The sequence below is a fragment of the Strix aluco genome, chromosome 3 (genome assembly GCF_031877795.1).
Source record: "Strix aluco isolate bStrAlu1 chromosome 3, bStrAlu1.hap1, whole genome shotgun sequence".
In the NCBI taxonomy this organism is placed as follows: domain Eukaryota; kingdom Metazoa; phylum Chordata; class Aves; order Strigiformes; family Strigidae; genus Strix; species Strix aluco.
In genome coordinates, this window is record NC_133933.1 from 73,315,229 (window position 1) to 73,459,407 (window position 144,179).

Consider the following 144,179-nt stretch of genomic DNA (forward strand, 5'->3'; position numbering starts at 1 on the left):
TGACCAGTATAAAACCCACAGGTGCAAAATCTCAGACTGCTGTATAAATGGGTTCTGCCATCATCAAACTGCTCATATTCAGGTACTTAAATGCAGATTTGTGAAAATTACGTCTTGTCTCTCAAGGCTAAAAAATGTATTTTTTGTTCCTTACTGATCACCAAGTATTTCAGCTCTGTCCAAATGCACGGCTGTGTTTTCCCATGCATCAGGAGGAAATGGAGCGTCTCATTGCCCTACAGCTGTGACTCCCCCCACAGTGAATAGGTGATGACAGACAGGACATTGGTTTTGGAATTCACATGATTTCTGAAAACCCATGTGCTTGCTGGTGGGCATGGCAGTGTTTATTCTCATCATTTTACACCCAAATTTTCCCTCTGCTGGTTTATCTTAGAACAGATAGAGACAATTACTATGTGTGTATGTATACATTACTATTATTTGAAAAAAACCTCAAGATATTTCCTGCTCTTTTTCCACTCCTGCCTCCCACTATAGCCCAGCCCACCCCGGGGAAACACTCTTCACGCTGAGGGCTTGCATTGTGTGGGTACTGGCAAGCGCTCAGGGGTTACACTGGGAGGGAGGCAGCAGCTGAGTCAGAAGCACTGTGGTAGCACTGGGCTGGGGGCAGTCGGCAAAGAAACAGCAGAGAGACAGTTCTTCTGCTTCTGGCTGCTAATGAGCTTTCTTCTGGTGGCAGCGCCATTCTCATCAGGACTATTTGTTTTTACAGGCTGCCCTTTGTTGACTTTAGGCTTGTTTTCCTTGCCATGCAATACAAATATTCTCAGGCGTTAAGCTTTCCTTGCCCCTACTGCCTCCTTTTCATCTGGGACCATGTAGGAGCTAAATTTAAACTTGATTGATAGCGTTTAATCCAGAGAGGGTCAGGGCGCTATTTTCTTCTTAAACGTTCTCTGGTTTGCTTCTTCTGTTTACAATCATGTCTCTAAAGTACTGCAGTCAGTCCTGCTTCCCAATGAAATCTCTTCTGCTTTCCTTGCCGCTGTGGTATAGTTGCTCTTAATTATGTGGAGCCTCATGCCGCTTTGTCTGATCCTAGATGGAAAAGAACACCAGCTATGGGCCTTTAAACCAGATGATTCCATGACTTACATGCTCCTTCCACTATAATAGATAGCAGGCCCCAGATTCCACTGTTGTAAACCACTAAACATGGAAATACGAAAGCAGTCCTGGTTGTGTTTTCCCTTTCCTGACAGTCTTTGAGAAACATCTTCCTTGAGCAACCACATGTTCAGCATAACCATATGATTTCTTTTTTATAGCTCTGAAGACAGCAATCTTACCGTCTGTCTCAGTACTGGATGCAAGTAAAAATTTTCTCTCTACCAGATGTCTGTGCAATCTTATACACATTATTTGCACATACTTTGAGCATGACACCTCTTACTGATGTCAACTAACTGTATGCATAGGCTTTTACTGACTTTACCTCATTACTTTGCACTATCATTGCCTCCGTGGTAAAATTCTGACATTTGTATCAAGATGGAGAGGTTAAGGGCTAGGGAAAGAAAGGCAGAACATCTTGACTTAAGGCTTTACACATTTTCACTTTTTCTGGAGAGTATATGCTCTTTTATTGCAGAGTTACAGTCTTCTGTTTTCAAAAATAATTCCTCCAGCACTGATGAAATATGCACACACACACACACACATGTGTATGAAGTTAACTAATCAATGCTTTTCCATGGTTTGGTCCATCAGGGTTAGAAATTAGATTTTATGACATTTTGATTTTGTTGACAATTCTGTCCTAAAAAATGCATGTCCTGACTCTGACACTGCTCTCAAGTAGCTCGTGCTTTCTGTTCAAGCAGCCTGTGAAAAAAATGTCTTTGATATACAGAATTTTGATTATAAATTACTTTTCAAATAGATCACAGCAGAGAGCTAACTCACAGTCTAAGCCCTTGCCGGTTTGTACACATGATTATGCATTTAGAAGCTGCTGCTGCAAGAGCTGAAGTGTATATTGTCCTGCAAAGCTCTGCAGGTATATGTACACACACACACTCAAACCCTCAACATCATGCAGAGGGAGAACAAATTTAAACAAATAAGTACACCTCTTGAACTATGCTGCTAGAATCCTTAGGGCTTAGCTGCTAGGAAACCAAAAACATTAGAATGGCTTATGTGTTAAAAATTATACTGGATGAAATAATATTTGTCAAGTGGAAGTGGAAAATTTGGAAACAGAAAGTTAGTCTCCTGAGAAATACAAAACCAATGTGCACACACGCACCCCAAAACCCCTCCAGAAACCTAACAAGAAAACATGAGGAAAGTAGATGGGAAGAACTAGGGACTTGTACTTGTCCAAGACCCTGTGACCTTGTGAACTGCTTGAAAATGGAAGAAGGATCAACTTATTTTTCAAGAAAGAATCACAAGAAAGAAGATGAGCAAATCTCTGCATCTTACTTATACAAGATGAGGGCTTCACTTTGCCTAGTTTAGTTGTATGAAAGTTAGGTGTCTATCTTGGGTAGTGCTTTCATGTCACTTTACCAGCATGGGATGCAGGAGTAGCCACAGGTATGTCTGTACTAGTTGAGAGCAAATGCCCCTCTTACTTGGTCTTCCTTCTCTAACAGAGTCATTAAATGGATGATTAGGGGTAAATAAGGACAGGACAAGAATGTATGATTCTTCCCTCTTTAAGTCCTCTCCATGTCCGACTTTTTTTGGATGAAGAGAATTTCTGGGGACCTGATGTAGTTTGTCTGCTTAGTAAACTTCAACAGGTCCTTCCTCTGACTACTTGTCCAGTCTCTCTTTGAGCCCATGTGAACTCTTTCCTTGGACAAGAAGAGCTGTAGATGTATGTTGCATGGAGAACCATCTCCTTTTGTTTGCTCCAAACCTGGAACTTACTGCCTTTGTGTGATGGTTCATAGTTCATATATTGGAAGAGACAGGAAAAAGTTAATTCCTAAGCATCTTTTTCAGGCCACTCATGATTTTGTAGACATCTATCATTTCTCACTCAGGTTGTCTTTTTTCCAGCCTGAAAACTCCTACTACTACCCAGTTGTTCTTCACGTAGAAGATTTTTCATGCCTTTCTCATCTTTATTGCTCTTTCCCAATTTTCATGTATGCTTTTCAACAGAAGGGGACTGGCACATCACACACTGATATGACATTAAATTCTCTGAGTGGTCATCACTTAGCCTTCTGGACTCTCTAGAGGGTGTTTTGCTCCTTCTTGATGTGCTAGAAGAATTTAGTCCTGGTTTTGATTCCTTCAGCATTTGCTACTTGCTGTCTTTTGGCTTAGTTTTTATATTTGATATGCTAGAACGCATATTATTGTATATATTCTCTGCCTGGATACAACTTAATCTTTCTGAAGAGTATCTTGTGTCTAATAAAGCACTCTATTTTGCCATTTAGTCATGTTGTGGTTTGAGATCAGAGGGCAACTGAGCACCACGCAGCCACTCACTCCCCCTTTCCCCCCCACTGCTGGGAAGGAGAAAATAAAGCAAAAGGCTCAGGAATCAAGATAAGGTCAGGGAGAGATGTTTCATCCTTTACGGTCATGGGTAAAAGACAGACTTGTTAAGGGAAGAAAAATAGAACATAAATTTAATACAGACACTAACAACAACAACAGTTAACAGACAGAGTAGGACCATGAGAAGCCTCACCATATCTTAACAACACCTTCCCCCATCCCTCCCTTCTTCCTGGGCTCAGCTTTGCTCCCGATATCTCTACCTACTCTCCCCAGTGGTGCAAGGGGCAAGGAATGGGGGGTTGTGGTCAGTCCTGCCACTTCTTCCACCTCGGGGTGAGGGGAACTTCTGGCATTCTCCCCCTGCTCCAGCCTGGTTCCCCTCTCACAGGAGACCGTCCTCCGCAAACCAACTCCGACATGAGTCCCTCCAACAGGCCGCAGAATTTCCCTAGCTGCTCCAGCATGAGTCACCCCGGCGTGTTGCAATCTTCCCACCACTGAACTACAACAGCGGGGGCTTCTTTTTCCCACATGGTCCTGGCCTTCTTCAGGTGCAGCCACCTGCACTGGTGTGGGATCCCCCACAGGCTACAGGTGGGCCTCTGCTCCACCGTAGATCTCCATGGGTGGTCGTGGTGGTGGGGTGACCCTTCTCCTTTCTTCCACTGACCTTGGTGTTTGCACAAATGTTCTCCTCAGAACTCCTCCCAGATCCAACTCCTCCTTCCAGGTTCCCCTTCTTAAATACGTTACCACAGAGGCACAGCTAATTGTCTCAGCCTTGGTGCAAAGGTGGGTCCAACTTGGAGCTGGGGGAGCTTTGAGAAACTTCTCACAGAGGGCCATGGCTGTAGCCCCCTCCCCTGCTGCCAAAAAACCTTGCTACTAACTCAAACCCAGGACATCACATCAGCTTCCCTTTAACCTTTTTCAAGGTTTATCTAATAGATGGCAAGTGAGGAACCAATAGCAACATTTCAGCACTGAGTCCTGCACTATTATCCCTATCACATTCTTAGCTGCATCTTCTAGCTTCTTTTTATCAAGCTTCTTAAAAAAAACCCAAACCAAACCAAACCAAAACAAAAACAACAAAAAAACCAACCCATACTTCTCATTTGGAAGCTGAGTACAAATTTTTGGACTTTTTGACCTATAATGTCCTGAAAGACATCACATCTAAGCTCACTGGAGTCATGATACCTGGAGAGGTCTGGCAGCCCCAAGGGGATTTATTCCCCCTGTCTTAAAACCAGACCTGAAACTGGTTACCTTGTCTCATCAGGGACTGCAAGACAATCTGCGTGGCTAACTTAGATATTAGGCTGGATGACTCATGGTTAGTGTGCTATAGTTAGATTCATTTCAGTGTCAATAATCTAATGTTGCTTTTTCAGTCAGCTTGGAAAATCAGCAATGTTAAGTAAGAAACACATTGCTATGTGTAGAAGCACGTGAAATAAAGGCTCTGATGAAGACAGTGGTTACTGGAGATTAGCTGCAGAAGTAATTTGACAACAATGGCTGATTTTTATCAGCTTCAGTTGATACAAATATACTTGAATCTATTGGTGTTAGATTTATATCAGCTGAAGATATTTGCCCAAAGTGTTCAACATTTTTCTCCATCTTCCTGCTTTCCTTTAAGCTCCTGCAGCTTTTCCTTCACCCTCATACACCACTAAGTAGGGGGTAAGTTTGATAAGGATATTTTTTATTCTCACTTTCCTTTTGCTTACCTATCTGATCCAAGTTGATGTGTTATCCCAAGATTGCTCTTGTCAGTAAAGGGACATGGGAAGACATGTAACAGGAGGCAGTGAAGGATGGACCATGGCTTTGGCACAGGTTTGCTCATAGTCTGGGCTAAGCCAGTCATGATTTATAAACACATTATCTTTTAATGTTACCATTGTAATTAATACTCTATTGCCATTTCTTTGTTTATGCCTCTCCCTGGGGGAATAATTTATATTTTCATTGTGTTTCTTTCTAGAGAAAAGGCTAGGAACTGCATTTTAAAAATGCATGAAAGCTTAGTAGTCCCTTCATACCCTATTTTAAATTAGTTGGTGTTAAATGACTCACAGTAACGTTACCTTAAATCTTAGTAAGTGTAATATGTCTGTAGCCAAAACAAAATTGTCTAACCCACTAGTCTGAACATCAGTTTTTCCTTTGTGCAAGTTTCATGAGTGCAGAAGAAAACCTGAGTCTAACATTGAAAATCAGCTTTACATCTTTGCTATCCTACATGAAAATGTGTATGTCTGGTAAGAGAGTGATGGTGTACACGTGAAGTTCTAGTAAAAAGCGACTGAGTTTTGGTTACTAGGCTCCTACCAGATATGCTGGCCTCTTTAGAGGAACATCAGGAGGCAACTTTTCTACTAATAAATAATGTTTATGAGAAACATCATGATACATGTATAAAAGGCTAACATAGAAAAATGTGGGAAACCTCTTCATCTTCAAAATGAAGACTCAACTCATAACACTGCATGAGTTTTGCTTTTCCAGAACAACTTATGCAGGGGAAAAAACTACACATCTCTCCTTTGAATGCCTTGCCTTTAGTCTCTCAACCTTCATGTCTTTTAAATGAAGGCCTTTATGTATTAGGTCACAAATGCCTGAGCTTCCAGAAAGTGCTTCTAATAAAAAGCAATTGTGCAGGGACTTAAATGGGACTCAATAATTCACATCTTTCAGACTGTCCTCTTCCATCCTGTTTAATGTCTCTCTTTAACATGAGCTTTGCCCAAGTTCAGAATTGTGGAAGTATCATTCTCCTCCTCCCTTATTACTAATGGCAATGACTAAATGAGTTAAACCTGAAATTACTGCAGGTCCTCAACATAACTAATCATGAACAACAGATGAAAAAACCTCTTCCTCCATCTTGGTGATGTATTGCTAGGGTTAGCTAATTCATGGTGTTTGAGATTTTGTAATTCACACACTAAGTAAATCCCTGTATCTGTGTGCTTAGGACATGACTCAGTGTCGACTGCTGTAAATGGGGAGCATCCTGTGGATTTTAGTATGTTGCTTTTGAAACAGGCCTTTCTGGCATTTCTGGGGTGCTTCCCTACTGTAGGATGCTCTGCTCAGAGTATTTCTCTCTTCCCTCTCCCTTCCTCCCTCCCTCCTTTTCATATTCGTGGAACCAAAGCTACAGCTATGGGCACTACACAGATGCCAGGGCAGCATGTCAAACACTTTCTGTTTTCACATCGAGACTGAAAAAAAGTTGCTTCTCTCTTCCTCTGCTCTTGTGTCTACAAACCTCTTCAGAGCTGTCATTTTGCCAGACTTTGCTAGCCAATAACTGAACAAACAGCTTGAACTATAACAGCATGGCCATAGGTAAGATAACTTCTATAATAACTATGATGATCTGACACAAAGTACTTGGCAACAATATCTGTCCCTGAATGAGAAGACAAGGTGTTCTGTGAGGTCTCAAAAAGTCCAAAAGTTACAAGTTTGGTCTTGAATCTCTCAGTTTTATCCTGGATAGTAAAGGAGCAGAACAGTACAAAAAACCCAGAAAAACTTCTGAGTCTCTTTCAATCCACAGCAACTGCCTGAGGGGCAGTCTTGTCTATTATGTGCTTTTCTCATAGGCTGTTTCTGGTAAACAGTTTGCCTTAAAAATGACTGTCACTATTATCCCTGCACTTACAGAGAATGCTATTATTTTGAATGCACAAAATGCCCCACTGAGACAGCCATGTAATCAATACAAGACTGCCTGATGATGTTCTGAAAAATATTTCTTGAGCATCTTTCAGTATAGCTATTTCTTGAACTTGCTCCCTGTGGTAGAGTACAATTGCCTGAATATTTCCAATAGAGAAACCTCTAGTAAAAAAAGCCCCCTGTAAAAGTAGCCTGGTGAGCTGCAGAAGGACAAGAACCTTTGTATGGGCTTTTCTCTGTAGAAATCCTTTTTCTTTTTTCATGGCACTGCTTAGTTACTCTGAAAGATGAGTGGTCATTTTTACTCTTTGACACATGAACTTTCTGAAAATTAAAGTCCAAGCTGCATGCCATTCCCTCCTTAACTGCCAGATAGATTGTATTTCTCTTTACTGTGTTACAAATAGTGCCAGAGAGAACCTGAAGAAAAACAAAAGCACTGCAAATTCAGGCAGCATGTTTATGGTGGTGGTGTATAGGACACTCTAAGAATATAAATAACAACATTGACTGACTTCATGAAAGTACTACTACAATTTTGCCCCATCTTGAGGCAAAAATATTTTCACAGTACAATTCAGTTCCTGAACCACGACTGAAGATTAGTTGTAAAATATTACTGTGACCAATATATATTACAAAGTTACAGCCCAATCTGAAGAGAGTTCACCAAGATATTTACATACACCAGAAAGAGAAAGGATGACCTCACCTACATTTTATTTTTATTTATTGTAAATAAACAGTATTACTGCAAAGAAGGAAGGCTTCTGGAGTGTAACCTCAGAACTTTTATTTGTAAAATGTATGAGGTTATTGTCTCCTCTTCCTCTGGTGAGACCTCAGTAGTCTAAACCTCATCTAGGGAAATGAAGGGACCTTGGGACCCCAGGACACTGCCCTATGTGAAGCATGTAGCAAGAAGAATAGAAGGAAGAAGGAGCTGAGGTTAGGGAAATTTGACCTATGAAAAGGGTCAGAGGAAGTGAGTTTGTTTAGTCTAGAATAGACAAAAATGAGGGAGGACATGATGGCAGTTTTCTAATATGTAAACAGTTATAAAGAAGATTAATTTATTGCTCACTGTGTCCTCTAGTCTTAGAACAAGAAATAATCAGATTAATTTCAAGTAAAGGACATTTAAATTGCGTATTAGGAAAAAGCAATTCTTATTAAAGGAATATTGAAACAGTGGCACAGACAGCCTAAGGAGGGTAGAGGGTTTCCTCCACTGGAGATTTTTGAAAGGAGGTGAAATAAATCTCCCATCCAGATTGTCTTGGCAGATGTCATCCTACCTCTGAATAAAGGGAGGTCATAAATAATCCCCTGTGGTACTTTGCATCTCTATATTTCTGTGATTCTAGGACTCATTTCTGGAGATATGTAAGGTCTCCAGCAGCACTCTGCTCTTTCCAAATCTGCTCAGCAGCTTCCCACCTCTCTAGAAAACCCATGGCACCTGCAGTGCTGAATCATAGACCCTCTTCCACCTTGGCCACCCCACAGAACCTTGCTGTGCCTATGGGATGCAGAGAAAGAGTGCACTAACAGATACCCAAGATAACCTTATTTGACCCTGGAAGGGTCTGGTATTGCCTTCTCTTCAACCACCTACAAAAGGCTACATACAAAAAATCCACAGCTATGTAATAAAATGTCTAAGGATAGAAGATCAAGCCAGCCAGCCAGAATGTTATAGTTTTAATACACAAATGCCATGGCTGGACACAAGCTGAGAACAAAGTCTATTTTTCCTCTTGTCTATCTTGGAAACCTTCTTAGCACTTACATTCAGCATCTGCTACTGCCAAGGCCTTGACCATATTTCTAGGACGGAAAGATTTCCCTGCTGTTTTTCCCAGTCTTCTGCCTAAAATGAAAACCTACATTTTACAGCTTCCATTTTCTATTGTCATCAATCCTTTGTCTTCTTGCCAAAAAATATCAAAAGTGCCCTGTATAAAGGAGAAATCTTAGGTGTCTCTACTCACTGCACAGCTAGAAACAACTAAATAGGGAGTCAAGGAAATTGGCTGTTAAGTTCTGAGGGTTGATAATGAAGATGGTTCTTCAGAACTGTGTTTTTTTCTTGCTAGGACTTCCTTTCTTCTAGTAGCCTCCCAAACCAGACCTATTCTTTACTTACCAAAATCTAAAAAAGTTGTAACTTTGCTCAAAAAGGAAAAAGCAATTGCAGAAAAGAAGAAATGGTTTGTTGCTAGTGCAGCTCACTTAATATCCTTCAGCTATCTTCCACGCTTAGACATCCCTGCTGAGTTGCATGATCAGAGGACTTCCTAATATTTTTTGTGAATGTGACTAATTTCAACTCTCTTATTCAAAATTAAACCTTTTTTTCCCCTTTCCATCACTGTCTTTGAGACCCACCTGTCCACGGTGGGTCTGTGAGGATGTCTCAAAAGGCTTTGCAGTCCCACACCAGGCCTGTAACAGAGCAGACATGAATGCCCTGTGAGAAGGAATGCAGGGGGGCCACCAAGCTCTGCTTTGTCAGTTCTCACCATCCCACTGGGGAGAATAAAACTCTTAAATTGTTTCTTGTTCCATGAAGTTGTCTTTACTCTTCTAATTACAACTGCATTGTTGAGCAATCAAGTACGTGATTTCTAGCAACCCCAGCCAACAGCCATTGCCCCAGTCTCTTCCAATTTGGCTTGGAGCAAGCTGTAGGTTACGCAACTCCTCATCTGATCATGATATACACAGGCAGTTTAATGAAATACCTGGTTCTTCTCTAAAATGGAAAATCCATTGCTTTTCTTCAAAGATGGTATCCCAATATATTCTGTTGCTCTTTGCCACGACATGTTATATTTAAGTAATTTCATCATTTCAAAATCCTTACTGTGTTGCTGTATTACTGCCATTTCACTGTAGCTAAAAAATTACTCCCATAATTATGAACCACATTTTCCTTGGTTTTCCTTCTTTCTTTTTACCTCAGGACATGCTGCTGTATGTGAAATGGGCACGTCAAGCTGAAAAATTGCCTGTAATCCATCCATTCATCCTTAGTATTTGAGATTCCTGTACACTTTCTCTGTGGAGGTTTCTTCCCATATTATTCTTTGTTTTCTTGATCAAGAACCTGTCAGTTTCTCCACTTTAACACTATTCAGGACTCTTCATAGCATCCTTTCTCTCTGTCCCCTACTCTTTACTTTCAGTCGCATTCACAGTTTATTGTATCAGCAAAAGTCCTTTCTTGTGAGTTTGACAGATCTTCTCATTCAAAATGGGACCTTGATCAAGGGTTGCAGTTTGCTCAGAAATTGGTCACCTTGAACTACAGAAATGATCCATATACAGTTAATGTTAAAAATTATTATATTTTTTTACATGTATTCCACACATCTCCATTTCAATGTTCTTTATATCAAAGGCATTAGGTCCTCAACACATGGATTTGCTTATTCCAGAACATCCATTACAGACAATGTTCGGCAGAACCACAGGTAAAACAGGTTTGTATTGTCTGGATCCCTTTTAGAAATGCTCTAGGGACTCATTGGAGGAGGACTCTGTGTTGTGTTGTCATTGAAAATCTCAATTCTGCACCCAAGTCTGTCACAATCTGTTGTAAAATTTGTCAGAAGTGAAGGTATGTGAATTAAAGATATGGTTGCTTTATCACCCTGGAAATTGGGTCCAGAGAAAATAACATTACAGTGGGCATTAAATATTTTGTGTTTCTGTTTGTACCACAGAGATTCCTAATAATTTCAGCAAATGAGTCACAGCAACAAAAAGCAGGCGAGATTTGAGTCCATGTCCCTGTGTAGTGGAATCTGTGCATTTGTGAAGCAAAATGTTCTCTCCTAAGAGAACATTTCTGCTGAAATGACCATAAGCGTGAACCTGCACAAGAGGAGGACACTGCTCAGAGGAAGACACTTACCTCAGATGCTGTTTGCCTTCTCTGATGTTTGCTCACAACAAGCTCACACACTCTGAGTACTGGAATTTGGATGCAAACAAGAAATACAATTCAGATTCTAAAAATCACCTGCTCCAGAGCACTGGTAGCTCTCATAAGCTCTTGAGTGGAGCATCCAAACTGGAATAGATTCCCTACAGTGATAATGGCTCCCCATATAGGAAGAAAGAAAACACAAAGGTGGCTATTTTGTTCATATGTTTCTGCCATATAAGGATGCTGGTGGAGATCACTGCTCACTGTCTAAAGGTGCATATCGAGTTTCCCAGGAAGATGAGACCATCAGAATCACTTCCCATTTACCAACAGCTCTCCCTGGTCACCACTCACAGGCAACAAAGCAAACACCATTTGCTTTAGACTATCCTTTCCCTTCAGCTCGATCCTCCTGGTTCCCTTGCTCCCTGGTCCCTCTAAGCTCCTACCCATAGGGTACAAACACTTGCCTGTCACAGTTAGAATCCTCATAACCTTGGTTGGTAAATCAGTGAGTTCAGCCATCTTTGGGAAGCAATTTCTGCCTCCAGCTGCAAGGAAGCAGCACCATGTTACCTGGATGCTTAGGACAACAGAGCTCTCGCTGCCCTCCCCATGGGAGGCTGCATTCATCTCATTAGGAAAGTGAAGGAAAAGTAAGAGCTTTTTTTCCCCTTACCCTCTAGTTTAAATATCCTCAAAGTGACACACTGGCTTCCTCAGAGATGAGGGGTGTGCAGTCTGCTCTGGTGGTTGTCAGCAATGAAAGTCATGTAAATTCTTTGGATTTTCAGGCATCAGCCAAACCCAGATCTTCTAAGTGTGGAGCTGTCATGTGCATAACTGGATGATGAGCTGCATTGGCCCAGACAAGCTTGACTAGTATACAGAGATGTGGCTCTGGGTAAGCCTGACGCAATGATGTGATGAGACTAGACCACAGGTCCTGAACTGGCAAGGGAAGTGCAATGGGAGCCAACACAAAGTTTGGAGCCAAAAAGGGAAGTGTCTCATCCCCTCCACCAAGGGATGAGCTCGCGTAGAAGTAGCATTGCTGCTGCCCTCACCATAGACACACTGAGTTACAGTGATCTGTTTTAGGCATCTGTGGATCAGAAGATTAAAGAGAAGACAAAGCTGTGAGTGGATTGCCCATACAAAATGAATTTGCTGTTTCACTTTGTTCTTTTTTTAGCAGAATACAAACTTACTAAAATTGCAGGTGAAATTCAAGACACAAGATACCTGAGTATGCACTTAGTTAAGTATTTCATCCGTGTCTTTAAGAGATACAAACTGGTAAAAATCTGAAGGTAGAGTGACATAACTTACTCTGCACATATGGAGATGTAAGGAGAGAAACAACACGTTGTGAGTGTTACAGCACAGCATTTAACAGTATGGTAAGGATCTCCTCTTAGCACTGAAAGTTACAAAAATAATAAAAATCTAGACTCAATGTTCATTCTGAGTGTTTCATCATATTAAAATCTGAATTATAACTTATTTATTGTGCTTTGTTTTGAATTCCTAACCCAGATAAAAATTCCAGTAACTGGTTTCACAAAGGCCTGAGTAAGGCATTGAGAACTGGAACTATTGTTTTTATATGATAGTTTCACAAACAGATGGGCATGTCTTTGAATTAAATCAATTGGAATATAATTAAGCATTGCCTTCTGGGAATATTAAACATGGAGATTATTAGCTGATCTCCAAGAATACAGCTTTGTGTCAGGTTCTATTTTCTCTATTTTTGCACATAAATACTACATATGTATGCTGGGCTATGGTGAGGCAATTTACTCTCATACTCCCTCATTTGAAGTTGTATTTAGTAGCTTAGATCAGGACCAGTTTTATATTTCCATAATTCTTTTTTCTCTTAGAATTCAGTTTAATATGGGTTTTGCAGACATACGGGTACCTGGGGTGTGGAAGGCAATGTGGAAGAAGAAGCTGGACTGGGAACATGTAGTGCAATTTTGGTTCCTCCCTGGAGCAGAGATGACAGCTGGGATTCGTGTGCCTAAGCAGTGTCTAATGCAGGAATGCTCATGGGCAAAGTGCCATGCCACAGGCTATGGCATAAGACATTAAGAAATGAAAGGAAGAAAACCATGTTAAGATCTGCAAGTTACTTATAATTTAAGGAAAGAAAACTTTGCCTGTCTTACACAAAATAGTTATGAAAACAAGCCTTAAACAAAGGATTTTTTGGAAGTATTCTCAATAGCTTCAAATGGCGTATTTCCAAAGTGTCTTTTGGAAATAAGGAAGGGAAGATTTATTTAAAGGTGCCTGTAGGGGGAGATGGTTGCCAGGAGATTGCAGTAAACATTTCATCTCCAGGTCACCAGCCCAAGCCAGCTCTGATCGCTAGTGGCCAAAAGCCTACTGTATTATTGTCATTATGAAAGCACATGAATCATCTGAGAGTCTGTGGAGACATGAAAATGTCTGGCTCAATAACATGTATAAATTATTTTCTTATAATCCTTTTGGGGACTTCTGAAGTACACACAAACATCTTTCTGAATGTTTATACAAACACTAGTCTAGAAAATATTAGTCATTTTAATTTAAAAAATAAACTCACTGACTACACCAACTAACTTAAAGTCTCCCCTTCCCTTCCCTTCCCTTCCCTTCCCTTCCCTTCCCTTCCTTCCCTTCCCTTCCCTTCCCTTCCCTTCCCTTCCCTTCCCTTCCCTTCCCTTCCCTTCCCTTCCCTTCCCTTCCCTTCCCTTCCCTTCCCTTCCCTTCCCTTCCCTTCCCTTCCCTTCCCTTCCCTTCCCTTTCTTTCTTCTCTTTCTTTCTTTCTTTCTTTCTTTCTTTCTTTCTTTCTTTCTTTCTTTCTTTCTTTCTTTCTTTCTTTCTTTCTCTCTTTCTCATTTTCTCTCTTTCTCTCTTTCTCTCTTTCTCTCTTTCTCTCTTTCTCTCTTTCTCTCTTTCTCTCCTCTTTCTTTCTTTCTTCTCTCTCTTCTTTCTCCTCTTTCTCTCTTTCTCTCTTTCTCTCTTTTCTCTCTTTCTCTCTTTCTCTCTTTCTCTCTTTCTCTCTTTCTCTCTTTCTTTCTCTCTTTCTTTTCTCTTTCTTTCTTTCTTTCTTTCTCTCTTTCTCTCTTTCTTTCTCTCTTTCTTTCTTTCTTTCTTCTTCTTTCTTTCTCTCTCTCTCTTTCTCTCTTTCTTTCTTTCTCTCTTTCTCTCTTTCTCTCTTTCTTCTCTCTTTCTCTCTTTCTCTTTCTTTCTTTTCTCTCTCTCTTCCTTTCTCTCTTTCTCTCTCTTTCTTTCTCTCTTTCTCTCTCTTTCTTTCTCTCTTTCTCTCTCTCTTTCTTTCTTCCTCTCCTTCCTTTCTTTCTTTCTTTCTTTCTTTCTTTCTTTCTTTCTTTCTTTCTTTCTTTCTTTCTTTCTTTCTTTCTTTCTTTCTTTCTTTCTTTCTCTCTTTCTCTCTTTCTCTCTTTCTCTCTTTCTCTCTTTCTCTCTTTCTCTCTTTCTCTCTTTCTCTCTTTCTTTCTCTCTCTTTCTTTCTCTCTTTCTCTTTCTTTCTTCCTCTCTTTCCCTTCTTTCTTTCCTCCCCTTTTCTCTTTCTCTCTTTTTCTTTCTTCTGTAGATAATTTTTTGACTTGTGAAGTCCCTTAAAGAAGACACAAAACTTCATGAGAAGCCTTTATCATCTGTTTTCTTTTAAAGTATAGCAGACCATTGGAATTTTGGAGAAAAATAAATTATGTTTGGGACCATTTTTCCTCTAGAAAAACAATAATAAACAAGTCACTAAACAAAATGTTTTGCAGCAGCCACTGTCTGAGGCGTATTGTAGCAAGGCATGATATGCTAAAAAGCAACTTGATCAGATTTGATTCAGGATGATGTCTTTCTTTAATCCACTGGAGAAGAGAACAAAGCTTAAATGATTTTATTTAATAACAAACAGACAATAATATCAATAGTACTTCCCATTTAACTTATGGCAACCATTAATATGTGCTGCTCGCATACCCAAGAAAAAGAGACATTTTCCCCATTTGGTTGGTTTCATCTTTTGAAGCATGTCTCCACCAAAAGCAGATTTCAATTTCCTTCAGGGACCACAAAATACCCAGCTCTTTTCCCCTCCCTCACTGTGGTTAGAAGTTTATTTTTCAGTTGTGGTAAGTGCTTTGCACCATATTTATCTGCATGTTGTTTGTTTTAGGAGTGGAGCATAGAACATACTGTTTTCAACATAGTCTTCTACCAGGGGAAAGACTAACAAGCAAAAGACTGTACAGAAATAGTTTAATGAAATTGTTATGGGTAACCATACTGGTTGAATCAGAAACTCTGCAAGACTCTCTAGACCATAGCTGAAGAGCTTCTCCTGCAAGAAGTATGCGACTGAGGCATGCACACAGGCCCAACCAGCAGTGAAGCTGGGTTGCCCTTGCTTTTTAACGTAAGCCCAGGCAAGTCACTTCACTTTCCAGAAGCTTTGTGCACATAAGGGACATATTCTGTATAATTTCCACCCTTGTTTCTTTCAGTGGCCTTACAGCTTGTTAGGACTGACATGTGTACAGAGTTCTTGCAGACTTTTATATTGCTGCAATGGCAAATTGACATTGATGGTTGGTGACAGTTGTCAGCAATTTCGGTAACTAACTCCCATACATTTCTAAGCAATTTGCAGCTATGTAAGCCTGAACAGGGTTTGGCCTTTTTTTGGAGGACATCAGAGAGGTGGTGGTGGAATTGATCACTGTGTAACGAGATGAAAAGTTTTGTCATCTTCTTTTCGTCTATTTACTCTGAGGCAAAGAGAGAAAATAATAGTTAAACCAATATTAAAATGCTTGTTAAATATGTTTGTGTGTGTGTGAACGCATGCACGTGCACATTTTTCACATTACAGATTCAAAGTTGACTGTATTTTTCTTCCTGAAGAATTATCTGCATGAATGGAGAACAAATCTTGTAAGGTATCTCTAAGTAAAGTCTCAGCCATTTGAGAAAGATTATTTTAGCTCATTGCGTATTTATTTGTTGTGACCATCTGTTTAGTGCAAACACTCTATACACGGTGAGCTAGAAGATTTTATCTAAAAGCAGGAAAGAAGCAGATGAAATTTGGATATTTCCAGGTAAAACTCATGAAGAAAAATGCATATGTTTCTTGTTTGCATGTAGAAAACATGTTTTGTTTGTTTCATTTTGTCAGGTTTGCTTTATATATTTTTGTTTTGAATTTGCTCCTTAAGATTCTGGCCTTAATTTGCTATATGAACTACTGCAAACTTTGCACTGCAGTGATTCTGATCTCAGTTTCATTACAGTATCACTCCTCCATCTTTTGATACTATCGTGTTGAAATCAGAATAAAATCAGTGTGTCTCTCAGTCTTGTGGCATCATCCCTCTTACACACCACCACTTTCTGAAGTGAACTTTAGAGGTATTCTAAATGCATTTTTCTGAAAAAACATTTTTGTTTCTATTTCCAGAAACCCTGCCCTGTCTTGTTGTTGAACTAATTTTTCACCCTTACCTTTTTTGCTCTTGATTAGTTATTTTACCTGTGCAACGAACAATACGATAGATTCTTTGCCTTCTGTAATTGCCCGTGTATGTATTGACCTCATACAGAGCTGCATTAGGTGGCGTCACCAGCAGGTCAAGGGAGGTGATCCTTCATCTCTGATCAGCAATGAAGAGAGCACACCTGGAGGGTTGGGTCCAGTTCCAGGCTCCCCAATCCAAGAGAAACATGGACATGCTGGAACCAGTCCAGCAAAGGCCACCAATCTGCTGTGGGCTGTAGCACAGGATTTCTGAGGATAGACTGAGGGGAGGTGGGCAAGTTCAGTGTTAAGAGGAGAAGTCTTGGTGGGATCCTTGGTGAGATCTTCATTTGGAATTACCTTTTCACATAAAGAAATTACACATTAAAAATGAACATAATTTCATAGATAAAAGGTAGCAACTATGTCTCACCAGTCTGCTGAGGTTTCCAACAGCTACAAGGAAATACCACATGAATCAAAGAATAACAAAGCAGGGGATAAGATATGCAGTACCAAGGTATCTAAATCTTGGAAAAGTGTGATATTTATTTCACTAATAAATGTATCATACCATAATGACAAAGTAATATCAGACAAAAAATTGACCCGCTGTATTTTGAACACCATTTACCTAAATCATGCCACATCTCTGACTTGAGAGGGAAGATAAGGATTTGAGTATGCAACACGTGCCCCCAGAAGTTAAAATAATATGGCTGAGGAAATGCTCTCTATTATTTGTTGCATAATAAATTGATATCATAAACTTCTAGGACTTTTGGAAAATTGCTTTTTCTACATCAGTTGGTTTTCTGGGCAGGGCATGAACCACTTAAATTTCACTGAGGCAACATTGTTGTGTATATTGGATAACATTTCTGTGTGGCATAATTTCAGAGAATCATAGACTCATAGAACGGTTTGGGCTGAAATGGACCTTAAAGGTCATCTAGGTCCAACCCCCCTGCCAGGGGCAGGGACACCTTCCACTAGACCAGGCTGCTCAAAGCCCCGTCCAGCCTGGCCTTGAACACTTACAGGGAGGGGGCAGCCACAGCTTCCCTGGGAAAGCTGTTCCAGTGCCTCACTGATCTCACAGGAAAGAATTTCTTCCTTATATCTAATCTAAATCTACTCTCTTTCACTTTAAAAATGTTACCCCTCTTCCCGTCCCTACAATCCCTGATCAAGAGTCCCTCCCCATCTTTCCTGTAGACCCCCTTTAAGTACTGGAAGGTCGCTATAATGCGTTTCCATCAGAAGGTGAATTTGTCCTACTGAAAATGGAATCTGTTTATCCACAGCCAGGAAAGCTTTGGCTTTCATTAGTTTTTGGCACGTGGAACTTTTTGGAAGAAAATATTCTATTTAATTAAATAGAAAAAGTGGATAGAGCCTAAACAGCAAATAAAATATATGAATGAAAATGGATTGGAACTTAAATGGACATGAACTGACAGGGCTGCTCTCTGACATTTTTCAAATCTACAATACGTTTCTTCTTCCCACATTGTTTTTTGGTTTGATTTGTTGGGTTTTTTTGCATGTACTTGCATGTATCTATTGGTACTTTGTGTTAGCCTGCAAAGAAATGTCAGATTTAAAACTGAAAGAATGGAATTTTAGCAGCTCTACTAACTCTAACAAAAGCCATATTTCACAAAGCACTTTCATCTAAATCCCCATTTAAGCAGCATTTAGAAGTACTAAGGGTTTACTGATGCAAAGATGAAAATAACAGATTTGAGGGGGAGGGGTGTGTGTGTGTAATTAAAAATTAATCAAATCAAACAGCCTTTACAGTCTTTGTAAAATAATTTTTCAGGACAATTCCCACTAATATCAATGAAAGCCTTGACTGAGTGTAGACTGACTTAATATTAAGAAATACCTATAGTTAAGCCAGAAGTATTTTTACTGCAAACCTATAACATGCTCTGTTTTAGGGCCATTTCATGTCAGAGGGAGTTTAGGAAAGTATCATGCTAAATCGTGACAGATCATCATTAATGCTAAAACTGAACCCTCTTTTTTCTTTCACTTTGATTCATGTAAACTTGTACATCTGTATCTTTTAGGCATCATATTCAAACAAACTCCCTGTCAATGTGGTGCTTAACTGTACTGCACAGAACAGTGAATCTTGCATCATTTCAGTTTACTGAGTTTTCCCCCAGCTTTTCTAGCTGCTGAGCCCAGGGTACTCCTCAGCATACAGCAGCCGTGTTGCAGAGCTCACCTCAGGTGTGGGCTGATTTCCAACAGCCTGCTCAGGCTCTGGTTTGAGGTTCATGTGGGAGGCTTGGCAGGAGCACTGAGCTTCCATTTGGGAGCGTGCAGTGGGAGGAGGTAGCAGACCCATTGCTGACCTGCCCTGAAACGAGTGCTCGCCCCCCAGGACAGAGCAGAGACTGGCTAGTGGCTTCTGGATCCTAGCTGCAGGGTGTTATACCCATTGCTTGATGTTCGGCCAGTATTCTGCTGCCTGTCACGCTGCCTGAATGAAGGGAACTTGAGTAATGAGTCCGATATCAAGTCAAATTTGTAGCAAGGGGGGGGTCTCATGTCTCCAGTTAATGGGAGTGGTAGCCCTGGGAGAAAAAGTCATTTCCATCTCCTAGGAATCCTAACTCCATGCCAATGCCTGCTCTGCAAGACCAGCATTGTCTCAAGCACTGATTCTAATCAGAGACCAACGCAGAGCCTCTCTTGTTCATGCCCAGTTGCATTTATCCAGCAGCTCTCTTAAAAGAACTAGCAGTGCCAATAGCATGTGTTGTTTGCATGAAGTCTTTGCCTACACAAAGGCATGTGTAGGGTGTACTTCTGGGACAGACCTTTTGCCTAAAGGATCCCAGACCTCTCTTGTGGACATCTAGTGCCTCCTACCATGACAATAACCATCTCTAATTGTCAGTCACAGCTACTTAGCTCTTGTGACTTTTGTTTGTTTCTCCAGGACTCACCCTGCAATGAGAAGACAGGATGCCATGTGCTTCCCAACACCAGGAAAAATTTAAACGGAGACTTCTGCTCTATAGTGTCTATTATATCATTATGAGTTTCAGTATACTACATACTACCGCACAGACCTGATGGTCCTGGGACAAACTTTTCCTTAGACCCTTTCAGCAATGCAAGCAGATAATTTACTGAAGTCAATAGAAAGTATTCCAGACTGAAGCCTGCTCAGGATATAGGGACATTCCCCTCACCTGACTGGCAGGAACCAGCTATGAAGCAGCCACAGGGAAGAGTTAGAAGACCCATGTGATGGTGGGATTGCCCTGTATGATTAATTGTCCTTTCTGCTTCTGGAGACCCAGAGTAAATATGATGTCAAGAGGGCAGTATTCTATATCCCCCTTGTATAATGAGTACAACTACCTAAAATATAAAGCAGCAGCATCACACGCAGTATCTCCTGCTGAAACTGAGAAAAAATTAGGTTGTCCAACTTTAGTTACTTATTCTGGAATTTGGCCAAGATAACAAGGCTAATCTCATTCTTGCCAAATCTATGTCACAGGATGTTCATGTGGCCAGCACCTTGGCAGCTACATTGTACACAGCCCCTGTTTAGATAACTCTTTTCATACAAATACTGTAGAAGGACCTGGCTTTTACATACAAAGTAATTGTGAACCGGAATGTACTTATTGCATGAGTGCAGCAAAATATTTCTGGAAAATTGTTTTCCTCCTCCCCGCTAATCAGTTACAATCACATGGGATAACCAGGGTGTAGTGCAGATGGAAACAATCAGGAAAATATTCAGTTTCCATCAGGAGATTTTTTTTTTTCCCCCCAAAGCTTAGAGTTTGATTACTCTTATTTTGATGTTCTCCAATCTCTCGCAGCACAAGATTATCCCCTTCTCCTAAGAACATCTTGATTACAAGTTTTGGAGTTTGAGTTTAAATTCAATTGAACTGTTGACTTCTTTAGAGATGAAACCCTTGTCTTGCCCAAGGTGACTCTCTGTAGACTCCTACTATAATGAGCAGAATGACAGATGCTCCTTCAACCAAAGATTCACAGATTCTGCTCTGAATCTTGCAATGACACCAAAATTAGGTGTGTAAGGTGAGGCCGAGCAAATTCTTTCCTTTGATTCTTTCTGATGATTAATGGGCCAACTTGCGGGAGATTTGCTAAGGTATCTGTTTATTTTCAGAGAAAACAGTTAATATCCAGAGAAATGGTTTAGACATGTACAAACAAAGCAGGAAAGAAATGTTCCTCACTGCCACTTTATGCCTGATTGACCCTTGCCTTGTGGCAAGAAAAAATACCAAGGAGTGACCTCAAATCTCCCTGACTATTCCCTGTACCAAAAGGTTGTCCTCATCCTAACCCCCACATAGAGAGTTCAAGCAGAAGGCATTTTGAGGGCAAGCTGAGGAAGTGACACAAAATGCCTAAAGGAATTTCATACACTGGTGATTTTGTAGAGGGTCATTCCAAAAGGGATGCATGTTGGGGTTACTGGTACTGTACCAAGTTGATGTATATGAAGCCTCAAAAAATTCCACGTCATTAGCATTGGCACAAGGATATATTTCCCTGTTATCCTTAATATAAGCCAGTGTAGAGAAAAAAGTATTGAAGGGAAGGCATGACAGATGTGAATCACCTCTATTAACTTGCAAAAGTCATGTACATGTGTCAAAACAGCATATTAAAATGGATTAGCCATTCATACAAATAAGAACAACATGTGCATTTGTTTCAGCTAGGATAAAAATCACAAAGGCAATCAATTCTCATACAGCATATGTGAAAGAAAACTTGGCACAAAGGACATCTTATCCCAAGTGTTCAGATACACGTTTCAAGTACGCATATTATTTTTTTCAGCTTTCAGGTTACTAGTCTGCTCCTGCAGGCCATGAGAAAGCTTGAAGGGAGAAATAATGACTTTACACTCCCAATTTATTCTCTAAAGTCACTATTTTTTGTCTTTTTTGAACTTTTTTCCATGTGGCTTTAAATCCTATTCACATAGCCATGCTCAAATGACATTAAATTGTACAGTAAATACATTGTAATAAATATAGTTTTCCGGATAATAAATATGTATTTGGGTATTTTTTCCATGACTCTCTTTAATGATAATTTTACCATATACAGAGCTGCCACTTAGCATGCATAGAGCACATTTTCTAGCAGTTGGCCTCCCACTGTCAACCATGCACAACAACAATGTTGACAGATGGACTATATTTACTCAAAAGGTTTTGGACCAAAGAAGGAGGTTACAGCTTAGACAAGCATAAGTATTTTGCTATTACCACATAATATTCCCAATAATTTTCTCCTTTCATTGGGATTTGTAAACAGCTCCCAGTCATGTTTCAGAGATGATAAGAAGTGTCACTTTGTTCATCAGTTCTCACATGTAGCAGAAATCTGTTGTCTAAGAGCATGGAGCCATGTCACATACAAAAAATCAGGTTAAAAGAGCAGTATATCCCTTGGTAGAGATATAATTCCTTGGCTCCAAAATCACTTCCACAAGCTCTCTGATAGAGCAGGGGATCAGATTCACAGCTAGACAGACACCCAGCCTTGCTGCCTTACAGGTATGCTTTCTGAAATCTAGTCAGATAAGAACATTTGGGGTAGATAGAAGCATAGAGGTCAATTCTGCCTTGTTTTCTCTGACAGCTCAGCATATCCACATATTGCCCACTCTTAAATTAGATGCCAGTGTTCTGTTTATTTCAATGGCAATGACAAACTTACAGAACTACAGTATTGCTTTGGAAAACAATTTAAAAGCCTGAGATATTCTTTTGTTCATGCTTTGGGTAAGTGCCCTTGCAATTGTAAAGACACTGCCACAGTTGCCCTGTGTTTTCAAGCATAGAAGTGTCACAGTTTCTATTCTGAAGCAGAAGTACTTATGCCTTGTGCAAATTGCATCAACACACAGCTCTGAGAGCACAAACTTACTGCTAGTGGAGACAGGCTGCGAGGCAAGGCAAGATGGGAGCCTCAGGGTTTGCTGGTGGATTTTGTTAAATGTTGGTTCTATTCAGTCCTGGGTAAATTGAGGGAATGCGATATAATCACAGCACCAGGTATCAGGTTGTGGCCATACACAGAGATTGCTGCCTGCTGATGTTGAGCCAAATGAGCTGTGCTGATGGTATCAATAGCAAAGGATTTGATTCTCAGGCACCTGGCTGATAATTCACTTGAAATCTTTTAATTGTTTCAAATAACATCTCTTCTCAAATATATCTAAGTTGGTCACTTTTATGTATCCCCTTAAATGCCAGAAATCAAGTGAATTAAAACAAACTCAGCCATCCTTGAACTTTTTGAATTTCCATCATTCAAGGGTGGAGAGAGTTTTCTGTTTGAATTAATTGGAGAATAAAAATCAGTATCCAGCTGAGATGTAGGGTCTTTTTTCCCTGTGGAATCAATTCTCCCACAGAAAATAGACGTTTGTGCTGGAAATGCCGACTCAGATGAAATCAGAAGACTGTGATCAGGGATGTCAAGAGCACCAGAGATTAACGTTGCATTAAATCCTTGTGGTTGAAAAGAAGCCACAACAGTCAAGCCCTTTCTCCCCGGACACCCGCTATGCTTCATTGCCTTCCAGTTTCTCCCTTCTTTTTCATGTTTCACGACGTGAGTGTATATGTGTGTGTGCACACACATATGTGGGAGGGTGCTAAGCTGTGCTCTCCTTATGCTCTGTTTCCTCTGGTAAAGCCTGTTTTCCTCCCTGCTGTTTGCGCTGCTGTGTGTGCCAGCAACATCTATGCACACTCAGTGAATTATGCGGAGTCGCCTCAGAAGCCAAAGGAGGAGGTGACAACTGGGGGACATCTTTCTCTGCCTGACAGCATATGTAGAAACAGTCCAGCTGGACAGACTTCTTTCTGTGCTGAAGGGACCAGCAGATTATTTTTGTAATTTACTGGCTGAAAGCTCAGCATTTTAATGCCTCAAGGACTAGAAAACTATTGAGCACGAAATCCTGAGAACATGAGAACCGGCCTTGGAAAATGGTGTTTGTGACTCCCCCTATTTTTTCATCTTCATTTCAGCAGGCAAAGTGTATAGTCAATGTTGAAAGGAGACGTATAATAATGCTGATAATTTATAAGCTGGCAATGGGATGCAGTTTAATAGAGTCAAGCAACAGCCATTCAAGTTTCTGAAAATCCCTGTAACAAGTACAATTGTAGCTGAAGTTGTTTTGCCTTCCTCCTGTCTCTTCAGAGAAAGCTCGGCTGGTAATAAACAGGGATGGAAGCAGAAATGGGCTTTCATTTGCAGAGATGGTCCCTTTGGCTCAGGTGGAAGCACAGGGGCAAGGAAGGGTAAAAAGCGAATGCCGCTGCTGTGTTGGCCATAGTTACAAATCCCTGGCCTCAGCATCAGGTAACGCAACTTATTTTAAGATCTGGAAATTATTCTAACTCTTACAAGAGTTTAAAGTTTACCGTTATTTTAATGAAACCTAAAGCAGGACACACAGGGGGCAGGAGGAAGGGGCTGTCGTTTTGCTAGAGACGGCCCCATCACCAGTGTGGGAACAGACTGCTTGTTCATGTACTTGCCAACGAGTTTCCTGTCAAAGGCACTTGTCTTGCTCAAAAAGCCATTCGGTTCTCAGGGGAATGATGTTTTGGGCTGGATCCCTCCAGGTAATACTCTGTACTGTGCCTCTGAGGCCTTGTCTTCTCCAGGGAAAAAAAAAGGCTGGTCCTCCGGGCATGTTTTCTCAGGGCTTCCAGCCTTAGCTGGAGCACCCCTCAGGATTTAACCTCCACACTGGCCATTGGATCTCCACAGTCTGACAGATAGCACTATCCGTAATGGTGCTTATGCTGTGCATTGCCAAAAGGTCCTCAGCGTTAGCCCTGACACCATCCCCCAAAGTAGCATTGATACTACAAAACCACTCCTGGGCAGCACTTGCAGACTTTTGAGCACCCCTACTTGGTTTAAAAAGACCAACAGAGAGATCCTGCACTCCAGCTGCCTTTGCAGGGGAATTGTCTTAGAAAGCAATTGTTCTCTCCAAACCTTGGGGAATAGTTTTTTTCCATTACAATCATTGTAAAGGCAGTGACCTAAATGCAATGGTGCTTGCACAGAGGATGCATCAGCAGCCCTCCTGTATCATCTTGTCTGTGAAAAAGCAGCCACATTTTGAATCAGCATGTCTCAGTACAGGCCTTATGGGCAATCAATGGATATGTGATATACAAACAATATTTCCTTTGACAGAAAAGTCCTGGTGCCCTTAGGAGAGCCAGGAGAAGTTATTTTTAATTTATGCATTTGGCCAAACACCAAATATTATGAGCCAGACAGTGTAAACCAGTTCTGTATGAACATTTGACTTGTAATGTGATTATTCAAGTGCTTAAGCCGGGACATGCTTCAACATTTTCCTGACTTTGGCGTCATATAGTCAGTTACTACCTCTCCTCCCGCCATGTAAACATAAACTGTGTGTTGCTCAGATCATGCTGGAGTGTCTCAAGAATGGGATAGTGCAGATCTGGATTCCTCTTTGTCTGATCCGTGAGCAAGCTTTAAGCACAGGGTTCTCCACGTGTCTTTGATGTGTGTTGTTTGGGGAAAGAACATATTTCTATTTATCTCTTACCATGTAAAACATCACATTTCCCAGGTGTTATGATCCTATAACTCCTCATCACATTTGTCCCAGAATTACCTATACGTATCTTGTAAAGGAAAAACATAATCTTGAGATTTTTTGTGTAGGCAGAGTTTCATGTCTGCAATATTCAGATTTTTTAGAAAATGGGAAATCCTAAAAAAATCCCATGACAGAAAGTGAAAAACAGAGAGACAAAGAATATGAGAAAGCTCAGTGCTGGAAAGTAAACTGGTTTTTGAGGTAATCATGCTCCATATAGTAAAATAAAAGTTACAGTTCTTTACCTCTGACAAGTTGAAGGACTTTTTTGTAGGAAAGATTCAATTTTCTCTTTTAACATGCTTCTTTCAAAAGGAGCCACACTACAAAATAAAAGATGCACAGAAGCAAAAGGCTTGGATATAAATAAAGATGAGGTACAACAGATCTGGGACACATTATCTTCCAAATGTAAGAAAGAAACAACCACAAAAACTCCAACTCACAACATTTTATGTTATCATACCAATGAATGGAAGTTCTAGTCCATAATCTTTTCCAAGATGCTTCCTAAACCCTGTCTGGAGCTTGAATAAAGTCATGCTGTGTACTTGCTTTGAATTTGTAAATGCAAGTAACTTGGCCTAAGAGTGTTTCGAAATGCATTTTTAAGTATGTCTTTTTAGTGTTAATTTAGAAATAGAAGGCATTACTTTTCTAAGCAAACTTTTCTAAAACAAGCAAAGTTTTACTGACCCAAGAATTACTTGTATTACATCCTACATGTATCAAGTAAGTGTAGTAAGAAATCCTGCTGGTTTTATCTATTCATGGAAGGTTATTTGGGTATACAGATGCAAACCCATCTTTTTAATCTAGCCTAGGTACAATGTACATGACAGGCAATTCTTAGAACAAGTATGTACAGCTATGCTGGTGGATCTCTGCAACCATCACATGGAGGGTATTTCTGTTTCTTGCTGCTATTACCACTGCTTTCATTAAACATCCCCTGCAGCATTCACACACATGCTTCACACCTTCCAGACACACAGCCATAGTCACACATATATGTACAGATGTAGTCTTAGAGATTTTACAGCCTACTATTCATTACCAGTACCTAACCCACTCTGACTGGAAAAGCCATTATTACCTATGGAAGACTCAACTAGACTGAGCAGGAGGTGATTTATTAGCCCTATATTTAAATTTAATCATCAAAATCTAGGAAAGAAATATTGTCGTTCTTTGCAACAGAGTTCCACTGGATTTTCCTGACAACAATTTTAAGTTTGCAACATACCTGTCTGCAGAGAAACTCCTATCATAGCTTCTGTAAGGACAGAGACTGGCACTTCGAACTCCAGCTTCATTTCTGTTGTCATAGATTACCCAGCAATTGCAATTATTTATTGCTGGGCATAGTATTCCTGCACTCTCTACGGACCTTGCAAACAACTTAGTTTTCTTTCAGGCACCAGTGGTTCTGCTGACATCAATTGAAGTCAGATGAAGTTAAATTTATTGTTAAAAAGTGTTCAGGATAATGCTTGAGCTTTTTCTGAAATCTAGTGCAACAGCTAGGAAGACAGGTCAGCTGCTTAGTATTTCAGAAAGCCCTACAGAAATAAATTCTGCGGAGCTTTCTGCAAGTCTTTTTAGTTTTTAAGACAATGGGAACTTGTATGCTTGATATTTTTGAGCAAATGGAGACAGGTCAGCTCAATGAAACCTTTCAAAGTAACTTAACTGTAGCCTTCAAAAGCATCCAGGCAAAGTCAGGGTTGGAGCATCAAAGTCATAATCAGTGAGACAGACCATGATGCCATCCTCAGTCTATAGGGTTGGGGCTAGTTGCGTAGCCACATCACATGGCGCAGGAGCACATCCCCCCACCAGTAAGAGAAGGAAATGCAGGGAAGGGGCCAAGCCCTCAGAGCCTGCCTCTAGTACATGTCCTCTTGTCTCAGAAACTTCCATCACATTTTGACCACAGCTTCTATTTTCCTCTGTCATGTTCCTGTGTTTTCCAGCAGCCTAGCTCAAAGGAACTTGTCTATATGAAAATGTTTCCCAGCCCTAACCTGGTGGAAAGGCTGGAAAAGCGTTCTGGCCAGCCACTCTGACAGTGATTTTATGTCCAGGTTGCTCTCCTGCTGAGTCAGGGGCAGGACTCAACCTGTGGGCTGCTGTCATCCAACCTCTCCACAAGCCTCCTTCTGCTTTAGCCCATGTCCCTGACTGCACCCACAAGGCTCTGGAGGGTCCCCAGGATGGCTTTCAGTGGTGCCTACACAGCTCAGCTGGGTTCAGCATTGCCCATCTTCAACTCGTTTTGACCAAGTGTTCTCCTGCCCCTGGTACTGGACCCTGACCCCAGCTTCATGGGTCCTCCCATGACAACTGCTTACGATGGATGGAGGCAGGTGAAGGAAGTTCAGAGACTGAAGGAAAAAATGGAAGGAAAAGCCTTCTCTTTTATCTATTTCAGTTAAATTTGTAACCGCCAAATGCATCTTCTCTTTCCTGAAGTGATAATCCTGTCCCACTTCCTGCATGACCCAGCTATAACCCTGGAAGGAGGAAGTCATTTATTTCAAGTCCTGTTGTTTTAAAGGTGTCTCAGCCTTTAAATTGGCATCTGAGGCCACCCGAGACTTGTTTTTCACCTGCCTGTCTGCTCATCTGCCTCCAGTCACCCGGCAAGCGGAGCTGGGGACTGGGCAGCCACAGCAGGATCCCTGCACAAAAGGCTGACATGGGAGCACAAGCAAGGCTTATTTGTTTCACACCATTTCCCCAGGACCCGTGCTGACAGACAGACAGCCTCCCACCAGTCCCTGTGGGGCACTGAGCAGCCCCGACACCATGGGCATGCAGCTGGGAGGATGCCAGTGCTCTGCCTCTCCTACCTGTTGCCTTAGAAACAAACAAAGGGACATAGGCTTTTTTTCTTTCCTCTCTTTTTCTTTTTTCTTTTTTCTTCTTTTTACTCCTTGGGTAATACAGTCTGTGCCAAGTCTCAAGGTGGGAGGGAAGAGAGAGGAGTTAAGAAAGAAAGGAGAGAAAGGAGTGAGAATATCAAGACCAGGAAACATTTCGAGACTAAATATGAAAGCAAGACACATCGAGACAGCTACCAGGCTCGTCCCTGACCGCTGCCCTTCTGTGATGTGTGGCAGGAGGTCACAGTTGCCACACCAAGAGCACTTGTATGAACCAGCTGTGACATCTGGCTTACACTGAGGGATCTGAATGCTGGAACCGGACAATGTTTGTTTTTTCTTGCTTGAACCCAAATCAAAGTTTTAATTAAAGAATACTCAGAGACGCTTTCAGCAAGACTGCCCAGGGTCAGTGTGCAGAGGGTGCTTTTTCAGGGGTATGAGCTGGTCATGGTCTGACTTGCTCCCTGAGGGGACGGGTTCAATTTTGGGGTGAGGTAGGAGTCGCACAGCTTAAAGCAACAGAGATGGATTACACTCAGAAGGACCCTATAACTGCCTTTGTGTACACGGAGGCCCAAACCCTGAGGAATAACCACTGTCCCCAAAGATCCCATTACCTCTTGCGTGCCTCCTCTTTTTGCCAGCAGCTATTCCTCTGGTTGATCAGCCTCGCTGCCCTTCTCCTTGCAAAATCACCTGAACCTTCCCATGGTTCCTCCTTTGTTTAAAGTCAGTCCTAGTGCTCACCTCTCACCATTCCCAGCAAGGACCACCACAGTGATGCCCTCTGCCAACACTGGCTGCAGCTCTGTTGATGCTTAGCTACTAACATAAGCTATTAGTTCTCAAGCTTCTGTGTTAGGTAATACTTTTTTTTTCAGATAATTGTTTTTTAGACTGTTAGTAACTCTTTAGGATAATTTCTGAAATAGAACAGCCCTATCCCAACTTCTGACCAGCCAGTACCACCATAATAAAATACTTCAAACACATCAGATCTCTAGAAACCCCTTGAGTCAGTTCACAATCCCCATTAAAATTGCAGCAGCAGTTCTTCTCTCCAGGGCTATGCTTGTTTGGAAACCACTCAGCTCACATCCTATGCCTCCAATGCAAAGCACACTCTGTACAGCTGCAGTTTAGGCAATTCAGCCCAGAGTCAATATGTCAATCTGTAGCAACAACTGAAAAACAGAAACTCAAAGCAGAGAGGTAGGTTTGTGGGATCCCCTTCTACAAAGAATGGTATTAAAGGGCATTAGTCTGTTGGATATAGCTGAGACTTCTAGATTGGCTGCCTGTGATGTCACAGCCACCCATGTGCCCTATAAATCTATTTTTTGGTTTTATGTGTAAATGATGTAATACCCGCAAGCTTCCTCAGTCAGGGTTCATTATTTAATTTCTCAGGTGGCTGAAATCGTAGGCTTTGTGGCGTCTATGGCCACCCACGATGCACTCTCGCTGCCCAGAAACGAACTTCCTCTTAGGCCTTGTTTTCTAATTGGCATCTGCAGAATTAAAAGTCCACTGAGCACTGCATGTCATGGGAACGCTTGGAAAAGTATCTCTGGAATGATAAAACCATTCTGATCCCAAAATAAAGTGTGTGTGCTTAAACTAAGGCCTTCTCTGATAGAAAGAAGACAATTAGAGCCGAGTTTTGCTATGGTGCCATATTAAGAAAAACCCTAGTTTTCATGAACAAATATCTACTTGGAAAATAACACCCGCCAAGCAAGATAAAATCCTTGCTATACCTAACCTAATAGTCCACCTTCAACAGAATTTTATCCTGAATTTTCTTTACTAAATGAGAGCGCATCTTTACTAACATCACCGGGCTTCTAAATTGTTCTTGGGGGTGGTTCTCACCAGTGGTGTCATGAGGATTTATCTGTCTCCCTTGTCTTACCTACTGATGATAAACACATCTCATGCTTTCTTTTAATCCTGCTAAACTCATACCCTTGGTGTTGTTTTACCTAAATGTTTATAAATCCAAGGAGTTAATCATCCATGAAAAACAGTTTCCTGAACACAGAGTATTTCCTACATTCGTCCACTGGGTCTGAGAAATTTGCCTTCTCCATAATAGTGCCTAGTGTCACAGTACCAAAAGCAGTGGTTTTCTGAGAATACCTGTGATCCTTCACGTTTTGGCAAACTGAAATATTGTGCCTTATTAGCAATTAAAATAAATTGAATGGCGCAGTGCAGAGGTCAAATTATTACCGTATAAACACTGATTAGCATTCCTTAAACTGTGTAAATCCTTAAAGCCTGGAAGGATAATCTTCACAAATTACTGTTACTTTCATGAACCTAGAATCAAGCATCTCAAATAAGATTAGCTTTTAGAAGGGCCTGATCCAAAGCACAGTGAAATCTATGAGAATTGACTGCATCCCAAAGATTTACAGTAAAATTCTTCACTGATAGAGTTAGGATTCTTACTGAGGAAACAGTACAAGTGACAATAGTAGATAAAACCACGTATTTATATAGTAACACAAATATATTTGCAAATATAATATACGTTTGCAGGCAAATTCATTCTTCTACAGTAGTAAAGTCACATACAAGATACTTCAGATATTAAATATTAAAATAAGAAGAAACACAAGGAGAGACATTTTCTCATGGAAGAAAATCTGATTAAGAGAATTTTTAATCTACAGGGTTGTGAATGACTAAAACATGTTATTTATTTTCTGAAAGAACTCCAGTAAAAAAATAACACCCTGAGAAAAATGGATGTTCATGCTGTAGACAATACAAGCGGCTCCTGCTTTTTCTCACGGTGAAAATGCTTGAAGAATGTTTTTGGACAGGATGTTTCCAGCAAAGAGTCTCAAAACAGCATTTTACTTTCTCTCCATTTAATATAAACCAGAAATTAAAAGGTGGCAATGAGAAAAAAAACTCATAAGGAAACTTTTTATCCTCAGCAGCACCTTCTTACTCAGGGAGAATTTTAATTGTGGAAGAAGAGGCAAGAACAAATGTCTGTTGGGCAAGTGGAGCTAGTCAAAGGATTTGCTCCCGAATATTTCTTCCTGTATTTTTATTCAGTCTTTTCTACATCAGATGTCTATTCACCAGTGTTTCATCACTGTAAACCTGTTCTCCTGCACCTTCCATCTGATTTTGATGTTTTTGGCTTATCTTAGGACTTAAGTTCATCCCCCCCCCTTTTCCTTAAATCAGCTTTCCCAGTGGCCTGGACATTACCTTCTGCTTTGCTTGTTTTCCCCACTCAGCACTTTTGCCTAGCTAGAGCACTGCACCAGACACAGACCGTTTATCCCTGTGCACAAGCTTCATGAACAAAACCCAGCAGACCCAGCTTGATGTTCTGCCTTAGCAAGTGCTGCCTTTCAGGAGCTTCACACCACCCTCCATAAGCCTCCTCACTGCGTTCAGAAAAGGGCACGGAGGTTACAGGGCAGGTCCCAGGGAACCGAGTGATGTACCAAACCAAAACAAATTTGTCAGTGCTAACTTCCAAACATTACAAAGCGGTACTGTTTCCATGGAGGGTACGAGCAGAGACTTTTTGCTGAGGCATGCATGTTGAAGGAGGGCAGGAATTTACGGAGGTCCTCCCTGTGCCCAGCCCACCAGGTTCAATGCCAACATTTGGCAGGCTGGAAAAGTCACCTCATTTTGCAGACCTGCAGCTGACATCCAGAAAGTCACACCATGACGACAGCCAGGCTTAAACCCTCTCCTGTGCACGCACAAGGTCTGCTGCTTCCCAAGTCTCGAGATGTCAGCCCAGGCCCCAAGGGTTGCATCGTGGAGGGCAAAAAATAAACAGCCAAGCACCGCAGGCTGCTGCCGGGCACCCTGCATTCCCATGAGAAACTTGCAAAGTCGGATAAACTGCGTCACAGCAGCCTGCAAACCGGAGGCCTGGACGGTTTAAAAATACTGCCTGCTGAAGATTTCCCAGGCCATATATAGTTCACACATCTCACAGTAGCAGGAAGGAGCTGCAAAGACACACAGAGACACAGAGAAGGAAGAAAGTAACGGGGGATGCGACTGCCAGCGTGCAACACAGGTTAAAAATAGCCTGGGCCACAACTGCTCCCTCCTAGCAGGGGGGTGTGGGGACCGCTGGTTCTCCCTGTCCTCACTGGCCCTCTCTCAGCTGCCTATTTTCTGCCAGGAGGAAAGGGCAGGAAGGAAGCTTTTGGTTCCTGTAGGCAGAAGGAAACAAAATGACAGCCCTGCTTGTTTTGACACCAGGCGTGCTCACCGAGACTTCCACAGACACGCAGCTGGTGCTGTGGGACCCCCTCCCTGAGGGGTGGGCTGGGGGCACAGGGAGAGCACAGTGCTTGTGACCCTCAGCAGCGGCAAGCATAACCATGAGGGATGTGATGCCATGCTGCCCAGAGAGGAACGCAGCCTGCGCTTTGATAAGGGCTATGAAATAAGTCTAATCTTCCTCCCCCACCCTGTGTGTGTTGAGTCCTGATGTGGAGGCAAAGCCGAGCTGTCCAACCCTACTCTGGTAAAATAAAGAAAAAGCAAAAAACACTTGTTCTGCCCATCATGTCTTCTCTCCTTCAGCCCAGCCTCCCCAGAGCCACTGCAAAGGGAAAGCAGCCATGTGCCAAATGGGGCTATCTCTTTGCAAGGATCTTCTCCATCACCTTCTCCTAGCCCAGTCCCTTGCACAGAAAGCAAGAATATGAAAGTGTGTGCCATCAGGCAGGATGTGCGACCCTACCCTCTGGAAAGCTCCTTGCTTGTTGGGATTTCCGGCAGCCAGGTGATCGCTGCCTGACCTGTGGCTTAGATGGAAAGAAAGAGGTGTTGGTATGTCTCCATAGGCCATGCAATTCATCATGGGGCCAGTTTTAATTTGTTTGTTAGAGTGCTGGGATTTTTTCTTTTATTTTTGGTCACTTGCATCCTGCAGGCCTGGTTGCCCTGGCCGCAAACAACTTCTGTCAACTCCTAGATGCCGACACGAGGCACTGAGAGGGGTCCAAGCCAAAAGCCCAGATTCCAAACATCCCTGAACTTTGGATAAGTTCAAATCAGAGCACACATCTTTAGTGAGAAGAGGAAAGCTGTAACATGATCCCAGCCCTGGGCAATAGAGGTAACACTCCAGTGTGGTCTGAAGGTGACTTCCAGAATATGTGGGGTGGAGCACAGTGGAGGAGGAGAGGAAAAAGCATGAAGACATTCTTCCTGTGTTAAAAAAAGAGAAAGCTCTAGGAGAGAACTGGGTGCCTGCTGTCTGTGGGAGGGTGAGGAAGGTTGGTGACAGAGTAAAGGGTGTTGAGAGAGGTGGATGAACTCTGAATGGAACAAGGAGTGATACCAAAGAGCCCTGTAGGCTGTCAGAGAGGTGTCAGAAGCCAGGAAGAAGCAGAAAAACCAAGAACACCAGCATTCAGAGAGAAGTTCATCAGAGCACATCTGCATATTTATGAGATCTTGAGACTGACAGCTGCATTCAGGCTCACACACAGTCCTGCTCTCTGCCTGCCTTTCACATGAATCAAAATCCTCCTAATACCTCAGCTCCAGTTCTGTTTGCAGGGGAAGGATGCCGTGGGCTAGAAGGGCAGCACTGGGCACCAGCTGTGATGTGAGTGGGACAGTGAGCAGCATCAGCCCCTCTTCCTGCTGCCAGCAGTACTCACCTCAGCATTTCCAGCTAGAGGGACAGCACGGGCTTTTCCTTCTGGAGCACAAGAAGCTGCATGCTGCCCTCCAGCTCTCCATCAGCTTGCGTGTCAGTTCGTCACTTAGGCTTGCAAGAATTAAGGCTGGGCACTAGCAGTGTCAGGCTGCACAAGCAGAGATGCCTTTTTCACTCCATGTCAGAAGATGAACTCTTTGATTCCTGTTCCCAGAAAGGCTCCTTGGAAAGCCCACAGAGAGGCAGCAAACAGCCTATCTGGGTTTGCCTAATGCTATATTAATGCAGTGGGTGTGCTTAGACATAGCAGTCTCTGTGAGCCCCAGCAACAAGCTTTAGCCTGAATTTAGATGGCACCAGCCTGCAGGATTGGGGAGTCACCCCCATCAGATTACACAGGGTTAAGGTTTAAGGTCAGAGCAGTGCAAAGCTTAAGGTGACAGCAGCTCAGGCCATGCTTACAGGAAGGTGGGATGACAATCCCAAGCATGATCATGCATGTGGTGTGCATGCAAGGGTGGCTGTGAGCATGCCATGTCCCTCTCATGGGCCACGGGAACGAACTCCTGGAGATATCTAACCTCCCTTTGGCCAGCTGCCAGTGACTTTTGTGCCATGCCACAACACCAGCCACAAAGAGTAAAGGATAGCTTCCTGGCTCTCACTTTTTCAGTTAATGAATACCACCACTAATTAACTGACAGTAACATGGAGCTATTCTTGGCCGTAGGTGGATCCTACTGAGGTCATACTGGTTGCGGGTAATGTAATCTATCACCCTGTGAGGCACTTTGGAATACAGTGTGAGAAGACCACTCGGAAAGTGCCAAAGCAATAATCCAAGTCAGGATTTTCCCCGGTAAGGTAATATGTTCCATACTTGCTGTGCCTCTGAGAAATAGAGCATTGAAGTTGCACTGGCTCCGATGCAATGCTGTAAAGATTTCCAAATACATTGGTGGAAACAGAGGACTACTGTGCTCAAGAGGTAGGTCCCTCTTTGGGACAAAAGAAGTGCAAGGCATTAATATTTTTCTTAAAGCAACTCTGAAGACAAAAATCCCACCCTGTGGAAAGGCACTTGGCTGCCAAAGAGAAGTATCGTGCTCTGGGCGGGTGGGCGGCTCTCCCTGCACAGCAGCCGGGTCACGCCGCCTGGCCCACGTTAAGACTGGAGCTGTACTCTAGGTGAACTCTACCAAATTAGCTGTACATGATGCTGCATTCTCTCCTTTCTCGGAGGATCAAAGTGGCTGGATCCAGTCCCAGCTTTCTGCAGATAAGCAGGTCACAGGACTAGTTTGCACCTCTTTGCTGCTTGTAATACACCATGTTACAGATTCTTCTGTATTTCCTAGTTTGTGCCCATATACCCTGGATACTGCTGGACACATTTATTCCTTTTAGCCCTCTGATCTAACCTAGTGACCTGGGATACTTCCACAGACTCTTAGCACCAGTATAGAGTCTCTGGCAGTGTTACATATGATTATAAACTACTACCACTGGTTTTGCCCAAATGCTCTTTACAATCCCCTTGTTTTATATAAAAAGCTCATTCTGTCCTTCGAAAGGCGTCTCCCACCAGCACAGCAGCACGAGGGCAGGTGCAGCAGCTCAGCAGCCTGACTGGGATTAAACCATTCTTGAAAGGTGGAGGGAGAAAGACAAGGAAGGATATCTGGTTTGGTAAACCATGAGGCATCCCTAATGCCTAAGCAAAATGTGTGTGAAGAATAGCAGGGAGGGGAAAGATAGCAATAATTGGAAATCCATTTCACTTGTATAAAAGTGTTAATTAGTTGTTTATCTGCAGGCACACTGCGGGCTTCACAAAGGCACACACAAGTTAGAGCAATTAATTACTAGCAGGGTCTGGGAGACTGTCTCCATAATTAAAATTTGTGATCAAGCAGCAGCAATGGGTGATTCAAAAGCAAACAGCAGAACATGCACATATATATTCTTCTTTAAAAAGATAACATGGTTTTCTGTCATAGGACTGGGTGATAAATTGACTGTAATTTTAACCATTGCTGTGGTTTAAGGAAACAAATACATTTCTAATATGCAAGTGATAGCTTGCATAGGTAAAAGAATCCTATGCAGTTTATCTGTCAGTAGAAGCAGACACATGTTGAAACCATGCAAGAATTTATGTCAAATCCAACAAATAGTTTTGGATGAAAAAATAGAGATAGAATAGAGAAAAAAAAAATCTTTTCAGAAAGATTTATTTAATTTTGGAATCATAGCTTGTGACCTAATGTTCCTATTTTAATTAAAAAATAAAAAGAAATCCCCGAGTCCAAAGTACTCTGCTGATTTGAAGGTAAATATTTTTCCAGTTCTCACACCCAGCTATAGTGGCACATGCTCCCAGTGTCCATCTTCCTCAGAACATAAAAAGTTTTTAAGGACTGAATGAGGGAGAAATTTAAACAGAGGTATCTTATCAGCAAAGAAAAAGACATGACAATACTTTGGATGAAGCATTTAAATGTTTTATTTAATTTGTGAAAAATATATCGAGTATAATAATAGAATAGCACTGAATTAAACTTGCACAACTCCAGTGGGACGGGAAGCATCCTGAAAATTTTGGCTTGGGATCTTTCTTTTCAACGTTTTAAAAAAAAATATCTGATAGCTGGAGCAGTGAAGACCATTCCCAAAATAAAAGTGACCTTCATAATTATTTTCATAGGCTATTTTTGGCAAGGCTGATTGATTGAAAATGATTTCCAATTAGTGTATTTTAAAAGTGACACATTTGTATTTTCTTGTTGTGAACTGCTTAATTCACAAAGATATTTAGCATTATAAATTACTCATAACCTCTTTTCTGGAATATTTTTGGCCAGGGGATTGTTTAAGACAAGCTGTGGGTATTGTCTAGCCTATATCTGAGCTGTGTTTATCACAGACAGTGACTGCGGGATTTTCTGTGCTCTGCTGGGTGGCTAAAACACACCTGCAAAAAAGTTTTGGGGGCACTGCTTCCAATTGTTCATTGAAACTCCCATTTCCATGTTTTGCAAGTCACAAAAGATCTACTTTTTTCAGTAATATTGCAGCCAAGAAGCTGACAGAAAGGTTTGCTGAAATGTTTCCATGCAGAAAATAGAAAAAAATGAGCAGAATAAAGTTCAAACTGACGCCAACAAACGGTATTTGGTACAGTACAGCCTGTTTCTCACAGCTGCGTTCAGAGGCAAAGAAGACGTTTCCCTGGGTCTGAGGACTCCTTGCACAGGAATGGGCTTCCAGCAGGGAGGATGCACAGCGCTGTGCAAGCGCTTCACAGCAATGAAATACAGGATTGCATGGCAGCCCCTTACTGTAGAAGGTCCGCCCTTTTCATATGTGGCAAGTCACAAATTCAAAGCAAAAAGTTGCATGAAATGGAGCTGTAACTTTATATCTAAATGTGTAATTCAATTATAAACTGAGCATCTTGGCCATTGGCCACAATAAAAGAAATGTCCGATTAGTCTGTGTAAAGAAAAGAGTTCATATTTCAAAAATGAAATGTTAAAATCCAAGACCAGCCCTTAATTACCATGCAATGACCACAAAAAACCTTACAAAAAACCAAATTCAATTACCTGAAATATTATTGCTTGATAGTACTTTAGCCTTCTAGAGTGGACACTAAAACATTCCTGATGTAAGAACGGGGAAGGGTGAGGCCATTTTTTCCTCTGCCGACAAGCTAGGTTTTGCAGCTTTTCTTGAGCAGAATACTTTTAACTTTCAGAATAGTACCTACCTAAAACACTTGCCTTATAATATAGCTTCTAGGAGCTAAGTTATGAGGGAACAAGAAATTGCAAAAAAAATGGGGGAAAAAATTGAAAACAAAAAAAGAAAGAAAAATGAATTGAAAAGAATTTGAAGAAAAAAAGAAAATTGAAATTGAAAAAGGAAAACAAATCTTAGATCATGAAAAATAAGTTTTGTGATAAAGTAAGGATTTATCTTTCACCTTTCTGCACATGCTTATTATTTTTTATACCAGAATGTTCACAAGAGAAAGTCAGATAACAGCAATGAATAACTGAAACTCCCGTGTAAAAAAAAAAAAATCCAAAATACTTGTGAAATTGGGGATTTTGGGGAGGGGGTTACAGTTGCCCCTTAGAATAACTTTAAAAAAAAATAAAAATCTTACCATTAGCAGAGTCACAATCCACACCAGGGAAGGTACAAAACTTTAAGCGATGAACTGAAGCTGAGGAAAAAGTCATTACTAAATTAGCAGAGCCGAACTTCAGTCAGCCAAGTAGAAGACTCCCCTTTCTACCAGTTAATTTAGACAGCCAGTCCTCTCCAGCTCAACAGCCATCTGCACCTCTTTAAGTTGTCATATTTGGTTCGATTGAAATGTTCACATAGTAAAAAAAAAGCAAACAGACTTTGAGAGAGCAAGAATATTACTGACAAGCTTTGTAAAAATCAAACCTATTAACCAAAAAAAAGCAGCTAGACAAAGAAGCCAATATACAGACATTTTATTGGGGTAGGTTTTATTGTGAATTGTGAATTGCACAGTGAGTAGTTTACAAAGGTCAGCCAACTACGTTATTCAAGACAATTACAAATCTCGTCCCAACAATTTTATAATGCAACACTTTTGTAGCATTATTTGGAACGACTTTCCAAATAGCCAAAAAGCAGTGAATATTTTTCATGTTGAATCACTGTTCAAGCATTGCTGTCACCTTCCTAATGTCACCGCACTCCACGCTGACCTGTCAGTGCCCTGCAATGGAACACTTTTGCACAGCAGTTTATCAGGGTGCCTTGCACTGGGATATTGCAACTACCAGCAGTCTTGAAATGCTTTTTTGAGTCTTTGTATGTGTGCTGTGCCACTTTCACACTCAGAGAGCTCTCTGGCACAGATCTTGCTCCTCTGCTTATGAAAACATTCACTAATTTTACTCTTAGCCAAACAATAAAAACCAAAATACATATTCTCACAGAGCAGAAACACAACTGCCTCTAGGAAGGTATATATTACATTTGCCAATGTACTCAATGTACCGAGATACACACTTCACAAAAAAGCATGTCTTCTATTTAGATATGTCACACAACCTGTAAATTGATTATGAATTTGCATTAAAATATAAAATATATTCAAGGCCAAGTGTCCAAATTAAGTGGAGCGGGTTTTTTGGGGAAAAAAAAAAAAGAAGTAAGTGTCTGCATATTTGCCTCCACTAAAGAACCTTAGTTTAAAAGGCAGGTAAGTTAAAATCAGTCTTTTTCTGCACAGTAGAAATTCAGGTTGGTACTACCATATTAGATTTCCCATATGAAAAATACAGGCTATGAAAAGCAGCAGTACCTCAGAAGACAATTTGTAATACTGAAAAATCCCTGGGAATTTCAGTGGTACATTAGCTTTAAAAAATGTTGAGGATTTATGATCCACTTGCAAAGAAACAGTAAAATTGTGGGTGTAAAGAAGCACTTCATAAAATCCTTGCATAAATTTTTACATATAACTAAAGAATGTGGAGTCAGCAAAGCAAAAAGTGGAAATATTAACATCTTTTTAGTTCTCATTCTAGTGTGTCTTTTTTTTTCACTTAAACAGCTGCATATGGGAAGTTCCTCTCTTTTTAAAGGTGGCACAAAGGGATGATATTTTGTCACTGAAGATGACAAAGACAGGTTGCAGAGTTCCCATCCTTGGAGACAGTCAAAAGCCACACGGACATGGTTGTGGGCAACCTGCCCTAGCTGACCCTGCTTTGAGCAGGGGGGTTGGACCAGATGAGTTCCAGAGGTTCCTTCCAAACTCAACCATTATGTGATTCTGTGATCTTCATTAACAAGAATGATGTGTGATGTTGCAAGAACATGTCTGCTAATCACATACTACTGAATATTGTGCATGTGCTGTACAATACAAAGCAAGTGATGTATTTTTAACATGAAAAAAGATAACTGTCATAGCTTAAATAATATTCAATTATTAAATTCTGATTTCCTAGAAAGTGTATTTTAGCTGAATCCCTTAATGCATTTTAAATGCTGTAAGACTGAAGAAAAATTTCCCTTTCCTGAGTTCTCTATTTGATGATGAGCAGACAAAACAAAGGGGGTAGCTTACAGTTCTAAATGTTGGATTTCATTGATGGTTCATCATGGCATACATGATAATTTTACATGACACTATATGTAACATGTAACAACACTGCCATTGCCCACCCCTACTCTGCACTGTGTTTTTACAAGAAAGAAGAACTCTACAACACAAAGCGTAAGCTTGTATTTAGAAAGTCTCTATCTGAACCATCGGTGGGGACTTTTCTTTTCCCCAGCCTGAGTCCTCTTGGACAGTGAATCTGTATAAGATCACAAATCACAGTGTTTGTTTTTCAGTGCATGCCATTTTTTATGCTTTCTCAGGAACTCTCACTTACAGTTGGCTCCTCTAGTCCCATTTCATTCTTTGTACTGGCGGATGGCCTAAAACAGGAAGAAGTGGTTGGACTTTGAATGCATGGTCATTTTTCATACATTTACTGTGCACTGTGTGTACTCCATCCCTCCATTTCTTCTTTACCCATCTTTTAGTCAGGATGAACTCTCCACCAGCCCAAGTGGCTTCCCTCAACTTGCAAGCAACTGCAACCACTTGCCTTCACATCAGTGGTTGAGCAAGAGTGCAGTCACTCCCGGTTGTTAAACCATGCTTAAAAGAAAAAGATTTGCTGATACAAATTCGAGGTGTAACAAAAATTACTTCTGGCTTAAGAAATACTGGCTAGTTGTAAACAAAAGATTACCATGCCCTACCTCTCGGAGGGTATATTTTTCCCAGCTCCCCCTTCATAGTGCCCCACAGTTTGTAACTGCATTTGGCAAAAGCTTATCTTTCACAGTCTGAATGTGGAAGAGTTTTGCTTATCTATCATGTTCATTATTATGTGATTAGACAGTAGCCACCACCCACTGTAACTATGATATGAAATGAGGAATGTGTGAAGATTTACTACTTACTGTCTAAATGCATCTTGGAAATATATCTCTACAGGAATAAACTTGCTTTTCAACTTCAAAAGTATAGCCTACACCTTGCTTCAGAATGCTGAGGAAAATCAACATAGCAGGAAATCCCCATGTTGACACACTCAGATTGGTGCCACTGTTCTGACCTAATCAGGAAAGGAAATGACTTACAAGTAAGACCTACAGGCTGGGGTCAGCAGCCTTGGTGAAGCAGCAGTCAGGGGTGTTCGAGGCTTGGGCTCGACTCTCATGGTGGCATTCAGTCACATCTATAGCACCTTCTCAGCCTCCCAGCTTGTTAGAAATAATAGAGCCAGACATCAAATTAAGAAGAGAAAGGTTACAGTGGAAGTCAAGAAAGGCTGGTTTCCTCCTTCATGCTAAACTGCTGATGACACAACTGTTTTATTCCCTCATGAGTTTCCACGGCTCCTACAACACCATTCTTCCTGGACATAAGATCACGCACTGTCATTTGTCTTTGTAGATCTCTCATGCTTTGCCTTCTACAACTTTCCATGATGGAAAACTTCACCTGTAACCTTCTGATTACTGCCATCCATTGCCACAAAACAAACTGCTCATAACCCCCAGGAGGGCTTGTGGGGCAAAAGACAAAACTGCAGGTGGGTAGCACTTCACACATAGATGATTTTGGGGAAGGGGGAGTGGTAAGAAGGAGCCACCTTCGACATGCCTCAAAGTGGTAGGGTGCAGGTATTCGCTTCAGCCATTTTGGGGCTGTGGGGAGGAAAGCCATGTACACACCTCAGCCTCATCACAGGGTGCTCTGACCCACTGCCCTGTCCATGTGGATGGGGGATCTGGGCCCTGGGGAGCACTGCTGTGCCCCATGGCAAGCCGTTGCTATGCCCTGTGGGAATGCTAGTGCCCACTTAAGGGCAGGGCAGGATGCCAGAGCCTCACTGGAACTGTACGGAGACAGTCACACGCCCAGCTGAGGTGGCTGAGAGAGGGAACTCATCTTGCATATCTTCCCCTGTGGTCCATGTCCTCCACAGGCTGGTTCAGAGGTAGAGACTAGTTTAAGGAGTGGTATCAAGGAATGTGAAAGCCCTCACACTTTCAGCTGTCAAGGCTCATTAGGATTTTACCTACATGTCTCCTCCCAGCAATGGCATCTCAGTAGCACAGTGCCCCAAGACACAGTATCAGCCCCAAATGCTGCTGAGGGCAGGGTCCCCCCTTGGGCCATCCAAATCTCTCATAGGTACATCAAAAGGTTCTCCCCAGAACTTACTCATGAGTTGTCTTTAGAGTCTGCCCAGCTGAAAAGTATGGTGACATTAAATTGTATATGCAAATTTTTTTTCTTTAAAACAAACAAAGTCTCCAAGCCTGACGGGCAAAGGCAGGGATGGGATTAGGCAAACATCCTATACAGACGGTTCCTCTTTCTGTCTGTCAGCTTGTAAGTGCTTTCTCTTCTGGAACTATACCGTACTAACTGAGCCGGAAACAGCTATTTAAAAAGTGATTATAGTGTGACATTTTTGTTTGACCTAACATCAAGCCATGTGCAGCTTAAATGTCAGCAAAGCTATTTACTATAGGCACAGACAGGCCCTAGCATGCTTAAATCTACCCAGCATCTTAAAACTGCTTGCTGTCTCCACTCAGTGCACATGAATGACACTGAAGCCAAGATGTAAAGTACAGTGCTCCGTAAGCTGTGATGATTGACTAATACGCTGGGTAGCACAATGCATTCAGCAAGAGGCTCACAGGGAGATAGACAAAATAATGGATAATTAAAGTCAATCTCAGGTTAGAAAGCAGAGGCCCGTGTAAAAGGTTCCCTTGGATTAGCAAGAGCATGCCAATAGCTGGTGTGTTTTGTACAGGGATGTCTGAGGAGCTCAAATATCTGGACAAAAATAGCAAGCCGAATTTTTTTTTTATTAGCACAGGAGTCGCATGGGTCACATGAGAGAGGAGGGAGCACAGCCCCCAGCTGCGGCTATGGGTCCTGCCCTCCGCAGCCTCCTTCAGCCCCTGCGGCAGAGCGGGGTGGCCTCAGGGCTGTAGCCCATGGGGGGCTGGCAAAGCGCAAATTGGGTCGCCCAGCTGCGGCTGCCATGCAGGGTGACAGAGGGGAAGGGAAGCTTCAGAGCCATGTCATGGGCGAGCAAAATAATAGCTGAGCAGTAGGGAAGCATGAGGCTAATACAGCTAATTACATGCATCTTTCCCTGTGTGAGAACCGACAGGAATGAAGTGGCTTCAGATTCTACAAGGATGCACGAACATGTACAGCTAGAAAGTGATATACATGCTTACACAGTTTCATGAGCTCTCTCTGGAAGACAATGAACTGTTTTGCAACGGATGGAGATAAGTACGCTTACAGGTCCTTAATGGGACCAGAGGCATATATTTGGACAGCGTTCTAGTTTGACCTTCTCAGAGCCTAAAATAACAAACAAATCGGTGTGCCTTTATTTTGAGAAAACGTTGCTCACAGTAATAAGGGTGGGTGGGGGCACTCAAAAGGAAGCCGAACTGTGATAAAACTTCCATTTTGTTCTTTCTTGTATGTCAGAAAAAAATTTACATTATAATTCAGAGTGCCTTTCAGGGTTTATTTTTCTTTACATTGTTACATGCCGGATCACATCTGATTTTGGAAGCTAAGCAGGGTCTGACTTGGCTGGCATTTGGGAGACGGCTGAAAATGCAGTAGACTGAGCAGGATCTGTGTGCTCATTATATGAACATGCAATGCCTGAAAGCATGACTGGGGGGGAATTACAAGAATATTCACAGCTCTTCCATATTTTAAAATATTGCTTTTCTCCATATATAGCAACTGAAATAACAGCATGACTGAAAACAACATCATGAATATTAAATGAGCATTTTTTCAAATAATAAAAAAAAGGAGACTGCTCGTGAATAGCGGTTTGTACTTCCCAAAGAGCACAAAAAAATCCCTTTGAGCAAACTGATCATCAGGTCATTAGAGATAGGAAATAAATTCTTTAATTTCTGTCTGCTTGCTATTTACTTTACTGAGTGTTGACAGTGGCAAGGGACTGTTAAAATCCCTTCAAAACTCATTTAAGTACAATAAGTGAAAATAGTATAAACTTTTTAACAGAGAAAATATGAAAGGTAGTCAGAGGGGTTTTTTTTATGTGGGGTTTATTGTTGTTCTTGGTGTTTTCAGTGACAAAGGGCTTAATTATATCACAGAATGGTTCCTTCCTTCTTGCTTTACCTTAGAAAATTCCAGAAGATCAAGGCTGATCTGTTATGATTTTGCTTGGAGGCTCCCAAGTAAGAGTTAAAACTTTAACAAAAGTTTCCTTCATTAAAAATGTTCATTAGTCATTCAAGTTAAAACAAATATCTTTTAAAAAAATAACAACTGTAACTAGAACTCCTTTCCTCTCCTGCTTTCTTATCAAATGTCATCAGCGTGTACCTCTCAGATCCTGAGTGGGCCTTGCAGTCCAGGGTGAGCTTCATTTTTTTTGTCACCTCCTCCCCTCCCAAAGTTAAAAAGGTAAAACTGACATTGAATGTGTTACAAAGAAAACAAACAAACAGGACTTTGAGTATCTTTCTTCCCCCTTTAAACAAGGAATAAATATGATATGGCAAAGAAGGCAAGCTTCACATGCTGTAAGACTCTCCCAGGTAGTGCCTGTGATGCCCTCATTCAGTTTTACAGCCCTTCTTTGTTATATTGAAATGTGAGGGATTTCTAAATCCTGATTTGGATGCATCTCCCAGCAGCAGAGAGAAACCGACAATTACTGAAGCAAGGCAAGTTGTTTTCAGTTTAGCAGTTTTTTTCTAAGCCAGGCTTGTGGTTTCATTTAAAGTTTGAATGCTTCCATTCTCTGAGAAGCCCAGTGGCTTTTCAATAGCAGAAGATCAAATGATGTTAATCGGGCAGTGTGACCTAATCCTCTAATTCAGCTGCCTTTTTACATTAGAAATGTTCTGCTCATGTAAGATTGATTTGCTCTTAAATTGACTTTTTTTTTTTTTGTTAAATGTGCTATTCTAAAGTTCTACTCCTGGCTCCGCAGATCTGTTACACAAATAAGGGAAGACCACTTGTTCTCCATTTTATGGGTTTAGATAGGCCAATCCTAAGGGTTCTGATAGAAAATCTCTTGTTAATTACAGAAAGCCCAAGATGTTATGCAACAGCAGCAAGAAAAAGATTTTTCTTTCTGGTAGTGGTCCCACCGGTTACCTACACTGAACAGGAGGCTACTCTGGTCAGCTATTGCTGACTATAGGAAGGCTACCATAAGTGTACTTTCTCCTCAGCCTTCTGATATGCCTTTCGTTGATGTTCGCACACATTTCACCAAAGACTGAAACAACCTCCTCGTCTCCTTTTTGTTCGCTCACTTTTTCTGATGCGGTGGCTCTGATGCACTGCCTCACATGACGGGGCTGCTGCCGGGGACCACTGCTGGGAAGGGGCAGCTGGAGCAGCGCTCCTCTGCAACATCCCCCCTCCCTCCACGCTGTGCGTCTGCGGGTAGATCACAGATTGCAACCACACCTGATGTGCAGGATCACAGGAGAGAAAACAGCCTGCTGGGTTGCTCCACAAATGACTGATGGCTTACACACTGAGATTGCCTCATGCTGCCATGCGGATGGGGGCAGCTGGGTGACCCCAAACACAGCCTGTCAGACCTGGCAGTTTTTCTGACACTGTAACACCAGAAGAACTCCTGAGCTCTACAGGTATCAACAGATAGACCATCAGCACTGGTTGTGTCTTCTGACCTTCACAGCAGCATCCCCTAATGGAGGCCACATGAGGGGAGTAGTTTATAGGCCATGCACATTTGCCTGTATTAATCAGTTCCCATGCACACATTTGGAACTAAAATTCTACAAAGCCTGGGACAGTCATTGCTCCTACAGGCAACACACAGGTGCCTGCATTCCTGCACAAACCTAAAGGCCAGATCCTCCTGAAACACTAGGCTCTGTGGTCAAATGGCCAGCAGAAATTAAGCGTCGTTCACTTACCCCTAGGCTGGATTTGACCAATATTTACAGATAATAACCAGCCCATAGTGAACACTATCAATGTTAACCTACTTCCTATGACCTTTCCTGACTGAGCTGTAGAGGAAGTCTCAGCAGATGTCCAGCCCTCGGCACAGATGTCAGCACGTGGTGCCTCTCTGACCTGCTTTGACGGCCTGCAAAGGGCAGCACGGGGCTCCCTGGGCACAAAGACACACAGCCTAGCACCTCTGAGGTGTGTGGCAGAGGGGAGAAAGCCTCATGGCACACACATACCTGCCACTCCAGTGGTTTGTTCTTTTCTGTACCATTACTGATCATTCTTACAACAGATTTTTCACCAGCTACTTCTACATCGTTGCTAAGATTGTCCCAGGTAAAGAAAGATATAATACAGTCTGGAGAACTAAAATGACAATTTACAGTGTTTGGCAGGTGCTCTTCAATCTTTTTTCCTCTTAAGGAGGACATCAGGGCTGTTGCTCCTGCCTGTTGGGTCTGTGACACGCAATCATTTTGCTATATCCAGTGAACTACATAACTTTAACTTTTTTTTTCCTGCCAGATGGTAACAAATGAATTTAATCAATTAATTACTTTTCCTGAAGATATTTTGCCAACACAAGGTTTTCAGTGTCCATGTTGGCAGAACACGTAAGTTTTCAAAATCCCACATGTTATTGTTGGCATTGCGTTATGTTACGTAAACCATAAGCTGATTAAGATCCACCTTATGAGTAGTTCATGGGTCTGTCCCCAGTCATCTGGCATCTGTGGAGATGATTTTCATATTACTGCGCCAAATGTGTAAAGCATCCCCTTTTCCCCAGCCCTATTTCTTAAAGAAATTGAAGCATAATTTCAGCCTTGCGTTGGGCAGCTGCAAATGGGGTCGAAGCAGAAATCTGTAGGCAGAGAGCGCCATCTCCAGCTACCAAATAATAATTACTCTGCAGTAACAACTAATTTCTCCTTTGGAACTGCCATCTGTTCCGGCAAAAGATGGAGAAAAAAAAGCCATCTGAGACTGATGAAAGATTGAGATTTAAGCCTTAACACTATCTTAATATCCTGCAGGGAGGCTATGCAAATCCTTGCTCAAGTTTCTGATTTATATAAAAAAGCTGCTTAAAATCACAAGGAGATGAGCATCTCAAATTTGTTTCTGTTTTCAGGCTACTTAGTCAAGAATAAAATCACATCAGATTCTAACAGAGCTAAAATTTGTACTATATTATGGTCCTCCAACCTACAGAGAGTCTATGCATCTAATACTACATGTGATGCATTTGATAAACACTTGGGAAAGCTCATAAACGATGCCTCTAGTATTGTGCCAGAATGACTGCATAGAAAACTAGTGTGAATAAGCAATATGCAAAAATAGCATACAAAGCGCATACAGAAGAATTATATACATACAAATACTACAAAATTTACAAATATTACAAAAATTACACTATGTAAATATTACATAAATACCAAAATTACATAAATACAAATACAAAAGAATTACAACAGTTGTATTAAATACAAGAGTATTTTGTATACATTTCATCCCACATAAATGGTACTGTGGGAGTACAACACAAGGTTGGTGAGGATTGTAAACATGCTCAAGTGACTTGCAGCTGGGGTGTTGAAAACACATATATCATACTAATTGTTGTTTAGCTTTGTGTGCTTGATGGGTAGAACGTCTGCGTTTAGATAACATAGGCCTGTGATAGACTCAGAGGCACCTTATTGAACATCCTTTAGATTCTTGCCCTGCTGTGGGAAAGATCAAAGCACAGTAGAAAACTACACCTGTGAAAATCCCTAACATATACAGGTGAAAGCAGCAGGTCTGAGATCTTTTCTTTCCTCTCTTCTTTCTGGCTAGCAAGGACCGAGCTCCACGGTGCCTGTGTCTCCACTTGCGTGCCTCTGCCTGAGTGTTGCTGTGGAGACCCCCCGGGTTGCGAGGTAATGAGAATAAATTTACTCTTTGCATTTCATCTGTGATTTTGTGGTTGTTCCTGAATCATGCCTGTGTTGGCTCACACAGGTACCTATGTTAGTGTACACTTCTAAAGAAATCCGTGCTGAAAAAAATAAACCAAGATATTATTTATAGCTGATGCCTCAGAAACTGTTCTCCACCACAATATTAAACTATGTCATTGCCATCCTGTTAACCCAGCAGTTTTCTGTTCTTCCTAACACCATTGGAAACCTTACGTCTCTGGAACATTCACAGCTTCAAAGGGTTCAAATGGAGCAGAGATATTAAGTGCACTAGAAAATCAATCTGTGAATGCGAGTATGCTGCTTTTGATAGTGTTCTCTAAACTAAATGGACAGCCAAGGTCAGAGCCTGGGAAACCAGCCTCATTAATGCCATAGAAGAGTTTGTTCTAGAAACATATCGAAAGGATACTAGTGGCAAAGAAGGTGTCACACAATAAATTTGAAAATCATGCCTCCTCATATGGTCTGTACAAGACTCATCCATGTTAAAGAATTATTAAAGACTTTGAAAAAGTAAATGTATTACTGGATTTAAAGGACTATGAATACTGAATATGTACACTGAATAGAAAGATTCAGAGGGTTAAAAGACAAAGCATCTGTTATCAGCTAGCCTTAAAAATAGCATTCCTGAATTACATACAGCATCTTATTTAAAATGCAAATTATTAAATTACTCTGTGTTATTTTTACGATCGAGTTCAGAAGGTATTTGACAACCGTTCAGAAAAACAGAAAGATTCAGTTTGCAGCCACAGAGACTGCAAGATACAGAAAGAAAGTTGATGAAGCTCCACTAGAAAGAGACCTGCAAAGGACAAGAAGGCAATCAAGAACAGCTGGCATGGATTTATGAAAGACAAATCACACTTGGCCAACCTGATTGCATCCTGTAATGAAATGGCTGGCTACGTGGACAAGGAGGGAGCCGCAGACACAACAGATCTTGACTTCAGTAAAGCTTTTGAAATAATTTCTCACAGCACTTTCACTCACAAACTGAGGAAATACGGCTTGAACAAGCTGTTAGATGCATTGAAAACTGCCTAGGCTGACAGGCTCAGTGGGTGGCAGCTGGTGGCTTGGCAACCTGCCTGAAGGCCCATAACAAGTTGAGTGCTCTAGGGGTTGATACTAGGGCCCATATAGTTCATTGTCTCCATCAAAAACCTGGACCATGGGACAGGATGCACCCTCACCATATTTTAAGACAGCACTAAGTTAGGGGAGTGGTTGACACACTAAACCATAGAGCTTTTAGTTCTAAGGAACTTTGAAAAGCTCAAGGACTGGGCTGACAGAAGCCTTAACACATTCAACAAGGAGAAACACAATAAAGGAGAAACACTCAGCCCTGCAGCTAACGCAGAATAAGCCCTTCCATTGGTACTGGCTGGGAAGAAATAGGCTGGCTATCAGCTTTGCCAAAAAGGACCTGAGGTTATGTGAAAGCCAAGTCCAATATGAGAAAACAGTGTGCTCTCATCCCAAAGAGGGCAAACCACACAGCAGCCTCTGCATTGGAAGGAGTATGGCCAACAGAGTGAGGAAGGTTATTATCCCCCTCTGCTGAGTGTTGGTGAGGCCCTGGCTGGACACAGGGCCCAGTTTGGTGCTTCCACAGATCAAGATGGCACATCTCCAGTGAAGGCTACCAAGATGATCAGGATCTAAATCATACCACCTTGAAGGAGAGGTTGAGGGATCCTGGGCCTGTCTTTGTTGAAGAGCATAAGGAGTCATGTATCAGCAGCCTGCAACTATTTGAAGGGGGTTTACGAATATGACAGAGCTAAACTCTCCTTGGTAGTGGTAGGCAATACAACAGGAAACCATGGGCAGAAGTGGCTTAGGAGGTCCAAAGAGGAACATTATGAAACAAATTATTTATTTGGAAGGTAGGTAACCTGGACAAACTATGAAATTTTTATTTTGGATGGTTTTGAGAGCTGTGATTTACTTTCAGCAGGGTGGCTGGGCTGTGCAACATACAGAGGTCCTTTCCAACCAACCCGTTTATGATTGTGCACAATTGTAAAGCTGATGACTTTCCTGGTCTGTGATTCTTGTTTATTGTTGGAAGGTAGCCTTAAAATGGTCACCAAAATGTTGTCTGGGTTTTATTAATTTATGAGTGTGTTTCAATATACCCATGAGCAAAAATAAAAATACTCTGCCCATCTGTTGATATCTGCCAAACTGCAGATGTTCTTTTCTGAAAACAGAGTATTTCATTGCCAGATTTAAACCATTATCTGCTACTTCAGTTGGCAGTATAAAAATAACAAAGAAATGCAATGCATTTTGAGAATCCACTGGTTGTAAACTAATTCAGTGTGTTAATTATTCAACTTGTATAAGTGATGGAAGTGCCTGTAACCATCCCCGGGAGTCCCCAAAATAATTTAAAACTCTTGAGTGCAGCAACTCTGATACATACCCTTTCCTCTCTGAATAATTACATTCTGAACTATTTACCTTTTTTTTTTTTTTTTTTCTTTCTAGAAAGTATGCCTAAGGTCACTGTTTTGACTCAAGTTTTGACTGAACTAAGAGCTATTCCTGCCTCCTTCACACCAGGGGCTTCTCCTCCCTCTGCACCCCAGGAGAGGCCACACCACCCACCTTCCCCTTCCCCGCACCGCACCCCGTGAGCATCCCGGCTTCTCTTGCTGCTTTCCTCGTTGCGATCGCAGTCCTGAGTCCTTATTCTTAAAAGCGCTGTTTGTGGTTAATGAATCCCGCTGGGAGTACGGCCCCACCATACACCTGCCACCCGCCCACCCGACGCCCGCCTGGCCCGGCAGGCCCTCAGCCGTAGGGGCGTTGCTTCGCCGCCGGCTGCCGGGGCGGGGAGCGCGGCGCCCGGCCAGCCGCTGCTTCCCCTTCCCCCAGCGCCACTCAGAGCCGCCGTCCGGGCCGGCAGCAGCAGCAGGAGGAGGAGGAGGAGCGGGCGAAGGCTGCCGGGCGGCGGATGGCGGCGGGGGCGAGTGGCGGCGGCGGCCTGCTGCCCTTCCTGCGGCTGCTGGGGCAGCTCAAGGTGAGCGCGGGGGCCGCGGGAGCAAGGCCCGCCTCAGCGGGGCGGCGGGCCCGCCGTGGGCCCGGGCGGCCGCCGTGGCGGGCGGGGAGGCTGCCCGCGGCCTTCGCCGGCGTGGCAGCGGGGGCGCACTCGGTGGCGCCCGGCCCGGCCGCCGGGGCCGGCCCGGCCGCGGGGCGGCCGGCGGAGAAACCGCGGCCACCGGGGCGCCACCGGCGGCTCGCCGCGGCGCCTGCGACTCGGAGACGGCCGCCCCGGGTTTGGGGCTGCGGCGGGGACACGCGGGCGCCGGCCGGGGGAGGGCAGGAGGGGCTCGGCGCTTCGCCGTGAGCGCCGTGAGGCTGAGTGCGCCTGGGATCAGGCAGGGAGAGTGCGGAGGAGCGTGTGGAGAGGTACCTGTGTAAAGGCGTCCGGTCACAGCCTCGGGGGGCCCGGTCCTTGGGGCAGGTGTTTCTCGGAAGCATCAGATCTCAGCGGAGCGTGGAGGTCACGGTGGGACAGAATTTCGGCTGGCAGCTCTGAAGCGAGGGCCTTCAAAACCTGAGGCGTTAACGTTTCTCTGACGCCGTCCTCACACAGAGAGTACCACGGACGGGATGGGTGTACAGGAACGTGGCGAAGCCAGAGAGCGTATCGGATCACATGTACAGGATGGCGATGATGGCTTTGGTGACCGAAGACAAAAGCCTTAACAAGGACAGGTGAGACTGCCTCTGGTTATCATGACCATGTTAAATGCTGTGGGAGACGCTTAAAATAGCTGGTATCCTGAGGAAGAGCTTTTAAAACGCACTGAAGGAGTTTGAAACGCTTCCCCCTCCATTCTTTGGACAGGGTGCTCTTTACCTGGAGAGCTGAAAGACTTGTTGAATTCCAGGTGCTGAGGCAAATTGTTAATGCAGAGGCCCTGAGCAGGCCTTCTGTCATGCCATAAACTCTGTTAAAACTCAGTTTGAAGCAACAGACAGCAAAGGCAAAGCCATACACCGTGTGGATTTTGATAGCACTCAGCAGCAGTAAGGAGCCTCAGAAATGATACAGTGTAGAAGAGAAAGCATCATTAGTCGTGAATGAGTTGTCAAGTCTGGTATGGGATCGTGCTTGTTTTGGCCCTTCAGGAGCTGATGAAAATAATGAAGGCTTTTTTTGGCTGTTCTGCTGCAAATTGACATAGCTACAGAATTGTGAGTGTCAGATTATATACTGAATTTGGGATGGCTCCCATCAGATTACCTTCTACCTGTTGTAGCATTCATGTGAACCGTATAATGTAGTTACCACAAAATCTCTGAGAGTCAAGCATACAAAAGCTAAGCATGTTATTTTTGAATGCTGTGCAGTTGTACAAACTGTATTTATATCTGAATCTACACTTACAAGCAGCAGGAGGTAGAAATCAGGAATTAAAATGTCTAGGTAGAAACTACTCTCCTTAGTAAAGAAGTGAAAAATGTTATGCAAACTTAAAAAACCAAAAAACCCCCTTTAAAATATGTGAAGGGAGTGAATTATGCAGTCTCTTAGCTTTATGAATAACAAGATATGAGTTAAAATGCTGAAAAACTAATTATTCTGTCTTTCGTATTTGTCAGATGCATACGATTAGCTTTGGTTCACGATATGGCTGAATGCATTGTTGGAGATATCGCTCCTGCAGATAATATCTCAAAAGAGGAAAAACACAGGAGAGAAGAGGTATGGGCATAAGGCACGAAGCCACATCTGCGAAGCATTCTGTGTGTTTTTAGTGTTCTGGTGGTAGTGAAGAGACCCTCTAAACCACATACTACTGTCATTGGCATTGGACAAATAAGCCACGAACAACCAAAGTTCTCAACTCATGATTTTTTTCTACATGTAATGTCACCAAGTACAAAGTTAGGAAGGAGAACCTTTGAAGTACTCTTGACATTGGCCATTTATTCCTGAACTAGGTGGATTTTTGGTAGCCTGAATTAGTCATTTTGACCAGCTTTACCAAGAGGTGGGGAGCAGGGAGTAGGTGCACTGAGGGGTGGATGACAGTTCATGGCGGACCATTTGTGTGGTGTGTATCATGTGGTTGTGGCCGAGACTTATTTAAATTTAAACCATTTGTGCAGGACTCCAGACATGGGTGCATGAGTCATGAGCCTTTGAGTGCGGTGTGCCTAGCGTTATTTTATTTTTGGCCTTGTATGTATCCAAACTGTTGGTTTGTCATTTCTAGTTTGCTGCATTATTTGAAGAAAATGTAAACCACTCCTCCAGCGACAGCTAGAGGGCAACGTGATGCCTCAAAACTCTTCAGAGGCTACAATTAGCTCTTCAAAGAGTGTAAAAAAACGTTGCAGTGATTATTTTCCCCACCACTACCTTTTGTGCTTACCTGTTTAAAACTAGGGGCTGGGGGAACTATGACTAACTCTAGGAGTTAGCTCTTTGCTAAGAAAGTGGAAATTAAAGATCAGCATTCTTGAAGTACTGTCTTTACTGACTGCAATTTTGATATTTCTTTTTTTTCAATTTATTTCATAGTGTGTTATTACAATAAACAAAAAACCTTTTTCCTGGAAGCCTCCAAAGGTTGTTTTGTCACTGAGGATAAGGCTTCAACTTTGCCTAGAGGGACTTCTCATTTGTGTTCAGGCAATGAAAAAGATATTTTAATGCCTAAGTATGTTTAAGAAGTTTTCTTAAGTATTTGCAGCTCCTTCTGCTCCTGTTTCACTCAGTGAGGACTTTGCTGTTGACTTTTTGGGAGTGAAGGTCAAGCCCTAAACGTTGAGGCTGACTCTGAAATACTGTTGTAAAAATACACTAAGGGTAATGGTTTCATGAGGTGGCTTGAGCTGAATTATCAATATGCTGCTTCCGCTGCAGAGTTCTCCTTTTTTATCCCCTTTGCTCTACGGCTGACATTGAGCTGGTTCTGAAGTTTGCTGCTTGTGCAGTAAGTTTAATCAGCTAGTCTCACCAAGGGTAAGGCAGCAGAAAATGAACTTGATTTTTTAAAAAAAAAAAAGTTTGGGTTTCTTCTTTGGGGTTGTTTGGTTGGTGTTTTTTTGCCAAGTAAGTCATTTTGGCCTGCTAACCTTGAAATCTGATGAGCTCCAGAGCTGGAAGAAGGTGGGAAGGAATGAGACCTTGATGTTTCAGTGGTGGGGAGCAGCAGGTTCAGTTCAGCCCTATTGTGAAACTATACCCTGTATTTGAGTGGAGAAACAGTCATGGCACAAAACCTTCGTCTTGCCTGTGATGTTGATTGTTTCGGAAGCAGCCCTTAGTGTTACTAGGAAAACAGTAGAAATAGCGCAGAAATGAGACTGATCAGCTGGGAGAGCACAAAGAGCCTGCAGAGCATTTTCTGCTTGCTGATTACACCATCAGTTTGATACTGCGTTAAACCTTGTGCCAAGATTTTTGTTGTTGAACAAATGGTATCTCAGTCTTGGAGCACTGCGTTTTATTGCTGCAGGCTATTAAATGGATTTTCTTCCTCTGTTTTTCAAAATTGGAACATTTTTAAAGGCTTATGTTGTGTTGTCTGCCTGACAGACAGTACCTGCTCTCAGCCCTGTTAGTGGAAATGTGCTACTTTAGTGTTTGGGAGGGCACAGTTGCTTGTCAACACTGGAAGTTAGTATTTCGAAGCTGCTTTTATGAACTGCACCTATAACCTATTAAGTTCAAATTTTGCCGCCACTAGTTAAATTTGGAAGGCAGAGCTGGTAATTGACTTCAGTTCCCTGGCATTTGACTTGCCTGTTTTGCTCTGGGCTTCTTTTTGGATTCTTGAAGATACTGGAAGCACTTTCAGGTTGTTTTTCTTGTGTTTTAGACTACTTCTCTAACACTTTACTTAAGCAGCTCCCAGAAAAGATTCTTCACTGAGAGTGGTCCTGCTGTTTCTCTGGCAGATTTATGTACATGTGCACTTTAGAATAATACACAGTGTAGTGTATGTTTCTACAAACTTGGCAATAAGTAGTTAATTCTTAAAGATAATGATAAAAATATACTTGCCCAAAAAATGGATGAATGGAAATGGCTTCTTTTTTTCAGGCAGCTATGCAACAACTGACCCATCTTCTATCAGAGGACCTCAGAAAAGAAATTTATGAACTCTGGGAAGTAAGCTTGCATTCTTTTGATCCTTTGCTAAAATTCACGGTGACCCGTTGTCCTCTTCCTGTTTGTCATCTCTTATTTTGACCTCAAGCAAGATAGATTCATTTGCTTGGGAGATAAAGCTAATGGTATGAGTCAAGGTCGCTTTGGAATCCTTTTCAAATAGAAACCCCAAACTTTGGTAAAATAACCAGCTTCTGCCTTTGGCCTCTCAAAGTTACAGATGAACCTATCCCGAGCTTGGTTTGTACAACTGAAGGAAGGGTTTGTCTTCTACATCCAGCCCTCTTGGAAATAAATCTGGTTTTTTACTACATTTTCTCCTTTGTTTACATCTTGCCATTTGCAGCTCATGATCTTTTAATACAGGAAAAAATAATGGGAGCTGATGATGCTGTGGAGTATTTTCTGCTTTTTATGGAAGTAATAATTTATGTGGCTTCCATTTCTTTATTATACAGCCCATTAGGTTAAAATATTTAGTAGTAACTTCTGGTTTAAACTTCAGTGTGGTGCACTGACACATAACAGTGCTTTTCTACAAACAGCACAGATTGCTGGCTGGTCTTGGGTACCTTAAATGTTTGTATTGGAAAGTATCTTCTCTATTTGAAGGTGGTTTAACTTTTTGATGTGAACTCATGCTGTTAATTGATAAGATCTTTTATACTTGCAAACTAGGGATGATTAGATTATTTCCAAACAATTAAAGTTTATAATTGCTATGCTTTATCTTATCCTGGCATGAGGACAAGTGCATCACCAATCTCTTGTTCACATGCTGCAAACAAAGCATTATATGTTTCTTGGACCTGCAACTGTATTTTCTGCTGATATTCTTACTTTTCCACTTGGACTATATTTAAATTCCGGATATTTGCAGCCAATTTCTGCCTTTTGTTACAGCAGCCTGTTTGTTTGGGATTTTTTTCTTGCTGTAGCTGTGTGGTGAAACTGGCAATGGGGATGTGTTTTCAGTGCTATAATTCAAGGTAAAGGGGGTAAACCAATGTAACCAGATCTGGGAAATAATGTGTGTGCATTTGTTTAGTGAGCACGGGTTCCTTCTCCCTTGGGAAGCTGTTATAATTGAGGAAAAAAGTTGTTGATAGATACACTTATTCCTGTAGGATATTTTTTTTGCATGTATTTTTTTTTCTTTACCTCAGTCTTCTGATTGTATAAGAAGCACGTAGCTTTTTATCATTCTCATTGACCATAATTTAACATATGCACAGTTTTGATCATTTGTTCTTTGTTTCTACCTTCAGGGTAATTTATTGGCATTGAGTCTCCAATGCAGCAGTACGAGTGTAAGCCACATAGCAGCGAGTATAACCTAAAAATCTAGTATTCACATGTAGTCCCTCTAGTCTTATTTTAAGTGGAACCACTAGTTGCTTCTTAAAACGAATTAAAAAAAAAAAAAAAAGCAGAAAACAAGAAGCTTCTGACCATTTGGTGTGATACTCTGCTCTCAGGTAGCCAGAGGCATTTCCCTCTGGTTTCTTTTTGTGAGGGAGGGAGCCCAGGGCTGAACAGTGACTGGGACACAAGTCTGTTGACACTCTTAGGAAGTCCTTCCTGCACTGCTCTGCCCTCATCTCCACCCTTCTTTCCCTTTCAGCCTTATGAGGACTATTGCTTTGGACAGTATTGGTGGGCACTCTGCAAGTGTAGTGTAGAGGTGAAAGGTAGCAGAAGGATTCCTCTGATATATTTTCACTTTATAACTTAATCCAGAATACATTTGAAAAAACATGAAAGTAAGTTAGTCAGCACACTTCTGTCCTGCCTTTTTATTTTCAAGAGCAAAAGTACAGGAGTCTTTTTTTTAAAAGGCAGACTGTGGTGTTTGAGAGACCAGTTACTGTTTTTTCAAAGTATACTGTTATTTCGCACTCTTACACCTGCTGGGAGGAAACAGTGTTTATTTCAGCACTGTGCACAGTGGCACATAGAATAGCTGATGTTTCTTGAGGTTAATGTGAACTGAGGTATGAATAAGATCTGGTGGGTTGTGTGGCACAAAGAGGTTGGTAACAGATTGATACTCCCAGTTAACTGCTGGAGGTGGGACAGACCTTTACGAGCAAAAAGCCATAGTTCTCCTGAAGTTCTCCTTTGTAATGCTGCCAAGAATTTGTTCTCTTTGGTAGCCAAAAAAAAAAAAAGAATAGAAATAAATAGATTTAAGAAAATAAGTAGTAGTTAAACAATCTAAAGGTGAGGCAAAGCTCAGATTGAAAGGAGGAAGGTAAAAATGTTGAAATGAAAGTGATTACTAAAATAACGATCAAAATGTAATTGAAAATTCAAAGCGTTGTTCAAATGCAAATAGAGTAGTATATGAATCAGTCATGGCTATCAAAATCTGGATGTCTGACTTTCAGACGTAAAGCAATAATAAGAACAAACAGGCTTCTAATACTATGTCAGACAAGGAAATGACCACGACGCTTATCTGAGTGTCACTGTGCTGGAATTACAACCCAGGATCTTGCCACTGTCAGTGGCATCCACACCCACAGTTGTCTTCTTAAGATGCAGAAAGAGATGCCATATTCCTTTGGTCTGTAAGAAAAACTCTCCCTGTGCTTTGTGCTGCTCTCCTCTGCAGAACTGCTGTGCATCATGGGTTGTGTGGATTTGAAAGCACAGATGGGTCTGGTGTGTACTTGAGCCTCTGGTCTGATTATTGGTGGTGGTGATGATGAACTGGTTCAGACCTGCTGAGGGTGTCAAATGTGATGGTGACCTGCCCAGACAGAAGCCTTTTTCTGTGGCTGGTATTGGAAGTCAGGAGAAGGCCAGCTGATGAGACATCAAATACAATGTAGTAGATTTAGAAAAGAAAATGAAACTGCAAACCTGTCCACAGCCAGCACTGGAAGCAAACAGCAGCAAAATTGTTCAAGTTGACTAGAAATGTGAATGACTCACAAATACATACTGGTGATGACTGGAGAGAGGGAAAAAGCAGAGAGATTAAAGGACTTAGTCTGAAGGGGAGGAAACCCCTTAACAACTCCTTCCCTATCTCCTAGGAGAGACATAAAGACATAAGCAGCTCAGACAGATTAGACCAAAGAGATTAAGAAGGAGTGACAGGAGAAATGTAAAGAACAACTCTTCATGAAAACAGCAAGTGGTGGAGAAATGTGCAAAATAGGTCTTAAAAACAGATAATGGTAATGCATAGGCACACACTACAGTAATTCATAGCCTTAGCCTGGCCTGAAAAGATCTTTTTAGATATAAAATGTTGTTAAATGGAACCTATTATTTGAGTTGTATATTGTGTAGGGTTGTCTCCATATCATCCCTGATTCAGTTTAGCGTATGCAAAAGAATTGTGTTCTTAAGTCCTACTGCGTTTAATAGCAATTTAGCATGTACTTATTTAAAGTGTTTTGCTGAATAGCAGTCTTAAAAGAGAGTGAAAGACGTAACTGTCATGAATATTTATGGCGTGGCTTGTACTACTGAAGAAAATTCTAGATCTATAAAGAGCTTCTAATACTCTTGTTTCAGAACAACAAATTTTTTTTCTTATAACTGCAAATCTGTTCAGGAATATGAAAACCAGTGTACTGCAGAAGCCAAGTTTGTAAAACAGTTGGATCAGTGTGAGATGATACTGCAAGCGTTTGAGTATGAAGAGTTGGAAAACACACCTGGCAGACTGCAGGATTTTTACGATTCAACTGCTGGTATGACATTTGGGCTTTTTTTGGTTTTTGTTTCATAAATGAAATGGAATATACAAATTGCCTTTTATCTGATAGACATTCAGAGGAAGTGAGAACTAGTTATTTCACTCATTGCTCCAGTACCCTAAATATTTTTGGGGAAACTTATTGCAGTGTGACAATATTGTACATTTATCTGTAGGTATTGAACCTGAATATCATTTACACCAAGTTCCTTTTACATCACTTTTTTACTTAGAGAGAGGTCCAGGCCCAACGTTCATTACACCTGCATGTGTTTAAGGATCTCCATGTAACGTCAGAGGGGGTATAAAGGAGGCTTCAGGCTTCACCGATGCTCCAACAGCAGCTTGTTTCTACTTTGTTAGTGTTTCATGAACCAGTGAAGTAGAATTTGTTATTCTTACATGAGCTATGGCCTTGTGTGACCTGCCCAAAGTACATGTGAGAACCAGCTCAGGGAAATGTTTTAGGTGCAATTGTATTGCTTTTTATTCTATCCACTGCTTTTCAAACTAAACTGATTAGTTGAAAGGAGAAATAGGTAAAATAATAGTATTCATTATTTTAGCAAGGGAGCTGAACACTAGAAGAGGACTGTGACTCCAAGTCATCCTATCCTGGGAAAAAACTAGAGGCAGACAAACTTGGGGAGGGGGCCAGCAATCACCAGACACAGTCCCTGACAAGTCTCATTTATACCTTGGTGACCCCTCAGGGAAATAATAAGCTTTCTGAAAAATGCAATAATTTGATTAGGGAAGAAGGAAAAAAGGGACATCAACAAAGCCAGAATACTTCATTTTCTAATTGACAACTTTCCCTCCTACCAGAATACAGTAACTTAAACTGAGCTGGTGTCTCAGTAGAGCCTACAGCATATACCCTAAGTGCATCTGTAATTGGGGTGGTTTCCTGTAGCAGGATACATAGTGTGGGATTATCTTAGTCAGGGTGCATCCCTTTTTCAGCTCTTAAGTGTCTTAATAGAGCACAAAATATTTTTGTAAGGTTTTTGGGAAGAATGGCTATAACTACTGTTATTCCATAGTTGGATTAAACTGGGAGTACTCTCTTTCTTAAAAGAATAATTTGACATTTATTCTGAGCCTAAAGTGACATCACTGCCAACCTTTCACATGTAGGAAAATGAGAGCATTTTTAATTAACTTTGTTTCTTTTGTTTTGCAGGGAAGTTTGTTCACCCAGAAATACTCCAGCTTGTATCTCTGATTAACACAGAAAGGAATAAAAAAAAAGCAGCTACATCTCATCCACATTCATGAGGTGTTCCTAAATGCTGTAGCTATAATAAATACTTTGTTTTATATTCTGTGCATTATTTTTCCTCCTATAACATCATTAATTCTGCCAGGAGATTTTTTTTCTGTGCATTCACTGATGAGAATCCCAAGACCACTTAGACAGGAGCAGGTAGGATAGTTACCTCCTGGATCAGAGGTTGTGTCAAGGACCAAATATTTGGAATTTGCATGTTTGGGTGGTTTTTTTTTTTTAATCAGCCTCTGATTGATGCAGTCTCAGTTACAAATAGATTCTCTACTGGGGAAATTTGCGTAAATTTAAAAATTAGCTGATGACAATCTAATCTGTTCATGTAATGCACTGACTGGGACAGGTCGTCTTGTTCTGTGACTTCTAAGTATGTATGGATTTAAGTACCTTCTGTATCAAATGGGTTAATACCTGTTCACTGTGCTACACTGAAGTGAGACCAATGAGCACTTTTCTCTAGAAGCTCTTGAAAGAGCCAGACTTAGAGATGAAATTTCTTTGGAGTGCGTAGGCCTTAAGAAGTGATGGTGGATAAAACTGGTAATCTCATTAATTACATTTTCTCAATATGTTTATTGTTTCATACAATTTTTCCACTGTTGATGGGTTGTATCAGGCAGTGGTGCTGACATTTCCATAAGGCCAGTATTCCTGACTCCCCCTCGCACCGGACTGGCAATTTTACAGTGGTTTGCACGAGTAATTGATAATCACAGAAGAGCTGAGGTTGGGAGGGACCTTCAGAGCTTGTGCAGTCTAATGCAAAGCCTGTACACGCATGCAGAGTGGGCTGTCCCTTGTTAATGCTGTTACCACCGCACTGATTCTGCTGTAAATGGCAGTTTTTAGTGGAAGTAATAACGCTAATGTGAAAGTACAGTGTGGTTGTCAAGTGAAGCTGTAGATGGTGGCAAATGCCATAATGAGGCCAGTCTGCACTAACTGTTGTGTCATGTGTGCAGCTGGAGATTGGGGAGAGGTCACAATTGCCAGATCAGGGAAGTGCACCTGGAAAAACTCCATGGTAGAGACCTGGAGCCAGCTTCTTTGTCTTCAGCCTCGTGTCAGATGAGGCAGCATACAGCTAAATTCAGTAGTCCTCCCCTTTAAAGGCAGGTGATTTAGGTGAGCTGTGGTGGTGCAATCCTTACCCCCCCCCGCCCCTCTTTGTTGGGCTGCTTGGTGCTAGGTGCGATTCCACCCACATCCCCCGAGCTATACACCAGTCTGTGGAGATAAGGACTGACAATGTTAACGAGCCTGGCTCCTGCCCCTCCCGATTGCTCGGAAATGGTTAAAATGGCCCATCAACTCCTCAGGGCCTGGCACACCTGTGCCTGGGATGTGGTCAAATGGGAACAATAACAGAGTCACACATTAATCAAATTCTTTTGTAACTGCTGGAAGGCACCAGAAGGCATTTGACAAAAGTCAATTATCTTGGACCCTATAAATGGCGACCACCAGGGAGACCCTTTGAGCTCTCCTGGATCGCAGCGGGCCTGTGACCAGCACCTCCCCTGAGCTGGGACGCCTCTCAGGTACCAAACCCTTAAGGTGTCGTCTGCTCCAGACGGAAGGCCAGGGCGAAGTCCCCCGCTTGAGTCTCAATTATCGCCCGTTGAGGAATGCCAAGGCATTGTGAGTATTTGCTCTAAACTCAAGAGGGAAATTTTCTTTGAGCTAGCTTCTCTTTACTCTGTGTGTGTGTGTGTGTGTGTGGGTACGTACCCTTGTTTCTGTGTGTGTATGTCTATTCTGTGTTCATTCTACTGAATCCAAACACCTTTGTTTCTGTATGTTTGTCCATTTTGTTATGTGCATGCATGTGTATATATGTGTATATATATAGGTACCGTTAAGTAAGTTAGTGTGAATCTTGTCATTTTAGAATCTGAATAAGTCGCTTTTCTTTCTTTTAGTATTTCTGAATTATTTTATAATAACAAATTGCTGTTAGTTATTAATAAACCTAGATTTCTTACTAAATATTACCGTGTTAATACTTTCATCCGCGACATGAGCACACATCTTCAGGCACTGGGACTTGGCAAACATCTCCTTTATGCAAACCTGAGGGGCCTGGCCGAAGCTCGCGCTGTGTTCTGTGGCTGCTGTCTTGGGCAGAGGCACGGCACGCTGTGCAGAGCTGCTGGGAGCTTGTGCCTTAGCGGTGGCACAGTGCCCAAAATCTGCAGAGCAGAGTGGTCCAGGCGAGAGGTGGGATGGCTGCTGTGCTCGGGGAACCCCGCAAGGCAGCCGTTGTGCCCTGTTGGAGACCCTGGAAGAACAAGCTGCGCTTTACTGAGCAATACGAAACCGTTTAGTGGTCACTGGTGGCTGACTGTCATACCGCAAGTGTGAAGGAGTCGGCCCATCATTCTTCAGGAATTACAAACCATAGTCTCCATCAGCTTGTATTGAATGCCAAGCACAGAAGAGCTACAGATGCAGTGCAAGACAGAACTGAGAATGTTCTTGACAAAGAAGTGGCCTTAAAAAGCTGTTTGATAGAAACATACACAGCACAAGCTACCCTGGCAGGAACAGTCGGTGCCTCCAAGGCAGCAGGAGGCTTTACTGGCTGGTGATGTGCTGTTGTGCAGGGGGCCCAGGGATGGAGCACTGAACCCCAGGCAGCCGGGCAGCGGTGCAAGAAAGGTGAATGCCAGCCTGGGAAACAGAGACGTGGTGCCTTGGTGGGGGGGGGTGGGGTGGTGGTGTTGGTTTTGTTTTGGGCACTGCATTTTAATAGAATTAGGAGGTGGTTGGAAAGAGGCTGGAGAAGAAAGTGCTATCAGAAAGCCTGAGCCATGACGACAGCCTGCAGGACTTCAGCCTTCCTAAGGCGATACTGAAACGTACTGTTCACGTGCAGAAGTGTGCTAGGCCCTGGACACACGACCTACCAGAGGAAATCACCTCCTCCCATGTCTTTCTCCTGATCTACTCATATCTGCACTGACCCTACACAGAGTGGCAGCTGCTGTAATGACATTAACATGTACAGATCTATACAGAAGAGAAGCTTGTCTGGCCAACCTACCTCCACGAGATTGTGTTCTTGCGATTTACCTTGATACTCTGCAGGGATGGAGCAAGGCTTAGAGATGCACAGTAATACCGGTAAATACACATAATTAAAAAAAAAATATCACAAAGTATAAAAGAGCAAGAGAGAAATTTATTTTTAATATCAATAATTTACACAAACTAAGTTGACTATTAGTATCTTCTTTGTTTAAATAAATTCACATTTATGCACAAAACCATGTAAAATAAGCTAGCAAACTGTTACAAGAAAACTGTACTAAAAACCCTAATTAGATTTTCTTCCATGCTAAAAATCACACTAAAGAGGCATTTGATATAAATATCCAAAGTTAACTTATGTCCACTAGAACATTACGAAAGGACTTCCAGCTCTGTAAAAACTATAACAAAAGCCACACTGGAAAAAAATCACTTAAAGCCAAGTTTTTTCACAATATTCTAAGCAGTCTGTAATGTCAAACTCACTGACACAGATTTGAAGCTTTGGCTTACGCTCAAAAAATGCATCCATTTTGAAAGTAGCCAGACTGTTTTCCATTTTGTTTATACTTTATTGATAAAGTTGTGCTCATCTCAGTCTGGTGAACTGAGTAATGCAACATGCAGACTGACATGTGCTCACTAGACAGTAAGACAGTGTCACAAGTGTGCTGCTCTTTTCTTAGAAAAAAATGTTAAAAGGATGCAAGAAAACATGCTGCATCAAAATTGCGAGATGACTGGCTCTTGGTGATTAGGCAGATATAATGCAGTTAGTGGAATTATGTCCTGGAGTGAAGCACAACAAAATTTTGACAGCAAAAGTAAAGTACCTACTCATTCTGTGTATTGTAAGATAACAGGGTTTACGCTAGCAGCTCTAAAATGCGGACTGAAGGCATGGGTTCTCTAATCTATGGCACATCTTAAGCCAATTGTTGGTTTTGTATTCTTTCACTTAAGGCTGTATGTTGACTGAGGCTCATAAATATACCTTCCCCTATTTTTGAGGGGAAGATACGGAGACAGAAATATTAGAGGTTCCCTTTTGTACTTAACTTATACTGTCAAGTCTTACCAAACCACAGAGAGAAAGCAGTCGAGCTTTTTAAACAAGCTTTTCCAGCTACAACAATCATCTTAAATCAGCAGCTGTGATCAGTTCAGTCTCTATATGAGTAACCTGGTGTCTCTTCCTGTTCCCCTTAACTCTGCTGACTAATGGGTGGAGAGCAATGCCAGACTGTACCAATGAAGGAGAAAAAGACTTTTTGTGACAGTAAGTGATTTAATTCCTTTAGGAAATAGATTATGTACAGACACTCCTGAGCAAAGGGCACATGGTATGGCTGGTAGACAGCTGGTATATGGACTATTGCTGGCAGTAGAAATCTTTGCACAGCTCTAGGTCCATCTGTCTGATGTGGCACTGAGAGGGGAGTTGGAAACCAACAGATAGAAAACAGTAAACTAAAAGAAGAAAGAAACTGAGACTGGGATATTGTTGGAGGGAAGTTACATAAGCATGAAAACTATTTTGGTCACTTAACATTGAATTTAGAGCATTATAAGTCAATGACTTGCATGTGGTTTCTATGGAATACAAAGTACCTGATGATAAAATGGCCCACTTAAAACACAGCTAGAGAGAGGAGACATTTCTCCAGCACAAGGCCAGGGAGGCAATTTTCCACAGCTGACAAAATCTTGTTGCACAAGTTGGCTGGCAAGGGAGGTCTAAAAATCACTGACTAGGCAAGTCTCTGGAAGAGAGGCATGTGAGGCTCAGGAGGGCCTGCGGTCTAACACTGAAGCTCTTCTTCGCTCTCAGGGAGTCGGGTGCCGGCAAGAGAGCTCTGAGCGCTGGCATGAGCTGTAGAGCTGAGAACTTCTTCAAAACTGCCCCCTGTGTGGCTTGTCCCACCAACCTTGGTCTGAAACAAGGCAAACAAAGTGAACAGCAAGTTCCTCTGCTCACCCTGTGTAGCAAGTCCCTTTTGCATTCCATCCCGTGGTCATGGAGGGCTGGGAACTTCAAAGCAGGCAGAGACATGTGGGGTTGGGTTTTTCTTAGAACAAAAGCTATAAAAACAGTCAAATAAAGCAACCCCGTCCCTCCCTCAATTTCTAAACTTCTAGGCTGCACTCATCAAATCTGCCAGTGGCATTTATCATGCACTTAAAAGAACCAGTCCCTAAGTAGGCCCCAGGCAGGATCCTAGATCCTACCATTAACCTTGGTGCAGTTCTTCACATGAGTAGCTCACACTTGTTTCACTGTTTTTTCCAGTTCTGCAAAGGCTGAATAAAAGATGGGTATTAAAATGAACTAGTTCATCTGCCTTGTAAAGTGGCCCATCCACCAGCAATAGTAACACAGCTGCTCTCAAAATACATAAACTGTACTGGGATTTCAGAAAGTAGAAGGAATATAGTAACCAAAGAACAAAACCAGCAGGCAGAGCTTTAGCTAAAGATTTGGAAATGGTCAACACGAAGTGATGAAAAGACAAAACTGTTTTGACTGGGTTGTCCTGATAAGAGAGCATTCTTTTATGGCTTGGCTTGCTGATATGCCCACTTGAAGTTTATTCAAGCCTGAAAATTGGGCAAAACTTTTTACTCCATCCTAGAACTGCAGCAGGAAAAAGACAAGCTGGCATTTTTTCCAGCCTACCAGCCACTGAAAGCTTAGGAAGATTTTAATTTAATGAATTTTGTGTCCTAAGTTTCCAAAGGGTTAATCCTATGTAATCCTTTGCTTCATCAACTATCACAGGAGCTTGCCTAGCTTAAGAGTTCAATAAAATAAGGTGGTAGTAGGTTTGATATTTGCTCTGACAGTTTGAGTCACAGTTATTAAAAGTTCCTGTCTCAAGAGGTATCTGTATCCAGTCTAGTGGGCTTTGCTGACTTTCAGAAGTATCAGTCCATCGCTGATCTTTGCAAACAGCAATACAAAATACATATATTGTTAAATGTTGGTAGACTTGAACTGGCAGTGAAAAGGCAGCCACTGCCTAGTAAAGCTACTATTAAGTTTTCATGGCAGAACTCATGACTTTTATTTGCCAATTAAAATTCTCAAAAGAAAATTGATTCAGACTGATCAGTGATCATGAAAGTGTTCCTGCACTATTTGAAATGACTCAGATAAGGTGCATCTGAATTTGGACACCTCAAAATTAGAAACATTAATGCAGTTTCATTTCTACTAGCCTTTCTGCCTACTCCTCCATCCAAAAGCAAGAATGATCTAAGTCACTTTACTGAATACCCAGTGTTTATGCAAACATTTAATTCATCAGTGTTCTGATTTTCAGAAAAGTTGAAGAGAACTGGGCACCCAGGTCCTGTTGATTTCCAGGGGAAGCTGAACTGATACACTCTCTTAAGAAGGCTGCAACACAAAGTCCAAACTCCAAGAGCAAATAAAATCGAATTTGAAATTTGACTTCTAAATGTATGAAATCTGAACATCAGTTTTGGCTGACTACTAAATATTGTAGGACCACTGAAGACCTGTAGCTAATATGGGGCGGGGGGGGGGGGGGGGGGGGGCGGGCAGGAGATGATAAGGCTACTGCTGTTCTTTTCTTTTTTCAGAAGCGTTTCTGGGAAGTTTTCCACTTTTTTAGATCACAGCAGGATCCTAGAATTGAAGGAGCAGCCTATGATTTCTCCCCCACCACTCCTCTGTCTTCCAAATCTGCAGGCCTTGGAACAGAGGCAGGAAAAATGAAGAACAGTGCTGAGACATTCGCAGTTGTCCACAGCCTATGTTGGTGGCATCCTAGGTCCATGACTCCAGCTTCCTTTCTTGATTTGCACAAAGAAATGAAAGAAAGATAGAATACAGACAGAAAATACTTCAGAAGATGTTAGTGGGTTTGCCAATAAAGATGGACAATGAAGGTTTCATGGGATGTGGAAAATGACTTTAGACTCAAGACTTTTTGTTTTGTCCTGCTTAACTAAAGATTCCTTAAAGGATAATCTAAGAGCACCCTGAACATAATACGTTAAGAGCTGGCATGACAGTCTCCTCTAGAAGAATGCCTTTGCTTAATCAGCAAAATAAGATCAGGCTCCTCAAGAAGATCAGGGCTGTGCAGTTTGAATTGACTTTTCCTCTGAGTGACACACTGAGGTGATTGGAAACAGACATCCTACCCTGATGCAGAAAGGATATCACTCACATTTGTCCTTTAGCCCTCAAAGCAAAGCAAAAGGCTTTAAGCTGTCTTCTCACAGGTTGGTCATAAATGTAGAAGGAATGAATCTGTGGAGTCTAGAGTAGTCTAGAGCCAAACTTGGGAGCTAGAAGTACTGCTGAAAGCCCTGAGACTAGGTTTAGCAACTAAATGGGTACAAAAGGTGCTGCACTTCTCCAGTGTAGTTTCTTCTAACTTGTGAGTGGCGAAAAATGAAAAAAAAAATTTAAAAAAAATCCATTTCAGACCTCAGGTGTTCCAATGAGCTGCTTCCCTTATCTAAATGGGTAGAAGGAACATAAAGAGATAAGCAAGCAATACACTTGACAGCACCAGACAGGAATTCAGGCCTTCCAAGCTGATGCACCCCACTGCATGAATGATTTCTCCGACAGTGAAGTTCAGTATAAAAAGCATTTGCAGCTAAGGTGAAAAGAATTTATAGGAAGGTGTATACAGGCACTGAACTGGGGTTCTGGAGGTCTGCATTCTGTTATGGCTCCTTGGGATGCTGCCTCCCACATGTGAAACTGAGATGATGTCTCCTTCTCTGACACAGTGCACAATCGATGACATTACCCTGCACTATCAAGACTTAAAGTTGTCAGAACAGTCTATCACTAAATAAATGTGAACATTTAAAAGGTGAAAATATAGAGCAACTCTGCAATCTTTGGTGGACATGGGTCTTCAGAAACATAAGAATAAATTAAGCTCTCTGCTGCTTACTTTCCTCAGACACTGACTGGAAAATTTTATCTGCTGTGTGATTTCACAGTGGCATGGAAAAGACAGACCTTCCCTGTGTACCTGCTGCTTCAGTTCTAGCTGTAATTTGCATTTTCTGTAACAAGGAATGTCCTTCTGTCCCAAGTGGAAGGCCATTTTCTTGCCTTTTGAATGCTTTACAAGTTGTTATGTCCTTTGACATTAATCTACTATTTTCAGTTCCCCCTAAAATGAGGGTTGATCAATTTGGCTCTTGTCCACTTGAAATACATTGGAATCTTTCTATCGCAGCAAAGTAAAATGCTATTTTATGAGCACACTTGGCTATCTGATGAACAAGAACCATTAGGAGACAAACCCTCTTGTTCCCCCCCTTGAATGTGCCTCACCATGCAGCCAAAATTAGCTCACTGCAAATTTGCCATGCTCTGTCCTGCTAAGAGCCTTAACAAGTGCTGTTAGTGATAACTGGTAACTTTGCCATCAGATCTTCCTGTCCCACAGCAAATATGTCAATATAGTTTTGAAATTTTAAATCCAGACAAGACAATGAAATTTGAGAGGAAACACATCTGTATTAAAGAAGGATGAGTTCGGTGCTAAGAGCCACACAGGTAGCATGAATCAGACCCGAGTTACATGACAGCTCCCACCAGCAGAGTAAGGTGCACTTGGTGAGTATATCTCTAGCACTGAAAGGAGGGTAGCTCAGGGATGGAAGTTCACTCCACAGGCACATGGCTGTGTCCATCTGGCAGGGCACTGCACTAAGCTCATGAGGCCACACTGCTTCCAAAATCTGACTTTGCATCTCCACATGGCTCTGCCTTGCACAGCATAAACAACCATGGTCACACCTTACGAGATGCCTCTGCTTTCCATTTCAGTATGGCCACATTTTGGGCATTTCTGAGAGCATCTCTTTACTCTGGCAGACAACAGAAGTAATTTCTTAGTAACAAAGCAGAGAAAGACTATTTCTCTGCATATTGCCTTCATTTTCCATTAGTGCTCTTGCAGTTCCATGAAATTCTTGATGGAACAGCGAATTCAACCAGTCTCCTGTACAAATAGGGAAAATTAAGCTGTTACACTTTAAGAAGCACAGCCACGTAACTCAGCCTCCAACCTTTACCTTAAGGCTTGTGACAGTGGTCTCAACCTTCTCCTCAAACGATTTGAATGTTGGAGAATTCCTACGAGGAAAAGAAAGTTGAAGAAGAGTCAGTTGCAAACGTAATGGGGTAACTCCACAAATTGATCAGTTCTTAGCAGGCAACAAGGCTAGGACAGAATGAAGGCTGGCTGGCAGCACAGGGCTACAGACTGATAGGGTATGAACAGTCTCTTGTGCTCTGTCAGTCAAATCCAATTATGGTAAGCAGATGCGTATTTTTTAGCTACAAATTTGCAAATGCAGAACCTGCCTAGTAATTGAAACCAGTTACTGGCCTGCCTACCCTCTGATAAATTTATCATGTTCTCAGAAGAACAATCAAAGAACACTGACTGTAGTGCTGCATTCTATGGTTTTATCCATTTGTGTTGTTGCTTGTACTGAAATTATCATTTTTTTCAGCTGATAAGCAAGTTCATAATAAACATAATTAAAAAGATGACAGTTTAATGTCCTGAAGCTAGGATGAAGGAGATTAGAACTACATAGGAAGTGGGTCCAAAATGCCTTTGAGGAATCCTGACCCCGCACTCCATGATTTTGTGACCACAGGTGTATCCTGCAGCTTTCAAAAGACGAAGACTTCAGGACGACTGTGTTCCAAAGGTGCTCCTCTGACAAAGCTAAGCTTTTCTCTGCCTTTCACTCCCTATAGAACAGAATATAACACTGTTTGGGGGAAAACTGTGAGTTGAACATATCTTAAAAAAAAAAAAAAAAAAAAGGGCAACAGCTGTGATTTTCCTTCTTAAAGTAAATCACATATTTGGTTTGCTGGCTTGCCTGACAACCTTGTTCATTCTTTCTTTCTCCAAAATCTGAAACATCTCTCATTTTAAATGCATTCGATCTTTTACATTTCTTCCTGCAAACAGAACATAGTGACCACAACTAATACCTGCCACACAGTATTATAATGCATATGCCGTTTTAAAGTGAGAGTATGATTCCCCACAGAGATCTGTACCCATGTTGTCCCTCAGTTGCTTAGATGGATGTCTCTTCTCCCCTTTTGACAGCAGCTTCCCCACTGCTGATAATCCCTATCCCATGTAGGGAGACATGCTAGAAATAGGCAAGGTGGAGTGAGTACAAAAGCTTGTCTCCTCCTCCAGCAGTTCAGCTGGCACAAAGGACTTGAGCAGATCTGCAGTGGGTAAAGGGAACCCTCTTCTGGTTCTCTGTTCCTTGCCTGACAACTGAGAGCTCAATTACAGCATACTTTGTGCTTCATTAGTGAAGACTCTGCAGCTCAGAAACTGCTGTCCAGCAGGGTTCCTCTTGTACTTTCTTTACCACAAGAAACAAAGCGGTGACAGGATGTCTCTAAGCCCAGTGCAGTATAATGAAACAGTTAATTAAGTGTTTAGTTCTTCATCGTTTGTTTCACCTGTCTATTGTGGTATATCCAGAGAAATTATAGCAATTACCACCACTGAGAGTGCAGTGGTAACTCCTAACAACATGGCCATCAGGATGGACAAAACCCACTACATCCATTTGCTCCTACCTGACGTGAAATAAAATGTAAGAGAGAACTTTAACCATAATGGAAGGTACCCTCACAGTGGAACAATGAGGCAGAACCACTTTACCCTGGCAGGTGCCCATGCCTCTGTGTCACCCATGGGGGAAGGCAAACACATGCAGGAGCCTGCACTTCATTCTGCAAAGTTACGAAGCTGATGGCTGCTAGAACTTCAGTGTTCCAGTTCATCCTTTGCACGTTCTGGTAACGTACCAGGAACATGATGATGACCTCTATTTCTGCAAATACATTTACATCATATCCCTCATCAGGCTAAGTTAAACTGACCCTAATTTAAGGAAAGGGCAAACAGAAACCAGTTGGAAAAATAATGCAGATTTACTTTTGGTTTCTGTTAAATAGGTGACAAACTTTCCACTGGGCAAGAAGAGTCAACAGGAGAGAAATGGAGTTTTATGACTTATATTTGACTCATAGGTCACACTGGTGAATGCTTGCCTTAAACTATCCACCTGCTGAAGTTGAATGCATTAGCATCCATCATATAGGTGGGAGATTTGTTTTCCCCACATGCTTGGCAGGGAGTGGGGATATTCATATATTTAGAGGCCAGGGAGGTAAAAAGCTGGATCCTAATTTTATTGAAAACAATCAGAGCTTTACTTGAACAGACATCAATATTTCGCTGCAGTCAAGTAAAGCATGATTATAGCCATTAAAATATGAAAGCACTCATATAAAATCCCTCCATAGAAGCATGATCCAAAGCCTGCTGGAGTAGAAAGCATCTCTGACGTTAATAGGCTTTGGATGATGTTCTAGAATCAGCAAAACAACTGAATTTCAGATTCAGTAATACAAACCTGCTAACTACCCAAATACATCTCAGAACTGCTTCATTTACTCAAAGGCTTGTACAAGAGATTAAACTGTTAATACAATTAAAAGGAAAAAAACCACAGATGGCCTGTCCTGCAGCTCTTATCTACATGAATAACCTTAATTGATTGAAGTAGGACCATTCATCCAACTAAAAACTGCAGGATCAGGATCAAAGTATGCAATTCCCCCCTCATTACAACACTGCTGAACATCACCATAGCAAACAATATGGGTAGCATATTACCTCATTGCAGGCATGCTTATGGAATGGCGAATAGAGTAACTGTGGGATGAAAGCAAAAGATAACAAAAATAAGCTGTAAAATCCAGTCTACAACATAATTACAACATATCATTCTTTTTTTTTTTAATTAAAAAAAATATACATATTTTCAAGAGTGCTGGTACTCTTCCTCTCTTGATGGCAATAGCTTGTCAAACTCACTCGTGAATTCCAGCTCACTTTCAGCACTGAAGATCTTACCGCCACATGTTCTTGTCAACTGATCAGCAATTTAATAGGGCTCAAAGGAATGATGCAAAGCAGCTCCTGGCAATATCCATTTAAATGATGCAGACCCCTGCTATCTACAGAGACATGTTACAGAGGAACAGAGAGCTACCTCTGTTCTGCAGTGACAGACAATAAGCTCTACGTTGGGGGAGTGCAGCATGCCTCAGGTTTGTGAGCATAAACAGAGCTGGTTCAAGGCCACAGGCAAGTGGGCAACTGCCTTTGTTGCATGTACAACGGATAGAGTCCAAATAGCCAGTGCCAGCCACCAATTTCTATAGGATCCTGCACAACAGGCTACTTAAACAAGAGCTTTCTTCAACCAGAGAGGCAGCTCTCAGCTGCAGCAGCTGCTGTCCCCATCTCTAGGACGTTTCACCTCCTCCTTCACACCTCAACATTATCAAAAAGCTGTTTTCCACAGCTCTTATCCAGTTCTTCTTGTGATACTTCCCTCCACAGACTTCCCAGCAGCAAGAGTATCAGAAGGTTGGCAAGCGGAGGATGGAGCCTCTGCATCACTCCAAGATCCCCAAATCACCTTGCACACCTTTAACCCTGCAGATGGCCACCCACTCTAACCGCCTGACTTACATTAGCCACATTCTCCCACTGGAGCCACCATAACCAACTCTGCTATCATAGCACCACCTATTCCCTGCTGCTGGGAAGCATCAAGTCTGTTCTAAATGTGAATTTTTATTTGAAGCGTAAGAACTGTCTATATGTACATTCAGACCTGAACATTAGAAGTAAATTGTGTACTGCAAGAGTATGTATTGTTTCAAAAATTCCTGCATGGTTACTTTCAGTGTTGACTGACAGATGCAGCCTGGGCTGATTGAAAACAGTGAGAACTTTACTTTAAGAGACAGCAACATTTGACTGCAATCAAGCAAAGCATGATTATAGCATTAAAAAATGAAAAATTTCATATAAACAGCACATGTATTTGTTCTAAACTACACAAACTCAGAGTAACACTGTGTCCACATACACGCAAAAGATTTTTTTTTTCCAGGTTGAAGATTCAGAAAGGGCGGGGGGGGGGAGGAAGGAGTTATTTGGCAATTAGGTGGGACAGAGATCTTACACAAATTGTTTGTTGTTGTATTTTAAGGCTTCTTCTAAGCTCAGACAGACAAGAACTGACAGCAGACAACGCAAATATTTCATGTTCAATTTTTCACAATTTTTAAGACTTAGAAAAGATTAGCCCAAACATTTCACAAGTGTAGCAAATCTTTAACAATCCTAGTTAAATTAAATAAGCATGCTTGCCATTTTAATCTTGTAACACATGACAAAGAGGCAAAAATAAGAGTTTGGAAGTATTTCAGCATAGGCTGCTCCTCTTCTAATAGCAAAACATTCCAAATACAAAGGTTTAAGTAAGAAGATTATATTGTGCCAAATTAAATTCGCACAGCTGAGAGGCGGCATGTGACAGACAATTGGAATACTAAGTGCATATTTTATTGAGCTCATCTTTTAATTTCTCTAAAGAAGTAAGGATGCAAGTTAAAGGAACAGTGACAACATCTTTTACTAGAAGCCTAAAACATTAAGCTTTTTTAAAGACATACATGTCTGTGGTGGTAATCAGTGCAGAGGCAGAGAACAGAGATCCTTCATGACAAAGGTCACTAAATATTACATTTTGGTTTCATGTCACAGTGAGATAGGAAGGCCAATCTATGTCCCATTTTGAAATTTTCTCAGTGAAGTAAGAATCCACATTAGGATCACCTAGCTGAACTGAAAAATTGTTCTTGAGCTGTCCTGTGCACTGGTGATGCTACAAGACCAGAGGGCCTGCAGGGGATTCAGGGCTATTCAGCCTCTCTGCTGGGTGAACTGACATAAAGCCAGACCGTTTATAGAATCTTTGAGAACACATAAAATTGTTTTATAATTCATCATATACTGAAGTGCTTTACAGCATCAATAAATTCAAGCTCTAAATATAAAGAAACCCTTTAATCATGTTAAGAACTTGGCCTTCTATTGGAAATTTCCCCAGGACTCAAGACTTCTAAAGAGTCGCCATGTACACTTCATGACTAACACACTTTTGCTTTATTGAAGAGGAGGTAAATACTTTATACAATCTTTATAAAACTCTGCTGGCTGAACAGATTTTTTAATGAGCATTTGTTTATGTTCCAACTTCTGACAGAAAAAGATGGCTGAGATAATGGGTTTCGTATAAATAGGTTTTCCCCAAGAGGCACATCTTTTGAATGTGTTCATTATTTGAATTTGAGACTAATCTACTCAAGAGCAAGGCAAACAACTCAGTCCAGTCTTTTCCTCATTATACTCACCATGCTGTAAAAATGAGAAATTACAGTTTAAGTAACATATGTTTTTATCCTACATAACGATGCTGAAAGGAAAGAGGTTACTGCATTATATTCCATAAAACAAATCCTGTCAAACACAGAAGCAGTATTCAAGGAGAGTAATGTGTCTTACCCAATTGAATGTGATCTGTGGTGGATGCACAAGGAAAGAAAAGCAAGAGTTAAAAGTATTATGAAAATGTAACAAAAATATACATATATCTCTGTAGCATGTCACACTGCCTGAGGAGAAAAATCAAATCATTTGCATTCAAATCTTGATGCTGGAATTCACACTAGAATATGAATCAGTTCAGATTCCTTCAGAGCAAAAATTTTCACACACTACTTCACTACACAGTCACCTATTCTGTGTGTAACAAAGAACAGAAGTTTTGTCTGCTAAAATTTGTGTTCTCTTCACTAGATCAGGTTTAAACAATGCTAAGTGGTTTCCCTCCCAAAATCCCACCTTAATCTCATTAAAGAGAAAGGTGAACTGGAATTGTATGTGTACATCAGCAGCAAATGTCCTTTTTCCCCCTCTGGATTTCTTAATCATCTCAGTTGAGAAAGGTATGGAAAAAATAAGAGGATTTTAATTCCTAAAATGACATTTTCTAAAATACTTCTTCCCTGTTGAAAACAATATTTGAAATACTTTGACACTGTTTTCCAGCTCACAAGAAACTTAATTAAGGCAGCAGAACTGGGAGAGGTGCACTGATATTCAAATATTCAAAGGATGTTGTTAAGGTTCCAAAGTCGAGAAATGATGAGGCAGACAGCCTCTCCTTCATCTGTGTGTATTGATGTAGTCTTTAATTACAGACCACTTCAAGGGAACACCTGTCTCATGCAGTGAGCCAGATAGATGGTGCACTCTTCAATACTTATTTTTCACATCGTTTTTCGATGTGTGGTGTGATGCATTACTTACTGCACAATATTCATACCTTGCTCTGAAGAAAAGCATTGATTTCTTCAGTGTTATTTACAGGGCTCATCATCATGTACACTGGTGTTTCTCAAACATTAATGGATTTATCTTCACAGCACATTTCTGCTTAGACCAGCTTAAGTAATATTGTTGCGATACGTAGCTGCCTTTTACTGCCTGCTGGTTCCCAGTTAACAGCCACCCCCTTCTCCATGCTGATTCAGATACCTGTACAGCCATATATGATCAGGAAATCTGTGTTACTGCAGAGCTCTAAAAGCCAGCACAAATGAAGGGGAGAGTGTCAGTAGAAATGAGAGAAAACAACTGCTTTATTCATCAGCAAAAGAAATGCTTATGAAATTATATTCTGAAGCAAGACAGTATTACTGTTTCTACTACAGGGGATATCAGAGAGACAGAGGTTTAAGAATGGTAGTTTTGGTTATGACAACTACAATATTTCAAGGAATTCAGCTCCCAAGGAGTTCATCAACAGTTTTAAGTGCCCAGAACATCCCTAGAGCATGGAAATCCTGGAAATGAACAGCAAAAGGCTGTGCAAAAACGCCACAACCACAACCAAAACCCCAAAAAGGCACAACAATAAAGGCACAACAGAAATCAACTCCCGCAGCACTAAAGCAGATTAGCAGATACCTGAGCCATCGCCAAGAGATATTGGCCTAACCTGCTTCTAAAAACTTTAGATGAGAGAGATTTCGCAGCCTTCAGAAATAACCTATGCCACTGTTCTGCTGCATTTGTGAGCCACTAGCCTAGCATTTGCTAGGCCCTTATCTGCAAAGATGGCTGGTCAGTGTTCCCCCAATCTCTGCTTTTGATTTTTTTCTATCTGTCAATAGAGCACCTTATACTTTCCTACACTAAATTTTATTTTATCATTTAAAATAATTTTGAATTCTAATCCTGGTGTCTAAATTGTTTGCACTCCCTCCCACTGCAGTCATTTGGGGATTTTAAGTGTACACATGATGCTATCATCTAATCCAGTAATGAAAATGCCAAAGAGTAACAGACTCAGGACAGATGCCTGCAAAATCCTGCATTACAGTGAGCTACTGAGATCTATTCTTTGAATATAATTTTCAACTGCCTATGCCCTCTTCCTGCTAAAGCAATAACACCTAAACTGTATTTCTCTAGTTCTGTGAAAACAGTATGGACAGCCTTATCAAAGTCAAGTGCTATCATATCTCCTGCCTCCCCTCTGTCCTCTATGAGAGGTGCTTTCAGTTCAAGATAACTGTTCTCGACAAATCCATTTATGTTTTTGCCATCATGCTATCTTCTAGATGCTTACAAAATAACAGGTTAATGCATCCCCCCAGTACCTGCTTTGTATTTCCCAGAACTTCACTTGTCCCATTCCAGAGGGATGACCTTTGCCTTCCTCCACACCTCTGGGACCTCACAGAATTCTGGGCTGATTCCCATCATCACATTCAACTGTCAGAGTCATGCCCCCAAGCTCTCCCTCCCTGCAGTCTTCTGTCTCTTTCCACATGTGCCTTCCAACCCCAGGCAGGAATGAGGCATTATATTACCTTCATTCATCTTCAGAGCTGGCTCATCCAGGAACTGAATCTGAAAAGGGTCTGTGCAATCATGTAATTAAAGAAAATGTATGAGACAGTTGACTGAAGGATGTATAAGCAGTATAACTGCTGACATCCTAATTTGCATGCATGCCTTTGTTAGCTTAATCTTCAAACACATTTACTTGTGTAGCATTAATGTATGTGGTAGTGTGCATGTAGTAGTGTAGTGTATGTACTTTCCTTTTCCTTTTTTTTTTTTTTTTTTTAAAGCAAACTAAAAAACCAGAAAGTCTCCCAGTTGGTATCACAACTTATTTCTAAAAAGGTCATCAGCAGGGCTGAAACTCTTAGATCCACACAGACAGCTGCAGTGTAGTCCAGCAGTATTGGACTAAAAGATCCAAACTTTACTAGTATGCAAAGGAGCAACAAATAAAGGCTCTCACCTCTGTATCACATCTGTGCTCTACATGGCAAGAGCCATGTTGAAACGTTAGCGTAACCTCTACTGAGACATCTGAGCCCACACTACTGCCCTATGAGTGACCTGGGACTCTCTTCCCCTTTACCTTCCTTCTCCGTGTTAGAAAATGTTAAAGGAGACAATATGAGCTGGGAATGCAAGGGCAACAAAAAATCCTGATGGCATATCATTAATCGCAAGAGCTATTTATGAAGAATCTAATATCTTAACCAGATTACTACTGCCTGGTTTGTATCCTAAAGAAAAAGTATCTCTATACTATTTTTATATGCATTTCTGGTATTTCCAGTAACATGATAATATTAAACAGAATGCATTACAACTGTAAAGAGACTTTACAAGCACTAATAATTAATACAAAATTTAGAAGATGTAAAATGCTAAAGATTATTCATGCACAAAATTAATTACAGAGTTGCAACACTGGGAAGCTCGGGTGGAGATGAAAGAGAATCACAGCAGCTGCATGAAAAGCACTTTGTCCCAAAAGGGTGGCTTGTCTGTTCTTTGGGACACACAGAATTTTGTCTTTTTTGAATCCTAACACAGCAAAATAGCACATTTGGGGGAGTCTATCTGCCCTGTTGCTATGATATTTTAGTAACATTTTTAGAGATAATACAAGGTGAAAATTAAGACCCTGCATCTTCAGAACAGAAATGTGTGTTTCATGTGGTGCTCTGTACAGTTGACATAGCAGGCAACCTGGAAAACAGCATTTTGTTTCACAAAGAAGGCACACTTCAATACTTAGAGTCAAGCTGATTACAAGCCTTTTCAAAATCACCATAGACAGGGAATAAAGGCCAAACACACCGGACTGCTGAACATACTGGGAATTATGATGATCATCTGGATTTTAGAAATCAGTTTCAAGTGTCTGCTCTGAATGTAAGCAGAACAGGGATTTGCATCTGGATGCCATTGGTGACTATCAGACTTAATACCTAACCAAGAGAATTAAGCCAGAGTCTGATGTCTGTTTAAATCAGCATTATGGGAGGGGGTGGTGATAATCCATATACTAGATCACTCAAAATTATTTGGATTAGCAAAGAAACAAGCAAACAATGAAACAAAAAATGCATGCCTCTTACATCTTACTCCCCCAAACACAGCTGGCATTAGAGTGGGAGAGGGTAAGATTTTTAAAACCAGGTGATAAGGTTTACAGTGTGACCCCACATAGGACTTCACCTGCCCAAGCTGAGCCAAGATCTTAGGTCAGCTTTGTTGCTGAGGGAAGCATACTGACCATTACTCCAGATTTAGGATGTTCAGCAGATGCAGAAGGCCCAAGTCACGCCATGCTTCATGTAACTATGGGATCCTGGCTATTCCGCTTGCTGCTTCATCATAAAGAGTCAAGAAAACTCTCCTAACTGAGAATTTAAACAGTAAGCGTCCACAAACAATGGCAGTGCTGGTAGTTCATATTTTCCTGAAAAATTCCCATCCAGGTTCAGGATAATAATTTTGATCAAAGAAAGGTACTAGAAACAAGTTTCTCAATTAATCAAAATGCTTATGGGCTTAGCCTTTGCTTTGTAGCTAAAGGGCTAACGGGATAAATACCACCCATCTGCTTTCCAAGCGCTAGTCAGAAGCATGATCACCATGGAGTGGGGGTTGGCACTGATAGGTAGGACAAAGGAATTTGGTAGCAGTCATTAATGAAGGGAAATATTAAGTGAAAAACATGCTCTATTACAGTGGAGACATTTCTGCCTTTGCAGTTCATCTCATACCTATGCAAAGCACAAGCAACATGACCTGAGAAGTACTGAATTGTTAGAGTCATCCTTCCCTCTGTGATCAAGAGCCAGTGTTCGGGGTATTTGCACACCAACTCTTTGGTCACCGCTGTAGGATCTAAAGCAGCAACAGGACCTGTTCACTGAACGGTGGGCTTCTCTTTGTTACAGGAGAAGTGTTATGAAAGAACAGAAAATGAAACAGAGGATATGTTGGTGCCACATGCAGCACACACATCTTGCACATTTCTCAAAAATACAGGATACAACCATAAATGCAGGGAAGGCAGTAAGAATAAAAAAAAAGGCAGGGACGAGGGTTGTGAAAGCAACTCATGCAACTGGAGCCTCCTGGAAAAGAAGGAACTGATGTGAAATATGATAAAACCACAGGAAATGAGTGACATGAAGGACAGCAGAAGGACTACACTCACTGTTTCTTGTAATAGAAGAGCCAGAGGCATCAAAGGAAAGACCAGGGAGACTCAGAACAGGGAATGAATGAACGAACAAATAAACCACACACTTCTTTACCACATAACTATCTGTTCATCTGGGAAGACATGAGGTGTTATGAATGTCGAAAGCTCATACAAGTTAAAATAAATAAATTGAAAAAAGATGAACTCATGAAGAAAAACCTTTCAAAGACTTTTAAATGAAAGATCAAACCTGTGTTTTAGGATGTTTTCAGCTCTTAAGATTGCTGAATGCTAAAAAAACGTACTAGGGAAGTGTAACTGCATGCCCTTCTTATTGTTATATCCTTTTCTAGGCATATACTACCTATGGATGTTTAACTGTATTGAGTCAAACAATTCTTAGTTTATGTTCATACCCTGGTTGCAAGTCACTCACTAGATTTCCATTTTAAATTGCATGTGGAAAAAGACATTGTGAAGCAGATCATACAGTGAAGAAGATTTCCCTTTTTTAGTTTCACCTAGAAAAACAGTAGTACTTCTGTAGAGTGTTTATTAAGCTGTATGTAAAAGGTAGGTATGAAGCAAGGACTCTAAAAACTTCTCAAGATTCAGATTAAAAATAAAGAAGTGGAAAAAAAGTTTTAGCTGCCAAGAACTATGGTTCAACCATTTGCAGTAAAAAAAACCCCTATAAATTTGAAGTTCTGTAAAACAGATTCGCACAGTTCTTAGGATATGGTTACCTCATACATTACAAAATGACCAAAAAAGAGAGTACATACCAATATCTCTAATAAATGAGACCCTAATTCTGCTGCTCAAATAATATATTGTGGAGTTATCCATGTCCATTTATTTCACCACAAAAAATCAACTCCCTAATACACCTGAGAAGAAGTTCTGTAATCCTGCTATCAAGTTGAAAACGGAAATGCTCGTTTACAGTGTACAATTTCTTCATTTATGCTCTCATTCTGAGGAACTTTGCCTTTGTACAACTTGAAAAAGCTGATAAAAAAAATAGCCTGAAGTGTTTTATTATCTGTCCACAAGCAGCTCAAAGGCAGGCTTGCTTTCTTCAGATGATGGTCTCCAGAATCCATGTATGAATAAAACCGGGTTAATAAAGATCTGACAGCTATTTTTTGTTCCATTTTACTTGTACATTTCCTTGAGCTTGCAAAGTTATTCCAAAAGGATTTCAAATTGCACTTTTCTTGAACCTGCACTCAAATAAGAATTGTATCATCATTCATTGTTATCCCTTCTTTTTGTTTGACACCATGAATGTTATAAAACAGTCTGACTAAAAACTACTTGAACCTTTAAACGCTAACGTAGAAGGAAAAGAAGAGCTGACAGATGACTTATACTTTTTGTCCTCGAAATAAGACCAGAGAAGCAGCAGATCCCTATACCTCATATCTCCGAACTTCTTGCTGATAGCAGTTCCTACATTGCTGATTGCTGCTGTTGCTTTTTGTCCTGCATGGCTCAGGGTCTCATGTGTTTTCTTGTAACTGCAAACAAAAATAGAACAGAAATAGTGATAAGTAGTAAAAAAGAGAGGCTAGAATCCCCTGCAATTAATTCACTTGTCTCTTATTTTCGTATCTTAAAGAAGCCCCATTCACTGAAAGATTAACAAACATAACTGTAGCACAAAACAAATTACAAAGACGTCTGTTTCTGCACAGCTTCCTAAGTGCAGTTTAATCCTAATATGAGCGAAATGCTCTCCAGAGCAATCCTTAACTGTGCCTCTCCCACTCAGGGGATGTTACCTGCAAAGGGGTCAGCGCAAGCTGTTTAAAAGTAGAATAACAGTGATTTGCTGAATACCTGTTTGATACAATTTCTGTAAATTTACATCAAACAAGCATTCTCGTAGCAGACACCTGGTAGCAAAATCTGCTGTCTAAAGCACAGAAAATAATCAGGACATATACAAGTCTGGTCTTCCATGCGTATATGTATTAGGTACATTTATCAGATACACTTCAAAATGATTTGTTGATATTTCAAATTAGACAAAATTGATCAAATCTGTTTCCATACGCTACGATTTTACTTTTAAAAAATTTCTTTAAAGGAAAAAGGTTTTGGGAGAGACAGGGAAAGAAAGATGAAAAACTCTAGGCAGTGAATGCATATTCTAAATAGCATTGAATCCTTTTATAAGTCATTTATTTCACAAATAGCATACACATTCAAACACAGAATCATCTTAATTTCCTGATCCAGAATATATGCTCTGTCCCACGTAGATTCTTCAGTAGATTTAAGCTACATTCTCAGAGTAATCAATAAGCTTTTCTACACAGATGCTTTTCTGCTGAGTAAACTAACTCTGAGCTCGTCAGAGGCTTCCTTCCAAGTAAATTATCTGATACTCCCAGTGATGCAGACAAGCTCAGAATTAAAAGTACTGACCCAGTAACAAAAGGAGAGCACATTATAATCAGTCTTTTATCCTGTGGTGTGTGCTGGCAGACAAGAACTGAAGAAATGATCATGAAAAATTCAGAAATACAATTCCACTGGTCCTAATTCTCCTTTGAACAAATTCTCTAAGATTGTAAATGTGTACGAAAATACACTGGAGATTAATAAAAAAAAAAATCCCACTGCCTAATTCCTGAAACAGTGTTTTCTTCTTACTTTAGGTATATGAAAGCAATATAACTTTGTGGATGCAGGTGGGGAAATAAGAGAAAATTAACATTTGCAATAGGCACATCACATTTTATGTCGGGTCCTTTTAGCCTTAGCAGTACCAATTGCTGAAAGTCTCCTGTTGAGGACTCCGTTTTACAAACCACAGGTTAGAAGGCAGATGCCAAGTAATGCTCTATTCTTTCAGATAACAGTCTATCAACAATTACTTTTTCCCAACACAAATACTTTGATTTTATGTTCCTAAGCCACAAAATATCTTACAGACTACTGACCTGACCTAACAAGTTCTAAAACTGCCAAGTGAAATAGCTCATTCTACGAAGGTGCTTGTTTCTGTTTTCACTGACTAGAAAGGCAGCCTACAGGGAGCAACTTAGATCAGGGTACCAAGTCTCTAGAAACCTAGAGTAAGATAAGTGAAATCAATCACATGCACAGTGCTGAATGACAACAAGGGCTAAAACATCGCAACAGTGACAGAATGAGCACAAATAACAATTATAGAAAGGCAGAAAGACTGGGTATGTCTGGTTTATTTCTTCTGGTGGAATACAAAGACCACCAAAAAGACTGTTTTCACTGGGTCTCCTTTCTCCTCAGACCTGCTCTCTGTTCCTGGACACAGCAAGATTGCAATGCTCTTATTTCACTGAGGTCTCATTCTCTAGATTAACTAGTTTAATAGCTCTGTCATTCTCTTGCTGTCAGCGGACATACTCTCATATAAACTAGAGTGGGATGAGAACCTAAAATAGACATTAATGATGCTTCAAGTCAAACTGTAAGCACGTAGCTTTTTGGGAAGTGTTACTTACGAAAAAAAAAAATCAAATATTCTAATGCCTGTGGGCTTGTATCTCTCTCTCTATATATATAGATATATGGGCATTTCTTAAAATGCCTACATTATTGCATACAAGACTTTAGGCATTTTCCTAATAGAGAAGTTTCCTAAACCATTCAGCCCAAGTGAAATTTTGCTGATGACTAAATGAAGCCAAGACTTGACTTCCAGGTCTAAAAGGTCCTTGGTAGCAGAACTTATTTATGTACAGGTTGACTGTACACAGTAAAATACTTTGCAGATATCCTTCTGAACTAATTTTTTGAAGGCGACATCTTGAAGTTAATTTTATTCATGGGCATGTTTAGCTTTATGAAAACACATCCCCATGTCTTACCCTTCTGCAGGTTCTTCATGCTGTATAACACTGTTAAGAGAATAGTCCCAAATAGCCCATGCAGCAAATGCATTTAACTTTAATTGAGAAACATTAAGAGTCCCCTATGTATTTCTGAACATTACATTGGTCAGAACACACCTGAGAATTGGTTGAAATGACACTGATTTTGGCATTCCAACTAATATTGTGTTTTCTCTGTAAATCCCATAAGCCCAACAACCTCCCCAGTATTTCCACTACCAAGGAAGACATAGAGACTGCATTTATGTTCCTAATGCTTTTGACGTTACATAACAGCATAAATCCAGCTAAGACTGTTATGCAACTGGTGTTTTTTCAGCACCAACTTCAGCAAAAATGACCTTTGACATGAAGCCCTCCTCCCTTCGGCAAAGCTGAAGAAAAGCTTTAAGGAACAACAAAATAACAAAAGTTAAAATGCAGTACAACATGCAATACCTGTCAGCAGAGACAAGAAACAGTAATTTGCATCCTAGCAGAGCTCAGTGATGGCTGAAAAATAAAGCCCACCTCATCCCTGCCTCTCCACCATTATACGTATCACTATGCCTTCTTCATAAATAAATGATCTTTCCACAGAGCACATTGCCTTCCTATAGTTAGCTATGCTCCGTATTGATATACAGCACAGTATTTTGGTTCAGATATTTTTATCATAGTTATGTTGTATTTACCGCAGTCATTTGATACCTTGCCAAATGCACTAGTAACTGACCTCCTCAACATATTCTCTCTGACCTCCAGGAATATTCTCAGTTCTATTAATAATCTGAGACAGCAGTTTTCATACCCTCATGTAACACACACCAGTTTGCAGTTTTGTTTTAATGCACTGAACAGCTTACAGAATCTTCAGAAACCTTTAAGAGTAGAAATAAAGTTGGATATTCCAGTTAAGACCTACTAACATTTATTCCTTAGAAAAAGCGCTGTACGTATGGCTTAGGTCCTCCTATTGTCCCAACATGCTAAATCATCTACAATACCTGCATGCTCTCGTCCTTTGAGCAGCCATGGCTGGCAATTGTTAGGGAAGTACTGACCACCCAGCTCATCGGGACAGGTGACAGCATCTCAACAGGCAGTCAGACATTGGCTGAAATAAGGTCAGTGACCCTGAACCTTAAGGCAGAAATGCTCCAGCAGAAACAAACTCAGAGAATTTAGGACACAGAGATTCAAGAAATACCATCTTCCATCCAACCCACAGCATGCATTTTCACACAAACACATCATTACGCTCTATGTCTTTCTTACACTAATACAAATTCACCATAACCTCCCTGAGTTTAACAGCATTATGCCAGATGCCCAGGAGCATTAGTAAAAGTAGAAAAGCTACTTGATCTGTGCAACTAGAGTAGGAATTCCTTCTCCGGTTTTGTGGCATCTAAACATACTCCGTAGCACAGAAGAACTGCTGGTAGTGGCTAACAAGGATCACATTCCATTCTTTTCACCTAGCACTTAACAGTAAATATTTATAATATATTTCACAGACAATAAGGATTAAACAAATAGGGTATGTGAATTGCTGTCACAATCATACACTTGTAAACAAAACTCACCTGTGTCATTTTGAACATTACCTTTTATATGACATTAACCTAAGAATTTAATCCATCAACTTCCAATTATAATTTAGTTTTAAAATAGGATATTTCTTTAAAAGAAGCAATTGTTTATAAAACTCATTACAAGAGGTTATCATAAGATATGCTGATATTGCAGTTATATTCTGATAATATGCCCAAAACATTTAAAAGAAGCTTTAAAGATAACTCACATCTCCAGTACTGTAACATACTAATTAGGCAAAGTAGATTTGCAGCATATTTTGACTGAATTTTCACCTGACAGTTTCATATATGCATTTAGGTTGTATTATCATATGACAACCAGGTCTCACTAGCTGATTTTTACAGCCAGTGAAAGCAAATGAAAGAAGATACTGTTTCATAAAACACAAGGTGTGAAGGAAATAGCACTTCATAGAGAGTATAGCCATGCAGCAGACATATAGAGAGGTCAGAGAACTAGACATTTAAATGATCAACATCATCTGCAGGATAAGACAGGATAATCATACAGCATGCTGTTTGATCTCATCTCAACTCAGTACAGAATTGCCCTTCACATGGCGGAGTTAAATCTAACCTTACTTCACATGGACTGCTAGCAGAAGTAGGCCACAAATATAATATTCACATTTTGCATAGCAAGCTGCACATTCTGTAAAATTAGTACATCTGCTAATTAGTACATCTTCATTCAGTATTGTGCCTCTCAATCAATGCTTGCTGTCAAACTTAATCCATTTGAGAAACACTCTTCTGTGATAAAGCTTGCATAAGATGCAACAAAATGCAAACAATTAACAACAAAACCATACAGTAGAGCAGAGCCTGGTAGCACAAGCCATGCCCTATGGAGCTTGCTGCTTTTTAGTTTTCAAACCATTAGCCAGCTTACAAATGACATTTTTGGAATCAATGTAAAGCATCTGGGTCTCTGAGAAACTCTCAGCTAGAAAATTGTTGATTTTCTGTGAAAAACAGGGCTCAGGATTGACTAAATTATGTTAATGCTCAAACAAAATAAATGCATATATGAATGGCAGATAACATGTACATAAGGCACTCTCTAAGAGCATTCATATTGCCATTTTGCCCACAAATGAACTCTACAGTGTTGTGGGATTGTTTTGGTTTTTTTTTTAGTGCTTCCCTGAAACTCATTCCAACTTCAAAAACAAACAATGGCAGGTGCACTTTTTTAGACATTCTTCCCTTTGCCAGGTATGTTAAGAATTAATTGGAACTGTGCTGGCACTTGGATGGGTACATATGCCTAAAAAGGAAAAATGATGCAAAGGAAGTATACCCCAAGTAGTTCTTCTCCCACAGAGAGTGGAAAGGCAGAGCTGAGGGAACCGAACCTCTGCAGGCTGAAGAGGACCTGCCTGCAGCCAGAAATCTGTGAGCAGCACATTGAAGATGACTCTTGCACTGGCTGAAGAGAATCACAGGTCAGGAAAGGTGCCAGACAAAGGTAACAAATATTCTGTGCTGTACTGCACTGTAATCTTCAAAAACGTGGGAAAAAGGGGGATATAATTCTGTGAAAGCACTATTTGTGCAATGCAGCACAGAACAGGGGTAAAACAATTAGTTGTGGTATGGTTAATCTCCAGGTAGAAAAGTCACAATATGTTGGCTTAAGCACTGATGAGTTTAAGACATTCCAAGACAAAACTTCACAGTTCATCATCTCTTAAACTATGACAATAACACTGTGGGCTCTGTACTGTACACTAGATCAACAAAATTATGCAGATTAAACATATTCCAGTCTCCCTTTTCCTTTCTTCCCCTTCCTTTTTCCTCTTCCTCCCTTTCCTTCCTTCCTTCCTTCCCCCTTTCTTCTTTCCTTTTCCCTTCCCTTTCTTTTCCTTTCCTTCTTTCTCTTTCCTTTTGCTTAATTTCTGCTCTTCCTTTTCATTTCTCCCTTTCCTTCTCTTTTCCTTCGCTTTACACTGACCCTTTCCTGGATATTTTTAATCCTGGTCATTGCAGAGATTCCAATTCACATTCAGGCCTCCACTCCTCTCCTTACAGTTAGACATACATACAGATAACTATAATATACATGTATATATTTTCTAGTGCCCAATGATAATTACAGTGGGCTTTCTCCTGGGAAACTAACACTGTATTCATTGATCCAGAACAGATCACCTGACCTTGCTGGGGAACTTCCATTAACTGAAGGTTCTGGTGTAAAAATGTGGACATACACCTTTTAGAAAAGCAACAATGAGAACAGACTAAGTTAACTCCTCGAAGTCCTTTCTCCAACCATATTATTCCACCCTTCCAAACTCAAGGCCAGAAATGCATGCGGAAAAGGAGTAAAAAAATTATCTTTGAAGAAGCCATTAACATTGCCTGATCTGACCCAAAGGACACAAAGTCAGTGGAAGTGAGAGGCTCCCTTCCATATAGCGCAGGCTTACACACAGGTAATGTGCTTGCTAAAGCCAACATGCAATTTCTTCACTTACACAACTGCTACATTTACTTGCAAATTTAGTGAAGAAAAAAATGTCAGAAGGTGATTACACATTGCAATGAACAGAAACACCCACATTTCTTTTACTACCATGCATAACAAGTACGTGTGTGGGAACACAGTATGCTGAATTCCTAAAAGTCACAGTAGGACTGTGCTTGTCCACAAATTATATCTGACTTCCCGAGAAAATTCTGAACCTCTGGAACACATTACTATATATTTAGTTATACTAATGAAGACTGCAGGTACCATAGATTGTAAGTCTAAAACACATGCAGCCCAACTATTACTTTCTATTTTCTCATCACCTGGCAGAAATTTGAACTACAAAACGCTAAGTTCCCACTATTTTTGGAAACCCATACAATTGTCCTCAGGTTCCCTATCAGCAGAACCAAGCTTGCTCACATAACTTTCAACCAGTAGTCAACTAAGAGATATTTATTCTGCCTCTGGAGGGAAAGGCCAAGCGCACATTGAATGCTCTTGTCCCAAATCTCAGGTAAGTATTACATGTAAGACCAGAGCAATATTGAAACCTTCCTAAAACGGCTTCAAAACACAGACACCACCTGAGAAAGTCTCAGGCACTGTCTAGGAGACATGCTGTTCAGAGCTAGCACTTACAATTCTCTTGATTCTGGCCTCTGAATCATAAGATTTTACCTTTCTACAACAAGTGACAATTTTTGACAGTGAGGGCAAAAGATGAAAAGTCATTCTGAAAACAGATCTGTGAGATTCGTATCCTAGATGGCAGTCTTGCATGGGTCCACTTTCCATCACATCAAAGCCTTCCCCAACCCCTGGCTGGAATCACTAAGTATATGGGCTTTTGAGACATTTCAGCTGATTTCACTACTACAGCCCTCAAGGACAGAATGGTTTTTCTTTAAGTTTTTAGCTATTCTAATAATTTTTTTGCCATGGCGGAACTGCTGCTGCTAACAGTGGTCTGAACATCTGGAGTATTGGTTTTTAAGGCGGTTAGTAGTAAAACCAACCATTTTTATCTTCCTAGCTCTATCTCTGTAGTTATAAAACTATTCCATCTATGGGTTGAAAGGTTTTCCTGTTTAAAATAGAGGAGGCATATGCCTTCTAACAGTTGCTAACATTTCAAAAAAGAATGACAAAGGAGCTTCTGGGAACTATTAGGCTGGAGTGAGGTTATTGGTGGGTAATTTTACAGATACAACTGTTTCTTAGAAAGTCAGTAGTACCAAAATATCTCCTGAGAGGACACTATAATGCCCTACCATTTTTTTCCAGAGTACAGAAGAGCACTAAATTAAAAGCTGAGGGACAGACAAAGCTGTTACAATACAGACAAAGATGGTTACAATATCTATGCTTAGTAAAGGCCAAGGTAGATCTATGTCCTTAGTGCTTCATGTGAGGGACTGGTGAGGATGATACACTGACCCTTGTAACTTTCTCCATACATAATGCAATGCAATTCTGTAACTGCACTGAAGAATACTATTACTTGGGACCTTGACTGTCTGAAAAAAATGGGGCAGTCTCAGGAAGTTCAACAAAGGGAAATGCAGAGTACTGCAGTTTGGGATTAATAACCGCATGCACCAGTAGAGGCTGGGGATCAACCAGCTGGAAAGCAGCCTTGCAGAAAAAGACCTGGGGTCTTGGTAGACAACAAGTTGAACATGAGTCAGCAATGTGCCCTCACAGCAAAGGTGGCGGACGGTATCCTGGGCTGCATTAGGAAGAGTGATTACAGGTCGAGGGAGGTGACCCTTCCCCTCTACTCAGCTCTGGTTATGGGCACACCAGGAGTGCTGGGTCCTGTTCTGCGCTCCCCAGTACGGAGCAGACACGGACATAGTGGAGCAAGTCCAGTGAAGGGCCATAAAGATGTCTAAGGGATTGGAGCATCTCTTATATGAGGAAAGGCTGAGAAAGCTGGGACTGGTCATCCTACAGAAAAGAAGGCTCATGTGAGGATCTCTTCAATAACCTGATGAAAGGGAGTAGAGAAGATAGAGGCAAACTCTTCTCAGTGGTATCTACTGAAAGTGCAAGAGACAAAGGGCACATATTGAATGCAAGAAACATTTAAACAAAGAAAAAGGTTTTTCACAGTAAGGGCAATTGAACACTGGAACAGGTTGCCCAGAGAGGCTGTAGAGTCTCCATCCTTGGAGATACTCAAAACCTGACAGGACATAGTCCTGAACACCCTCCTTTAGCTGACCCTGCTCTGAAAGGGGGAGTTGAACTAGTCAGTCTCCTGACAATGATGTCAACCTCAACTATTCTGTGATTCTGTATGAAACTAGGTTAGTCTTTATAGAAGCTATCTTCTTACCTTAATGCACTATGCAGTGAAAATCTTAAGGAAGGAAGGCTAAAGAGTGCTGTGGGCATTTCACTGAAGCACCACCACACAGTTTTAACTAAGTAAACATACTGCATTCAGGTTACATAAAACCTTTCCTTTGTAGCGAAATGTTAATTAGAAAAGCTCAGTTATGGTCTTTGTAAATATCCCTGTGAAGACACTTTTAATCATTTCTTAAACTAAAACAAACAACCTTGAAATCCACCAACATTACCCAGCTTCTAGCATCTAAATAAGAATGAATTACCTATATTTAAAATATAAATAAAAAACCTGCATTGCTAGAAGCTATCTGAATATCCACCCATCTACCCATCTCTATTCACTAGAAACCTGATCTTTAAAAAGGTGTGTGGGGGAAGTCATTCCAGTTGAATGCCTTACCACCATGAAAACAAATTAAACTTGAGGCAATCATTTGCTCTATAGTTACTGATATCCTCTATAGTAGAACCTCCTGCCCTCCCTAACATATAGATTATACTAAAAATCAGTGCACTAAAGAATAGCAGAGGAAATGAACAAGGAACTTGAAAAATGCCTTATGATTCTGGCCATCATAATAAGTGAAGGACTTCCAGGTGTATTTCATACAAGGCTGAAAAATGCAAACAACATTACAGGTTTTCTTTATAGAAAAAAACAAAGCTGATAAAAAAAAAAAGCTGGTTTTATACCAAAAAAAAAAAGCTGTGCAAATGTAATGTCTTACTAGAGGTAGTTACATTGCTTTTGCATACCTTAAAGCATGAATTAATGACAAGGAAATAGATTTTGTACAGAACTGTATGTTGAGCCTGACATAATCTTCAATCTATGGAGGACATCAGTACATCGACCTCCAGCTCTAGCTTTCCTCAATTTGAAAACTATGAGTGTTTTTTTTTTCCTTTTTAATCATAGCAATCCTTTAACAAATATTTCTGACATGCACATGTCAAGCACACTCAGGCTAACTCCTAAGCTACCTGTGGCCAACCATTTAAAATGTAAAAGCTTAAAAATAGTCAGAATCTCAAGTTTAAACTTAGTCATTCCAGGTGCCATCCATCCTGTGAGTTAGGTCACAAGTCTTAACTAGTTGTTCAGACAAGGCTTGTTATTTTTGAAACTCATATTAAATAAAAAGTAGCAGCTACCATACTGATAAAGTATCCTAAGTCTCTCTATCCTTGTAGAAAATGTCAACATTGTGAAGGGAAAATGAAAAGCTGTCTTGGAATTTGCTACCACATTTCAAGTAAAACCAAAAGTTTTTGTTTCAAAATTTTGGTAGTGTCTCCCAGTAACTCTAGTTCAGGTGGCTTGCACCCCACCTCTCTTCTAAAGCTCAGTGTCTCTAGACTGTCTATTCTCCTAGCACATGCCAGACATCCTCACTGAGACAGCACGTTAATGACATGGCATAAGAAATAGGAGCTAGCTGAGAAACTGTCCAAAAGTTAGAGACAGAAGACATACAAACTACATTTCCTGTTAAGGGGTTGATGCCTTATTTGACTTCTCATTAAAATACAAAAAATTATTATTTTAATGTAAAAATGTACATTTTTACATATTTTTTCCAAGTCTCTGTCAGGGCCTTGAGTGCACCAAGAGGCACTGCAAACTCTTCCCCTCCACTCCCATGGGTTTCTCTGCCTAGACTCAAGGCTAGTTCTGACACAGCACAACTGTGTAACCTTAGGTAAGACTGTGGTGACAGTGCTGTGCAAGAAAGAGTTGGGAGAAGCCTTGTAAGGCACATCTCCCCTTCACTTAGGAGCTACACTAGAGCTTAGACTGCATTTAAACCCTTGGTCCTTGCCTGAATTACGTTTCTGGTGTGCCTGTATCTGGCCAGGTATCTCACTGATCTTGACTCACAGATTTGACTTCCCTGCTTGACCTTGGACCTGGCTCCTCACTACAGACTCACCTGGAGATGTAAACTCTTGGACTGACCCTGTTTACTGTCACTGGACCTGCTCTGCTCTCTTTGTTCAGGTACTGTGGGACTGCTCCTTCATGGGTGATGCCACTGCCCTGCCTGCCTTGCTGGCAACTCCCAGCTCAGCTCTGTTGTGGAGCAGCTCATTCTTGCTTCTCCTTAAGTGTCAAATTCAGTCGTCAATTGAAAAGAAAAAAAACAAAAGTAATTTTTCAGACAGCACTTGATGAAAGGTGGGTGGTTCTTTCTACCAATGTGTCCTGGTTTAGCCAGGATAGGGTTAAGTTTCCCCAGCAGTGGGGGGGAAGCTCTAGCCGGGTTATTCATATATCATGCTGAAGTCACATCCTGGCGCGAGGGCGGGAAGAATCGGTGATCGTGTGGGTTGGCGCAGTCGGTTCTCTCTTTGCTGTATCGGTATATACTTTGCTCTGTTCATTGGTATCACTGTTATTGTTATTGTTTGTTGTGTTGCTGTTGCTCTGTGTATTAAACCTTTTCTTATCTCAGTCTCGGGGCTTTGTATTTCACTCCCTTTGTGGGGGAGGGGCAGCGGCCGTGTGGTCTCAGACCCCGGCAGGGATTAAACCACCACACAATGTTTCTATTAATTCAGCCAAAAAAGTTTTAGAGGAACATAGTACATTCGTCTGTTAAGTATAAAGATCAGTATGAAGCTGAGACCAGCCCCTCACTAATCATCATGTCCTTCCTAGAGCTTTCGAATTCATAGCTTTATTCTCCATCTCTCTCAGTGATGCTCCATCAGAGCTACAGAGCAAAAAGTGTTTGAAGCTTGCAAGTAACAGTACCTATCCTGGGTTTGAACATTTTTGCAGCAGATTCAGGATAAGTCTTATTGCTATGTCCATATGTCCTTCCTTATGTGAGACAAAAGGCCTGCACCAGTGGTTCTTGGCAGCAAGCTGCAGCCCAAATAATCTCTCCCCCCTGCTTCCTCATCCAAGAACTGGTGCATTTTTAAAAGGCACCCTCCTGGAAGGCAGCAACTGACTTGGACAACAGAATTACACACTATAACTGGTCTGGTTCAAGACAAAAAAAAAAAATTCAAGTTAAAACCATTTCAACAACAGCAGTAGAGTAACAGTGCTTCATATTTATGGAGTACGTTTCACTCTGGGAACCTAAAGCTGCTTACGTTTTACTGAATTCTTGTGAACTACTCACATTCTGCACAGTAGTAAACCAAGGCTGTGAGAGGCTTCAGGGACTTGCCTAAGAACACACTGCTGGAAAATAACAAAAAACTTGACATACACAGGATTTACGACAGCCTCAAAGATGGTACAGTTACTCCAAAAATTTTTTGTTGTTTCTTTTGGACAACCAAAAGCAGGAATTAAACAGAGTCAAACATCAACTGATCCTGCCAGTATTCTTTATAATTTAGATGATGGTACTGGTTTTTTTTAAACAGTTGCTAATGTTTTTGGGGATGTTTTTGGTTGCTTGCGTTTTTTTCATTGTCTCTCTTGAAGTTGAAAAATATAATACATTGAGATTAAAAGAAGGTTCTCTCTCCGCAGTAAGGACTCTGTAAGAATGCGTCATGAAGCAGGAAGATAACCCTCTCAGAGCCACAACAGTTTTAGCTGCTGTGATTTTGCAAGGGTGAGGTACAACTCAGCAGCAAAGCATGTTGCCGCTGTGGAAGGGTTTTTTTCAGGTCTCCTTGCTCTGAGAAGCTTGTCATGTTTGTCCCTGCCATCTACTCCTCCTGGCAGGTATTTCAATTGCTAAATTTCATACCAGGGCTCATCAAGACAATAACCCCAACAGGCTACACATATAAAGATGAATTTGTGCAAGGTGTGTACTCACGCAGAAGTTGTCTGCATATCATGCCAGCTTTTGCTGAAGTTCTGCTTCAGTTCATTCATCAGACTTATGCCAAGCTTTTGTTTAATTTCAACCAGGTGCTTTTCTTTGGCTGCTAGCACTTGCCGCAAAGTTGAAATTTCATCCTCCAGCTGAGAGAAACAAAGAGGGAGAAGAAAGGAGTTAGCCTGTTCCCACAGAAGGATAAGCAAATAGGATGTTAAGAGATTAAATGAATCTCACATAAACTTGCATTTTTTGTAGGTGACTAGAGAGACAAAGAGGCTCAAGGGCTTGTGGAGATCACAAAAACATGTCCAGAACAGAGTCAACACCGCAATAATGTCTCAAACTATGTCACCTATGCGCACCATCATACACATGCATGTGACAAGAGAGAATTCTCCAGTAAGGAAGTGACTATTGAGCGACTTGACCAAGATCTGCCTTAGGGCATTAGGAGTCTCAAACATCAGTTTTTCATTCACTTAGTAAAATGGGAATGGGCAGAACAAGAGAAGACTGGATAATTCAGGCAAATATCTCTCTTCAAATGTACAGGGTTTTAACTTCACATTTGTAGCTTTTTAGTCTTCCACTCATGAAAAAAATAGATGCAAATTCTTAGGAGCAGGTTAAAAAAAATAAATCACATGACAACATATGACTTGACAGTATCATAAAAAGTTACGTTCTTGTCACATGAGTTTTAGCTATATATTTTAGGCCCTACGTATTTCAAAATAGTAACATAAAAATATATAGCAGATGGACTGTTAACTTGAGTGAACAGGTCCTCCACAAAGCACAGAAGCATTCAGAAGACACAGCAGATTAGTCTTTTCAGAGCTCCTAGTCATTCACCAAACTGTGCAAATTCAGGTTGTAAAGATGCCATTCAGTCCGAACAGAGGGATATAATTCTCCCTGAAGTGGACATTGTTTGAAACATTTAAACCAAGCCAGTGTTTTAGCAAGGCAAGGACAAGGACACTTGACTTAGAGGACTGACCGCTGAATCAGCCTGCCCCTGGCGCAGGATCCCCGCCTTGGGCAGCACTCCTGCCAGCATGGGTTTGCCTTCTTCATCCGGAAGCCTCCCAAGCCAATCAATTATACAAGCAGCACTCAGAGGTACTGAAGCTAACAAGGGCAAGTGACACCAGAGCAGCTGCCTTTCACTTCAGGTTTAGAAATTCCCTTACCAACTGTGTTCCTTCCTCCATATGTTAATAGGATAACATATGGTAATGTATCTGATTACCATATGTTAAGTTCCCTGGAACCACAGTCTCCCTGTGATTTAACTCCATAGGCTGCAGGGAATGAGGCAAGCACCAGCTGAATCAGTTGCTGACCTCCAGGGCTCTATTTAGGATGTCAATACCAGCATTATTTTTATTTTACACACGTATGCATCCTGCTTCCCTGTAAAACTGGCTGCAAGCTCACTGTTCTTAGACAAGTCTTACCCCTGAATCCCCCAGCTATTAGTTTCTCTTTTGTCACTACATGCTATCTAAATTATTCAAGCAGCTCAGGAATTAAGCAACAAGACTATGAACACAAAGCAAAATCATGACCTCAGTGGAACAGGTATCAGTATTCACCAATGCCTGTGATAGCAACACTTTGCTGTTCAAATACGTAACAATGCAGAATTGTTTTATTCCTTCCCATGTCCTTTATGCCCCATTATACTCCTAATCTGCAAATGAAACACTGTCAAGAGGAAGTATGAGTTTCCATTCTGAGAGGATAACTGGTTAAATGCTTACCAAAAGAAGAATTCACAAATGTCGGCATTCCTCAGATTAAGTTCAGAGCTCCCTTTAGTTGTTTCCCACCCACAGCAAACCCCTCAGTGCACAAGTCTGCCTGAGTAACACTGCTAAAGAACTTAAACCAGTATCAATATGCTTACATGTACTTAAATATTAATGCTTTCCATATGGGCTAGCACTAGGTTTATCATTAGGTACCTAGATATGCAAACATTTGAGGGCTTCTATTAAAATTACTTTCCATGTGTTCTGTTGAATGGACATCTAAAGCTGTAAAGCCCTAAGCAAGCATTAACCATGTGCTCAATGGCATATATGAACAACATTTCTGACTGTATTAAAAATAATAAAGTATTTTTCTTTAGAGATCAGTTTTGAATTGACAAAAATCTTCCTCAAGTTCCATCATTTTAAATTAATGTTAGATACAAAGCCTCCCTTCAAATGTTCAGATATCAGTCATTGAAGACTGTGAAGTAGGTAGAAAGGATTAGGGACTTACAGTAGGATCTTGAAAAGCATTTAGGCAGGTTACATACCAAACTCCCACTGAAGTCAGGCATCACCTGCTTAGGCATGTTTGAAAAGTCCAGTCATAAATGCAGACTCCATTATGAAACTAGGGCTTAAGCCAACAGAAATACAAGCTTCTAGTCCTCATGTTTCCTTTCCCTCTAAGTGCAACAGAGTCAGAAGAATATAGATGCATCATATAAGGACAAAGCTTCCTTCTCCCTTTTTGTGGGTTTAGGAATCAGAGTTAATAGCTGGTTTTTCTTTCCTCTATTACTGTGTGGGACATGTAAAGGCAAGGAGAGGAGCTGACCACCTGAGACGTTATGATTACCATGATTAACTAACATGACTAACACATAAATCACACAAAGGTGAGACCCCAGGAAAAAATCCACCATTACAGAGAGATCTCTCTGAAATCTGGGACTGACTAATAATATGGAAGGAGGACAGTGACACAAACCCAAAAAATTATTTTCCCCTGTTTAACCTTTTTTGATTATTTTAGGGCAAATTGTTTGTTTTAGAGGGTTGGTCATCCTTTTAAGATGGTGGTATGCCTGAAAAAAGCCACCCCAGTAATTCTTCAACATAACCTTTACGATTTTTTCCAGTAGATACTTACAAAACAGCTCATAAAAAAATTCAGTAAAACGGAGCATTAAACTACTATTAATAAAAAAAATATGTCAGTTGGTATTATCTATATTCTGAGATAAACATAGTACTATGTAAAATGTGGAGGTGGAAAGATTCAGCTATCGGTTGGAGTAACACTGATGAATGGGTTGAATGGTAAGCTGAATAGTAAATTGAGTATTTATTATGCTTGTTTTAAGGATCAAGCCAGTAAGAATTAAAATATTAAGGGGCCCCAACAGAAAAAAGAAGCCAGTATAGTTAAATGTATGCTTCTAAGTTACATTAAGCATCCTTTTTCCCTACCACTACATCACCCAAATGTGTAGTGGCCTGGCCTGGCTGTTTGCACAGCCCTCCTCACCAGAGGAACCTAAACCAGGTAAAAGCCATCACAGAAAAGGCCTATTTTTAAACCAGATCCGTTCCTAGATCCGGTGCAGAGAGGTGCACAAGTACCTGTGAGGGCACAGCACAGGGGACAGGAACAAGTGGCTGGAGATGGAGAAGAGAGGAAGGAAGTGATCAATTAAAGCAGCACATGCAGTACACCCATGTTCTGTGATATGTACCACAGACATACATCACTACTGAAAGGAAGGCAGACATGGCTGTTTAGGAGTGAGAACTACCTGAGGGACAGGCTTTGTCAGGTATGTTTAAAGAAATAAGAAGCGAGTTATGCAATCAACACCAGCAGTATGATAACATACTGACAAGAACTTGAGAAGGAGGTGGCAACATCAGCAAAGCCAGCAGAAAAGCTCAGGCCATGGTCCCCTGACAGGGAGGTCTCAGAGCCGGTGCTGTCCCAAGGAATTCCCACTGGCCCCCGTGAGCTGGTACACCTCTCTGCAATTGCACCACCACAATTGTCAAAAACAGCCAGGAGGCACGCAGGTGAAAACAGTAGGGGTAGAAACTTTGAAAGGGCACTGCCACAGAACATCTCACATCGTGGAACCACAGCTTGGAAATACCTTGGATTCTCAGGGCAGGCTCCCACACTTCACCACAGGTACCACTGTGGCAGCCAGCCTGCAGCATGCATCTGTCTGCCTGTGCTAGAACTGAACATCAACTCTCTGCATAGCTATATCCTTTAAGAAAAGCTGGAAAACATGTAACAGACAAAAACTGTAATAAGGAAGGGCCAGCTCTATCACTGGTAGGAAGAGCAACTGTAAGAGGGTACTTGATAACAGAAAGAAGTTCACTTTGTGAGGAAGAAAATAATGTTTTCCTTCATTTCACTGGCTTTCAGAAAGAAACCACAAGACTACATCTTGTCTATACCGTTCTTTCTTTGTGTCTTCTGACATAAAAAGGATTATGTGAAAGTTACAGCAAACATACAGAAAAACTGTCACTCAATGAAGCCAATCCATGGGACCCTTAAATTTTGATTGGCTATTCTATTGACTAAACTAGTGATTGTTTTTGAATTGTTACCCCTTTTCAAAGTTGCTGAGTATTGTAACACGTATACTAAAAATGCATAAAATATTTGTAAGGACATGTGAGCACCTTACTACAGTGGCCTTTAAGGAAAGTTGTAACTGTGAACAGAATAACATAGTACAAAAAATAACAGGCACTTCACCTCTGCACCAATCATATAGCTCAAATTTTACACCTCCAGGCTGAGTACCTGTTGATTTATAAGTTTTTCCTTGGGTGAATAGCACCCAAACACATCAGGGACACCCATAAATAAAATTATTTTCCTTGGGTGAATAGCATCCAAACACACCAGGGACACTCATAAATAAAATCAGTTTGCAGAAAAAGGTACTCGCATCTTTCCTCAAACTGGGAATAAACATTCAGTTACACACATAGCTGAACCCAGAACCTGTCCATCAGCTAGAAAGCTTGTAGATCAAATCAGATAGCTGCTTTTGTGAAGGTATGGGAGGGGGAAGACAGCAAGGAGTAAATGACAACTTTGATGACCGTAAGGGAAGGACAACTGACAGCAGTGAGTGAGATAGCTCAAAACCTCAGCCCCCATCATGACTCGAGTCATTGTACCATGCTCCTCACACTAAGGGAGGAAGGGGGAAAAAAATAAATCTGTTCTGATAACAAGCTTCTGGCCTTATGTAAAGTTTTCAGGCTACAATTTTCTGCTATTATTCCAAAGTGTCAGACTGACCTCTATTTATTCAAATGACTGTTAGAAGTTTCTGTGTTACTCATTTTACTTGCACTGTAGAAATTCCAAGGCTCAATTAGAGTCAGAGCCCTGCTGTGTTAGCCAGACTACAAATACAAGAACAGTTAGCCCACGCTCTGAAAAGCTTCTAGTACAAAGAGACTACTAGCAGGGGAATAGGAGGATACAAAAAACCTGTCAGAAAAACAGTAGTGGTAGTTCCCCTCCCAATGTCAGGGAGGGAAGGAGGAAGAGGAAGAAGACAGAGATACACAACAGAGAGATGGAACATACTTTTTCTGTTTAAATACATGCAAAATAGCTCCCCATTATATCATCTATTAAGTGACTGCAGCATGAAGGAAGATTTGAACATTTCAGAACAATAAGAAGAAAGGTACTTGTTCCTACAGGCTCAAACAGGTATTACCTAACACATAAGCACATGGAAGAAAACAAAACTACCACTGGTGGAGCCAAGGGGACTTGAAAGTAAGGACTAACAGCTTTTCAAAAGGAAACATCAGCCAGTGCCCACAGAGGTTTCTTTTCGAAGGAGTCAAGGTCTTACATGGTTTTTACAGTCTTTTCTAAGAATCATAAGCCTCATTTAAGTTTAAACTTTGTTCTCTCTAAATTCAAGTTTCCCAAACCTTTCTTAGCGTAATTATCAGTTTTATTTTGTTTTTAAGCATAAACTGTATGCCAGTAATCTGCTGCGAGCAATTCAGAAAATAATTTCTAGGTCAGCCAAGATCATAACATTTGAAAGGCAATCTCTCACTTCTGTGTTTGTACATGAATTAAAGCATTTCTGCCATGAGCAACTAAGAACTCTCTGCTCCCACAGGAATCAGCAAGCAGGAAGGATGTCCAGGAACTCTTGAGATTAATTCTCTTGAGAAAGGCGTATCATTCTCAGATGGTTGCAGGAAGTTCTTTTTTTAATTCCCTGTTTCCATCTGCCTCTTAAGTCCCTTTCATGAGAAAAGAGAAGAGAATCACAGAATGGTAAAGGTTGGAAGGGACCTCTGGAGGTCGTCTGGTCCAACTCCCCTGCCCAAGCAGGGCCACACACAGCCAGTTGCCCAGGACTGTGCCTAGACAGCTTTTGAATATCTCCAAGGATAGAGGCTCCACAACCTCTCTGGGCAACCGGTACCAGTGCTCAGTCACACTTACAGTAAAAACATATTTCCTGATGTTCAGAGGGAACCTCCTGTGTGCACCCATTGCCTCTGGTCCTGACGAAAAGCTAATAATGAACATCCCAACTCCTATTTCATCACTATGTGATGAACTGAACATGTAACGTTTCAGCTTCCTTCTTATTATTTATAGATGTGACAGGATCAGCAAAGAAAAAAGAATTAACTAGCAACTCAAACACAAGGCTTGATAAAACATTAAAGCTAAAACTCAATCTTTTGGGTTTTGTTTCATTAGAAAATCTTAAATCAGCACTGAAAGTAAATGACTTGAGAGTCATTAAGAATGTGACTTCTTAGAGTATTTAACATTACAACTTAATATTTAAATATTTCTGTTGTATGAATGACAGGGATCAATCTCTGCAAAAGAACTGTCCTCTGGATGTTCCCATTCTGTGTGTAATAGCAGCAAATGCTTCACAGAGCACTACGGAACAATTACAAAAGAATACTTTTTCCCTGGCCAGTTTACGCTTTGAGGGTATCTGCTCACAGTCCTAAATTCTGGGTTTCCTACTATTCAAATGGGTTGTTATTTTATTCTTGCTCTGTCTCCAACCTTCTGTCATAAAAATTCATTTTTTCAATTAAGATAAAAATAACTCCCCCCTTTCATACAGCTGTAATTTCTGTTATGTGTCTCATATTTAAAATAAGTAAGCTCTCACTTTTTCCCATTCTCTCATTTTCCATTTTGGAATTTCAATTCTGTTTCTGTGGTATTCAGTAGCAGTAATTAAAACTGAATCCACCCTCCCATTGTAGACCAAATCTAGACAATCTCGTTAATCTTTGTAATAAAAAGACCACACGGTTCACACCTTTTTCCTCCCATCTCCTTGTTATTATTTTTAAACTTCTTCATGCTGTCATGCATCTCCTTAAGTTCTTTAATTAAGAAAGCAAAAAATAGAAACCAAAAATATAACCCTTTCCAAACACATCAGTGCCAAAGGAAACAAAAATGTGGTGAAATTAGTGTGCTCAGCAGCAGCAGCTTTTCCTCTGAGCACCACACTTTTCCATCAGGTGTCACAACCACTGTAACAACAATACCATAGATCTAATAAGAACATCTTTCATTCTTTCTAAGGAAAGGTTTATAAATAAAGACACGTCTTGCCTAAAACAGTAAGGTATATTTAACTTTCTCTCTACAATCATCAAGTAGAAGGATATTTAATCTTCAAAAATATTTAAGGAAATTAATTGCTTCACATTATTATAGCCTAGAATAATTTTACTGAAATGGAAGAGCATACCTTTATGATGTGTACTTCATCCTAAAATTACCATCTTCCAGTTTAAGGAAGTAGAAACAGTAACAGTCACAGAAATTCAAATTCATTACCTTGGCTAGCTCAATCTTTAACTCTTCTTTTTCTTCTTCAGAAATCACATTGGTGAAATCAACATCAGTGACCACATCTTCATCTGCTTCATGCAAAGACTGGGTTTCCAACAGGCCTTAAAGAGTTAAAAGGTCAAGACAACCGTTATCAATTATTTCAGCTATGATACTGACCTCCCCTAAAATCTAAGAATGATACAATATTCACCCACTACGAAAAAAACAAAGAGAAACAAACCAACCTCTTCTTGCTAAAGGTCATTTGGATTCTGCTCCTCTTTGCTTCTGAAAAGCTATTGGAAGTATCAGATGGTAATGTCTGCACAGAAGCAATTTAATATGTGAAATAACCACTCATTCCCAGAAAGCTGTCACCTTGGACCCCACTAGTCCCTGATGAGGCATTTCCCTGACTCTAACAAGACAGAAGAAAAAAAGAAAAAAAAGAAAGTTTTTTCTTCAAAATAAGAAAGCTGGTTAATGTGGATCACTAATGTGAATAGGGGCAATAGTATACTGAGCAATATAGGAAGTATATTACTGAGCCAAATTTGCTTTACAAGTACCTCTGACTGCAGCAATCTGAGAACCTTACAGATGTACACAGTTTGCAGAAGGAAATGCCATACCTACTGTTCAAATTTTCTAGATGTTAGAGAGGAACGTACCTTGATTGCTCCTTTTAAACCTGTTAAGGGTGAACAGTTATACTGGACCTCCAGTTACTTTCTTCTTCTGCATGTCCAAGATCAGGATCAGTATGTATGATAACCAAGATAAGCACATACATAAATGTTTGCAAGTCCCGGGCCTGTCTGGTATAATATATATAGAGGAAATAAAATATAACCTATCTCCCAATCATTCAGTAAAGAATGACTGCTAAGGTTCCAGCCATTAATAGCCTCTCGTTCTTCACTGTCTGTAAACAGAGCAATGCAAAACATGAGATAGCAGAAAACATTTTTGCTTCTCTGGAACTTGTTTTAAAGTTCTCAATCTGTTTCTGTTGTGGAAGAAAATTCTCCTCCAGGCTATATCTGGGACAACACTCTTCCCTGTATTTCATTTCTTTAGCAGGGTTAATCAGCCATCTCAGCTGACTCCTGACATCCGTATACTGCTTAATACAGGAGAGAACAACTTCTTTCCCAGGTCCACAGAGGCCTGTATACTCTATTACATAAAGATTAGAATTTAACTTTGTTAAGTTTTGGCAATAGGGAATAGAGGTTACAAGCAGCAAGTCCATAGTACTCAACAACTTGAAGTTCAGTACTTAATATTTTCATGCAGAAAGCAAAACTCCCCCCAGCTTTTCATCATTTCTTCCACATAGAGTCCCCCAGTGCACCTGGATTTCCTCCTATTTAACAGAACAGAACTGATTTGATTCATACCATCAACTTTACTGCAGAGCACAATGTGGAGAACTCAGCCTTGTTAATCACAGCCTCCCCTGAGTGGGAAGATAAAGAGCAGCAACACAGGTGCTGAACCCCTGCCTGGCACCATATGCAAGAATAGAACACCACCCTTAAGCACATAACCTTCTAAAAAAACATGAAACCATACAGAAGTAGTCAATACCTTAGCTATTACCCAAAAAGCATCTTGCCAGGAAAACCTAGTTTGCCAAAGCCACAACAAAAGAAAAGCACATTTATTCACTAGGAATACTCCCAAATCACCTTTATTAACATCCCTACATCCCTAAACATAATTGCTGTTCAGTATTTGTTTGAGGATTAATAGTGTTGCTATGGGAATTGGGCTAAACTTAGTCCCCTTGGTCTTGAAAGCAGTCTCTTTTTTCACGGATGGAGGAGCAGCAGTACAGGGCAGCTCTTGGAAACACCAGGAAGAATCTCAGGGGCAACAGGGTTAAGGCTGAAAACGCTTAAGGAAAGTCTTGGAGTAGATGTGAGATGAGGCTATCTTGGAGCAACTGATACTTGAGCTAAAAAGAAGGCAGATTTGTGCTCAGGGGACAGCGTTAGTTTGGGATCGGCTAGGTAAAGAGGGCAGAATTGCAGGACAATGGTTAGATAGATACAGAAGCCAACACAGGCTAAAATCACCAGATGACTGGATAACACTTAACTAGACCCAATGGTCACGACTGAACTGAAATTACAATTCATTCCAAAATAGCATATGAATGTCAACCTTCTGCATGATCCTCTGCAACCTTATCCAGTGCTAGTCCCAATTCTTATCTCTTGCTTCTCGTCCAAGTCCTCTAAAATCTAATCTGATCCTTCAATCTTCACCTTCTTGCTCAAGCCACTACCAGAGTCCTCCCTAATGGTCACTGTTCTTCCAGAAAGGCTTGGCTTCAGTCACCTCACAGTTCCAATCTGAACATCTCTCCACCATACTGTGGGTCGCAATCTTCTTTCAGCCAGTCTTGGTTCCGAAACTTCCTCAAATGAGCATTATCATGAGCAACTTACTCTCTCACTCTTCCCTTGCTGTTCTCTGTCTTTCCTTCACCATCCTTGTTTTTTTCCAGTCACACCTAGTAGCTCTCAGCCCTGGACTTCACCTTCTGCTGCCATTCCACTCTGTGGAGGACAGTTTCATTGGTATCCTCTCATGACTTATGACTGATCACTTTGGTGCCAGACCAGGTCTATCAGCACAGGTAGGTGTTTCAGTTCTAGCGCAAGGTCACCTGAACTTCTCAGTCTCTTTTCCCCACTTGAGCTACCGAAACTCATTTCTTGAATCTGACATGGTTTAGTGGTGGACTTGGCAGTGTTAGGTTTATGGTTGCACTTGATGACCTTAAAGGTCTTTTCCAACCTAAATGATTCTATGACCTGAAAACATCTCTTCACCAGTATCTTGGGCCTACCCACGCAGACCACTTCTCTAATTTGACTGTCTTAGTCTTCAGCTTAGGAAAGGGAAGAATAAAAAAACTGAACAGGAAGAAAACAGGCTTCCTAAGGTAGAAGAGATCTCAACTCTTCCCATCTATTGAGAATGTAAACATAAAACTCTGTCCCTGTGATTTATAGCCTAGAGAATTTAGCATCCACAATTTCAAACAATTGCACAGCAAAGTATGCAGGCAAGGTTCCCAAGACTTTGATCTTCTTAAGTCTTTTTTTTTGCCTTTTTTTTTTTTTTTTAAATTTATGTGCCTGTCCCTATTTCCCCTCTAATAACCAGAGTCCTGTATTAGATTTCAAACAGAGTTAGCGGTCTCTTAAAACAAGTTTAATGAAAACAATCACTTGGTAGAGAAGATTTAAAGTGATTTCACAGACAGAGATAATGCTAGATTAGCTCATCCTTTTATGAGGTATCAGAGAAACCAAATAGGGAGGCCAAGTCATTCATAAAATCTGTTTTACAACAGAAAAAAAAATGTTCAGGTTTGTACTTCTGAGCACCACAGCACCCATTACCCCAAAGCACATCTTCTGTGAGGTTCCTACAGCACCTTACCCAGGAGGAGTTCAGCACAGCATCAGGAAGAACTATAGTACTAACTTGATTCAAGGAAGCCAGCCACCCACAAGACACAAAACCACAGGAAATTAGGCTATTGACATTTTCCTACTCGTAGGACAACTTGTTAGTTTTGCTGTTTCCAAGGAGAACAGGAACCTGCAGCAAAATTCACACCTATATATATATATATGAATTGGTAATGATTTTGGTAGTAAAACAGCTCCTATTGCTAATATTGCTGACCCCAAAATATTCTCTCACCTTCTACTCTGTGCAGGAAGCACAGCCTCCTCTCAAACTTCCCTGCAGGGTCCTTTCAACTAGGCAACTTGGGGAATATACTTTTCAGACATTGGTTATAGATGCAACAAGTATAGACGCATAATGGAATACAAGAGCTCAGTGGGATTGCTGATGTCTTAGCCACGAGTAATTCTTTAAGAATCAAGGAACAAGGTAGGACCCTTTTTAGTGTGTTTAATCTAGCTACGCATTTTGCTAAACACACTTAGTCTAACAGTTCATGAAAACACACACAAAGATGAGTTGATGCAGCTAAATGGTTAGAGCTGAGTCCTGGAATCTATTTTTTTCTACGCTATATAGAAGAGTGCCAGATTTAGGCATCTAAAAGCCAGAATTTCAAGATAACACATTTTTGTACTTCACCATGTACATTCAATTACAACAATTATGTACTTAACCCAGAAAAAAAGAAATCTGCACTTTAGCAATGCAGACATTCATCTGTGCGCATGTACAGACATTCAGTTTATACATACAGTTGTCGTAGCTGAGCACGTAACACAGCTCTTCTCTTTAGTTTCACACTTCTTCCTTTGGGGGTAGAAGGAACTTAACTGGTTTCCAATTCATCTGGAATTAAATATCTCTACATAGTATATATCTATATAGATAACTATATATCTATGCACAGTCATAATGTATCTACAGTTATATAAATAATCTGTAAATTTATCACAGAAACTAAAATACAGAATGGCATTTTAATCAGATGTCCAAGGCAAATCTTTCCTGCAGCATTGGAATAGAACTTTTACAGCGTGCCTCAATTTCCATTTGCTGATCTCTACACAAACCCCATCTTTTATTTTAAATTTAGGCTATCTTAAACAATAGTATTCAAATGATCATTAGCTGCTTATTAAACTAAACTTGTTGGGGAAGTTGGGAATCTGGTCAGGTAACATTTCAAGGCTCTGTTTTCCCAATAGCTTACTGAAACTACAGAGAAGTTGTAAAATTCATTTAAGTCACTCTTTCTCCCAATTTACAGTATTAAGGAAAATATTACTTACTAACTCTCAGTTAAGTCTCCTTTTGACAAAATATTGGAAGCAAAAAATTTCAGTGAAACATCTCCCAATGGCTAAATTGGTTTTCCATATGAAGTGACAAATATATGCCTGGTCAGAACCATTACTGCCAAATTACCAACTGGTTTTATATGCAGGAAACTAAAATGGTTTTACCTGCATGTTCACAAAAGTAAGGACACTAAAAGAACCTACTCTACTAGGGTTCCTACCCCTGATTATTAAATTTAACTGACTTCACTGCACTGTGACTTACAGTAATTCTAGAACTGCAAGGTAATCTGATACTCCCCAGACCAATACATCGCAATGTTTTAATTCTGCTAAATAAAAGTCAAGTTCTATGTAGTCAATGGCATTGCTAAACCAGCAACAATAAGCAGAGGGGTTACAATTAGGACATTATTATGTTTGAAATGGAGCATAATATAGGTCCACCAGCTCAAACTCAGACTACAGTTGCATAAATACAAACTCGTTCTCTGCTAGTTAGCCACGCCAAATTACACAGTTTATCAACTCAGGCACACTGATAACATAACCTACTGCTCTGGAGCCTTAAACTAGGACCTCTGCTTTGGATGACATTTGCTCAGAGCTTATGGGTATCTCTGTGCTGTGCTACACTGCAAAGACAGCAGAACATTTCTTGCAGTTACCGCTTTCTCTCTGTAGATAAGACTAGTAACCCAAATTCTACAGTCTGCTGTTAAATCTGATTTAATGCAAGGAACTGTTTCAGCATTGATCTGTACCTGTGCTTATGTTTGCTATGAGAACTGTAGGGATGACAAATTAAATAAGCCACTTAGAAACTACAGGACCTGTAACTGTTCCACAAAATTTAAATTAACCAAACAATACAATGATAAATCCAAGACAATTTTTTAGACTCACTCAGGTATCTGAAGGTTAACTGGATGAAGGTGTTTTAATTAGTGCTTTTTATGTATTTTCTCCATATTCATCTCAGGCTCATGTTCTAGAGTATTATGTATCAAGCTAATTCTTGTATGTTGGTTACCTGTGTTAAAAAAACAACAACAACAAAAAACCCAACAAAAAAAAGCCCACACTACTGGCAGTGATGTCTGATCAACTAACCATAATGACATCAAAATTAAAGGCAAGAACACCAAATTTCTGCTTTGTGTAGATTTTCTGACATTTATTTCAGGGAAATATATAGATGATCCTTTATTCTAACAAAACAGTTAGGAATAGAAGCCCTTTTACTGCTCTATGTTTTTGTTTCCCAGCCAATTAAAAATAGCATGCCTACCTTGTTATCTAGTATTCATAACAAACAGTAAGAAAACATTTTCTAATTATATAGACCTTCTAGTAAGCAAAATGACGTTACAGCTTCTTTTGCCGTATCTTTATAGTGTAGCTAACAGCATAGCAAAGTATGCAGATGAACTGTTTCTTATATGAAATTCAAAACCACTTGTTTACAAATTTAAATTGCAGTTAAGTCTTCAAAGGGATGAAATGGTAAGTAGAACAAAGGAACTGTCCAGACATTGCATTACTGACTTTGATCTTTTTTATAATGTAGTCTTAATGCCAGATATAGAGATTAAGGGGGAAAAAGGGGGACTAGAAGCATGTTCAGTAAATTACTAAACTGACCAGAAAAACTATTAAAAATTGCAAGGATGTCCGGTACCATATTTGCCACTCCGAAGTTATTATGGGAGGATCCAAACAAGAAAATATGCTTTCATTTAATCCACCTAGAAAACAAACTACTTGAAGGAAGATCTTCCCTTCTGTGTTTGGTTCTAACTGTGGAAAAGTCTGAACTGCTTGAGCCTAGCAAATACCATAGAGCCTGCCTTTCTCTTAAGAGGACTTAGAACAGAAGGAAGGTTGACTTCAAAACTATGACTGGAAAATAAACTCAGAGGCTGGATTCATCTTGGTTCAGAGAGGGAAGAACTCAAGATGCACAGGTCATGTAGATCAAAAGTGTAAACATTAAACAAAACTGTGGATTCTATTTCCTGCAATCATGGGGGCTCAATCTTCCTTTTTCTCTGTGTATGCTCCTTGGAAGAGACATATGGATTGCCAAGTGTCTTCATTTCCTCTATCCACTGGGCTTTGGATTGGTAGTGGTGGAGAGGAGAGGAAGAGAGTACAGCTTTTGAGTGTTCAGGAGCTCTAGGATATAGTCTACCATCTCAGAATAAGTGTCCCAGTCATCCTGAAGCAGCTCATTGCAGACCTTACTAAGGCTTTCCATTCCATCTCTGAACCCCTGCAAAACCAGGCACTAATAAATCTATCCATAGCTGTGAGATAGACTGGCAGGTTTCCAAACAGAGGAACGCTTCTATTTGAAGCTCCTGGATAAACAGCCAGTCGTAGCGTGCTAATTCTTTTCTCTGTTTTAGTAAAATAAAAAGAAATTAATCATACATTGAGGATCTCTCTGTGTTATTTTTCCCCCAGAAGCCACTGACACAGCTGCCAATCTATGCCACTGACGAGAGACAATCTACACACAAATAACTGGCAGAAAACAGACTCCACAGCTTAACCACTGCACCAAGAAGCCGTACCATTGATAAGGAGTTTGATAATCATCCCGAAGACAGAAGTGCAATGGATAAAAGTGAGAATAGCAATCATGGAAAAAAAAAAGTATATATCCCTTACTAAAAGCAGGTACCAAGCTTCAACGTGAGAACTGATCTTCCAAACAATTATCTCAAATGTCCAGAAATGCAAGGCATGATCTTATACAGTTTATCCAATAGCCAGCTCTCTTTATAAAATAATAATCCTGCCTGCCTGGGGAAGACAAGGGCGACATTGCTTTCTAAACTGTAGCTATGGAAATACAAAGCAATTGTTGTGAAGTGTAACAGTTTGAAGAGAGCAGATGCTTCTTTCTATTATGTCAATACTGAAAGTAATGACAGCATTGTACCACTTACTGTGCATTCTTTGATCATTCTGCACAACTTTCTGTGAGGTCAAGGGTAAGAAAATGATGCCACAAGTGGAAGGGTTATAATTTCTTTTTCTTTCTTTAGGCAGAACAGAAAAAAAAAGAAAAAAGATGAAGTCACGATGGTATAATAGGGAATGAGAAAGTGGATGACACTGAGTCACAAAAGAGACTTGTTCTCTACAAATAAGGTACTCTAGAAACTGTAACACACTGTATAAAACAAATGAAGGAATAAAGCATATCTAATCAAACGAGAGAAAAAGCAATGTAGGGGAAGATAAGAGCTATGACATGGAAATGTTGGCAGTCAGAGGTGGAAGTTGTCAGTCACATTTCTTAAACCCACCCTTTCGTACTAAAAATACATGAAGGTACATTTTTCTCATCTCAGAATAGATAGGCACCTTGGGTCCCATCCTCAGCTGGTAGAAGTGACTGTGATCCCATCAATTGTATAATTAAGCTCACATATCTGCTTGACAATCGAAATCACAGAAACTTAATGGCAGGATTTAATAACCTTTCTTTCCTATGAAAGGATCAGTTTATTGTACTTTTCTAAAGCCAGGTGCGAAAGAATATCCCTAGATAGCAATCTAACTGCAGTATAATTAAACTCACAAGCCTCTTCAATTAACTTCCAACAAAGTATCTGTGCTGCAAGAAGTGATAAAATTGTATTTTTAATTAAAAAATAAATTCTTCAAGTAGCTATAATTTGTATCCTTTAGATCACAACACACCTAGCTAACAAGATCTTTATAAGTCTAATTTAAATATGAGCAAAATCCTGCTGCAGCCAGCAGGCTGCTTGCTTTCCCCACACCCCCATCCAGCTATCTCAACATGTGAGGCAGGTGCGTCACTTTTGATCCTGTAAACTTACTGGGAAAATACACAGGAAACAAGTTATAATTGGGTACATGACAGATTCTTTATTCTCTTCAGGCTCAAATTCATTATTCCCATTGCTTTAATACAGATTATATGTCTTGGCATTGTTACATATACTAAAATACACATTTAGGAATGCTGAGAGAGAAGGGACAAATTATCCTCCCCTATATCTTCTCTATCTCTCACATTGGGAGAGTAAAGATTACAGTTTTTAAGGACAGGACTGCCTTTTGCATACTGCTTGGCACAGAATATCCATGATCTGTGACTAGCTTTGTAGACACCATCATAATTTTAAATTAACAACAATAAATCACTCACTAAGTTGGGATAAAGGCACAGTTCCTTTATGTTTCTTTATGTTAGACTACGTAAGAGCTCATGACCACCAAGAAGAGGCAGTGAATGAACATGTTCCTCAGAGGAGGCATGTCTTGTGTCTGTCCGTCCGTCTGTGTGTGTGTTGCCATTTTTTAAGCACCACCTGCTCAATTTGCAATACCCCTTAACTTGTTCACAATTAAGACTAGCTATTTTGCACCAGTGCACTTTTGCCTTCCTAAGGAGGGTCATCTGACAGTGTAGACTTCCTCCGGGATTCCCTTAACAAACTTGACTTACTCTTGGATGCATCCGCCTGCAACACAACTGCATTCCCATTTAAAACCAATAAAACCAAAGTTATTTATATTAATACTATTTGAAAACAATCCATTTTACTAGAGACAAAGGCCATGTATTCCCTTGCACAGACCCTTTGTTAATATAAAACAAATTTTTATTTGTTAAAACAAGTACTCCAAATATATTGAAAAGCAGTTCTAATTTGTGCCACCTTGTTTCTCGCAAATGCAGTGCCTTGCAGCTAGGCAGTCATTGCTGTGGTGGGTTTCGCTGATAAACCTGGAATTTGGAGTTAGGGCGATGCTAATTCTCTGGACACAGGACACACAAAATACTTCTCGATCAGAATATCACCATCTAGCTGGGGCTGTTCAACTCAGTTTCATTTGGTTTTCTCGCCAGGTTTTTTGCCAGCACCCTGAACTGTCAAATGAGGCATTTATTATTCTGCTTTTAACGTTAAGCTCCATGTTAAGGCCTTCAGAGTTTTTGGCATCATTAATTTTGTGGCTTTGCCCAGCCAGTGTTTTGTACCCTACCATTACAAAGAAATGTGTTTGCTTAGTGAGGCTGTGGGTGGAGACATCTGGGGTTTAGGGCCCTGGATATCTGTGAAGTTCCCATAGAAACAGGTTTCTTGGCCCTTCCTTCTGTTGGGTAGAGTTGGAAGACAGGAGGCATGTCTCTGAAGTCTGCCTGAGTTACACAAATGAACGTACTGCAGGAGGGGAAGCGATTTATCAGTCCAGGAGACAGAGACTGGCACTTCCAGACACACTGTACTGTCTCAGTCTTTGAGGTCCCTGATGTCCCCTCAAATAAAAGCCAGAATGACAGCTGTCACAGAGAGTGTTTTCTCCTCCTCGACGATGAGCCCTGAACCAGAGGGTCAGCTTCTCTGACAGCTGCTCTGGATACAGGTAATGGCAGGGCCATTGGTAAGAGAAGAGGTTTAGGCACATGGCACGAGCTGCTACACCCTCGAGGCTGCATTAGATCACACTCAGCGGCAAGACCTCAAAACTCTACCCTACTCAATGCAGATCACGCAGTCTGTTATCGTGCCTATTGTAAGTTCAGTGCCTTAAGAAGGTCTACAAAGAGGACAGAAGACAGTCCTTGTCTTTTCTTTGCTCTTCTACTACCTTACATAAGATTTTTCCAAGGATGGTGTTGCAGGATGGATATAACACAACATACTTTTCCAAAATAAACCAATATTCCAATGCTTGCATCTCTGCTAACAACTTCCATTCACGTCCTCATCCCTATTCAACTTAATTGTTAAAATCTTATTGTCTCTTACCCTTCCTCTGTCCTTGAGTCCCACGTGCAGCACATAACTATGACCAGAACACTGCTGCTCCCCTTTCAGGATGTGTTCATGCTCTGTATTCCTGTGCAGACCTGGACACAAATGAGCAGCCTTCTAATTCTGGATCTAGGTCTAAATCTAGTTCCTATCTTTGAACTTCTCTTGAATGGGTACAAACTATTATCATTACATACTCTTCTTTACTCCTTGTGTTTAATGCAGACTTCACCTATATTGCTCACTGTTTATGCTTCTCAATTTTTTTTCAAGGAATTTAAAGCCACAAGGGGAGACATATTTTTTCCTCTACATGTAGTATTTGACTTGCAGTTTCCTGACAATTTGTTATTTAACTCTGCAAAGACCTTATTTAAATCTTCAAAACCACATTGTGATTCAGTTTATATGAATGACATTATTCAGCAGTCTTTTCTTTTTTTTTTTTTTAATCAGTGAGACTGTTCAAGTAATTGTTCCTTCTTCACCATCATCTTTTCTTAGCTATCAAAGCTTCCGCACCATCTGACCCACAACATGACCGAAGGATTTACTCCTGCAAGACCACATGGCTTCACTGGTTCTCCACTATTCTCATATGCACATAACAATGTACAGCACTGGTTAGATAGTTTAATTACACGGCAAACATCATTCTCCCTGATTACGACTTTGATTCCTTCCTCCCACAATAATAACTTAATAGCTGCCATCTGCCTATTAAAATACTTTGAGCAGAAGATAATCTTCTGTTCCTCACATAATTGCCCCTCTAACTCTGTAATGTACATACATTTTACTTGTCTCTAAGGAAAATCTGGTTGTGTTTAAATACAACTACCTCTGATCACTTTTTAATGAAAATTTAGCATGCACCAACCCAGCAGAGAAAGAACATAAACATTTGAGGCCTTCAGAAGATATTCTAACTAAACACATTGGCTCTGCATCATTCTCTAAAAATCTGTCAGCATTTCCTAGAGTGACCTACCTGTGATCTACTCAGTAAAGAACATTTTAATTAAAAAGTGTGAAACATAGAAAGATAAATTAGATAAGCACCTAAAATGCCTAAGCCAACATCATCATGACAAGTTATTACTAAACCCACCTAAAGCACAATGAAAACAATGATTCCAAGGAAACTATGCAAAAGTATTTTAAAACTTTACGAGGGTTATGAGCAACCTTTCTGTAATCACAAACCTACACCATCTTAGTTCTACCCAGGTGGCATGGCAATTTCCTGCCGGGGAAACTGGTGAAAAGAGAACACCTGAACAAACATGTGAATACAGAAAAACCTAACTCTTTACTGACAAAGCAAACATGGAAAGCATCAGCTCCCTTCAGCCACCATTTATAAATATTTAGAATATAAACTGTACAGCTTTTTAAATCCATATCATACATAGTTTTTAATCATGCTTTCCATACTTTACTTACAATTTATAAATTAGTAACTTCAATTATTAGGCAATTATTAAATACAACTTTGAAGTGTGGCACAGGTACTAAAGAGAGACAACTTATGTATTTGGATGGCTAAAGAGGAAGTGTGTTTCACAAGTTAAAGCAAAACCCAGACAGAAATCAGACGGTACAAATGGAAAGAAAAAACAGAAGGAATAGTTCTCAAAAGAGGATGAAATAGTTGGGGCAGGATCTGGTCCCCTGGGGCCTGGGAAAGCAAATAACTTCACTGACCAGCAAACAAAAGTAGCCCTTTCAGTGAGAAAGCACATGAAAATAAACTGCACTCCCTGCTACAAAAACATTTTGTGCAAACACTTTTTACTGGGAAAACCAACACCATAGACACTTTACGCTTGCATGAATATAAAAAATGTGTTCAGAGTGTAATTTTATATCTCTCTGCCAAAAGCGCCACTAGAGCCCTAGTTCCTGTGTTATACTAAATGCTAATCTTGTGTTTGCATTTTGAGGAATCTGTTGTTGTTAAAAGTACTTTAAATTCTATTATCTTACAAAAACAATAAAAGTCTAATTTTGCCTTTAGAACAACAGCAAAGCTGAAAAGTGACTGCTTTCCATTACACATTTAAGTACTGTCACTACTTTAAAACACTCTACTGACTAGGTTCTCGGTGGACAGCAAGGATAACTGCATGCCGAGGTAAATTAGTGGTGATAGCAGGAAAACTTTACAAAAAACAAACCCCAGAAGACCAACAAAAAAAAAATCAGAAGCAAGCATTTTTCCTGAGAGCCCTCCCTGCTTCAGAAGGAACTGACTGCTCAAGGCATACTGTTACCTCCCCTTTTCTGGAAGCGACACAAAGCATTAGACCGCCTTCTGATCTTTATACCCACTACCTGCTTCTCCAAACTCCCTGGATTCTCCTTCAGTGACTAGAAACACAAAGATGTAAAAATTGCCCAAGATCTGGATCCCTGAATACATAGTTCCTAAGCATTTGAAAGCCCATTAGTTGGACAAGATACTAAATGAGAGAAGCTATTTTAGCTGGCCCCAGGATATACACACATAACCATGACTTCTCCTTATTTCTGTAAACGTGTCTTTATAAATTTTACTGCTGTATTATTCTTATTTGTTTTTTGTAAAAGCCCTGGCTTTCAGCTACAAAAATGAGATGTCTTTCAGCAACCAGCCTTACATAAGAAAACTTCATGACAGATAGTGTGGAGACAATACCAAAACTTCCAGTATTTTATGCGACTATTTGCAGTAGGAACTTTCTTGTCTGCTTGGGGATCCAAGAGTGGATTCTTCACTTTACCATGCCATTACTATAAACACAATACTTTTTTACTGGAGTGAGAAAGAATCAAAAAGTTCAAGAAACTCTTGCACAGAAGTAATTAACAAGAACAGCCTTTTAGAAGCCCTTTTTACTATCCAGAGAGTTTAAGTCCTACAAGCACAGAAAAGGTAAAATGTGCCAAGCAGGAGAGGGAAAATGGAAGATTCAGTGTAAGACCTTTATCATCATGGTAAGATGGCACTTGAGGCAGTATTATTTCACGCATGTCACATTCTTTCATTTGTTTGTATCTTGCATTGATAAGAACATTTGCAGAAAGATCCTCACTGATGACATTCTACTTCTTTTTACAAAGTGAAAGAGAGAGGGAACGAGACACAGCACAAGAGAAAGAAAAGGAGATTTAGTGCTACAGTTATCTACCTGCAACCCTTAACCACGCCATGGATGTGGTAGTGTAATGATGATAGCCTAGTTAGCTATCATAATAAGATTTTGATTCACGGATCTCAAAGATGGCTAAGCAGCATTACCTCTGTTCCAGAGAAACAAACAAACCAACTAATATGCCCAAGGTTTTGGAGAAGGTTAGTGTGATATCTGATATTAGAATTCAGATTTGCTGGTCCCCTCTCATCATTTCTTGTACACAATAGGTTTAGAGAATGCAGCAGCCAAAATGCCCAGTTTAGAGAGCAGCGATATGACTACAGCAGACCACACTTCTAAAATTCGGCACCGCAACTGCGCATTTCTGTGAGATACAAATAAAACCATACAAAACTAGCCCGCCCTGATCTCGTATTTATATATTACCTGAAGAGGTATTTTCTGATCAGTAGAAAGATCTAATTCTACCCTTAAAACACTTTCTGAAACAAAGGCTGGCCACAGTCTCTCTAAACCCAAATTCCAGGACTACCTAAAACAAGCTACTAAACAATATGTAAATTTCTAAATATGGCCACGCGAAACATACTTCAACCCCTCTGCAATCTTCTGACAAGCTTGTGCCACATCCTTGACCTTCAAGCAGCACATGGCCTAAGTAAAGCACCTCAGAAGTTCCACGTGTTTCTGTACTGTACTGCACAAGTCAGCGAGGCACATCAGAACAGCATCAGCAGATTCATCTTTCCACTAGTGCACTTGAGAACACTGACAGAGAGCAGGCTTGCATTACAGTTGTGCTGCCTCACAGTAGGACTCATACCAACAGTCCTGTGAAAATAAGAAGATACAGGAGAAAAAATAGAGCGAGAATTTTAAAATGTGTTTTAGGGTTTGATGTGTTTGGTTTTGCATGCTCCGTATTTTTTATCTTTGTGGTTGTAAAATGGGCAAAGTTACAATGCTTCGTAAGACTGGACCCAGATTTTAGAGGAGGTATCTCTTTTACATCTCTTTTCCAAATCCCATCGTATTTTATTCTCAGTTCTCATGTGTAGCATGAAACCACTCACATCTTCTCAGCCTCAGCAAACTGAATTTCATCCTGTGACAAGTATCATAAAGCTGAAAGCAGTACAGGTTCAAAAGGGTAAAACAGAAGCAACTGCATTTGATTTCAGACATTTGCTTAAAATCTGATATATGCATGGAATGACTTATTTGATATATTTTCCCTTCTTTCAGTGTAAAAAGGATGAAAGAGCAATTATCTCGAGCTCTGCACACTCTTGTTAAATATTTAAGAATCCTATTATAAATTACAACCCTACCATTTTCACTCGACCTCATCTTCACGTGATCTTATTAACAAGGCAGCTGAGATTTCCATCATGCAGTCAAATATGCAGGTTATCACTGGCTGGTTCAATTACCCCAGTATCCTCCTGACCCTTCGCAAAGTCCTCTCTCCTGCTTTCCACAGCGGGGCAATGGTGAGCTCCAAAGGACAGTAAGGAGACAGCACAAGCCCCTGGTTAACTGGAGTGAACCTTGAAGCCTCAGGAGCATGTACCGCCAGGCACTTTCCTTGCAAAGATAGGTGGGGAATGTAGATGCACTTCTCACAATGGAAGGAACTAACAGCTGCTGCTGGGCAAGAAAACTCAGGTTCCCTTTGCCTCATCTTTCCCATTTTCTCACATGTATCAACACTGACCAACCTGTGTGCTGATGGATTTACCTGAGTAGAGGGATTTTCTTCTCATAGAGCAATTACACTAAATCAGCCCCGAACCACTAGTTTTACTCAGCCATTAGGGGAAAAGTGAACACAGAACAAAACAGTCAGTGCTCCTTGGTAAAGCCGCCAACCTCAAACATGAGGCCACGGAAGATGCTGCCCTCTCCAGCACGCCTGTGCTGTGGTGTAATGGCCACAGCACTGCTGCTGCAGTGAAGTAACAAACATCTCTGTGAGTTCCTTACCCCTACTTTCCCACATGAGACTGACTCTCTATCTGGATTCGTATCTGCATTAGTAACCACATCAGTAGCTAATGAAGAGAAATGGCGAGAGAATGCTGACCAAGCTGCCAATGCCCTGTTTTGGTGAGTCTTGTACACTGTATCACAGGTAATGCAAGATCCCCTCACCACTGCCTCCCACCATGGGAGACCTCAGACCATCTGACTGTGAGGTGACAGGTGCCGCTCTGGCAGGGAGAGGGCCACTGGGCTACTGCTGTGACTTCTAATGATTTTCTTCTGATCATAACCTCCAGCCAAATGGCATGTGCCCAGGTGCTGCCTCTCTGCTCTGTAACCTCACATGCCAGATGCAACTGGCCTGAGGATCACAAACGGAGCACCTCAGCTGCAACAGCAGAGGAAAGCAGTGCCATGCTGCAGGCCTACAGGACACAGACTCCAGGGAGCAATCATCTAACTACAGCTCTCACCACAATACGTTACAGGTGTATGCATAGCCATGGCAAGCTATTATGGCTACAGTGCACAACTAGCAGAGGATGTAGGACATCTGCCAAGAACAGCTGTAAGAAGAATTGCCAGGACAGGGAGATGCCTCAAAAACCCTTTCAGAGGCTGGAAGTGCAAGAAGCTGGTTGAGCTACCTGGGTAGGTAAAAGGGCAAAGAGCAGAAAGCTGCACACCAAAGCTTTATTGGGGTAAGAATCAAGACAGGACAAACCAGAGAAAGGAGGAGGTATGATTATAGCTGGGTACAAGAAAAAAAGGGAGAATTATTGCAAAAGGAGAAAGATGTATTAAGAGCAAAGCTCCAGTGTTAAAAGTCACATAGGATTCTCAGATGAGAGACAAATGAAGACATCCATGGTACTGTCAGTATTAGGGGACATTCACAGTTTTAAACTAGAAAGCAGGATAGTCAGTTAATCTGGACCTGGAGTACAATGAGTATCATGAGTTCTGATTTTCTTGTCTTTCAAAAAGAAACATTGTTCTTCAGACTTCCAAACTTTTCCGTTTAAAAATGACTGACAGCCATAGGAAGGAAAACAAATATGCTCTTATGGAATTTTCAGCACCTAGTGTAAGTATAGCTGGTGTGTTCCCAGATCAGCTAGCTCTGGGACCATTAAGAGGAGAAAGGGAACAAAGATAAAAGCACCCAGAGGCTTAAAGATACAATTTATGCAAAGTACAGTTTATGATTTTTATTACACATATGAATTTGTTTACATGGAACAAATGGTTATTTCTTTAGAAAATAATTTTAACATTCATTACTGTTACTTTCTGTCTGGTAGACTCTCATCTAGTTAGCATGAATACTGCAAGACATATTCAATATACTTAAGTATACTAGAAATTTCATTTCAGTCCATGAACTCGCTCTACTGCTTTAAGATAACTGTCAGAGCATTTAAATTTCACAGTCTTTGGGGCATGGACAGATGTTACATTGTGCCTTGAACCACACAGAAACTCCTGGTGTTAGCTGTGACCTGTACGCAGTACCTTGATAGGGTTGCATGCAATAATACCTCTTTTTTTGTCCACAGTTGCATTAAGATTTATAAGGTTGATTCATGCTGCTAGGTAAAAACGCTGACAAAATTTACTTTCCTGCTCTGAAGAAATCTACATTTTATACTTGCATGTGTGTATTTCTTGAATGTGAAATTGATCTACTCAGGCATAGTTTCCCTTCAGAACAACATAAAGTGGCACAAACAACACAATTATGTAGAAAAGTCCTTTTGAAAAAAATATTTAAAATGTAAAATATGAGAAATCTGACAGTGCTTTCAAATTTACCGCTTTTACTTTGTCTTTTCAATTGGAATGCAATCCCCCAGCAAAGCACACTCCAACAAACCAGTCAGGATGCATTTCTATGTGGGCATCTACAGGTTCCTTAGAAGCAATTCATAAACTCATTAAAACATACACACATTTCTCCTGCTGCTTAAGCAGATACTTGAAGTGGGTTTTCTTCCCAAGCAAATTGCTACTGTTTTGTTAGTAACGTCCTATAACTATGCTCTGCAAATTGCATAGCAGGGCTGAAAAATTCAGATTTCTGGCCAGTGCTTAGATGTACTTAACTGAATTCAACTGCATTAGAGACATACAGGTTAAATTCTTTTTGCCAGCAAGGCTCCATAACTGCTGTAACACGCACTGAATTAAGTCTAGAAGACGAACATTTTGGAACAAAAGTTTGCTGGCATGAAAATACCTACCAAAAAATCTTAGCTTGTACTGCTAGTGTATCAAAGAAAGATTTTTTTCAAAGTAATGGGAAACTGTTCTGAGCAACTGTAGAAATAAAATCCACAGGTGAAAAACAGAAGAAAAAAGTCACTTAAGAATCAAGTATAGCCTTGAGAAGTCCCATATTTTTGTCAACTAAATTTCAGATTAAAAAGAAAAAAAAAAAAAAAAGAAAAAGCTCCTGAGCTCCTGCATTGTATGCAGAAAAAATGAAGGGCTAAGAATCCCTAATTAGATAAAATTAGGCAATATAAAATGCTTTTATATTCTCTCACTAGCCAATAGATATTCACCCAGAAGAAGAATTTATTAAAGACCTGTGGCAGTAACAGACTTGCTGACCAAAACACATTTATTGGCTTGAATTTTTAACATGTACTGAGAACATATTTACTCATCTTACTAGTCAGGGAAGGTAAAAAAAAAAAATAAATCACATGCACATATACCACTATCTGGCTAATTAGAATCAGAGATTGTTTTCCATCAGTTCTACAAAATAAGAAATGATCAAATCCTTTACTGTATGAAGTTCCTGGTTAAAGAATAGGAGCTCCCACCGTAGTATCTGTACAGACATATTCAAAAAAAAATAGTCTAAACAACAACCTTAGGCTCTAATCTTAATAACTGAGTTTTAAAAACCCCGGGAACTGTGCCACCGATCAATTTCTTTTCCCAGTCAGCTTCAGTCGTGTATCTATTAGGATAGCACATACAAAACACTTATGTCAGAAAGGCTTTCTCCTTCACAAGCATCATGAACTCAAATTTCCCACTGTATTCCTTTATGTACAACCTTATTTGCAATCATTTGACTCTTTTATGTCTATTTGTTCAAGACAGTTTTTAGTTATTCTGGAAGGTTATTTTGTCAGTTAATTTCAAGGAGTATATGTCTCTCTCTTACACATTTCCCCGTTTCATAGATGACATAAAATGGTTTCTAAACATTCTGCTTTCGAAGAAATATTTGTACCTCCTGCTTAGTACTCACTTATGGGCATGGGTGGGGAAATCGTGAGGTTCTTCAGAAAACAGAAGCAACACTTATAAAGGCGAGCAAGATCTGTGTATGGTAAATACCTTAGGTTGACTGAAACATCACCTAAACCTTGCATAAAAAGTTTCTTCTGTTCCTTAGAGGCCAATTAACTTTACTCAGAAAGAGAGAGGAATAGCTAAGTTAATCGTAACTGTTGCAATAGACGAAGGAAACGTTGGCTTTAAATTAACGAAAGCCGTGTTTGCAAAACTGCAGAAACGCTTTGGCACATGCAATTTTAAGCTGATCTCCGGGGAGAGGTCTGCTGGAAGTCCAGCCGCAGAGTCCCCGCTGCGGGAGCCGCCCCGCCGGCAGCCTCCCAGGCGGAGGGCTGCGATTTCGGGCCGGCCCGGCCCCGTCCCGCCCCCCCTCCCCGCGGCAGGCGGGGGCCGAGCCCGACGGCAGGACTCGGGCGGGCACCGCACCCCGAACCGCTTCAACCAGCCCACGAGAGCCCCAAACCCTGACGGGAGTAACTTAACGGCAAGTTGTAAGGCGGCTGCTTGACCGTGAAATGTTTAAAACCAGTAGAAGGAGAAAACGAACGTCAGCCCCCAAAACAGGCAGCAAAATACAGGCAGCCGAGAGGAGCCCGGGTCGGGGTGGAGGACAGGGCGCATGGCGAGGACGCTCCGCGCGCCGTGCCGGGCCGCGCTCCCCGGCGGAGCCCGGGGCCGCGACCGCCAGCGGGATGCCGGGGAGCCGCCAGCGGGATGCCGGGGAGCCTCCCACGGGTACCGGGCCCCTCGCCGGAGCGGCGGGCGGTGCCCCGGGCGGCGGCTCGCCCTCAGGCTCCCCCCGCCGCCGGGCACCTCCACCGCCGTCCCCGCGCGGGCTCGGCCCTCCCCGCGGAGGGAGCGGGCAGCCCCCGGCGGCGGCAGGGACGGCGCCCGCGCGTCGGCCCGGAGTGTGTCTATCACACGGAGGGCTCTGTCCGGACGAGACTCACCTTGTGCCTGCGGCTCCATGGCGCGGGGGGCTCTGCCGTCCGCCGGAGCCGCCGGAGCCGCCGCCGCCCCGCGCGGACCCGCGGCTCTTGCGGCGCTGACGGCCGGGCCGGGCCGGGCTGTCGCTGCCGCCGCTCCCCTCCCCCGCGCCGCGGGAGCCGGGCGGGGCGGGCGGCGCCACCTGCCGGCCAGGCGCGGGCAGCGCCGGCGCCGCTCACCTGGGGCCGCCCCCGCCCCGGCCCCCGCCCCGGCCCCCGCCCCTCAGCGGCGGGGCCGGCCCCGGTGAGGGGCATCGGGGAGAGGCGGTGGGACCCCAGCGGCAGCAGAGCCCTGGAGGGATGAGGGGAGGGGGTGGGGGGGTGACCGCGAAGCAGAGCCCTTCGCGGGGTAAAGAGCCGCCCGAGCCGCTGCGATTTCGCCCGCGGGGAGACGGGCCTCGCCCCGCGGCCTCCGGGGCGGGCTGAGCGCGCTCCTTGTGGTGGCTACAAGCACCCTTGGGAAAGGTCGCATCTGCTGGGGCTGCAAGCGAGAGGAACGGGCCTGCCAGGGGGCTGTGAGAAAGGGCAGCTCCTCTTCAGTGCCCTTCCCCTGCCCGCTGACTGGCTGTCTGGTCTCCTGTTTCTTTTAATGTGAAAATCTAATCTTCAATATTGGACTCGGAGGCAAGTGTACAACAAAGCTTCCAGCCTAAAGGTCAAAAGTAGCATGGGTAGCAGAGTTTATCTGCCCACAGAAACCTGTGGTGTCCCAAGGGCAAACCTGGTGTCGTGCCCCTCTCCCACAGGCTGGGCCCTCTGCCAGGCCCGACCCCCCCAGCTCCGAAGCTGGCCCTGGCCAGCACCCGCTTTCCTGGGCTGCGCAGTTGTTCTTTGCCACTTCCCCTGCACCGCGCCCCAGGCCACGGCTGTCCCCCGCCGAGGGAAGGCACCTGGGGATGTCACATCCCGCTCAGATGAGGGGGACAAGTGACTCAGATTCGCAAATCCCCAGTGGAGCGGACAACAAGTCTCCAAGTCCAAACATTTATTAACTACCCACAATGTACTAATTGAACACAAGATAATTGGCTAAGTATATAGCAAGTTGTGGCAAGCAATACAGTATGCCTTGCATTTTTTAATGGACAAAGGAAAAGAGGGAGATAGAGGGAATGGGGAAATACAGATCACAGGTCTGGGTTCCTGTGCTGATCCCGCCGACGAGGGTTCCAGGAGGCACAGGAGGCATCCGTCTTTTTCACTTGCATCCATCTTCTTCGCTTCACTGCACTCTCCAGGGCCCCCCCCTTTCTTCCCCCCCGTCGATTTATACCCACTTTCCTTGGGTCTGTCCCCTAGGTCGACCCACATACCTATGTATCCCATGTACGGGGAGGGGTAAGGTGTTTCATGGGATGATGTAATTAGCATGATCATGTTAGCCCTCATTAGCATATTGAGGGGTGTTAACTTTAATATGCATTTTGTGGATAATGAAGCAAAGTTCATTCACTGGACAGATGGCCCTTGAAATTTGTCCAGGTGCATCAGAGCAGAGCCGTCCTGTCTCCACAGGGCTCCCTCCTCCAGTCACATCTTGTGTTATTCGGGCAGCCTTATCAGCTTTGACCTCCACACTATGCGCCCTGTGACTCATAGTTTTGTCTTGCGAGTATTTGAGGCATTTCTTCGATCAGCCTCAACTTTTGCTTTCTCAGGCTGTTTTTCTTAGTTTCTTGCAGGCCTGGTTTCTCGTCTCTTACAGAGGATTCTCCCCAGGGGAAGCAAGGGGCCCCAGGGAGCCCCAGGGCACCAGCAGCAGCAAGCTCCCTGCCAGAGCCAACAGGCATACCTGGTGTAACAGCAGCACCGTGAAGTAGTCGGTGGATGAGTATTTGGCTTACTTGAGTACCGGTAGGTTTCAAGTACTACCTCCTGTGGTAGAAGCATGGGAACACATTCAAAGAAATACCGACAGAGCCTGTGCTGTCAGGTATATCCATATAAAGGATTTTTTTTTTTCCAGTACGTAGGTCTGTATCCTACTATTCACTGGAAGCTGGGGTGACAATACATAGTTCACAGTACAGTGCAGATTTACTCTAGGTTTGGCTCATGCTGACATAACTTTCACACTTCATTTCCAGTCCATGTTAACCTCACTTGTGGAAGGGTCCAGAATACTTGTCTTAGCAATGCTGCATTCACTGTGGCTGATTATCCATGTATTTGTCAGTCAGGCACCATATCTAATTTGTGTATATGTGTGGTGGTTTAGTCCCTGCCGGGGTCTGAGACCACGCAGCCGCTGCCCCTCCCCCACAAAGGGAGTGAAATACAAAGCCCCGGGGCTGAGATAAGGAGAGGTTTAATACAACAGTGCAACAGCAACAAAACAAACAACAACAATAACAGTAATAACAATGAACAGAGCAAGATATCTACCGATACAGCAGTGAGAGCAGAGAGATGGCATAACACACGCGTTAACTGACTCTCCTGTGCTCCCGCGCTTGGGCGCCAGGAGGTGACATCAGCATGGTATTGAATAACCCAGCTAGAGCTTCCCCCCACTGCTGGGGAAACTTAACCCTATCCTAGCTGAACCAGGACAATATGATACTACTGAACGCCTTCCAGGACACACTGAAGACATATAGCTTCTTGAGGCCTGTAACATTACAAATAACAAAGCAAGAGTAAAGGCAGATGGAGGAAATATTGGACATTTGTTTGTGAAACTATACAAACAGGTAATATTTTAGTTAGAGATAAATGAATCCAAAAGAAAATGATTATGCAGTGAGGTTAAAGAAAAAAGAACATTTATAGGTAGAAAATAAGTTATTTTCCTTAAAATATTGTAGAATATAGAAAAGGGTCAAATTTACTTATTTCTCAACTTTGCTTTTCTAACAAATTAGAAAAATCAAAGCCAAGGCAGCTTTAATTTGTATACATCTAATGATATTTTCCTTTAATATGCACATGCTGGTGGTTTTGAATTTGAATTACTGTAAAACATGAATTATCATTAATTTTTCTAGGCAAGCCTCTCTTCATTGTGATTTGACATCTCCTTGGGCTGGAATTTACCACTTGCAAAAGCAGAACAGAGGTTGTCAGAAGAATTAATTCCTGTACTCACATCTTTTCAAATAGAGACATCCCACCATGACAAGATTTGAGCTCAGAAATGCCATCAACTACTACATGAAAAAACCCAAACCCAAGTTCAGCCACAAATGCATGAAACAACTGAGAAATGCCTCTCAACATGTGAAACTATCAGTATAATTAGAACATGTACTTTTCTGCAAATATAGGCAGAGGTTTTTAAAGCAGCCTAAGCAGTTTCCATGAAGTATAACGAAAACTGAGCACCCAATTTACTTACAGGGCTGTATCAATATTAACAACACTGTTTATGTAGAAGCATAATTAAAAATCTGACAGAGGCATATGCTGTTCAAATTAGTGAACAACAGAAAAATTTACTAAATTTTTAGATGCTGTATTTGATCTATTCTTTACATTCATATATATTACTTACTTTGCCACAGCAGAAATGCACTCTTCTGTAAAGAAAATCCAAGCAGAGTTTTACCTAACAAGCACTGTTGAACACCAAAACTAGTTCTACATTTAAGACATCCATAAATATCTTCAGGGAAGCAAAACTGTCATCTTCATGAGATCCATAGTAAAATGTTAATCTCATGGCATGTTACACAGGAAAAGAAATCAGTCATTTACAAGTTAATATTCTTCTATAACATACAGTTAGGAAATGAACATTGTAAAGGTAAATCTGATTAGAAAATTAATATCCCATTGAAATGATGTCATTTAATTGTGAAGTAACTGATTCATTTTCTACCTACAGTACAGCAGGACCCATTTTCATGTTGTTCCACATATATCACTGATTTGGTGAGACTCCCCATTGAATTTGCCTTATGAGGGATTTTGTTCCACTTTTCTGTCAGAAGAGTGACATAATTCAGACTTTGTTTTCTGTCTTGGAAGGTCTCAATCAAGTTGTAGCAGCTTAGTTGTTGCCTGAGAAAGGTCATTGTCTCTCCAGTCATGATGAAATTAAAGACAGTTGGGTTTTGTTTGGTTTTTCAAAAGGTCAGACAGAATAAAACAAAAGCCAAATTATTCAATTTTTGAAATACTTATGCGTTACTGTACACTTCAGATTACACCATTTTCACAATACAACAGTAGAAGGCATCAAATAAATTTATTATGTTTATGGCATTACACTGGCTGATTTTTGTCTTCCAACACAAAAGCAATGCTATTCAATCTAGTATCAGACTTCAGTGGATCTCTCCGTGCTTGTAGGGAGTAACTACATGCATTTTGCAGATAGAGATTACGGCAGGATTCTGCACGATGCTGAGTATCCTAAACTCTTACTAAACTTCCATGGAAAATAATGAGGAAAAACTGTGCTGAATAATTCACATAAGTGCAAAGAGAACTGTGAAATACCACTGGAAATTGTTGGTCCTTCAGACTGTTTAGTGGGATAAACTTCAGCGTATGTATACATGCATTTCATACGAAAAATGGCAGGCTTCAGTGAGCACAACATTCTAGTTGTGAGAAAAAGTTAGATCCCCCAGCAGTGGGCAGAAGAAAACTTTTTAGTAATACGCCATGAATGGAAAGGCCAAGGATATGCTGTGTTTCTTCTGTTTCATTGAAAGGTTGGAAAACCACACTCTCATGTGTTCAGATCAGACCTTACAATTTATTTCCTTCCATTCAGAAGTCCTTGAGTTCTCTGCTAAATGCTTTGTGCTAAGTGTTCAATTCTTGACATATTGTGGGTTCCAATTTTTGAATGAAATACTGAAAATGAAAATAAAATAAGCTCAGTATTATTTCAGAGTTTTTTCCTTACCTTTTAGTAAGTTCTTCTGATTTTCATCTCTTATTCTATGTATACTTAATGTTTTGGGCAATCTTGCAATTTAAAACTACAAAGCGTGAAATGTCAGCGTTACTACAGCATACAACAGTGAGAAGCTGCTTGCATTGTAAGTTTTATAGACAGGCACTTCAGTTTGGTCTGCAGTTTCATACAGTGGGCTTCTGGCTCTATGGGTTGAAAGGTACTAGAAAAATACAAAACAATATAAAAAATAATACTAAGCTAAATGATACAATTATATTATTAGAGAATAATATTAAAATCACTAGACCTTACCTCTTAACAGTAAGCAATACTTTTAACTCCATTTTCCACTGGCGCTTGAGTAAGAGGAAATGTGTGACTCTGCCTAAAGCATCCCAAAAACTCATGAAGGACGTCTGTAGAGGGAATATATCGAGTAAGTAGGAGAATTTCACCCCCTTCAAAGAAAGTTGAATTTATTGTATTTATTGAAAGTTGCATGTATTTTCTTCTAAGGCTCACCTACTCTTATCACATAGGTTAGATAAAGGGAAAGACATTACCTTGCTTTGTAAATCAGACATAAGAGCCATCAACAAAGCCTTAATACTCTTTGCAGTTCAATATTATCACAGAATCACAGAATCACAGAATCACGTAGGTTAGAAAGGACCTTGAAGATCATCTAGCCCAACTGTTAACCTAACACTGACAGATCCCAACTACACCATATCTCTCAGCGCTATGTCGACCCTACTCTTAAACACCTCCAGGGATGGGGACTCCACCACCTCCCTGGGCAGCCCGTTCCAATGCCTAACAACCCGTTCTGTAAAGAAATGCTTCCTAATATCCAGTCTAAACCTTCCCTGGTGCAACTTGAGGCCATTCCCTCTTGTCCTATCACTTGTTACTTGGTTAAAGAGACTCATCCCCAGATCTCTGCAATCTCCTTTCAGGTAGTTGTAGAGGGCGATGAGGTCTCCCCTCAGCCTCCTCTTCTCCAGACTAAACAACCCCAGTTCCCTCAGTTGCTCCTCGTACGACATGTGCTCCAGACCCTTCACCAGCTTCGTTGCCCTTCTCTGGACACGCTCGAGTAATTATCCGTGTCCACATTGTCCAACACAGCTTTCAGTTCATCTGTTCAGCTGCAATTTGTTCCAGCATTTAAGTCAAGACATATACTTTGGTTCTTCAAAATATCAACCTGTTATTGTACAAGAGATAAAGCAACAGGTTTATCTCCATTGTTTGCCATCTACTACATACACACGTCTCCATTCCTCTAATACTTTCCAATTCTATATTGGAATTGATAAATGTTGATATGCGGGAAGACATATTACCTGCCAGGTGAGCTTTGGGAACACTGGGATGTTAGCATTGGTGATGTCTATACCAACACTAGGATATGCAATATCAGAAATGCTTGGAAGCACAGAATGTTCCTACGTCTTTCTGTCTCCCTCCTTCACAGGGGTCTTGGATGTAGCTTGAGGGTTGTGAAAGATTTTTTTCTCTCCTATGTTCTGAATATATGTGAATCCAAAGACAGTTGTACTGCGTCAGAGGAAAGATCCACTTAGCACAATATTTATTTAAAACCCTGCTTTTCCGCTTACACTTCCCACCCTCCAACCACTTGTAATTCAGGGACATGAATCTCAGTGGATTTCTCTTCCATTAACATATTTGGCCTTCACAGACTCACAAATTTTAGAGCCCTCTAAGGGACATCCTTTGGCAGGGAGCTCCACAGATTAATAACCCGGTGCTTGAGGTCCTCATTCCTTTTGAAGCTGGTTTCCACTACCTTAATTTGAACTGAAAAGTCCAATATATTTTTACTCACCATGGAAAAGAAATACTCTCTCTGATATTCTTCAATACGTGGGAGTAGAAGACCACTATGAACCTGATTTCATTGAAAAGTTTGGTGTTGAAGGACCTTGATGGGTATGTAATTGGACTTAACTGTCCCCTAAACCCACTCCTGTTAGAAAAGAATCAGACTTCTTATCTTTGGGAAAATAATGAAAGTGGTTTTGGAAAGCCAGGTTAGTCTCAAATAACCTTTTCCATGATTCTTAGAAGTTCTGCTACAAAACCTCTTGATATCTCTTGATCTCATGCTGAACATAATCTTCATGACCCTTCACTGGTAGAAGCTGACTAATGCTGGAAAACTGAGCTGAGTAATTGCCTTCCTTGAGTGCCCTTTCCTGAAATACGTGATAAAGCACAACTACTTTAAAAGAAATGAAAACACAATTAGGGAGGGTCAGCATCTTCCACTTACAGCTGAAAGGAAACATATTTCACAGTCCCACAGGCTGTTCAAAGCAGCAATAGGACTGAGCTTCTGTAAATATCTGTTTGGTGTGAACCCTCTTACAGAGAAATACCAAAAGAAATATAACTGATCAGAATGTGCTTCATTTATGAATGTCATTTTAAATTGGCATGTATAGGTGAACAACTAGCTGCCTTAAACACACTTTAGCTACTCTATCACTAGAAAAATGAAGATAAAACTCAGAGCCAGAAAAAAAGAGTAAGGAGTTTAGCCAATGAAAGTCAGTTATCTTTTGTCCCATACTTTTGAATTCTTATAATTTGCTTGTTGCAAATGTCCAAAGGCACTAAAATAACCTGCCTTTAAAAACATATGGCAAATTAAAAGAAAAATAGCATTTTTTAACGTAGTACACAGAAATATTTGGTTCTGCAGCTGATACCTACTCAGTTATCTTAAAATTCTGTTTGTAATAAAACTTTACTCTTGGTATATTCTTAGGCTATTCCTTTGGTTATACATTTATCTTTCCAACAGAATTCTAGTTTTCTATATAACTGTCTTCAAAAGATGAGATATTCATGATGTATTACTGAAATCTTGAATAGCTGAGTACAGGTCTTTTCTATACATTTAGCAATGGCAGGCACCAAATATAAAACCAAAACATTTTCCATTTGGGGGGCAAAAAATGGAGAAGAGGAAACCATAACTGTGGTTCTTTGAAATACTGTGTCTGGATGCCATATGCTGACGGGACACATACTTTTGTCAGAGAAGCCTGAAATCTTCGAAAGAAACAGACATTAGGGGCTGTACACACACAGTGTAAATTCATGTGCAACACCAGTGAGGGGAAGAACATCATCCTTCCATTTCTTTGCTAACTTTGAAAGGGACTTGCTGGAGAATGAATTACAGGATCTCTACACACTTAAAGTCTTTCTTCAGTTTATATTAATCTAGCCAGTCCTTCAGTTCAATTCTTTAACTATATGTTCATATCAAGAAATGTTTCCTTCTTCCAAAATATGGAGATATTGGAACTACAAGCACAGTAAGTAACATTTCACTTTGGCCAGCTTTAGATGACAGACCAACAGGGCTTTCTCATATGGAGCACAGGACTGTAAGGCTTAGTTGCCACTCACCACCAAGGCATAATGGCTCACTGTGAAGAGAATGAATCCATGACAAAATAGATGAGACTGGAAATGCAGACAGCTAAAATCCACCATTCGACAGAATTGTGGTACAGGGTGGCCAAATGACCCTCAAAGTGCAGGCACAGCCCAGTCACTGTGGCTTTGCAAATATTCTGATCTGCTTAACAAAAAACTAAATAACTTCCCCAAACTTGGGGATGTTTCCCCTCTCGATCGAGGGATCGAGTACACCCTCAGTAAGTTTGCAGATGACACCAAGTTGGGTGGGAGTGTTGATCTGCTTGAGGGTAGGGAGGCTCTGCAGAGAGATCTGGACAGGCTGGAGCGATGGGCTAAGGCCAACTGGATGAGTTTCAATAAGGCCAAATGCCGGGTGCTGCACTTGGGCCACAACAACCCCCATCAGCGCTACAGGCTTGGGGAGGAGTGGCTGGAGAGCTGCCAGTCAGAGAGGGACCTGGGGGTGGTGATTGACAGCTGGCTGAACATGAGCCAGCAGTGTGCCCAGGTGGCCAAGAAGGCCAATGGCATCCTGGCCTGTATCAGAAATAGCATGGCCAGCAGGGACAGGGAAGTGATCTTGCCCCTGTACTCGGCACTGGTGAGGCCATACCTCAATTACTGTGTTCGGTTTTGGGCCCCTCACTATAAAAAGGACATTGAATTACTCGAGCGTGTCCAGAAAAGGGCAACGAAGCTGGTGAAGGGTCTGGAGCACATGTCGTACGAGGAGCGTCTGAGGAAACTGGGGTTGTTTAGTCTGGAGAAGAGGAGGCTGAGGGGAGACCTCATCGCCCTCTACAGCTACCTGAAAGGAGGTTGCAGAGATCTGGGGATGAGTCTCTTTAACCAAGTAATAAGCGATAGGACAAGAGGGAATGGCCTCAAGTTGCGAAGTTGCGTGAGGGAAGGTTTAGACTAGATGTCAGGAAGTATTTCTTTATAGAACGGGTTATTAGGCAGTGGAATAGATTGCCCAGGGAGGTGGTGGAGTCCCCATCCCTGGAGGTGTTTAAGAGTAGGGTCAACATAGCGCTGAGAGATATGGTGTAGATGGGAACTGGCAGTGTTAGGTTAATGGTTAGGCTAGATGATCTTCAAGGTCCTTTCCAACCTAGTTGATTCTGTGATTCTGTGATTCTATTGTCAGATGATTTCCCATGCCACCTCAACATCTCAAAATGAAATATATTTACAATGCCTCTTTTGAAAGATGTATTCATTTTAGAAATGGGAAAATGGAGCTCAGAGAGACCAAGTAACTTCATCGTGGTCAAAGGCTGCACAAAGTAGGCTCTTAACATTAACCACCAGTCAAACCTTCTTGTTATTTCCAGGGATGGGCAAGTGTCATGGACAAAACAGTCTTGACCCAGGGAATTTCAGTTAATTTAATGTATTGCCAATTAACACAAACTTTTAATTACTGATTTGGGTATTGAGAAAGAAAACTCCCATGAATATAACAAACATGTAGGGAAACACATTTCCTCCCCTTTCCCCAGACTCAACTTCAGTCCAACACCACAGACTACACTCAATCTCCTTGGTGAAGCAACAAGTGCTGCAGGAGGTTGGGGTTAGTGCATAATTGTTTCTCTCTGCAACTCCTTGCTTCTTAGTCTTTTCCTCCACTGCTTCTTGCTTCTTTCTTGTTTCCTCCACTGCAGTGTGGGTTCCTCCAGTGGCCACAGTCCCTTGGGATTGTCTCCACTCCAGCATGAGTCATCCACAGCTGCAGTCCCTTAGAGCCATTTCTCCTCCAGGATGGAGCATCTCCTCCCAGGAGTGCATCTCCAGTGGTGGCTCCAACAATATTCCCTTCTACAAGTCCCCTCCTGTGCCTCCTGCCCCTCATGACTACCACCCTTTCTTGCATGCCACTGAGCAGAGTCTGATTGTTTGATATTCTGGCATGGGGTGGGGGTGTTTATGTCAGTGACAACCCACCACAGTAACTGAGTACTACCTCATAGAATCATAGAACCATAGGACAGCCCAGGTCGCAAGTGACCTCAAAAGATCATCTTGTCCAACATTTTTAAGGAAGGGAAGCCTAGATCTATCTACCACCCCGTCAAATTGTGTCTTGAAAACCTTCAGTGGTGGGGACTCTACCATGTTCCTGGGGAGGTGTTTCAGTGATTAATTGTTCTCATTGTAAAAGAATTCTTTGTTATATCAAGATGAAACCTCTCCCAAAACCTCTTCTGAAACCTCTCTCCTTTTCTTTCCTTGGTAAACAAGGAAATCATGTGTAGCAGAAGACAGGGCTGGGGCTGAAGACATAGTAGACATAAGAAGCATTACATTAATTTTCTTACATTGATGTGTCTACCCTGGGACAGTATTTTCCTCTACACCTGTATCTGATTCATAAGATTCTATTAAGAGATCACAATTCTGCAAAATGGAATTTTCTTATTGGTCTAGCAGACATTCTTAAAGTTCCTTCAGGCTGTTAGGATGCATGAGATGTACCAGGAAGATGCAAAATCACATGGAAGGCATTCTAAGTATGTATTATTTTACCTTTGTGTGAGCTGTAGTGCCTGGAACTGGATGTCATGCTAGGCCTGCAGCAGAATACAACAATTGTAACCAATAAAAAGGCCTGAAAATGTTGCTCTTTAGTGATTTAATCTGATTTTGAAATCTTACATTTACATTTTCTCAGCAGATTATCATGATTGTTCTAATGGTTCTGGAACTACTTTCCAAATTGTTTTAATGTTCTTGTGAGAAACACTCAGTTGCCAATTATCAATGGCTCAGACAGGATGCGGTGTGAAGTACTCTTTATTATGTTCTTGCAAGACCGGGCGCCCCATCAGGTGGACGCGCCTAACAGCCATCATGCAATGGTTTATATCCCTTTCTCCCAGCCGCGAGTTCCCTCCCTTGATTCCTCATTGGCTGAGTACTACAGGGTGTACAGACTTCCCGAACCGCCTACCGATACGCCCCTTCATGTATGTGTTCATACATCGCATGTTCATGGAAATGAACCTTGGCTTTCTCCAGGGCGGAGAAGTTAATATGCATGAGCTCATCACGCAAGCGTACTAAGAAGGAAAAGTTCGAAATTCATGTTCCCCAAGTCTTTTGGTATCTGCATCCATCTAAAGCCAGTTCCAAGTGCTGGTTCATCACAGTTGACAAAAAGACCACTTGTCTTCTAGCTCTAGGCCAGGGATTTCAATGGTTGTGAATTGCTCTTGTTGATTGCTTTGGTGAATCGCTCCTGCCCTTCCCATCAGGCTTATTATGCAAAAACAACATTCTTTCCCTTACAGTTCTGATGATAAAGTGTTTGAATAGTTTATTTTTTTTTCCTGCCATGAAATGTTTTTTCTCAGCTGTAACTAACAATGTAAGAATGAAGATAACAAACCTTGTGTGGCTTTTGAAGTTATGTTTCAATGCATAGCATTGTATGAAGCATGCTCTGTGATGGAATTGTGCAAAAAAATATTTTCTTCTTATTAATATGAATTAAAAATATCTGCCTGTTTCTTCCACAGCTCAGTTTTCCTTCCAACATCCTGACTTTCTCATAACAGGGATCTGTAGAACTGAACTTCATATCAGCTATCTGACATTGATCACTGGGCTCATAATCTCAGAAGAAATTTAGCAGCTGCTCCCAACTGTAAATGCTGCATCAAGAATCTGGATAAAGATCTTTATCTGATGCCAACTGACATCTCTATTATAACCAATAAAGTTCTGATTAGCCACTGTGGGTAGTCTTTGATAAATATGTAACAATACAGCCAGTGACAGTATTACTACACTGTATTATGACAATTCACAGACTGGAATGGAAAGTTATCAATGGAGAGTGTCTCTTGCCTCCCTCTCAAACTTTATCCTAGTTTGTCTGGGGTGAAAAGGGATAATGTAAGGTGAGCAATGGAGGCTGAGCAAGTGGGAAGGCACATCAGACAGTTCACCAGAATCTAATAAAATAGAGAATATGAAGTTTGGATCAGACTAGAATTTACAGATTAAGTGACTGCACAGAAGTAAGTGAATTGTAATCTTCATTTGTAATTCTGGGCCAGGAAACTGGGAAGTTTATCATAATATATTGCTGAAATACTGAGGGGCAACTCCAGAATCTTGGAGGACTTTTGGAAAGAAAACCTAGGACTCATAAAAGCTAACTGTTATTTTTGCCAGCAGGTACCAAAGTGCCTATAATTCATTAGATAATAGAAGCTCAGGAATCTTTCAGGGCTGTGGAAAATTGTATTAAAAAGGTTTATACTGATATAAATGGAGAGCGAATGTGAATGCATGAGAGCAAAATACCAGCAGGAAAAGGGCTATTAAAATGGCATTTGTTGCTGACACCTGTAGGTGTTAGATCTGAAACGGAGACAATGATTAAATCCTGTGGACTCACAGAGGTTGGACAAGATAGAGAGATAAATCAGAGTAATTTCCTGAAGGGTGTGATAAGACACACCCCAAATCAGCATGCTCCTAAGAAGAACCCAGGAAGTGTGGGAAGGGGCTCCAAATCTGATGCTCCTCATCCCCCATGTCATTGCAAGCAATTCTGGACATGGCGCCTCAGTGCCTGAATGCTCAGCAAACTGCTTACATGCATACAGTGTGAGTGTGACTGTGAATCACTGAAATCAGTCTATTTTAAAATAAATTAATCTTTCCTTCCTATGAGGTGTTGCTATGTTTCCTTTATTTCCTACAGGGCAATTCTGTTGTCATTATGCTTTTAGGAGTTTCTAAAAGATACATATACCACAATAAGCAATTCAAGATTCATTCATATAATTATAACTTGTGAGATGAAATATTCTATTTGTCAAAATAAGGGTGATCTCTCATGTTAATGTACAAAAGAAACCCAGCATTCTAGGCGTGGGTTCATGCCATCCTGACACAGAGCTCTAGAGTGGTTCAGATGAACTGCAACTGCAAGAGCTCAGTTGCAGCCCTCATGGTGTCTTTCAAACACCAGATGGCATATGACTAAACTTAGCAGTCTAAATGTAGGACGGCAATTAAAATGCCTAAATATACATACGTAGAACCATTTTAGGTGTCCCAGAAGTCCTGAGATGCCCACACGAGCTGGTATGACACAGGATCTGTGGGAGATCTGTTAAGTGGTATCTTGGGACAGGCAGGATACCTTAGGATATCTAAAATACTACTAGACATTTAACTTTAAGCACTTGAATTATTCAGTATGGAGAGCATTCATCTCTCCAGCGTCACTTGCGAGTTCCTTGAGAGTTTGAGATGCCTCGATAGAGCAGAGAGGTGCAGCACAGCCCTGAAGTCAAGCCTGCACTGCTCTGGAGCAGCAGCTCCAGGCCAGGTGAGACTCCTTGCGATACCTGAAGTGACACGGTAGAGCCTGTGTTCAGACAACTGTGCAGCTGGATGTGAGAGAAGCATCTGTAAATAGAGTCACTGCTGAAATGTACTTAATACCGTGTTGTGTTTGGAGAACTGTAGCATATTCACCAAGTCTACCTGCCATTGTGCATCCACCCCTGCTACGATCACCTCCTTTCTTTTAAAGGACATTCTTGCCACCTTGTCTAAGCTGCAAGTGTCTTGGTTTGTAAGTCAGGCTGCCGCTAGGCTTTAGTTCAGATCAGCAATTAACCTTTTAGCAGCTTCAAAAAATGGCTTTATACTCCCAAAGCCTTCCACCTCCCCAAGGGCATAGTTAATAGCTTTCCTCAGAAGTAGTGGCATAGACATGTCTACTGACATATTCCTACTACACATACCAGAAATGAAATGCTGGCAATCGATTTAACTCATGCAGACAAAAACTTTGTACAAGGGTACTGACCCGAGGATAAGGAAACACACATTGACCCAGCTTGCACCCTGTAATAGTCCCACAGTTAGCTGTAAGCTCCCCCACAGCTGTGGACAAAGGGACATCTCCCCACCAACCACCCCCTGTGAAACTTCAAGTGTAATTTCTGATTCACATGCCCATCAGCTGCTTCTTCTGGTTCATGTGGACTATTTTTGGAATCCCTTTGGAGCTCCTCTGTGTTGTCCCCATGCACATGTTCTTCCTTGACATTTTGTTTGGGTTTTCCATTTTTGCAGACAGCAAGGCCTGTGTCTCACAGGGTCATGCAAACCTTAGAGGCTGCCCCAGTAATACTGCAAGTATCAGGTATTTATACCCAGTGATAAGATCCCTCCTAAGCCTCCAGGCTGTACAGTCCCAGACTTCTCAGTCTTTTCTCAAATAACAATCCCTCAATCATCTTCATGACCCATTCCTGGACTTGCTCCAGTGTGTTCATGTTTGCCCAGATCTGGACCCAGAACTCCAGGAGTGGCCTCACCAGTGCTGAGCAGAGGGGAATGTGTGCTGCCCTTGACCTGCCAGCAGTGCTCTGCTTCATGCAGCCCAGTACACCACTAGTAACTGGCCCCCAGCCGGGCTTGGTGCTGCTGATCAAAGCTCTTTGAGCCCAGTAATTCAGCCAGTTTTCAGTCCACCTCCCTGTGCATTAATCTAGGTATGTGCCAATCCTGCTGTACAATGAACTTTCAGTTTTGACAAATACTGCAAAATGCGGCTTTATTAAGAAAGTCAACTTAGTGAATCTATATTATGACAATTAAATTTTTAATGGGTCAGAACCAATATCTGCTACAGGTAAAATAATCATGACAGATCCAATGCAATTTAATTTTAACTCAGCAGAACTGATGCAGTTACTTGTGTCTTCTTAGAATGTTTTCTTTATAGCCAAAAGGTAAGAAACTATCTTAAAAGCAAGGATAGAATTCATTTTTCACATGTAGCTCAGAAGCGGAATTCTTGACTGGGACTGTTTAGACTCTTTGCTGGATTAAAAAACATTCATCTATGTATGTATGCACTGGGAAGCTGGTACACAAGCTATTGCTGAGAAGCATTTCATTCAACCTCTTAAAGCACTACTTTGAAGTGCTCTTGATACTGATGGAAGGCCTAGAACATTTAATTATTGCTGTGTTGCTAGGTATAATGCCCATTTCTGTGGCTTAAATCCTACATCTCCAGACTGAAGTGGAAGTGCATCCTGCCACGTGACTCGAGTGACTGAACGAACCTGGCAACATTCCTGCCTATTTATTATCTAGATCGCCAAAAGAAAAATGTAATTCTTTAACAATAACTTTAACCCACAGGAAGAAACGGATCATATATAAACTCTATTTTATGTCCTTACATATGCATTCATTTAGCATCATGATGCAAAGATATGAATCACACTTCATGGAAAGATTAGATTTTTAAAGATTTTCCCATTTATGCAAAACACTTCTGATTCTTGTAAAAAATGGAAAAAATTAAGATTCCTTTAAAAGGAATTCACAGTTGAAAGGAGAAAAAGAATCAGCAAACATCAGAGTAAAGTTTCATTATTTTTTTCTCTTTTAAAAGAATTGAATAAGGAAGAGCTGTCAGCAATCCACCATGATGAGCAGAGTGCATTCAGAGAACTGGGTGCCCAGTTAGAGTGACTTCACCCTCCCTGAGAACACAACCAATGACTGAAAATAGAATGGGTCTAGGATTGAGTCCCATGCCCTCAAAATCCCAACTACTATAAACCAAATTTCTTGATACCACACGTTATCTACTCTCGTACCATTGCTATTTTAAAAAATATTTCCTCTTCCATGTCTGGCACAGCCATTTGCAATTTCAGAACTTCTCTTTTCTTTTTAGAAACTGGCTGCTCTATGGCTGTTTGTTGTTCTGCACATTGCTTTAGCTTGGTAATGGTACACATACAATGAGGCAAAATAACATCAACGTGAGGATTCAAATTTTGCTTAACTGAAAGCTTACCTGTAAAACATACGACTAATTTGGGATGCCTGTAATCTGCAATAAGAGGTAGCTTGCTTACTGAAAATCTTCTGCACATTTTGATTTCATCTTCTGCTCAATGAGTGGTTAGAAACAGAGCAAGTCTCTAATGGTTCCTCATTTTTCACCTAATTTATAAATACAATTAAATCACATACTACATATTCCTTCTTGACATATCTGTGTACTTCTGTGTTCTTATTAAAGCAACTTCCACTTGTTAAGCCATGATTTTATCCATGTGATTAAATGACATTCTTATATGCTCCTTTGGTATTGCAAATTCTAAATTCAAGAAGAGTCAAGATGACATGAGGATCGAGCTGAAGGGTGTGTGATCTATACAGCAGACTCCTCTCAAAGGCCTGAAATGAAACGCTCAATTACTCAGAGTATGCCTACAAAAGCTTTCCGAGGCAGACATGAAAAGCAGTTTGCCTTTCTGTGCAGTCTGCCTGCACTCCAGCTCAGGGGGACATGAGACAGTTTTACACAGAGCCCCAGCCAGAAAGCTGAGTGCTGGCAAAGCATGTTAGCTTGGATCCAGTGCTGTGTTAATGTGGGGATCCATGGCTCCCACTTTGGAGCTGGCTTGGCGTTTGGGTGGGGCTGAGACCCCTCTGCCTGCAGAGCACTCTGCTGCCGTTCCCCAGATCATCTTCCCCCTGCTGACAGCAAACCTGCAGCACTCTCTCCTCTTCCCCACTAAGTGCTGACAGCAGATTGCCAATACCAATCACTCTCTTACAATGAGCGGCTGAGGTCCATACAAGGGAATTACACAAAAGAATTGTTGTAGGCTTCATAAAACTCAGTGTATCTCCCTTGTCTCTGTCATCTTTCTTTCTTCTATGATACTTTAACAGAGGTAACCTTACATATTTTGGTCTTGATTTATCATTAAGGAGTGCCATTTTATTAAGTACCACATATTTCTCTACAATTGTATTTGGGGTTCTAGCTTACTGGGACAAACCGAGAGAGGGGTTTTGTGAACTACTGCTTACTGCTGAAATCACTGGCCCTTTTCTCTCTGAGCACGTTCTCCTTTCCTGATGCTGGACAAGCTACTGCAGTCAAGTGTATCCAGTACTTAAAGAGATCATTTGGAGGATTTGTTCTGCATGTAATTTCCTAAAATTTGGTCAAGATCTCACAAAAGGCCCTTCAAATTTCCCTGCCCCTTTTTGGAAGTCCAAGAGATATATGAAAAGCGTAACGTTACAAGCTATGGACGCAGGAAGATGCTGAGCATCCTGATTTCCAAGGAGCCTACTAGAGTCTGCAAATGCTCTTCACTTCCCATTATCAGAATCTTAGACTCAGTTAACACTCATTTCAAACAAACAGTAGAGAATTAAGTCTTCATCTGTTACTGAAATATTGTGCTTTTATGACTGAAGAGTAGATTTGAAGAAAGGGATTTAAACTGTAACAGTAATAATTTCCTTTTCTGATAAGCTGAGTTCCATCTTCTGTATCCACAGCAAAATGGAAAAATATTTTCTGCATCAGATATTTGTCCTCAGATAAACGTAAGAAGCCAATCCAAATAAATGCTTTGGGTTATTCAGCAATATCAGGAAAAACGTCTTTGACTGTAACATAAGGATTTTCTGTTCACTGTTACTCAGGTTGGTTTGCTGCTCTTTTAATTCCTGCCTGGTACAAATTATCTCCAGTTCCTTCTCAGAGGTCAGCTCGTCTGCCTGTCCTTTCTCTTCAGTTGTGTGATCTCATCCACTAGAACCTGCTTCTCATTAAAATAAAATTTTAAGTAACAAAAAAGGTTATTTTAATGGGAGCAAGGTGGGGGGTTTTTTGGTAGAACAAAAAGGTCTTTTTTTATCCTTATTTGATAAGCACACACTGACAAAATTACAAACATTTATGTAACAATCAACCAGGATAATTATAGATCATTTTACCCCACAGGTAGGTCAATTATTTCTTTAATCAAGTTATGCATATATTAAGTGTTATCTGTACCAAGGCTGGTACTAATTGAAATGATGCATGATTACTGCATAATTTAAAATCTCTTCAGATTGCAGAATTGGGTTTGGCCTAGCAAAGGACTTTGTTGTTGTTATTCTTTTAGAGCCAAATTAATTGTGCTGCTTTAAATTCTGGATTTAATTTCTACTGATTTTGTCTGCCTACAACTGTCTCTTTTGCAGACTGCCTTTACTAGTGGCTGGCCCCATACAAGCCCGTTCAATGGCCAGCAAGGAAAAGTTGAGCAAGCCTAGTAACAAAGCAGGTTACTGGTTCTGCTCCCATTTTATAGAAGTAACATTTTTAAGGCATCACAAAGAAAGAAGAATAAAAGTCTATACCAGCTTTTATCTTAAAATGAACATTATTTCCATGTTGATCACCTCTAAATAAACTCAACCTCAGTACTTTAGATGGAAAAAATACCAGCATTGATTACGATGATATATTCAAGCTGAAACAATGATTGATCCGAGCTAGATTTACTGGAATCACAGGCATCTAAATCAGGTACATTTCCTGAGAAAACCTCAGGAACTTTTTCAAATAACCTCAGTAAAATGTATTCAAAGATTTCTTTAGGCTCCTTTCTAATATACAACTATATAATTGTCCCCTTTTTTATTATCAAGACTGCTATGAATAAGCAGTACGCCGTTTTACCACTTGATGGTGCCAAATGTTTTACACACTTAGCCAGAGCTAAAAACTTTAAAACCAGGTCACCTTTTGAAAGACAGTTTAAGCTGAAGCTTGAATCATATTCCATTTTCATAGGAAACATACATTTATTATTTGATACCATGGATATTTGAAAATTAGGCATTACCATTCACTTGCTGTAACTTCAGCACTGAAAACTCTTTTAAATGTGTCTGCCAGTGATTCATCTGGCCTCCCCCTCACAAATGCCCACCCACTTGGTGTTACACCCTATAGGTAAGGACACCTAGGCATGTACAGGTCTCCAATGTGCTCCTTTTGCCCATACAGATCCCTGTCAGCATGTCTACCCCAGTCATCTCCTTTCCAAAATCAGCATCATGTCCTCACCATTTGCAAGACTCTCAATATATATTTGAGTCCAGGATAAAATTAACTGATCTGAGCAGATGGACTCAGCAGTGGAATGAGCCTGACTCTTAGCTCGTGGCTTAGCATCACCATGAGCAGTCAGGTGAGAGCAAGCACAAGATTTTTCATGGACTCTTAGCTTAGGTTAGCATGGTGCAATCGGTAGGTCTGATTGGATATGATACAGTGAGCAACATTAGTGCTTAGGGGCAATTTAGCATTAGAAGAGGAACAATCCTGGTAATTAGAAAGGATGTGGATGGAGATCCATGCTTGGTCCTTAGGACTTTGGTGTGGTAAAAGACAGCAAGGATGGGGTGAGAGAAGGAGCTTCTATGTACTTGTGTTAAGGAGGCTGAAGGGAGAATCTACAGGCAAGCTGACATTTTGCTGTAGTGTGGTTGCTCTTTGGAGAGGTTACAGGAAGGAGATAGCCCAGGTGCTGCTACTCCTAACCTTCTGCACATAGCACTTTTTATACCTCAGAGAAAAGGTCTCCACCAGCTGAAGAGAGTTTGTAGGCTATACACTTAACAAAGTCTTTAGATACCTTCAGAAAGTATGGAATAATTGCCCACAGACCTGTGAATCTAACTGCATGAATTTTCATCATTCATCTGTTTGTCCCAGCATGCATGGGGCTCTTATGCCTCAAAAACACCACTGGGTCCATACCCTGCCAGTGGAATCCATTCCTGCTCCCTGGAATGTATATCCGGGCTCCATTGAGCTCCTGAGGCATCACCAGTGCTTGGTGTTTCTAGACAAGGGAGGAGACCTGCACATTCCTGATTCTTACAAAAGATGCTGAGCAACTCCATGCACAGAATGAGCATTTTTTCAGCCTTCAGTATGGAGTCAGGCAGGATGCCGTAACAGGATGCCTGGGAACTCCAGAGCTGGAGCAGCAAAAGAAATTGCAGCCTGACACGTTCTCACATCAGGCCTCGTGGTCACCCTTCTGCCACAGCACCAAGGGAACAACCCAATAGAGAACCATCTGCTTCCTTTGCACACCAGCTCATGCGCCCTTGTTGGCTGTACTCTGTCATCAGAGGCAGGGAGAAAAATGTGCGAAGTAGATTTGTGAAGGGAAAGTGTGAAAGTTATGCTGAGTGCAGAAGGAGGAAAACAAGGAAAAGTAAGGAGGAAAAGTGCAGAAGGTGCCTGTCTTGAGGCCACCCTGAAGATGTTAGGAAGCTGTCTAGCTGCAAGAGAGTTACACTGAGGTGCAGACCTAGATGTTGAATGTGCACCATTCTGTGCATATGGTGAAATTATCTACCAGTCCTTTGAAAGATGCGTTGTGATTTACTGCAATTTGGGAAAGGAATTTAATTACACTATATGACATCTGTGCTAAGGTAGAAGTGTTTCAGGCCATGTGTCTGTAATCATCTTTATTCCTGATTAACTTGTGATGAAGGTGGGATGTTGGTATCAGAAATGACAATAACTTACACAACTTCTGTAGTATTTTCAAACCATACATTGGCACAATAATCTCACTAGTATTATGCACACTGTGCCTATTTGCTATTTTTGTATGTCTACACTGCTTCTCAAAACTCTTAATCAAATCATATTAAACAGTGCCTGTTCTCAGTCACTGCCCCAACCCCAGAGCTTGAAGATACAACAAGCCTGTCAGAGCACAATTAGAATCAAACTGCAAAATCGCACAGCTGCCTCCTCACCTCCAGCATGCACACAAAGCACTTTTCAAGGCGGGTTTTTCCTGGAATACAGTTCTTGCTTCCAACTGCTCAGTTAGCTCCAGTTTTTCATCTGCTGTGCTGAAAACAGCACATAGTAATGAGAAGCTCAGTTTCTGAGGCTTTGCTACTCTGCCTTTTGTTTGAAAGAACATTGCTGTCTGTTCTGTGGAAGACCGCAGCCATTACTGCTTTCCTACCCAATTCTCCCTTTTAGCACCCATCTGCTTAGCTGGGATGGGATCCTTGGTTAGCATACGTACCTCATCATAATTGCACATACAGTTTAACACAGCACTGTTGCCAGCTGCTTAAACGTGTGGGAGAATTAACATAACTGTATGAACCTAGTGCAATCAGATGAAAAGGAGCAAAAAAAGTTCAATAATTAACAGGAGTCAAATTATACACATACATACAGAATATGTACATAGTTAACATACTTTAATATAATAATGAATACTGCAGCATGTAATAATGCATATATATAAGAGGAAAAAATAATGTGCATATAGCAAACACGCTATTTCATTATTTTGCTATTTTAAATGGTCATCAAAGCAAAATAAATCTCTCAGTCTAAGAGCTGGGCTATATATATATATATATGTCCACAATGTCAATGAGCAGGCTGGAAATTTTTCCGATGAGTTAACTTCCTAATGTGGGTGGAGAAAATGACAAGCAGGGAATTTTCCTTCTGGAAAAAAATCTGCCCTTTAGTTCTCAGGCTGCGTAAGAAGTTGGTGGATAGGTGAAAGGGGAACATTTTGAATCATTTAACAAAACATTGGTTATCCTTGTAGGCAAGACACAAGTGGGGTTTGAAAACTGGTTGAATATACAAGAATACCAGAACTGTGAAAAAGGACTTGGAAGGACCCAAGCCCTTTCCCATCTGGGCATATATCAGTATTTTACTTATTGGTATTTAGAAGGAAGATTTTTCTCTCTTGCTAGATTGTTTAGCATCTGCCCAGTGAACAGTTTCTTGCAGCTCTTTTGGAAGCGATATTGAGAGAGCTCTTCACTGCTGGAGATGGTATTCTAAAATAGAAAGAATAACTGCTATAATCTAGTAGAGCTATTCTTCAGATCATAATTCTGAGGAGACAGGACAGGCTTATAAAGTGAAAAAAAATCATTTGAGGAAATATGGAATAACAAATAATTTAAACTAAAAAAACCCCCAACGGTGTCAGAACTAATTTTCTTTTTCCACAAGGAAGAGAAAAACTAATCAACAAGGAAATTAAAACAACCTCCTACCTCTAGTGTCTCTTCACTGTGTTAAGCAACCTGCCCAGGTCTCAATCTAGTACGGACTAACTAGGATTCAGAAATGAGATCTTGGTGTTACAGCAGCTATTTTCAAAAAACTTTCTTACTCATTACCAGTCAAAAAAAACCCCAATCATACATGAAAAATGATTAAGGCATTACACAATTCCATGTTTTCCCAGATATTCAGGACCATATGCACATCTTATTTACCTTCTGTACTACACCACCCATCCCAAAAAAGACCTGACAGAATTGGAAAAGGAATGGAGAACAGCAATAAGGACAGTCAGAGTTTTGGAAGAATTTCTGCTGTGTGAGCGCCTCACAGGCTAGGGGTCCTCAGCATGGAAAAGACATGTTGAGTGAGGGAGAATGGAGAGAATTTTACATAACGATATATACAGCAGAGACACGTAAGTCT

The 144,179-nt window shown here is 41.1% G+C and overlaps 2 protein-coding genes across 4 annotated transcripts; one reads left to right on the top strand and one right to left on the bottom strand.

Annotated features, from left to right (window-relative positions):
- The first annotated feature begins 50,814 nt into the window (after positions 1 to 50,814).
- On the top strand, positions 50,815 to 60,197 carry HDDC2 (HD domain containing 2). The gene is made up of 6 exons (XM_074819194.1): positions 50,815 to 51,049; positions 51,626 to 51,747; positions 52,639 to 52,741; positions 55,091 to 55,159; positions 58,731 to 58,869; positions 60,061 to 60,197. Exons 1-6 carry the CDS (start codon positions 50,984 to 50,986, stop codon positions 60,153 to 60,155), a joined length of 594 nt encoding a protein of 197 aa, XP_074675295.1. The 5' UTR covers positions 50,815 to 50,983; the 3' UTR covers positions 60,156 to 60,197.
- A 3,132-nt stretch (positions 60,198 to 63,329) lies between these two features.
- On the bottom strand, positions 63,330 to 121,588 carry TPD52L1 (TPD52 like 1). 3 transcript variants are annotated; one of them, XM_074819195.1, is made up of 8 exons: positions 121,459 to 121,588; positions 101,465 to 101,580; positions 93,809 to 93,957; positions 81,132 to 81,233; positions 74,682 to 74,696; positions 71,934 to 71,972; positions 69,277 to 69,337; positions 63,330 to 65,132 (listed from the first exon to the last, which is right to left on the bottom strand). In XM_074819195.1, the coding sequence occupies exons 1-8, from the start codon at positions 121,475 to 121,477 to the stop codon at positions 65,001 to 65,003; spliced, it is 633 nt and encodes a 210-aa protein (XP_074675296.1). In that variant the 5' UTR covers positions 121,478 to 121,588; the 3' UTR covers positions 63,330 to 65,000. The 3 variants fall into 3 exon arrangements, with proteins under 3 accessions (XP_074675296.1, XP_074675298.1, XP_074675299.1); XM_074819197.1 differs by lacking the exon at positions 74,682 to 74,696; XM_074819198.1 differs by lacking the exons at positions 63,330 to 65,132; positions 69,277 to 69,337; positions 71,934 to 71,972; positions 74,682 to 74,696 and adding an exon at positions 74,703 to 77,107.
- Between the last annotated feature and the right edge of the window lie 22,591 nt (positions 121,589 to 144,179).

Excerpts from the sequence above, each read along its gene's own strand:
- HDDC2 (XM_074819194.1), top strand. The coding sequence starts at position 50,984 with ATGGCGGCGGGGGCGAGTGGCGGCGGCGGCCTGCTGCCCTTCCTGCGG. Across the intron at positions 52,742-55,090 it reads AAAAACACAGGAGAGAAGAG|GCAGCTATGCAACAACTGAC; the intron begins GTATGGGCATAA and ends TCTTTTTTTCAG. Across the intron at positions 58,870-60,060 it reads TTTTTACGATTCAACTGCTG|GGAAGTTTGTTCACCCAGAA; the intron begins GTATGACATTTG and ends TTTGTTTTGCAG.
- TPD52L1 (XM_074819195.1), bottom strand. Across the intron at positions 69,338-71,933 it reads ATAAGCATGCCTGCAATGAG|GAATTCTCCAACATTCAAAT; the intron begins GTAATATGCTAC and ends TTTTCCTCGTAG. Across the intron at positions 65,133-69,276 it reads CCACTGTCACAAGCCTTAAG|ACCAAGGTTGGTGGGACAAG; the intron begins GTAAAGGTTGGA and ends GCCTTGTTTCAG.